Source organism: Hippoglossus hippoglossus, chromosome 21 (assembly GCF_009819705.1).
Source record: "Hippoglossus hippoglossus isolate fHipHip1 chromosome 21, fHipHip1.pri, whole genome shotgun sequence".
NCBI lineage: Eukaryota > Metazoa > Chordata > Actinopteri > Pleuronectiformes > Pleuronectidae > Hippoglossus > Hippoglossus hippoglossus.
The window spans coordinates 3,377,192-3,514,603 of NC_047171.1; the positions used below are offsets into that span (position 1 = coordinate 3,377,192).

The 137,412-nt window shown below is 42.3% G+C and overlaps 14 protein-coding genes and 1 long non-coding RNA gene across 24 annotated transcripts in view; 9 read left to right on the forward strand and 6 right to left on the reverse strand.

Moving 5' to 3' along the window:
* Positions 1–9,368: 9,368 nt before the first annotated feature.
* On the reverse strand, positions 9,369–17,840 carry LOC117755102 (solute carrier family 35 member F5-like). 2 transcript variants are annotated; one of them, XM_034574617.1, is made up of 16 exons: positions 17,647–17,840; positions 17,202–17,280; positions 16,739–16,880; positions 15,673–15,822; positions 15,465–15,527; positions 15,222–15,303; positions 14,776–14,969; positions 14,400–14,481; positions 14,144–14,231; positions 13,846–13,910; positions 13,640–13,744; positions 13,126–13,285; positions 12,896–12,986; positions 12,408–12,562; positions 12,018–12,118; positions 9,369–11,772 (listed from the first exon to the last, which is right to left on the reverse strand). In XM_034574617.1, the coding sequence occupies exons 3-15, from the start codon at positions 16,871–16,873 to the stop codon at positions 12,037–12,039; spliced, it is 1,452 nt and encodes a 483-aa protein (XP_034430508.1). In that variant the 5' UTR covers positions 16,874–16,880; positions 17,202–17,280; positions 17,647–17,840; the 3' UTR covers positions 9,369–11,772; positions 12,018–12,036. The 2 variants fall into 2 exon arrangements, with proteins under 2 accessions (XP_034430508.1, XP_034430509.1); XM_034574618.1 differs by having other exon boundaries at positions 14,776–14,966; positions 17,647–17,838.
* An 825-nt stretch (positions 17,841–18,665) lies between these two features.
* On the forward strand, positions 18,666–29,454 carry sympk (symplekin). Of its 3 annotated transcripts, XM_034573212.1 has the most exons (28): positions 18,666–18,832; positions 19,129–19,275; positions 20,264–20,329; positions 20,602–20,655; positions 20,795–20,868; positions 20,960–21,086; positions 21,235–21,484; positions 21,578–21,748; positions 22,616–22,855; positions 23,043–23,194; positions 23,280–23,430; positions 23,926–24,148; positions 24,534–24,684; positions 24,790–25,025; positions 25,178–25,259; positions 25,342–25,455; positions 25,557–25,704; positions 25,802–25,962; positions 26,280–26,388; positions 26,480–26,580; positions 26,695–26,785; positions 26,878–26,979; positions 27,237–27,424; positions 27,583–27,759; positions 27,852–27,941; positions 28,162–28,314; positions 28,420–28,653; positions 29,166–29,454. In XM_034573212.1, exons 2-28 carry the CDS (start codon positions 19,213–19,215, stop codon positions 29,331–29,333), a joined length of 3,876 nt encoding a protein of 1,291 aa, XP_034429103.1. In that variant the 5' UTR covers positions 18,666–18,832; positions 19,129–19,212; the 3' UTR covers positions 29,334–29,454. The 3 variants fall into 3 exon arrangements, with proteins under 3 accessions (XP_034429103.1, XP_034429104.1, XP_034429105.1); XM_034573213.1 differs by lacking the exons at positions 18,666–18,832; positions 19,129–19,275 and adding an exon at positions 20,066–20,115 and having other exon boundaries at positions 20,233–20,329; positions 28,162–28,284; positions 28,435–28,653; XM_034573214.1 differs by lacking the exons at positions 18,666–18,832; positions 19,129–19,275 and adding an exon at positions 20,066–20,115 and having other exon boundaries at positions 20,233–20,329; positions 28,162–28,284; positions 28,495–28,653.
* On the forward strand, positions 28,415–51,975 carry slc40a1 (solute carrier family 40 member 1). The gene is made up of 9 exons (XM_034573218.1): positions 28,415–28,419; positions 43,934–44,033; positions 44,481–44,548; positions 46,226–46,385; positions 46,747–46,862; positions 49,196–49,322; positions 49,639–49,884; positions 50,403–51,035; positions 51,544–51,975. Exons 2-9 carry the CDS (start codon positions 44,000–44,002, stop codon positions 51,858–51,860), a joined length of 1,701 nt encoding a protein of 566 aa, XP_034429109.1. The 5' UTR covers positions 28,415–28,419; positions 43,934–43,999; the 3' UTR covers positions 51,861–51,975.
* zgc:136439 (uncharacterized protein LOC678627 homolog) lies at positions 29,861–32,721 on the forward strand. The gene is made up of 8 exons (XM_034573219.1): positions 29,861–30,100; positions 30,549–30,638; positions 30,728–30,807; positions 30,923–31,038; positions 31,633–31,730; positions 32,215–32,283; positions 32,363–32,421; positions 32,504–32,721. Exons 1-8 carry the CDS (start codon positions 29,909–29,911, stop codon positions 32,622–32,624), a joined length of 825 nt encoding a protein of 274 aa, XP_034429110.1. The 5' UTR covers positions 29,861–29,908; the 3' UTR covers positions 32,625–32,721.
* asnsd1 (asparagine synthetase domain containing 1) lies at positions 32,605–38,093 on the reverse strand. Its single transcript, XM_034573217.1, has 6 exons — positions 37,855–38,093; positions 36,048–36,101; positions 35,860–35,935; positions 34,271–35,711; positions 33,957–34,138; positions 32,605–32,980 (listed from the first exon to the last, which is right to left on the reverse strand). The coding sequence occupies exons 4-6, from the start codon at positions 35,648–35,650 to the stop codon at positions 32,734–32,736; spliced, it is 1,809 nt and encodes a 602-aa protein (XP_034429108.1). The 5' UTR covers positions 35,651–35,711; positions 35,860–35,935; positions 36,048–36,101; positions 37,855–38,093; the 3' UTR covers positions 32,605–32,733.
* Positions 35,185–38,020, reverse strand: LOC117754416 (ASNSD1 upstream open reading frame protein-like). The gene is made up of 4 exons (XM_034573220.1): positions 37,855–38,020; positions 36,048–36,101; positions 35,860–35,935; positions 35,185–35,711 (listed from the first exon to the last, which is right to left on the reverse strand). The coding sequence occupies exons 1-4, from the start codon at positions 37,927–37,929 to the stop codon at positions 35,671–35,673; spliced, it is 246 nt and encodes an 81-aa protein (XP_034429111.1). The 5' UTR covers positions 37,930–38,020; the 3' UTR covers positions 35,185–35,670.
* A 5,842-nt stretch (positions 51,976–57,817) lies between the features above and the next one.
* wdr75 (WD repeat domain 75) lies at positions 57,818–70,267 on the reverse strand. Its single transcript, XM_034573215.1, has 21 exons — positions 70,147–70,267; positions 69,748–69,877; positions 68,330–68,395; positions 67,973–68,069; positions 67,314–67,438; positions 66,371–66,441; positions 65,977–66,093; positions 65,622–65,710; positions 65,286–65,444; positions 65,103–65,162; positions 64,756–64,871; positions 64,487–64,662; positions 63,744–63,901; positions 62,861–63,041; positions 60,963–61,057; positions 60,747–60,842; positions 60,277–60,446; positions 59,480–59,539; positions 58,892–59,035; positions 58,522–58,613; positions 57,818–58,188 (listed from the first exon to the last, which is right to left on the reverse strand). The coding sequence occupies exons 1-21, from the start codon at positions 70,230–70,232 to the stop codon at positions 57,975–57,977; spliced, it is 2,502 nt and encodes an 833-aa protein (XP_034429106.1). The 5' UTR covers positions 70,233–70,267; the 3' UTR covers positions 57,818–57,974.
* A 1,713-nt stretch (positions 70,268–71,980) lies between these two features.
* Positions 71,981–85,725, forward strand: stat4 (signal transducer and activator of transcription 4). Of its 3 annotated transcripts, none has more exons than XM_034574662.1 (25): positions 71,981–72,066; positions 72,187–72,315; positions 73,056–73,191; positions 77,242–77,340; positions 78,203–78,295; positions 78,378–78,456; positions 78,601–78,686; positions 78,832–78,983; positions 79,662–79,820; positions 80,147–80,239; positions 80,617–80,676; positions 80,795–80,815; positions 81,661–81,754; positions 81,946–81,990; positions 82,147–82,230; positions 82,312–82,410; positions 82,584–82,719; positions 83,098–83,150; positions 83,311–83,405; positions 83,888–84,024; positions 84,198–84,389; positions 84,493–84,538; positions 84,729–84,834; positions 85,123–85,223; positions 85,377–85,725. In XM_034574662.1, exons 2-24 carry the CDS (start codon positions 72,188–72,190, stop codon positions 85,144–85,146), a joined length of 2,217 nt encoding a protein of 738 aa, XP_034430553.1. In that variant the 5' UTR covers positions 71,981–72,066; position 72,187; the 3' UTR covers positions 85,147–85,223; positions 85,377–85,725. The 3 variants fall into 3 exon arrangements, with proteins under 3 accessions (XP_034430553.1, XP_034430555.1, XP_034430554.1); XM_034574664.1 differs by having other exon boundaries at positions 84,729–84,827; positions 85,122–85,223; XM_034574663.1 differs by having other exon boundaries at positions 81,664–81,754.
* A 1,252-nt stretch (positions 85,726–86,977) lies between these two features.
* Positions 86,978–94,736, forward strand: LOC117754943 (signal transducer and activator of transcription 1-alpha/beta-like). Its single transcript, XM_034574306.1, is given in 22 exon segments — positions 86,978–87,097; positions 87,805–87,929; positions 88,457–88,601; positions 88,702–88,797; positions 89,300–89,377; positions 89,476–89,554; positions 89,638–89,726; positions 89,952–90,103; positions 90,276–90,428; positions 90,591–90,683; positions 91,086–91,145; positions 91,239–91,268; positions 91,352–91,442; positions 91,530–91,559; positions 92,030–92,113; positions 92,226–92,327; positions 92,891–92,911; positions 92,914–93,028; positions 93,588–93,625; positions 93,783–93,859; positions 93,996–94,135; positions 94,441–94,736. Coding segments are annotated over 21 exon segments (2,094 nt in total). The 5' UTR covers positions 86,978–87,097.
* Positions 94,737–94,769: 33 nt separating this feature from the next.
* Positions 94,770–95,656, forward strand: LOC117755340. Its single transcript, XR_004612581.1, has 3 exons — positions 94,770–94,831; positions 94,952–95,009; positions 95,207–95,656. It is a non-coding gene; the product is annotated as an uncharacterized LOC117755340 (long non-coding RNA).
* Positions 95,657–95,930: 274 nt separating this feature from the next.
* glsb (glutaminase b) lies at positions 95,931–123,712 on the reverse strand. 3 transcript variants are annotated; one of them, XM_034575038.1, is made up of 18 exons: positions 123,311–123,603; positions 117,998–118,094; positions 117,412–117,533; positions 116,385–116,514; positions 115,692–115,771; positions 115,101–115,264; positions 113,958–114,016; positions 109,869–109,901; positions 109,132–109,190; positions 108,223–108,289; positions 107,674–107,724; positions 107,369–107,545; positions 106,692–106,823; positions 106,054–106,146; positions 99,001–99,062; positions 98,600–98,676; positions 98,205–98,268; positions 95,931–97,638 (listed from the first exon to the last, which is right to left on the reverse strand). In XM_034575038.1, the coding sequence occupies exons 1-18, from the start codon at positions 123,601–123,603 to the stop codon at positions 97,491–97,493; spliced, it is 1,908 nt and encodes a 635-aa protein (XP_034430929.1). In that variant the 3' UTR covers positions 95,931–97,490. The 3 variants fall into 3 exon arrangements, with proteins under 3 accessions (XP_034430929.1, XP_034430931.1, XP_034430930.1); XM_034575039.1 differs by lacking the exons at positions 95,931–97,638; positions 98,205–98,268; positions 98,600–98,676; positions 99,001–99,062 and adding an exon at positions 104,179–105,465 and having other exon boundaries at positions 123,311–123,712; XM_034575040.1 differs by lacking the exons at positions 113,958–114,016; positions 115,101–115,264; positions 115,692–115,771; ... (2 more) ...; positions 117,998–118,094; positions 123,311–123,603 and adding an exon at positions 110,984–111,291 and having other exon boundaries at positions 95,998–97,638.
* A 2,300-nt stretch (positions 123,713–126,012) lies between these two features.
* On the forward strand, positions 126,013–130,625 carry fkbp7 (FKBP prolyl isomerase 7). Its single transcript, XM_034575047.1, has 4 exons — positions 126,013–126,314; positions 126,720–126,871; positions 128,353–128,480; positions 129,799–130,625. Exons 1-4 carry the CDS (start codon positions 126,100–126,102, stop codon positions 129,958–129,960), a joined length of 657 nt encoding a protein of 218 aa, XP_034430938.1. The 5' UTR covers positions 126,013–126,099; the 3' UTR covers positions 129,961–130,625.
* A 621-nt stretch (positions 130,626–131,246) lies between these two features.
* osgepl1 (O-sialoglycoprotein endopeptidase-like 1) lies at positions 131,247–134,383 on the reverse strand. 2 transcript variants are annotated; one of them, XM_034575041.1, is made up of 8 exons: positions 134,300–134,383; positions 134,011–134,226; positions 133,538–133,925; positions 133,246–133,450; positions 132,886–133,034; positions 132,169–132,299; positions 131,994–132,065; positions 131,247–131,902 (listed from the first exon to the last, which is right to left on the reverse strand). In XM_034575041.1, the coding sequence occupies exons 1-8, from the start codon at positions 134,314–134,316 to the stop codon at positions 131,818–131,820; spliced, it is 1,263 nt and encodes a 420-aa protein (XP_034430932.1). In that variant the 5' UTR covers positions 134,317–134,383; the 3' UTR covers positions 131,247–131,817. The 2 variants fall into 2 exon arrangements, with proteins under 2 accessions (XP_034430932.1, XP_034430933.1); XM_034575042.1 differs by having other exon boundaries at positions 134,342–134,360.
* Positions 134,384–134,608: 225 nt separating this feature from the next.
* Positions 134,609–137,412, forward strand: part of adat3 (adenosine deaminase tRNA specific 3) — a 3,877-nt gene continuing 1,073 nt past the window's right edge. Inside the window, exons 1-2 of the mRNA XM_034575043.1 lie at positions 134,609–134,706; positions 137,272–137,412. The exon at positions 137,272–137,412 is cut by the window's right edge and continues 1,073 nt beyond it. Of these exons, the coding sequence (XP_034430934.1) occupies positions 137,287–137,412 (126 nt within the window). The 5' untranslated portion in view covers positions 134,609–134,706; positions 137,272–137,286. The remainder of the gene's footprint in view (positions 134,707–137,271) is intronic.
* alkbh6 (alkB homolog 6) lies at positions 134,618–136,180 on the forward strand. 2 transcript variants are annotated; one of them, XM_034575045.1, is made up of 2 exons: positions 134,618–134,706; positions 135,375–136,180. In XM_034575045.1, the coding sequence occupies exon 2, from the start codon at positions 135,380–135,382 to the stop codon at positions 136,082–136,084; it is 705 nt and encodes a 234-aa protein (XP_034430936.1). In that variant the 5' UTR covers positions 134,618–134,706; positions 135,375–135,379; the 3' UTR covers positions 136,085–136,180. The 2 variants fall into 2 exon arrangements, with proteins under 2 accessions (XP_034430936.1, XP_034430937.1); XM_034575046.1 differs by having other exon boundaries at positions 134,621–134,706; positions 135,378–136,180.

A 137,412-nucleotide genomic window follows, 5' to 3' on the forward strand; every position in this document is an offset into this window, starting at 1 on the left:
TTATTACCAGTATGTTATTGTTAGTATATAATTACCCATTTTCCAGCGAGTAGAGGCAGAGCCAGGTTTGGTCTCACCCAACTTCTATAATCTGTCTCTTCTATGTTTACTTAATATTTGCTATATTTCCAGTCTAACGTTTTATTTCAGCGCAGTAAGTTGACATTTCACGGCCTTTTTTACCCAAAAAAAATGCTGCCTTGAAAAAGAGAGCAATGAAATTGGACCAAATCAAAAGTTGCCAAACCAAAACAGTGAGTTAGAGTAGGCTGAGAAGCTCCGCAGAGCTGAGGGGAGCTGAGGGGTCAGGTGACACCTCTGCCAAGCAGGTCGGGGGTGCAAGCCAGGCAAGAATCCATTATAGTTTAATGTGGATTTGGTTTAGATTTTATAAATTGACATTGCATGGTCAATTTTGGACATTTTAGCCAATATGTCAGAAATGAATGCCTGGATCTTGGAATGAAAACGATTAGACAAGCTTCAGGATTAATGATTGGCCCTGTGGAGGTATGCACTCGCTATGAATATATTTAATGTTATACTCTGTGGTTCAATCCTCGCTCCTCCAGTTCGCTCTGGCACAAGGAGGAAGGTCTGATTTATTTTAAAAAGAAATAAAAAAAACATTCAGTTTTTCTGTTTATATTGCACATTTTTTCAAGCTGGGAAAGTACATTTTTATACCACAGTCATATCGAATACAGCCTAAAGCAGGACAGTACAGAATAAACTGTATTTATTGAGTCTGTTGTTTTAAGTGCACAACGTATCTGTGTGTTTTACAACTGTGTTATAAAATTGTGTTATAAAGTGTCCCTTTAAACGCTCTCCCCGTTTAAAGCAGCACAATCATCAGCACTGTCTTGTTATCCAAGATGTCAGAGATGGGGAGAGGAAGGGAAGAGGAAGCGTCCCATCTCTATCTGTGGAATCCCCTTCCTCTCCGTTCAGCTGTCTCCAAGTTGGCCTGTGTCTCCCCGCCGGGCTCACAAGTGCCAGTGCCCGTTAAGTAGAGGGTATTCAGAGGAAGTCAGCTGTCGGCCGGTGACATTCGCACCCCCGCGCCATGGCTGCGAGCAGACAAAACATCAGGCATCACCGGGGCAAAGGGGCAAGTGGATGAAAGATTGCTATCCTCAGCTGACCCACATGGAGCGGATGCGATGTGGAGGGCTTGAGAATAGCTGATACAGTAAAAATGCAAGTGGTAGTAGATGTTTGAATGGGTCCACTGCGCTGAAACACTTGACTGAAATGTTTGCCTTTAAATTTGCCTGCCAAGCAACATAGTTCATGAAAAAGCAGTAATATTAGAGTATCATGAAAACTATCACCTTCTGCCAAGTGGCACGGCCCTGCAGGGCTGGCAGTGTCGGGTGGTTGGTCTTGAGTTTCAACCTGAAATATAGTCAGACATCAAAGTTGAAAGCAAAACCAGTTTCAACTTTGGTTTCCGTACAAACACATTACACATGCGTAACAAGTGTACATGACGAGCCATGTGATTTTCAGGGGTTTCTTCTGATACGGAGCTAAAACTCTCTCCTGACAGAGATCGTTTTTCATTTTAAAACGGAAACTGAAACTCATTAGTGTGGATGTAGTCTCAGTTAAGTGAGATTTTACACATTACCTTACTTTGTTACTGTGAGCAAAGAAAATCTGTTCCGTCTGAAGATTCTGTAGACAAAGACAAATTCTGTAAAACTGAGAAAACCATTTTTACTAAAGTGAAAGTATTACTGGAGAAAGTGCATCTGTCGGTTTTCATATATTTACTCATGAGGAATAAATTAGTTCCTCGGCAGGTCACCGGTTCTAAGTGATACATGAACCGTATTTCATTGTTTTTACCATAATTTCACCAGCCTGTATATCTTTTTAAATATATTCCGAGTTCAGAGGAAGGAATTGGGAAAATAAAATATCAACACTCGGGTCACAAGACACTTTGTATGACTCAGTTTCCACCAATTTGCATTCATTATACTTTAATGATGTTGGTTTGTCTGTGGCTCTGAATAATTTTCGTGAAACTGTAATAAAACGTAACAACGCTCCATTTACAATGTGAACTGAATGAGTGCACTTGGAGAAGTACTGGAGTGTGTCACTATTTGCTCTTTGACCTTTGGGGGCAGGTCATCATAATAAAGCGATTCACTGGCTGGGGCTGTTGTGCCTCTCTGCACCAGCTTGGCTCAGGTCTTCATCAAAGGCTTCCGGCCTCGAGCTCAGTGTCTACTGAGATCAGAGGGACATGACCCCGTGTCGGAGTCGGGGGTTACCTACTGCACCACCAGAGCTTTGGCTCTCGCCCAAGGGCAGAGCGTGCCCCGCTAAATTCTGGAAGTGCAGGAATTATGATCAAGTCGCACAGAGCCTCGGGGATGTGTGCGATGAAGGCCGGGCATTGTGGCCGTCCTCCGGGGTGTAAGAGTCCAGGGTCAGTCCCTCACCCGACCTCTCCTAGGTTATCCTCTGTTGCCGGCCAAACTGGAGGTTAGATGCTGGGAGAACTTCGTCATGAGTAGGCTGTTGAGGAATGCCATCGTTTGATTGAAGTCGGGGGGATGTTCTGATTAAAGGCTCATGAGTGAGTAAGGGCGAGTGGACGACCTTGTCTCAGCTTTTGGTGAGTAACATTTGGAGCTTCTCTTTTATGCTTTTTAGACTTTTTCTCGTTGTAGCTGGCTCAAAGAATGTGCACCCACTCATCCCCCTCACACGCCTTCCCTTGGAAGTGGACAGTGGCTCGGTACCAGTCATTCTGAGCATCAAAGCATGACTGTGCATTCACTTTGTCTGATGAATACCTTCCCATTGACTGTCTGTCCAAACCAAGTCTTCATCGCAGATAAATTAAGTAGGATGAACAGAAAGTTGTCTAACTACACTTTGCACCATAGACTGTTTATAAAACACGTCTAACACACAAATAGTGACCGTGTATTGTAGAACAGTTTGAGAAGGAATCATTTCGAACTTTACCTCAGGTCAAACAGTCCGTTCCAAACAGTCCGTTCCAAACAGGCCGGTTTAGAACGGGTACTGCACTAGTGTTTAAAAAAAAAATCTTTAATATTCCTGTATGCATTCCTCTAGTTGTGGGAAAAATGTTTTGGGGTAGAGACCACAGGGAGTATGGGCAGTTCCGTTTTTTCGCTAATGTTCCTTCGGGTTTGGCTCCCTCACATTTTTTCTGCAGGCCACATTGACCAGAGCAGCACCTCCTCCCAACACTGGGAAAGCATTTCTGCTCCTTCTGAACACGAACAGGTCGATGGTGGGAGTCTTCCCACCCTAAACCTGAACTCTCGACCTTGTTCAGGGGTTGGGAGACCTGACGTGCAGCTGATGTTGATGGACTTGTATTTTTACATCCTCAACACTAGTAATTATGTAGTGGAGACGTCAACTAGAACTACAATTTGAATAGCTGAGCAACGGCTGAGGGACAGTGGAACGACCGGGCTTCTACATGTGTATTAACCCTTACAACTTTGCAAACTGATGTTTTGGCATGTTTGTTTTGGTTAATCACGCAGGCCTGGAATCAGTTAAAAGGGCTCAGCACAGGGGAGATCGTCATGCCGTCATAAGTCAGTGGAACAAAGAGGACGCTGGAGCATTTTAGAGAAACCATACACACACAATATGAGGCTGTGTATGGGCTCAGTTACCTTTAAGTCCCAGTTACCCAGAGGACTTGAGATTAACATGAGGCCGGACCATCTCGAGTATCATATGTTCACCTCTTCCTTTCTGCAGGGCTGGACACAGGAAGGGGGGGGGGGATCTGAGGCAGCAAGAAAAGAGGCCAGACAAAACACAGATTGTTTCCTCCAATACAATGAATAATGGTCCACTTGCCAAATAAAGCTGCTATTAGCAGACACAGCAGGTCTGTGTGGAATGGTAAACCACTGTGGTGCTCTTCATATGATATATGATCCTGATGATAACTTTTGGGACGTATTTTGAGGAACTACTGCATCCTTCTTTAATTTTCATATGTTTATTGAGAAGAACATACAATTTATAAATAAAAGCGCGACTTGTTGAGTTTAATAGAGATAGTGGGGATATTATAGTAAATCAAAACTATAGGAGTAGTACTGATGATAGTAATAAAACAGCTTTATCTCCTTTCTGTCATTCTTCTTCCTCTATCTTATGTGTAGTTTGTTGTTTTGGCGGCGCTGTGCAAACAAGAGGACGACATTTTAAATGATTAAATGTCCGTTGCCACAAGCACTGAGCCGTATTTACTGTAATCATTTAATTCAGACCACACGAGTAAATAAATCACAATAACTTTGAATATAATGTTGATTTACAATATTACCTGGGCCCCCAACAATCTTGCTGCATGTTAACATCCATTTTATCTGTATTATTTGATGGTCATTTTCATATTTATGGAAGTAAGACACAGTTGTTTCTGTTTCCGTTCATAAATGAAATAAGAATCCAGATCTTTTCCTCCATGGATTTGTTCAAAGTTGCATCTCTTCCGCAGGACGGAGGAAAACGCACTCTGCTTTTAGTGTAACCCGGGTACAGTGTTAAAGTCTGGGCTGATATCTCGGCTTTTAGCACTCTCAAGTGTCAAAACATCCCATTCGAGGTGACAAAGCATTATCACACGTCTGATCGGCTGCTACATGCGGAGGGGGGGGGGGGGGGGCTAAGAGCATCATTTTGACTGACTGCAGGATACTTCTGCTTAACGCTCAGACATCCAAGTTACAGCATCCAGCAGCTATTCTGAGCCAAACATCAAATACAAGATGAGGAAAGCATGTTTATTCATATAAGATTCATCATTATCATCCTGAATCAGACTTTCTTAAAAAAAATGTAATTGAACTCATTGTCTTATTAGAAAATAAGAGAAGGCTTTAAATCTTAGGAGGAGGAGGAACAAGACAGGAACTTGAGGAATATGATTAAGCCATTATTATTATTATTATTATTATTATTATTATTATTATTATTATTAGTAGTAGTAGTAGTAGTAGTAGTAGTAGTAGTAGTATCTATAATAATAATTATAATTATAATAATAACAATATTCTTTGTTATTGATAATATTAGTAGTAGTAGTGGTAATAGCAGTGGTATCATCATCATTATTATTGTTATTATTATTATTATTGTTATTATTATTATTATGAAATGTTTTTCCCAGGAGTTTCAATTGATTATTCCCAGTTCACCAGGTATATGCGCTGACTGATCAAATCAAATTCACTTGTGTTTTACTTTGTTCTTAATCAAAGAGTAAAACAAACCTAATCAGACTAGCAGGTTTTCCTCCGTCAGAACAGGCGTCACCAGGAGATGAAAGTCACGGACTGAGTCTTGATGGAGACGTCATACGATCTGGCAGCAGCAGCACAGGCCCCTGAGTCTGAAAGCTTTTCTCTGTGTTCACTGAAAACCGCTTTGTGCTGAATCAAAAAGCCCTCGCTGGTTTCTCTGCTCTCCTCTGGCTGCGTATCTCTCTGATAGTCGTTCCAGGAGCCGGACCCCGGCCACCGCTGCACTTCCCGACCATAAAAACCCCCGACGCCCCCTCTCTCTCTTCTGTCCATTAGTAATCCGTAGAGGGAGCTTTTGCTGAAAACAAATAACAACAAACAAAAGACCAAAGTGGGGCGAGGAATGTGGAAGGGGGTGCAGAGGGAGAACTTCTGTGTGAAATAATTGCGAGGAACAATTTCAAACAGATGTCTGTTTGGACTTGGCCCTGGGCTCGTGTCCCTGTTTAAATATAGTGATTTGATTGGAAAACAAGCAGAGTGAGATGGGCTGGCGGCCAGCCGCGCCATTCGGGGGCTCCCTAATGACCCCCGAGGGTTGAGGGGTCGCCGGAGTAAAAGCAGATCAGAGAGGATGTGGGGCAAGCGGCCAGGACAGGGCCCATAAATCTAGCCCATTCTCAGAGGAAGCTATCTTTTTTCACTCGGCCATCAGAATTAAAATACAATCACAATCGTCACATTGTGCTCCCACCAGTGAGCAAAGGTTATAATTCAGAGCTTGTAGACAGAGTCGGGAGGTTGGGTTGGGTGGTAGTGGACTTTGGGGAGGAAGGTCAACAAGGTCATGTATTTCAGGCTCAATGAGAACTGCTGCTCCGGGGTTGTGGGAAACTATCCGTACATTAAAATCTTTGATTACTATGAAAACTGTTGACATTGTTCATAAAACCCAAGTGTGATAATACAATCCCTGAATGGCTGCTGTAAAAATTCACAGAAACGAGTCACAAAATAGTTACACCAATCTGTTGAATCCAGTTTATGATCGCTGTAACCATGTGTCATGAATGGGACACATTATTGCGGTGGGAAAAGCATCTGTGGGGGCAAATCTCCGATGGCACCGCTGACCGTAAGTTTGTCTTCCAATTTTCAGCCGGCTCAGCTTTTCACAGATGTGCTCATGTCGGATGGACAGCTGCACTTTATGGCTAAATGGTGCAGGATGATCAGGATCATTTTCATCCCCACTGACCACTGAGGGAACACATGTGCTTCTCACTTCATCAAAAGTAAGAACTTCATCAGGCGGCCAGAGGAAGTGAGAACGATTTTTTTTTTTTTTTTGAAGCCGCAACAAAGGGCTCAGTCAGAGCGGACTGAGCTGAGATCAGTGTCGCACAGCTCTGATACGCAGAAGTAATCACAACACACACACAAATTTGAAACTCCAAACTGTTTTATGATTAATACTTTTAAACTGTGAATCATTACTCACTATGTGACGGCTCATTTAAAAGCTGCCCGACATTTTTGTTGCAAACAAACCCTGAAATATTTCTCTGAATACTTTTCCGCTAAAGAGCGAAAACTGCGAACCACAGCACGTGTTAATGATAAAGAAGGAACATGTCATTCTTTGTTTAGTATTGAAGGGAACACGTCTTCTCCTGAATCTACACCTACGTTTGCTCCACAGAGCCCCTTTCACTACAATGTGCCGTAGAAAGGACACACTTACCACCAGAATGACCCTTTGACCCCTAAAAGACGACCTGCTGAAGATCGCTTACAGCCATATGCTGCAGTGCCACATATACTTCGGGCTCACGTGACAAGGCAGAAAGACAGAAACACTGCAAATAACAAACAAAATCCTTGTTTTTACTAGATGTCTTCACAGAATTGTCACTGGGACACTGTCTGTCTCCTGAGCCTGAGAACCTGAGCGGCAACATGGTGTACACATTAGTTACTGATCAGTTGAATAACAGTTGCTACAGCCTGCTCGAACAGGAGGTTGTGTGTGCAGGTCTCCGAAGAGTAGAAACAGTGAAGAGTAGAAACAGTGAAGAGTAGAAACAGAAGAAGGTGGGAAGCATCGTCCTGTCGACCATTCAGGCCTCAGACGACACCACGAGTCCGACTCATCGTCCTCCATCCTCTTCTTACAACCGTCTGACTTCTGCTGTTATGCACCTTGAAATAAGGATCGAATTTATTAGCAGGATTTTTACATTTCAGCCTTGTAGGTCGGTGTCTCCATATATATTTGGTTACCGGGAGATCTAATGCACATTTATTTAAATATGTCAAACTCGTTTAAAAAGTTAAATTTGAATGATCAGTGAAGAATCCAGGTTCGCATTAACATAATTGTTCTGAAATATAAACAACTGTTATCACTTCATTGGCCTCAGACCACAACACAAAACTACAGTGTATTCGCTAGGTTGTGGGCAAACCACATGTGTGTTTAACAACTGATCTCAGGTCTTATTATCTCTGAGCGTGCGGCGCCCTCTTCTGTGTGATTCAGGACACAACGAGGAATTGCATTTATTGCAAATAAGTGTATATTTCTTTTATGTTTATCTTTATGGTCATTTCATAATAACATTATTGAATATATATTGAAAATGAAGCTGTTTAAGGCAGTGGATTTTGGATACTGATACGTGTTGGAAGCAGGGGACCTCGAGGTAGCAGATAGACTGAAGTACCAGCTTGTATACATGGTGCAGTACATTTGAAATAAATGCTTATAAAGAAATGTTACAGTACATCTTTATTAGAAATTAAAACACCCTGTTTATTGTGAAATACAAAAGATGTCAAAGGATAAAAGCTATGGATCTAGTATTTAGAACAGATATCTTCATGAATAAACACAAACATTTCAATATTTACTATGTACAAATACAAGAGAGCTTTTCTTTTGCAAGTAAAGCAAAACAGTTCAAAGGCTTTTTAAAGCAAATAAATTGTATCAATAAAAGATACTACTGTTCACCGCTTAGTACAAAAGTAAGTGTATTCAAATATTTATGATGCAAGTTATTTAATTTCCTGGAGGAGTGTATATTAATATCACACATTTCATCAGGTGATGTTTCTGACTTTTATTTGTTTTTGGACTTTGGCCTTCTTGTTTTTCCTGTGTTTGGTTTTTGGATTTGTTTCTCAGTTATTTGCAGTAGCTCCTGTTCTATTTGTTCTTACCTGTGTTTCTTGTTTCAGAGCACTTGGCTTCCTGTTGTGCCGACGGCCAAGTTGTGACACCGCAGCATTCGGCCTCTGTCTTTCTTCCATGTAACGTACTTTATGAGTAAATGTTTCACAGTGAGTTTTTTCCACACACAGCATTTTGTCATATTTGCTTTCATTCCCCAATCATCATCAGAACTGAAGCTGAGTCTGAGCATTTGAATGTTTACCTCAACTTCACCTCAACCCACCGCGATGCCGAATTTAAAGCTATTAATTCTGCTCCAAATACCAGAACCTCCTCAGATAGTTTTGTATTTAAAATCTGGAATGTTGACATATATTACGATTTGGCGCCATACAAATACAATTTAATTGAATTAAAAGACAATTCCTGATTTTCCAGTGTAGGGGTCTTGGGCCCCATCTGTGTGAGAGTGGGTTGTCCACTAACCCGAGGGTCGGTGGTTCGATAGTCTCCCCCGTTCTGCCTGCCGAAGTGTCCTTGGGCAAGATACTGAACCCCAAACTGTCCCTTGTTGATGACGGTAAAGAGACAACCGCAAATACTGTCCATGCAAATAATGCTGTTGTTCTCTGACAAACCTTTACATGAACAATGTCTTCTGCAGATATACTTCATTTGAAGCAGTGATTCAGAGCAACTCATTTTAATAGTGCAGTGTACGTACAAAAACACAGGATTATAGGATTATTCAAGAGTGTATGCTGATGAAAAGGAAGTTGCTATCACAGCCCTTTCTCTGGGCCGTCTTTTGGTCGTCCTCGCTAGTGACACAGAAAATGTTCAGAAAACAAAGAACCTGAGTAAAAAAAACAAATCACATGCAGGACTTCACAAGCACAACTGTTGAAAGATGAAAAAATAGTTTTCTGTAGAATTTTATGCAAACAACATGAGAAATAGTGGATTAACATTTACATTTCACCTTGTGCTGTGATATATACATCTGTGATCACATGACAGACACTGAGGCTGGTTAAAGAAATGCTTTTTTTCGTCACATTAAACTCTCAAACAGTAAATAAATCATTTTCTGTCCCAACTGATGTGACCTAATCTAAACTACAAGAGAATTTGACTGTGAGGCAAACCCTTCCTCCTGCAGGTATCATTTAGAAAAATACATCGAATATGAACTGAGACGTAATCTCAGAGGATAAATCTGTAGTGTTCACAAACATCCACACTCTGCCCATGATTCACTGTGGACAGACACCCATTTGAAGAGGAAAAGCTCTCGTCCAAGCACGAACCATTATTGCAGCGAGACGTTTTGTAGCTTATAGTTTTGACGGCCTGTTGTTCAACACAAAGTTCATTGTCTCTGTCACAGTTTGTCTCCACGCTCCAGCACTGTCAGGGGAACAAAGACAAAACAAGAACATCGCTCGTCTGTAGCGTTCGACACCTAAAGATGACGTAAAAGATTGATTTCTAAAATGTTCAAGTAATGAAATGTTTGATTAAACGTTGAACTGTCATTGTAATGATGCTTATTTGGTGCTGGCCCCTTCAGAATTTGTCTGACCAGAAGAGGCCTGGATCCAACTGAGCCGCGGTTTGGTTTCGTTTGCAGAGTGAAATCAACCGTTTGTAGTTTGACTGCAAGACGTCGAGACGGCACTAAACTAAAGAAGAAGAAAATAATGCAGAAGCCTTAATGGTCTCTCTCCAGAAATGGACTTGCCCAACATGACTGCAGCTGCAGGGTTCCTTCCTTTAATTTTGATTTGAACATTTCATTACTTTTTACCCACTTGCATTCATTTTCACTGATTCATATTTTATTGCTTATTGCCGTTAACCCTCTGCAAGAATTAAAAAAAAAGCTTATTATTAGTAGTAACATTGTACGTATTGGTCTAGACTCTTAAATTAACATTTCCTTCATTAAAAAGTAAATTTGGACTTTAAATAATTTGCGGGTAAAACAACAGTTACATTTTTTGAGGTGAGCTGTCGTTAACTAAAGTGATTCTATTGGTTTTCTTGTAAAGAGGTAAAGAGTTCCTTTAAACTGGCAACGGAGAAGATAATTAGCAGCTCAAAGAATCTCCTTTGATTCTGTCTAATTATTCCCCCTCCAGTGAAAATCAAGTTTTTAAACATGTTAACATCTCCCCCTTGTGCCTTTTATAAGAAATACTTCAAGAGAAATAAGTAGTCAGTGCCATGGCTGATTATTTCTGAATATTTAGGTATTAAAATCCTGTTTCAGTCCCGGTTAGACACGGTAACAAGCATCGGACTAACTCAGTCAACAGAGAACAACACAGGCTGGTGACAGACTGACAAAAATATGTATTTTTGAAAGCAAGATGTAGAAAAATGTTGAATCCTATCAGGACAATATTGGTGTCGCCTGAAGGTCTGAACTTGGAAAATACCTTCCAGCAGAGGCCACGCTGAACAATCCTGTAACTGCCTAAAAGCCTCTGAGGCCGAGTAACAAGAACTCAAACTGCATTTCTAATTTTAACTGATCGTTGGCCATGAAAAGAAAGTGGTCACATGTGCTAAGATATCATATGAAGTGCATCACGTGGCTGATTAGAAAAGCTTGAAGACACGATTAGCCCATTGAAATCAGTCAAACTGCACAAACTCCTGCACATCCAGGTGCTGAATCTAGAGAGTGTGGCGCAGCACAGTGCACACTTCAAGGAGGCGCTTCACTAATATGCTGCCTTGGTGCGTCTCACACCATCAGGAAAGGCTGGGTTTGCTCTGTGACTGTGCAAAGGGCCAGACTGTGAAATGCATTACATCTGCATGAACTTCCAAACAAGCAGCAAGTATCAAAAAAGGGACTAATATACAAAGTCCAGTACAAAGAGGCTACATCGTCCTTAAAATAGTGATGGGAGCTCTATTCCAAGGTTTTCAAACACACACGCACGCACACAAACAAACACACACGCACACACACACACTACTGCTCCACTTCTGTTAGTGTTAAGATCAAGTTCAACATTTACCATTTCATTTGGTCACATGACACTACAGTAATCACTGATCATGTCCAGCACCTTGAGTACCATAGAGTTTCTTTTCACAGAGAAAACATTAAAAAGGAGAAATCAGAAGTTCAGTCCGTGACGGCTGATATGTGAACGTAAAAAAAAAAAAAAAAAAGGAGATTGGAGAATTGGTTGGGCCGTCTCTCAACACTGTAGAAAATAAATAGTTTCAATAGGAGGCACTGGGGTAGTTCAATGTCTCTGAAAGCTTCCAGATTGTCAACTCAGCGAGATCCACCATCGCCACCTAGTGGAACAAAGAAAACAATTTACTAGTAGTGCATCAGCATTGAAACCTTCATGTTTTGTAAACAATATAATCTATAAAAAATATGAATATGAGACAAGAGATCAGAGTTTTAACCTTTTAGACCTGCCCATGTTTCAATTAAGCAAATTGTGTGTGTGTGTGATGCTGCTTTTTCGCCCAGAGATATTTGTTTTCTTTCACACATACACTAACATGCAGGTATGGGATGAGTGATGATTTACTTTGTGTCTGACGGTTGGATCACGAACAGAGACTTCCTTCGTGGGGTGAGACAGTGTGTAGAGGGATAAGGCTTTCACACAGCTCGCTGTCTTCTGGCAGTCTGTGGGTGGACAGAACAGTCCGTCAATCGTCACCACAGTCGTCATTACTACTTTCTTCCCTCACCAAAGTGGGACAAGCATTCAAAGAAGAACAGTCAGTCAAGCATGTACACCTGATGACAGACGAAGACACATTCAGGCTGCATTTTAATACCAGGTGCGAACAGGGCCTTGGTTTATTCACACGTACGAAATTCTAAATCTCTAAAGAAGGACATCAAAATACACTGTAGTCCACAGTGGATTTTGTCACATGACTTCCCAGTGGAGAACCAGGGTGTTAAATACCTCTGGATGCGATGTTTCCTGCAAATGAAGGCGTATACTCTCCGGAGCCCCACCAGCACGGGGTCCCAGTTGTTGTAGTGGCATAAGACCGTGGCAATGATGAAGGAGAGGAAGACGGGGACCGCGCCCGCGAAAAACAGCCAAGAAAAACGTACCTGTTCACACACACACACACACAGACCAAAGTCACTAGTTACAACTATTATCATTCCAGCAAAGTCATTTGATTTGTAACTTGATAAACAAATACTTGAACAATTTAGTTAAATTGCAAATAAGATCTATCTAATTTATTTACATTCAAACAAACTATTAGCCGAGGCTGTTGGGTCTTGGCTGACGTATGAACTTTACTGAGTTCCATTCAAGCTTTCATCTGCTTTGCCTAACTTCAAATTGAAGTTTTGCAGATGCTGAACAAACATGATCTTAACCCTTATTTCAAACTCTGGCCCAGAGTGTGTGATACCTGTCGAAGGGAAACTTACCTTCTGCATACAGATGTCTGCCATGATAGAGAGCGGGATGGTGAGGCTCAATGATAGAGTTCCTATGAGAGAGGATGTGAGGAAACAGCCCCTGTAAACAGAAAGCAACATCAAATCAATTCACTTTAATTCATTAGCGTAGCATCTATATGGAAACTCAATTAACAGCATAAAAAACGTTTTATATAAAATAGGAATTGTAATGATCTGGTGCCAGAAGTGTGACTCACCAGAGCCAGAGAAACTCGGAGAGAACGGTGCCGATGAGGCCATTGATGAGGATGTAAGTCCACACCAGCTGGCTGGGGAGCTCGAAGGCCTCGAAGCCCGTGTAGTGAAGCACGAGGAAGCCCGGCCACAGCAGCAGCAGGTTGAACAGACCCACGAACCCTGAGAGACACACACAGGGGTCCAACACGGCTCTTAAGACAACATCTGTTGGCTGTAGTCGCTACAAGTGCACGGATTCAAGATGGTGACAAGGAACTACATGTTTCTGCTAACTGAGAGTTTCAACACATTGCAGAGATTGATAAGAATTATCTTAGAAGCTATAGAAAAAGAAAATCTTACCACAATCTGTTGAACACACACATTTTTCTTTACAGCTTTGAAATGGACTATGGACATTCTAGCACACATCTGGGACAACCTGAAGATACAATGCCTCTGGGCACAGCTGCCTCTGTGGCAAATGAAAGTCTGACCTGGTCCTTAAACAAGATATAAAGAGTATCTTCTTACCAAAGAACATGGGAATGTCCAGCTTGTCCTCCCGATCCACTCGTCTCTTGATCATGACAATGTAGACAGCGTAAAGTATCGCCCCGGCCAGCGACCACAAGGAACCTTCATAGAAATGTGCATTTGGAAAGAGTCAAACTGTAAGAATTTACACAATAGTGATGTTATGTGTGTGAGTGACAGATACTTGCTGTCACCATGGTTACCTGTGACACCTTTCTCATCAGGGCTGTCCATGCTGGAGAAACTCACCAGCGTCACACCTCCCATGCTGAATAAGAGAGATACTGTTTGAACTGACAGGTAAACAAAGCTATAGCAATAGCTATAACAAATAGATATAACAGTTTATTGTTGGATTTATTCTTTTCATGGGATTTGTGAAAATGATGATAAAAGATCCCCAGACATATTGAAAACTACTGTTCAACAAAGTGAGCATTGAGAAGCAGCATGAAACAGTACATCCCAGCCCTTCTATCAAAACGCTCACTCAGCACTTACCTCAGAGCCACAGCGAGCAGCTTGGACAAGGTGAAACGGTCGCTGCTGTTGCTGGGAAATATGGCTGCCAAGATCAGCGTGAACAGGCCTGAAGAGAGAAACATGTGTCAGAGCACAATGGAATCTGACACAGACCAGTCACAGCAGTGGATTTACTCTTCCTTGGGTTTAATAGACAACTCATCCAAGACTAATTTTCCCCATTTTCCTTTTGTCAACTGTACAATTTACTGGGTATCATGAAATTCGTAGTCACCTGAGGTGGATGACAAAATGTTGACAACTGCAACCTGCATGTCGGACAGGGCTTCCTGGTAGGACAGGTTAGCGAGGAACCACTGGAAGACAAAAAGAGGAGTGAACAAAACGACAAACACTAAACAAAAACTTGTGAGGTTCAATTAGCAAACAAGTACACACAAAATACATTTCTGCCACCTGGTTTGCAAATAACAAAAAGAATGCTGAGTTATTAATTACGATTTATAATAAGTGAAGACAGCGCATAAAAAAGGAGACAGGTGAAGTGGTTCTAAAAATAATAATTATTATTTTCAAGGGACCCAGGGACTTGAAAATATCATAAAGAATAGTTAAATTAAAGGTCAATATTCCAGCTGGAGTCCACTCACCACAAAGCAGAAGAAGAAGCTGATTTTGGCCACGTCAGTGATGGTGAGCTTGCCCACCGTGTGCAGCATGGCTTCATGGTCCTTGGCAGCAGGGTAGGACATGCGGGACAGCTTGGCCTCCAGAGCTTGAGTCGAGGGCAGCTGACGCACCTCCATGATGTTACTAAAACGCACCCGCTGCTTTTTGGTAGCTGCTGGGAGGCGGAAATGGAGAGAGTAGTGAATTAATGGAAACCCAACCACAGGAAATGTAAAAATGACATTTTGAGGCTCCATTTGTATTTGTAGCAAGACTATTATTTTATTGAATTTCAAAAACGGTTTCTCATGTTGAATACTGCACTGGTTTCACAGTGATGATCAATCAGATATCAGACAAAGCTCCTTATGAGATCCGAGTTAATTCAGAGAGTTGATACAAGACAATAAGAAAACTGTGTACTCACAAGTTTGAAAATCCCCAGTCAAATAATTTGATTGTTCAGCAGGTACATCCTGGAACTTCACAGGCACATACAGTGGTTCACTCTGCACACGAGTGGAAGAGAAGGGGAGATATTAGTTTTGTTTATGAGTAATGGATACTTCTGTGAGCTTGATTTGGCTCCCTCGCCTGCCAACAGAACAGGAAATGGTAAATTTCAGGAAACAGGTAGAATTATCACATACTCTGAAATTAAACTACATACCAAACGGTTGTTCACAGTAGTGTCAGTGGTGCACGGTGCGAAGTAGGCCTCCGCATCAGCAAACTGCACAAAGATGTGATTGAAACAGTCAACAGGCTAAAACCAATAATCCTGATTCAGAATTTCTGATGAATAAATGCTTGCAAAGAAAAAAAACATTTGAGCAGTCTGCCCCCCCATGTGGTGAGAGTGTGGCTTGACGTCTTACAAATGCAGAGTGGCGGCGTTTCAGAGAGCCAGTGCACTGCTGCCTCCAGGGCCGCCACAGCAGGAAACCCAGCAGGTACAGCACGAACATGGAGGTCTTGGTGAACGTGCTGAAGAAGGGTTTGTTGTACTCCTGTCGTTTGAAAATGTACTGCGGAAACAATCATGAGGAAACTGTTAGAATAACCACTGGTCAGCTGATAAACTTCTGCTGGAGAGTTTACACGTATATTTTCATAGGTCTGTGCTCTCATTAGCGTGAGAATGAAGTTGTTTTAACTCCACTGAACATCGTCCAATCGTCCCCAAATTGCTAACTCTTCATCAGAGCCCCGACCTGAATAGATCTATTAGTCTGTATTTAGTGATAGCGCCACCTAATGGCAACAGGAAGTAAGCCTAGTTTTACAACTTTAATTGGACAGTTATGCATGAGTAGTGGGCGTGGTCTGTCACTGCGTGACAAACACAGGAAGTGAAGCGTTTATCCTTCCCGCGGTGCAGAAAACGCACGCAACATGGAGCCGTTTCGCCCGGTGCCTGTAATAATGATATTTACTTATCTTTATGCAACACTCCACAACATATAAAAAGGACACGTTGCTCTTTTTAGTCCAGTAAACTTATATGGCGGCTGTAGTCATTATTCTTTCTTTGTCTAGTAATTTCTTATTTTTCTGCAAGACGTAATTTTGGCTGTGAGAGGCTGAAGTCTTTGCAGGCTCCAGAAATGAGCCAGCATCCAGTTAAGATGTTTAAGTTTGAAATGCAAAATATGGATTTTGAGTTATAAACGTTCCTATTTAATGGAGCTGCAGTGTTTACAGTAAGTATTAAGTAATTCAATACTTTATCAAGCTCTTGTTAGGACAACTAAGATATGTCATGCTGTGGGGCAAAGACAAAACACAAACAATAGGGTTAGGTTCACACCATTGTCTGTCGATCCCAGAGCATCTCCCGGGTACATCAACACGCCCTCTCTCATTTCACTCCTATTGTATCATCTCATACTGAAACCCAGGTGTGGAAAAATGACAAAATGACAAATGTGACAAAGTCCTTACTGAGGTCAGCTCAGAGGAGGCTACCCAGATGACGTCCACCAGTAGGAGTATCACCACCCCCAGGGCCATCCGCCTGCGCTGGGCTGCAGAGCTACCCTGAGAGCTCATCCGGTTCATGATGAACACCCATTCCATCGGGACACTGATAACAGAGGCATGAATGAACACAAATACGCTTTAGGTACCGAAACTCAGACACTAGCTCACAGCTGATCTACCGCTGAACAGACGAGGACAACAACATTACAGTTAGTAAGATCTGTGTGTCTCATCCTCGGACATCATGCAGATATTAGAGCCTGTTGGAAATAGCATGGGATCGTGTAGGAGTCTTACAGCGAACCAATCACTGAGTTAATCATAGGAGACAATAAAAGCAGAACATCATTACCCGGGGCTTTTCAATTACATCTCTGTACACATCTCGTTTCCAAGCTAAAAAGGTGCAAATCTGAAAAGTCACCTGTGGTGTTTCTGGATGACAGCTCGGAGTCCCTGTGCACAGCCAACACCGAGCAGGGGAGTCCACAGCAAACAGGGGCCTGCCACAGGGGGGACAGGAGACACTGGGGTATTTGCATAGTCAACAGCTGGGAACCAGAGCAGCAGTGGACTGCGTTAGCTCCCAGCTGGGTTTTTTCCAACCATGTGTAAATGAGCTGCTTCCTCAGTCCCTGGAATCACATGTTCTCCAGCTCGGCTTTTAGACGCAGATTACAAACTGTGACACACACAGTTCACCACACACTTGAACCGCAGTGTGGTTGCCAGCAGCTGCTTCCAGCTCCACCATGTCTGCAGTTAAGCTAGCAGCTAGCATCGCTGTGCTATACGCTCAGCTTGTTTACCAACATCCCGAGAGCTAAGCGCTAACAAGCTGCTTCCAATCGATATGTATCTATATTCACCTGCACGTGGGAGGGAGTCATTGAGCTCGCACCATTGGTCCCTCGTCTCTGCGAACACGGAGCGATTAGAGACTCGAATCGATCCGTTGTTCCGATCGAGTTATTGACAGCCCGACGGTTGTAAACATTAGCATACCCTTCCCTCTTCACTATCAGGTGACATCACTTAGGCGGCGCACAGACTTCTGGGATATGGAGTCTCGAGGTAGCGAATGCTTTTAAACCCTGAGTTTGGGTTGTTTACGTCAATTTAAACAGCACAACTGATCAAGTTTTTTTAATAAGTTATATACTTGTACTTGTCAGAACTGAGGTTTATATGTACATTATACCCAGTTTGTGTAGTTATATTAAGTTACAACCAAACATGTTTGTCCTGATGAAAAAGGCTTTTATATATCGTCACCCTCTTAAACTAATGGCCATTTTTTCAGGTTTTTCAGAAAACACAAAACAATTAACCAAATATTGAATATATGATATTTATTAATAATTCCACTCAAAAAGGTTATGAAAATAGATGACTATTGACATACTAATAACGATGTCTGTCAATTATGTAACATAAGAGGAATAAATGAATTTTTGAACATGCCTTTGTGACATAAACAATTTTAAACCTTCAACTCTGTCAACAATAAAGCATATAAAGCACACACACACACACAGAAAAAGAAAAAAAGATTTACCAATTTAAAAATACTACACTGATACTAATATCAATATAATAAATGATAAAAATGATCATGTTAGTGACCTCACTCGGATTTGAAGGGATCAACCTTCTGGGACCTTGTGAGTCAGAGTTGATCCTTGTTTTACTGATGCTAGAATAAAACCAAAATATTGTGTCTTAACTCCACATAAAGCAATACAATAATTGAACACGTGTATTGTTTTTATTATGTTCTGTATTATCTGTTTTAATCAAAGTATGAGAAGAGGAAACATCTTCTCGCAGGTGCTCGCAGTCTCCAGCAGGGGGCGGCTGCCTCTGGCGCTATGCGCTCAGTTCACAAAAGAAGAAGAGGAAGGAGAAGAAGAAGAAGTAGCACCGCTGCTTCAATGAAAAATGGCAGCTTCTGTTTAGCGGTTTAATACCGTGAAAGTTTCTGTATCGATACGTCGGTGACACCAGCCACAGTTACTTGTTGTTACTCTGACGAAGTAACGAGCCCGAGTATCTGTGAGTAGCCGCAACGCATCTGTCCGTACAACAGCTCGCAGGGGTTAGCATTGCGGTTAGCACGGGGCTACTTCGCTAGCTAGTTAGCGGAGTGTTTTGTGTTTGTGATACTTCGCGTTGGAAGTTTGGTCATTAACGACTTTACTGGTGTGTAGTGATGGAACTAATATGGTCTAATACTAAGACCAGTAACGGGTCGCACACGGGGACGTACACTGACGCACTCTGACCTGCAGCGGGACACATCCTGGCGGGTTGTTGTGTCATTAACAGGATCCACATCTCCACCTCCACAGAGATCCCGTTGTCCCACCTCCTCGTTGAGGAGCATGTTGTCCACACAGCAGTGAGAGAAGAAGAAGAAGAAGCGGAGCAGCAGCATGGACCTGTCTCCAGAGGAGGGAGAAACCTCCCACATGATCGACATGACCACGAGTGAGAAGGTAACTGTTTACATCCTAATGCTGCGCAGACCCGGGACCTGCAGCACGAGGCAGGTGTAGAACACACAGGATACGTTTCTGGGATCTGAACCTATAAACCTGCTCTAAGCTTGATATCAGTTCGCTCTGGGTTCTTCATGTGATGTGAGAGAAACAAGAGAACCCCCCAAAGTGACATGCAACAAAATGAAATGTAAATATCATGATCAGATACGTTGAATAGAAAAGAATCACAGCCCAATTATGAACTTTGAGTTTATGGAAGATGAAGTAATGTCTGATCAAGAGAAATGTAGATCAGTGTGTGAAGGTAGATGTTTGTTCAAATACCTACACACTGTTAATTTTTGTCCGTGTTCATAAATTAACAAAAACGTTTCGGTCAGACTGAGCTCATCACACATTACTTACTTCTCTTCTCTCAGCTTTGACATCACCATAACTTTTTTAGCTGTGTCATATGTTGAACATAGTTTGTTCATCATCAGACTTAAACCTATACCTAAATACCTATAATACTTATGAATGCCTTAATAAAAATCCTCTGCTTTCTTACAGATTATTCATAGCCTTATACTGTAAAGATTGAAAATTATTCGCCAGTTTATTTCTAATTCAGTAATCAACATCACATTCTTCTCATAACATAATAAAAAAACTATTCATGGTTCTGAATATGTTGCATTTAGTTAACGACTCCACTTTTGTCCCATGAACACATGTATAAGAAAACCCAGGGTTAACTGAGACAGTTGAAAACCAACTTCATAGTCCAGGTTGTCATTGTGGCCAATGAAGCTAAATAATGAAGAGATATCCTGGATATGTGGAACTTGCTTGGTAGCACAACCCTAGAACATTTAGAATAAAACAAGTCAGCTGTTATATTAACAAATGAGGAAAAATATAATCACTATAATTTGGGTCCGATGACACCTGGCCTTTCTTTTCATGTAGTAACAGTGAAGGTTTTCTCTCGTCCTCTCAGGTGGTGGATCTCCTGAACCAGGCGGCTCTGATTCCCACAGATGAGAAGCTTGCTGTGCTCAAACAGGTTTGTAGTCTTATTCCTTCAAGTTATAATAATGACCTCAAAGCTTAATGTGGCATCAGTGTGAAATACATGCATTTCCCCAAAATATAGACAAAATGTTTTCCAAACATTACTTTAGTTATGTACAGTTTCATGTATTGATGTATGGATCCTTCCTGGGTGTGTCCCTGCTCTATGCCCCAGTCTGTGTGTTGGGTTGTGATTCATGTATTTACAACCATATGAAGGCAATTGGGGGCAAACTAAATCAGTGAATTTATTTAAAATTTCAGGTCCAGGAGCTTATCATCAACAAGGACCCGTCTCTTCTCGACAATTTCTTGGATGTAAGTAAAACTTTGTGCAGCTTTCTTACCTAATTGTAGTTTATTTGACATGTAATTTATACAGGTAATGAATAAGCCAAATTAAATATAAAATGTTCTGTACAGTTGACATATACAAACTGTTCTTTTCATCCTGTAGGAGATGATTGCGTTTCAGACTGACAAGTCTATTGAGGTTAAAAAGTTTGTCATTGGCTTCATAGAGGAAGCTTGGTGAGTTACTTGACAAGTTTGAAATTTCATGTTCATCATAGAAAAAAGGTCCCAACTTTTTTAATCCTTTACTGTTTTATGTGTTTCGCAGTAAACGGGACAATGAGCTTCTCCTCCGACTGATTGCCAACCTGAACATGTTGCTGAAGGATGAAAGTGTGAATGTGGTGAAAAAAGCCATCCTCACTCTCACCCAGCTGTACAAAGTTACTCTGCAGGTTAATACAGTTTTCCATGAAATGCTCAAACTTACACATTATGGACCAAAAGAAGAAATACAGTACATGTGATGCAGTCAGTCACACAAATCAGTTTGTGTAACCACTACCGGTTGTCTTTTCAAACCTCTATTCTCTTTTGTGACAGTGGCTGTTGCGCGCCAAAGGAGCATCAGATATGCAGGAGGCATGCTGGGATATGGTCACACAGATGAAAGGGGATGTTCTGGCCCACCTGGATTCTGAAAATGACGGCGTGCGCACTCATGCCATCAAGTTCACAGAGGCACTAATTATCAGTCTGTCAGCACGGACATCAGACTCTGACATCCCCAAAAGACAGGAGGGGGACATCAGCCTGGATAAAGTTCCTAAAGATCACTCGTACATTCGATACGGTACAGATCTTAGAATCCTAGCACAGGGGAAAATGTATTTATATATTTTTCAGTTCAGTCCATCAAAATCTTGTCGTTCTCAATTTTCAACAGATGTCTTGTGTGAGGAGGGAAAGTCTGCGCTGGAGAAGCTGCTGAAGTTCATGGTCCACCCGGCCATTTCCAGCATCAACCTCACTACAGCACTGGGCTCACTGGCCTCTATTGCCCGTCAGAGGCCAATGTTCATGTCAGAGGTGGTGCAGGCATACGAGACACTGCATGGTGAGTCCTTTTGAGCCAGTGTTGTGTACACACACAATCACAAAACACCATTTAACCCTTTGAACTACGCAATAGAAATGATCAGCCAGTGACTACATTGGTAGTTTTTGTTTACTGTGACATCATTTCTTGGAGAATCTTTAAATTCTTTATATCGGTAAAATTGGTAGAACCTAAGATGAAAGTTAAAGTGAGTCAATAAATGATAAAAGTGCAGAATTGTGTTATAGCTTTAAAAAGAAATACATCAAATTTAGCTAAATAAAGGTAAAGCAACCAGAGAGTCCATTTTATTTATTGTGTTGGTTGTGTTTGGTTATTTTATTACGGTTAGGGTTATTATGTTTAGGACATTTTAATATTTCAAATTCTCATTCAAATGTCTGACTTAATATTCCTTAGAATTAAGTCCATTGCTCTTTGAAAGAGGGAACTTGCCTGATTATGCTATAATACCATTATACCAGTGGTTTAAAGTAGTTTCATAATGATGACAATAATATAATTTATCGCAATAATTTCTGGGACAAAATATTGTCCAACAGAATTTGTTAAAAGTTAGTCTGGAGCCCTGCAAACAACAATCTCTCACAGGCAGTTAAGGTTAAATCCCCTGGCGACACCAATTGTGAACGTACAATGTGTTAAGGCAGAAAGCGGAAGCCTTAGCTTTCCTGTACAAAAACAACGATTGTTCTAGCTAGTGTAGTGGTTAATGTAAATCAATTTAAACTGGATCAGGCAAACAATGTTACTTTCAGATGGAAAATGTTGATTGTTTGTGCTCAATGCATAATTTCACTCTATATAATGTGATATATTAAATACCTATTTTTCATTTCTTTCTGTATACTTGAACCTTTTTAGCAAACCTGCCGCCCACTCTGGCCAAGTCTCAGGTGAGCAGCGTGAGGAAAAACCTGAAGCTGCACCTAGTGGCCGTCCTCAAGCATCCCTGCAGCCTGGAGTACCAGGGTCAGATCAGCACTCTGCTGCTGGACCTGGGAATGCCCCAGAATGAAATAACCCGCTCCACACCTGTAGTGCGCGAGCAGCGCAAAAGACCGCGCCATGAACAATACACAGAGGGAAAAAAGGTTAAGATGGGTGAGTGGTGATCACAGTCACATTCAGTGTGATTGTAGTGATTCAATTCTAACTGTAGAAAGTAGAAGGAATAGAAATTATAAAAAAAAACATTTTCTACCATCGTATACATTCTGCCATTTACTACTTTACAGTTTAATCTATTTGCAGTATCATTATTTCTGATGATTGTTCCTCTTGAGTTTAGAACCGACCATGATGGAAGACGATGAGGACAAAGAGGAGCCGGCTCCTCTCACCGCCCCTAAACCAGCTGCTGTTCCAGTCGTACAGTCGGCCATTGACCTCACAGCTGAGTTTCTGCACCCACTGCTCAACCCACAGAATGTTGCCAACCTGGTGAGCAGCGGCCAACTTTCTTTGTTTGTTTCTCATTTAAATTAGATTGTGTGACAGCTCAGCTTATATCTCTGTGTTGTTTTAGGTGCTCCTCAGCATGGTGTATCTGCCTGATGTCATGCCAGCATCCTTCCAGGCCACATACACGCCTGTGGAGTCAGCAGGCACCGATGCACAGATTAAACATCTGGCCAGGCTGATGGCCACACAGATGACTTCAGCCGGGATTGGTCCAGGTTAGTCACAAGGACACTGTCATCAGAGGGCGTAGCATTTAGTGGTTTGGATAAGGATTTTTTATTATTTATTTATACAAAGAAACCTACACTATATATACAAAAATATGCAAATAATAAAAATAGATAAATGGAAAAAACAATGGGGGGACATGTTTTGTTTTGTTCTTTGACAGAAATATGTTATAATTTCTGTTAAAGGATCAAGCTAGATGATAACCAACAATTGTGTTAATCTTTTTTGATTTCTCCACAAATGACAATTTTCTATTAATTTACTGCATTTATGTCAATATGAATGTGGTTTTTAATATAAATTTGCTGGGACTAAAAATATGTTTTTGTATTTTATAATTTTGTAATAATTTATGGTTTCACGACAATATAACTGTTAAAAAAGTATCTGTCACAACAATTTCATCCAAATGTCATCAGATATGTATTGTTTTAAATTTGATAATAGAATCTCCCACACACATTTACTGTATATCTTAGGACTTGAAAAGTGCAAAGCCAGAGAGGAAGATGCCTGCAAAGTGGAAGATAATGACGAAGACTCTGCATCTAAAGACCTGCTCATCAAACGCAAAGTTGCGATGAAGGGCCAAGCGATCTCCGTGGTGGGAGGTTACACAGAAAACGCTTCAACCGCTGAGGCTCCCAGTCCCGCCACAGTCAAGAGGCTTCCTGAGCCCATCGTGCCCACTGCCCAAACCAAGTGAGTTCTGGCACAAACACTGAAAGCTGCCCCTTTTGTATAGGTCACACTTACTATCCTATATAGCTGCTATCAGACCAGCACTGCTGCGTTCTTCATATCAGAAAGTCCAGACCTCCAGACCCAATCGTCTTAGTTACACGCAGCATCTATTGCACTTCTGAGCGTCCTGGAGAGGATCCCTTACACGTGGCTCTCTGAGGTTTCTGCCTTTTCTTTCCCCTGTTAATTGTTTTTTTTTGGTAGTTTTTTTCCACTTACACTTGTTGAGGGTTAAGGACGGGGGATGTCTCACAGGAAAGCCCTATGAGACAAATTGTGAATATGGCCTATACAATTTGATTGATTTCATTTCTGAGCAGCTTATGCTTTTGTTCTTTTCTAGAATGACAGGGGCAACTGGGAGGAAAAAAGTGTTTCGGTTGTCAGATGTCGTCCAGCCGTTATCAGACCCGCAGATTGAGACGTTGACCTCCAAAGCAATCAAACGCATCCTGCATTCAGAGAAGGCTATTGCTCAAAGTGGCATGTCCCATGTAAGTACTCTGCCTGTACACGATTTATAATGAACCTCTTTAGGCCTTTTGCTCTCAAAACGAGTGCCCGTTTCACAAGGTGATCATATTGAATGTTTGTGGCAGGTCCGAGTGAAGCTCCTCGCCAGGCTTGTGACGCAATTTGAAGGGACGATGAAAGAAGATGTGCTGGCGTTTATTCTAGAGGACATCAGGACCAGGAGTGACCTGGCATTTTCTCTCCTGTACCAAGAGTACAACACTTACCTCAGCCAGCTGCCCTCTGGGCAGTTGGAAAGTTATGATCACTGTCTCTACACGCTGCTCTCCGGCCTGCAGGAGAAACCAGAGCAGAGAGACGGGTGAGGGAACATTCGTCATGTCTCTAACTCTTATTTAAACAAAATAATAGACATGGTTTAGTGGACGGATCTTCTGTGTTGACTGATAATGGTGAAACATTGTTTATTTTCTGACACCAGCACAAACTGAGTCACATTTGTTTTCACATTAGACTCTTCACCAAACTGGTTCTGGAGGCTCCCATTATAACAGAATCTGCTTTGGAAGTAATAAGACGGTACTGCGAGGACGAGGTAAAAGGCAGGACGAAGACATTTTGTGTAGTGTTAAGTCCCAACATGTCCACCTAACTCTTTGTTGTAACCTTTGTTTCAGTCTCGGGTGTATTTGGGCATGACGACTCTGAAGGAGCTCATCATCAAACGGCCCTCAAGGCAGTTTCAGTATCTGCATGTTCTTCTTGATCTCAGCTCACACGAAAAAGAGAAGGTGATGATATTTCTTGTCTGTATTTTGTTGAAGTGCAGCTCACACCTTTGTACATTCCTGAAAAGTTTCTGTAATTTTCAGTGACTGTGTTGTGTTTTCAGGTGCGGACCACCGCCCTGGCTTTTCTGAAGCGTATGTATGAGAAAGACCAGCTCAGAGACTACATAGAAAAGTTTGCCCTGAACTACCTGCAGCTTCTTGTCCATCCCAACCCTCCATCTCTTCTCTTTGGGGCTGACAAAGACACAGGTGGGATAAATATGGATCTTTTCAATATAGGGCTGTACCTGACGAATACGATTTATCTTTTTTACTGTAACCTCACATTTTCGTGTGTTTGAGACAGAGGTGGCGTCTCCCTGGACTGAAGAGACCGTGAGACAGTGTCTGTTCCTCTACCTGTCTCTGCTTCCTCTAAACCACCGGCTGGTCCATGAGCTCGCGTCTGTCTACACTGAGGCCATCGCTGACATCAAGCGTAGTGTGCTCCGAGCAATAGAGCAGCCGGTGAGTCACCTCTCACTCTGGTTCCATCTTTTGGAGGATGCTCCTTCTTTTTGTTCGTTGGTTGATAGTCTTGTATGAGACTGTCAAGTCAGTTTATTAGTATTTGTGAGCACGAGTGAGCCTCTCTATACAACTAAATGAAGATTAAATGTATGTATGTTTTATGTATGTAGAAATGTATGTTTTAGTTATTTAAAATCCATTTTTGCACGTGTTTTTAACTTGCCCAAAGGAAGAAATTCAATTAATAAATGCATCTCTTGAGCTGTGTTCATTTTGAATCGTAATAACCATGTTTGTTCGCACCATGTTTGTAGATCCGTGGAATGGGAATGAACTCGCCAGAGCTGCTGCTTCTGGTTGAAAACTGTCCTAAAGGAGCAGAGACTCTAGTCACGCGCTGCCTGCACATTTTGACCGATAAAGGTAAAAAGCAATAATTAGTTTAACACCCAGTCCACAATAGATGAGGTCAAATGAGCGGCGTTGATGTGAATCCTTTATTTCCTGTATTCAGTGCCTCCGTCTCCTGAGCTGGTGGAGAGAGTTCGAGATCTTTACCACAAACGTGTGCCTGATGTTCGTTTCCTTATTCCGGTCATAAATGGCCTAGAAAAGGTAAAGTTCTGACACAAATGTTTATCACACTTCATCTCAGCTGTCATACTAGTATTTGAAAATCCCAATGCATCCTCACCTGGATTTTAATTTGTTTGTTTCTTCCTCCTAAAGAATGAAGTCATCCAGGCTCTCCCCAAGCTCATCAAACTCAACCCCATTGTAGTGAAGGAGGTGTTCAACCGTCTGTTGGGAACTCAGCACAGTAAGAGTCATGTTTGTCAGGTTACCTTCCTTCCTGACTGTTTTGTTTTTTTACACATACACATACAATAACTGTTTTGTGTTGTCTTTCAGGCGAAGGGAGTTCGTCTGTGTCCCCTCTCACCCCAGGAGACCTGCTCATTGCCTTACACAACATAGACTCCACCAAATGTGATATGAAGTCTATCATAAAAGGTTTGTGGTCAGGGATTAAGCCTTCCAGCCAAAACATTATTTAATATGTATAACTAGGATATGTATAACTAGGATGGCACTCAGTAGAGCACATTCCTCTCCCCGTGAAATCTGTGAAAATGATAAAAAAAATTCCTCGAAATGTTAAAGAAAGTGGGGGGGGAATATCCTGGATATGCCCCCTGATCTAGATCTGCACCAATTTACCAATCAGTCCGTTGGCAATACCCATTATGCTGTTTGTGTCTTTACTGCAGCTACCAACCTCTGCTTCGGGGAAAAGAATGTCTACACGTCGGAGGTTTTGGCCGTGGTGATGCAGCAGCTGATGGAGCACAGCCCCCTCCCCATGCTGCTCATGCGCACCGTCATCCAGTCTCTCACCATGTATCCCAGACTGGGCGGCTTTGTCATGAACATCCTGTCCCGCCTCATTGTGAAGCAGGTCAGCATCAAACTCCAGCCAATTATTTCTGCAGTCGTGATGTTCAATGTTCATAGCTGTGTCAAAACCCAATATTGGACTGGAGAAAGTTCACAGATCAATATCAATCACCGTTATCATGTTTGCTGTGTGACACTGGTTGTTACGCTCCGTTGTAGGTGTGGAAGTATCCTAAGGTGTGGGAAGGATTTGTGAAATGCTGCCAAAGGACCAAACCTCAGTCGTACAGCGTGCTCCTGCAGCTGCCGCCCGCCCAACTGACGAGTGTGTTTGAACGCTGCCCAGAGATGAGAGATCCTCTTCTACAGCACGTCCTCTCCTTCACCCCTCATCAGGTACCGAGTTAAATCAACCGCATTCCCAGTCCACAGTTCTATTTCTCTTGGGCTTTACTTAGTTACTAACTGCCTCTTTTTCTCTATAACAGCAAGCTCACATACCCACCTCCATCATGACGATCCTGGAAGCAAATAAAAAGTCACCACTGAAACCAGTAGAGCCAGTTGTGGAGAAGGAGGTAATGGATAGAGATGCTACTCTCACTTTTCTGTGCCATAAAAGTGTTATGTCCTTGAGTGACATAGGTATAGATATTCTTCAAGAGCCTGTGTAATTGTGTGAATTCCTTTTTCTCTTAACTAGCGGCTCATATAGTGTAAATTATGAGGGTCCACAAAAATGAGGCGTCCCTCCGTTTATTTACTTATCATTGGGTCCCTCTCTGCTTCATCATACAGATCGAAACACTCACTGCTCCAGCTGCCACAGTTTCAGAAATGGTTCCCACTGCAACACTGAAAGAACCAGAGATGGAAGTCCAGCACGAGCCAGTTCAACAAGAATCGTTCCAGCACGAGCCGGTAAAGCACGAGCTGTTCCAGCACGAGCCAGTTCAGCGCGAGCCGGTTCAACACAAACTGTTCGAGCACGAGCAGGTCCAGCATGAACTGTTCGAGCACGAGCCGGTCCAACACGAACTGTTCGAGCACAAGCAGGTCCAGCATGAACTGTTCGAGCACGAGCCGGTCCAACACGAACTGTTCGAGCACGAGCCGGTTCAGCGCGAGCAGGTCCAGCACGAACTGTTCCAGCCTGAGATGATCCAGCACGAGCCGGTCCAGCACGAGCCAGCCCAGCACGAGCCAGCCATCATGCAGGATGAAGAACCAATGGAGCAAGAAGAGTTTGAACCTGTGATACAAGAGGAAAGTTTTGACAATGTCTCCCAGGTAAATTGAATTAAATGAGGTTGCATTACATCACATGAAATTGACCAATTACGTGTATGTGTTGTATATGGTGTTAAAAGTCCATGGTAGCAATGGCAATGAAACCTCTTAAAAACATGAGGTTGCTTGTGCCAACATATCTTTTGGAGTAGAATGGACCAACAGATCCAATTGTCCACTGGCCACAAAGATCTATGTATGAAAATGAGTTAAGAAATATAAAAGTGTATATAAAAGTTGAAAGGTTTAGTTTGTCTCCATTAGCTACAACTTTGCAGAAGTTATTCTTCCTGGGGTTCACGAAAGCTTTACATTTGACAATACTTTATTCCAATTTGCATCAAAATACTAGAAATTAACAGGACAACACTATAACACACACATGCTTACAACTTTGTACTTCTATCTTATCATTGGCATAATCCATTGCTTGGCCACGCTAAACGTTCGGTGCTCAAAATGTTCCTCACGAAGGTGTCTAACCCTAACCCCCCTTCTTTGCTTCTCTTCAGGTGGAATTGTCGAGAGACAGTGATACACCATCACCTCACTCCGAGGCAGCTGACGAGCCATCGGAGGTTTCTGAACCTGAACCTTCAGATTTCCAGGAGCGAGAGAGAGATGTTGAAGCAGAAGCCACCGGCTCGGAGGCTGACAGCGGCAGCGAGGACATGGAATGACAAATACACTCAAAATAAGAGTCTGGCCTCAACAGTTAATTTTTTTTTACGATTTCTTGTCAAGAGATTTGTTTTTGTATTTGTAGAAATTAGTTTTGAGGAAATAAATACAGTATAATAACGTTTTGTGTATGGATTTCTGTAGGTCTTCAATTGTTGTGATAAATCAACAAAACACTGGTTTTCTGTCTCTGTCCATTATTTCCCCCCAATACTGCCCAGTGGTATAATAATAATTAAGATCGTGCTTAACAGTGTTAGTGTGCAATCAGCATAACTCTCTAAAGAAACGTTTTGAAAACCAATTATTTAATAGTTATAGCTTTGGCCATTTATTCTACAAAATTAGGGGAATATATGGGACTTTTAATTTGTAGATACAAACCGGAAGCGACGGAGCTAGTCTCAAGCCATAATCTCGCGAGACCACATCAGCTCAGTGGTCACAGGGCTGGTGATCTCGCGAGAAGAGTCCGTACCTGGGTCGCTCCGGTGTTGTTTTCTAACTTTTAAAAAACTAGTTCCGCCCGAGCAGCTGCGGACAACATCCGCTTCCCCCCCGGGCCACAGGTGCGATGAAGGCCGTCATTCTCGCGGCCGGTTACGGGACCAGGCTCCAGAGGGACGTGTCGGCGGACCGCAGCGGGAGGTTCGATCACCTGGTCGGCAGTGCGAAGCCGCTGCTGCCGGTGGGCCGCTGCGCACTGATCTCCCACTGGGTTCGAGCGCTGACCGCGTCCGGTGCTGTGGACTCTGTGTATGTTGTGGTGAGTCACTGGTTCAAAGGTCAGGTACTGGACTCGAGTACTTCTGTAGTACTACTTGAATACTTCATCTGTGCTACTTACTACTAAACTGTATTATACTATATTCCACTATTTATTACTGCCTTGCAATGTACTCATTCATGATGTATATTGCATTTAATAGTAAGTTTGTAGTAGCTTTGTTTATGATTAAAAAACTAACTTCCCAACAGTATTTAGCAGTTGAAATGATCTCCATGATATTAGTCCCCATCAGTATATTATTGTATCAGTAATATACATGAAGTGACCAGCTGCATTCAATAAGTTGTACTTTATAATATCCTCAGTAAATGTTGCACACTTGATTCAAACAGCTGATACAGATATTGTTTTATATGGAGGAGCTCGTCCTCAGATCCACGTGTGTCCTCTGTGAATGACCTGTTTCCTCTGCTCTCCTCTCCAGACCAACGCTCTGTACCGAGCTGCGTTCGAAGAGTGGGCCGCACATTTCACTAATGTCCAGATCCTCAGCGATCAGACGAGAAGCAATGATGTAAATAATCACTGCCATCTCTAGTTTTGGGGTCATATTTTATAAATACACGTTCTCTGTAAACCTCTTAAATATTGTCCTTCCAACAGGAGCGCCTTGGTGCTGTGGCCTGTCTGCAGCTTGCAGTAAAGCACTTCAAGATAGAAGACCATGTTATAGCTATTGGAGGGTATGTCTTTAAACCTGCAGTATCAACATCACCATTCAGAGACATAGACTCGTATTGATATGAAGTCACGTCCCGTTCCTGACTGATGCAGCTCTCTCTCTCCAACCCTGAACAGTGATACACTTTTTAAAGAAGATTTCAGCCTCAGTCAAGTCAAAGAGAAGTTTTCTGACTTCCAGGCAAAGTGTGATGACAGCTGTCTGGTGCTGTCGTACCAGTGCAGAGATGAAGGTGAGTGTTGCAGCATTTACAAAGTGATGCTAAGCAGCAGTGGTGGAGGAAGTACTCAAACATTTTACTGAAGTAAAGGTACAAATAGATATGGTATAAAGTAATAATACCACATTAACTTTTCTAATTGAGTAAAAGTTTGTATTTGTCCTTAAAGAATTAAAAGTAAAAGCTGAGTCTTGGTGGTTGTCTCCCTCAAATCCACATTCGGGAACATGGTCTGTTACTTTCCTGCTCGGATTGGATCAGTGGTTCAATTCCCCTCTTATTATTGATAATTAAATATAAAAAATTGTGTTAACATGAAACAAAGTGCAATGTAAAAATGTTGTGGAGTAGAAACGAGTACATCTGGTGGAGTAAATGTGAAAAGTCCCTGAAACAAAATCTACTGAGGTGCAGATGCATGAAAAATGAACCTAAGTATAGAAAGTGAATGTACTTAGTTACATCCCACCACTGCTGCTCAGGTGCTTTCAGAACCAGAGACTATTTAGACTATGACAGGACGAACCACTGTGCACGTCGGTGAGAAGGGTCAATCTTGGCTTTGCCTCGTGCTCACAGTTGATTCTTTATTCTGTTTCTGTACAGAAACCCATAAATACGGGATTCTGGAAGTGGACAGTGAACTTTGTGTCCTCCGCATGAAGGAGAAGCCTCTTCCTTCTGAGACCAAGTCCAGGAGAGCAGTAAGTTCACCATAAACACCAACCACAGCCTACTAGTGGTGGATATTAGCAATGACCCTATGTCCCTACAGTGAAGTTAGATAGTATCACGACACTAATACAACTTGTTGTGTTGGCTGAAACGATAAAACACAGCACTCATATTTAATATCCTGTAGAAAAGTATCTGCAGTCACTGAGTCGCTTTCCTAATGATTCTCAGTCAGGTCTGATATTTTTATGTCTCGTTTCACGGATCATTTCGTTGATTTAATTTTCAGGAACATTCTCCTTTCTAGATAAAAACTGTTTGGTTGTCTTGACTGTTTAGGATTATTGTCCAGCTACATTAGCCTGAAACTATTTGCTATAATCACAGTCATAAATATTTGGTAAGTTAGGGTTACTGGTATTTTATGTACCAACCAACTTGAACAAAGCCTGTGTTTATTTTTGATATTTTAATAACAGGCAGCTAATACACTTTTATTTGAATGTGTTTCAGTGTCCTTGTTTCTATGTGTTCTCAAAGAAAAGTCTCCCTCTGTTGGATACATTCCTTGAGGAGAAGGAGGTAAATTTAATAATTTTAATTCCTTCATATGACATGAGAGGGAAAAGTGTAAATTGTATTTTTTGTTATATTCTCATAGGAAGCTCCTATTGAAGAGAAAGATGCCCCAGGAAACTTTGTGTCTTGGCTCATTCCGAGGTAATTTCTGCTGGAGTTGAAGAATGAGGGATCTCCTCAAACACTTTAAAACATTTCTCAATATATGTTTTCTTTCTTTCAGGAAACCAGTATATGTTCATCAGATTTCTGGGCGTTTTGATGTTGGAAACTTGCCGTCCTACATCGAATGTGACCTTTACTTCAAAGAAAATCTTCAGGATGCAAAGTCTTACATGGTGTAAAAACCATCACGTTTATTATTCCCTGCTGGTGAAATTATGGTCAAGAATCTAACAGGAAAACAAGAACTGTGAATTTAATTAAAATCATTCCTCACAACCCGTGATTTCTCTAACCAGTGAGGAGTCTGCTGCACTTGTCAGAGGCCTTTTCACGACTGTTCTCCATCTTTGCGATGCGGGAGCCGAATTGCATGGCTCTTTTCGGCAGGACTGCCGACTGACGGAGGCCGAGCTGTCTCGCCGTCAGTCTCAAGAGGAGTTTCTCCCCGACACCTCGAGGAAGTGACAGATCTGCCTTCTCCCACACAGGCAGAGAATTCAGGTGGCTCACCACGTCCTCGTCCAAGAACGGAAATCTGCAGATACAAGAGGGATGAATGAGCGTGAATGGAATTTCATCTGTGGTGCTTATAGCACCTGTTTTTTGATAAAAGAATTTGACATATATGCAATGTTGCCGTTTCTTCAGATAATCCCCACAACACTCAGTTAGTATAGAGACCATTTCTTTGGATAAATACATAGTTCCAGTTGAAAATGTCAGCGTGTTGCTGTTCACAGGCATTTTCAGATGTGGCTGGTGGGGGGGAGACTGTGGCAGGAACTACATAAATTCAAACCTTGTACTATTAAGAAGTAATAAATATGAGAGAGAGAGAAATGTCACTCAGTAACTGCTCTTGTGTTTCAGTCTAAACATTGAAACTTGGTAACATGTTCTGTGTCCATTGTTAAGTTTCAATATGTATGAAAACGTCTCTCTCATGCTTCTCTATCTGTGAGCGTTGCCCTGCTTCTTCTGCTTTCTGACCGACAGTAACGGGTCTTTCTTCACTGCAGATTTTGACAGGAAAAGCACAATTTGATCCAGAGCCCTTGCAATGGCCTGGCTTCCAGGAAACCTGAAATGGAACAGAGCCACTTATGTTTGGTTCCTGCTGCCAAGGTTCCTGCTGCCAAAAAAGGACATGGACGTACTGGAGACAAAATGTTATTTCCTAGTCTAAAGAAACTCATAAGAACCCAGTAAACAAGTACATACTTGGGTACGCACTGACAAACAAGTTGTTGAACCACTCTGAGCTGTTATCAGCCAAAGTGTCAGTTTGAGTAGTTCTCTCCCTGACTTTGGATTCTACATCCACTTATAATTTGCCAAATCAAGCAATTTATACTGTAAAAGTTTTCTGTTTTTTAGGCCTATTGGTATTTATAATGATGGAACGACTGTAGTAGCGCTATAGAGCAACTGTTTCACAGACAAAATAAGCAAGTTCAAGATTTCAGTTCTGGTACCTTGAAATTTGCATTTGAAACCAGTTCCACACATACCTCGCCTCCTTCCCATGGTCCCCTATAACTCTGTCATCTCTGCCCAAATTCCTGGAGGGGATCCTGCCCAGCTCCATGGCTAACTCCTGGATCAGTCCCTCATGTCCAGATGTCTTAAAGCGGACTCTGTGTCTGGAGTAACCGGCCAACTGCTCATCTGCTCCGATTCCTGTCAAAATGACCTGCAACACACAAGCGGGTCAATGAGAATTGTGAAATATCTATTCATTACCATTTTGGTTTAATTACTGTAAATATGAATTTGTGATTTAGAATTTCCACATCAATTGAATCCCCTTAACTTAGTACCTCACCTTAGCTGATGAGGAGAAAGGTCTCTGGTCTTTGTCCTCCGTGATGAACCCTGTCCCTCTTGCTGCAAACCACACAGCACATCCAATGCTGTCATCAAGGACCGTATCCAGCGGATGCACCAAGTGGCCGATGCGTTCCTGGCGCATTTTCTGCAGCTCCTCCTGCGTAATATTGATTTCAACAAAATTCCATCTTCTCTCAGGATTCAGGTCTTGTAATTCCTTGAGACCTGCTTTCCCAGTGATTCTGTCTGGAACGTCAAAGGGGCTGAATGTTCGGGAACCAGCTCCGTCAGTCTTATTGTCGTTTGGCTTATTTTTGTGCTTCTTGACATTCTTTGCCGAGTCCTTCTGCTTCTTTGGCTCCTGTAGTTTGAATGCTACATTGAGAAGATCTATTGGCTGATGGGCAGGTATGTGACGGTCGGCCAATACAGCCAGAATCATTGAATCGATACCTCCAGAGAAAAGTAGAGCGATGCTGGCCTGGTCACTATTAGGTGCCTCGTCCTCAATCGGCAGACTCTGGACACGTCGCCTCAACGCCTCACTCAGAACATCAATAAGACGACTCACCTCATAATTTCCCTCTTTGCTTGCAAGCAGCTGCTGCAGATCTTTGACAGATGAATCTGAGTTTGACTGAGCATCTGTCTCATTTAATGACTTTGGGATGGACATATTTAGAGGGCACACAGGTGAGGTGAGCACCAGTCCTGATTGGTTCATCACAGCAGTGCAGCCACTGGGAACAGACTCCAGTATAGTGTCACTGCAAGAGGTAGCCCAAGGATAAACCTCAAACGTCACAGTGCCGGCCTCTGTAGCTGCCTTCAGGTCAATCCTGTAAACACCAACTGCTGGGACCTCTTGCCAAGAAACCTGATCCAGCCCAGGATCGTGAGCCGCCACAGATGTCAGGGTCAGAACCCCTGCATCAAATCTCCACAGCAAACTCCGCCTGCCAAAGAAGTCTCTGCCAAACCACAGGTAGTCTCCAGCCTTTTGGTAGTAAACAAACCCCCATGGTCCCCTCACACTGGACAGGACTGACAGGATCTCTGAGGGGCTGCTGCAGGGCAACAGTGACTGAGACACAACAACAGTGTCATTCTCCGATGGCTTCACTGGCAGGCCACCAAAAATCTCCCCATTCCACACCAGCACATTTCCAATGTTGTCTTGCAGTGGCTGAGGGGTGAGGACACCTCTCATGTGAAGGACGTGGGCAGAGAATAAACACTGGTAACAAGGATCCCTGCCTGTAACTGTGAGGTCCTGGCTCCAGTCGGGCCCTCTTCTCTTCAAATGTTCATAAACTGTTTTGTCCCACTCAAAGTGAGCAGGTGACAGACTCAGCAGACAAAAGATGCCACACATGGTTGAGATGACGATCAGTCTCACATGTCCTGCAGCTCCTTTTTCATATTATCCAGTTCCTCTGGGGACAGAAATAAAAGAGTCGTACTTCACTATCACCTTATAAGGCAAGATGATCAACAACCATCGGCTTAAATTGTTAATGAATTAGACCAATCAGCTTATCAATTGAAATTATGTGAATTCACTCCAGTTTACACTGAACTTACTTTTGCATGAACCCAGTGTCTGACCTCTGTCTGCCAAGAAGAAAATGTTACTGTTCCTCTGTTGGATGTAAACGTTCTGAAAAACAATTCAAGGATTCAAAAGCTTTGTTGTCATACGCATAAAGAAGTTATCAATGCAATTACTTTCTCAATTCCCATTCATACGTAACACACTTGAACACACTCACCCTGTTCTTCTTCAGGTTGGAGAGCTCGTCCACCACAACCTTCTGCTCCTTGATCTGGAATTTAATGACAACACATATTTCACTAAGCTGATGAAATGAAACCTGTTCCGGCCAGGAAAGCTTGATAACAGACTCAGACATGTTTGTGTCTCATACGTTAGCCACTAGCTACATGTTTGTGTCTCCTACATTAGCCACTAGCTACATGTTTGTGTCTCCTACATTAGCCACTAGCTACATGTTTGTGTCTCCTACATTAGCCACTAGCTACATGTTTGTGTCTCACAGGTTAACCACTAGCTACATGTTTGTGTCTCACACATTAGCCACTAGCTACATGTTTGTGTCTCATATGTTAGCCACTAGCTACATGTTTGTGTCTCATACATTAGCCACTAGCTACATGTTTGTGTCTCACACGTTAGCCCCTAGCTACATGTTTGTGTCTCATACGTTAGCCACTAGCTACATGTTTGTGTCTCATACGTTAGCCACTAGCTACATGTTTGTGTCTCACACGTTAGCCCCTAGCTACATGTTTGTGTCTCACACGTTAGCCACTAGCTACATGTTTGTGTCTCACACGTTAGCCACTAGCTACATGTTTGTGTCTCACACGTTAGCCACTAGCTACATGTTTGTGTCTCACACGTTAGCCCCTAGCTACATGTTTGTGTCTCACACGTTAGCCACTAGCTACATGTTTGTGTCTCACACGTTAGCCACTAGCTACATGTTTGTGTCTCACACGTTAGCCACTAGCTACATGTTTGTGTCTCACACGTTAGCCCCTAGCTACATGTTTTTGTCTCACACATTAGCCACTAGCTACATTTTTGTGTCTCATACGTTAGCCACTAGCTACATGTTTGTGTCTCCTACATTAGCCACTAGCTACATGTTTGTGTCTCCTACGTTAGCCACTAGCTACATGTTTGTGTCTCACACGTTAGCCACTAGCTACATGTTTGTGTCTCACACGTTAGCCACTAGCTACATGTTTGTGTCTCACACGTTAGCCACTAGCTACATGTTTGTGTCTCACACGTTAGCCACTAGCTACATGTTTGTGTCTCCTACGTTAGCCACTAGCTACATGTTTGTGTCTCACACGTTAGCCACTAGCTACATGTTTGTGTCTCACACGTTAGCCACTAGCTACATGTTTGTGTCCCACACGTTAGCCACTAGCTACATGTTTGTGTCTCACACGTTAGCCACTAGCTACATGTTTGTGTCTCACACATTAGCCACTAGCTACATGTTTGTGTCTCACACGTTAGCCACTAGCTACATGTTTGTGTCTCATACGTTAGCCACTAGCTACATGTTTGTCTCACACGTTAGCCACTAGCTACATGTTTGTGTCTCATACGTTAGCCCCTAGCTACATGTTTGTGTCTCATACATTAGCCACTAGCTACATGTTTGTGTCTCCTACATTAGCCACTAGCTACATGTTTGTGTCTCACACGTTAGCCACTAGCTACATGTTTGTGTCTCATACTTTAGCCACTAGCTACATGTTTGTGTCTCCTACATTAGCCACTAGCTACATGTTTGTGTCTCCTACATTAGCCACTAGCTACATGTTTGTGTCTCACACGTTAGCCACTAGCTACATGTTTGTGTCTCACACGTTAGCCACTAGCTACATGTTTGTGTCTCATAAGTTAGCCACTAGCTACATGTTTGTGTCTCATAAGTTAGCCACTAGCTACATGTTTGTGTCTCACACGTTAGCCACTAGCTACATGTTTGTGTCTCATACATTAGCCCCTAGCTACATGTTCTTTGCTAACAGTACCTTCTTGTTTAGTTCCTCCTTGAGTGCAGACTGCCATTCAAAGCTGTCCTCGTTGTCTCGGCCTTTAGAGGACATCGTGTGGAAGTGTTTAGTTGGATCAGTGGAATTGAAGCTAGTTATCTTCAGAGGAAACCACGCGCATCTTCTTCTTCTTCTTCTTCTTCTTCTTGTTGTTAATGGCGGGTGGCAACTAACGTTAAAGGCGCATTACCGCCACCTACTATGCTGGAGTGTGGGTCAGAGTGTTTGGTTTGCGGAAATACATAAAACAAAAAAACAAAGAGGAAAAAAACAAAACAACAACAAATAAATCTCTATTTCAGACTATTCCCACTGAAGATACACTTTTTAAAACACATTTCCACAATGAACAAAAAATTGAGCCTTGAGTTTTCAGGTCTTTGTATTTTGCTTTAAATTCGTGTTTGTTCTGTATGTTTCAATGTGTAGATGTTGATTTTGCGAAGTGTAATTTAGGCATTTTATTACCTTATATAGCAAAGCTATTATAACTACTATAATCATTCAGTCTTCCTTTACTACCTTTCTGAAACCTCAGATAGTGATTCATCTTGTAGGCATGTGAGAGAGCATTGATGCTTCCTACATATCAAACAAAACAAACTCAGACCATTCAGTGATGAAGAAAGAACCTGTTCTTATTGTGTACTGAGAATGACTAATCTTCTTGGTGGGACCCAGTGATGATAGAGCCTCAGCTTTTCTTACTTGAATATATAAGATTATTGTATCGCAGATCTGTTGACAGAGAGGATTACTGGTACACATAGAGGCAGCCACACCACAGAGCTTGAAGTATAATAGAAACACGTCAGTATTATAGTGTATGGAAGGTAGCAAATAACAAGTCTAGATCACTGCAAGTCACGTCAGCATCATCATTATTTTTGGTTTGAGTGGAGTCTGTCTCAAGGTCAATTTATCCCAACACGCCAGGGACCGATGGCATCAAAACATAAAACATTTAGATCTAAAACATTCAAATTCTTTGAGGCTTCTCAAACACATGTCAGACAGAGCTTTGGTAAGGTACACTTTACATCATAGACGATATGAAACATATAAATGAAGTATTAAGTCACAGTTTCCCTGACAATGGGTAAATAGACAATGAATAAAAGAAACAGAATCATTATATTTGAAATACACACAGGAATGCTTTCCCAGATTTCTCTGGTTGTGAGGCCGGGTGCACCATGGACGGGTGATTATCACAGAGCTAAGACACAAACACACTCAGACTCATCTCCACACACAAGCACCTGTATGGAAACACACACTGTCATAGTGTGGACAACAACAGCACAAACCACTGAGTGACCATGCTTCCATTTGTCCAGAAAATAAAGGTTGAACAAAGTCACATGAGTTTAGTCCCTGTGTTGTTGTTTCCACTTTGAAGAATTGGAAAATTGACTCAGATGATGATATGACAAGGAAAAAAATCACACAGGGGAACAAATGTGGAAAGAGTTCTTGCTCACACTTTATTGTTTTGTCTCTTTTCTCTGTTATAGGTCATACACAGATGATGAACAAAACCACATGCTGCTACTTCTGTGAGCACACCGCCGAGCTTTGAGCTATATGCTAATATACTGTAAGCATGCTAACAGGCAATGCATTAAATTGTAAAGGTAACTTTACCATCTAATCATATTTCATCCTATAATAATACATCATTACTTATTTTACCATTATAGTCTGTATTAATAATCTGAGTATCTTTTAACCAAAATTATCAAATTAATATTAGGAGGTGCAATATTTGCCTCAGGATTAAAGTGTAATCATATAAGTAAAGTATAATCTGTATCAAATATAAAGTAGCAAGAAATGAAGTAGAATTTGCCCCAAAGAGAACAGTACTTAAGTAAATGGGCACATAGTTACTTTCCACCACTTATACAAAGTACTGGACAAATGGTTGACCCGACGATGAAGCTATAAAGAAAGGTCAGAGGATCACCAACATCACGAGGCAATCCATCCATTTCTGCTCAAACCACAAAAGTTGACCTCATGGTGGCGCTAGAGGAAAAAATTAGGGGGTCATCGTCCAATAGTTGTTTGGGATTTTTCAGTCCTTGCCAAAGAATCCAAACCTCCAGTGGTTGGTCAAGCCCCCTGGGAACCTGCAGTGCAACACGCAAACACACCTGCTCCCAGTAATGCTGTAATGTATTGATCTGAAACAGCTGTCAGGTGTTTACCGTTTCATTCCCTGGAAGCATGGGCGGTCATTTTGGGAACGGTGGCCAGGTCACAGCCAGACAGTGTGACCTTTGATGTTTGTCGTTCTTTGGTGGACAGAGAGGAGCTTGTCAGGCGCACATCAAAGTCTTAGGTCCCAGGCAGCGGTAGAAATCCACAGACACAATTTGACCACAGTGCCATGTTCCAAAAATGGCTAACGGTAATAATTATAATCATTGTGTTTGGTGTTCTTTGGTCGCTCAGCTGGTTGGTAATCTTTCTCTGTCCAGTACCATGAGATTTTGGGAGACCTCACTCATTCAAGCCTGGTTTCATTGAATTACACGAGCCATTTGGGAATTGTTCTTTAACAACTTTTAGCCCATGTGTAACTCGGTTTAAGAACTCAGGACAAATAAAAAGCAGAAGCCCAGTGGGAAAAATAGATGAATAATCAGACCCAGCCTCATGCACACTGCTCTCCAGGTGACATTTCACATCCTGCCTCCACCTCGATCCCTTCTTCCACCGCGGCTTGCGAGTGTCACACAACCTAAGTGTGCAGGAGGCGTGTCATTCTCATATTTTTGTCCTGGAGGTACAAATTTAGCCCACGTAAACACAGCTTGTTGTTGCTGCAGAGGCGGGTTGGAGAGAGAATCCCTCAGACATATCTGCAGCTCATATGGCCGCAGAATGACACAGCAGCCGTCTGACCGCTGATGACAGGCGCTGCACCTGAGCCTACCTGACACACTGGCCCTTTAATAGTGTGGCCAGTAATCTGTTTGCACCAGCTCTATGTTTGCCGACTTCCAAACTGCTGGGAGCTCTCTGTGATCCTTGAATAGATCACAAAGGGGTTAGAAGTGCCTATTGTCATCACCCAGCTCAAAATATGTGCTTATGTTTCTTGTTGGGGTCAGTGTTGCTCCCTGAAGCCAAGAGATGACACAGAAAAGATCTTGTTGATCTGGGACGAGAAGAAACCAGTGCTTTGTACAGTTTCTCCAAAACATTGACATTTGTGAAAAATAATAACAACAATAACACATTTCATTATTAGTAGATAAGCACAGTAACATCCATGCAAAATATAGTCAAGATAGATAATGAGTGGGGAGTTGGTTGGCTGAGAAAGGATGGATTATTTTAAGGCTAAATACGGGAGGGGATTCCGGGATGTTAATCCCCCCCCCCCCCCTCCCCCGTGCCCACAATTTCTCCTGCTCTCTGTGCATTATGCACGTGTGAGTAGTTTGTGGTACTTTTCTTAACCTGAAATAATAAAGGCCTTTGAGTTAAAAGAGCATCTGTTGTGGTTTTAGGAAGGTTTGTTCCCTGGACTATTTCTGGCCAGATGCAGTAACTCCTCTGATTGACAACCTCATGGTGATGACATGTTTTAAAACCATAGCCAATCCATTTTTTTGTATGTATTAAAGAAACAATAAATAATGTGTTAATTTGGATGGTGCATATTTAGTTAATTGTATACTGTTTCCTTGTACCTTTATCTTTAATGTAAATAATAACTTTTTATTCATCTATAACTGATGATCCTATTAGAGTACCCTGAAGGTGTTGAATCCCACAATTTAGAATATACTATCTTCTAGTAGTACGTTCTAATAACACATCCCGCCCTTAAATTATATTTATGAAAGGAAGAGGAGAAAGAAGAGGAAACTCAGTAGAACATATAGCTCGGCCAAGGCCAGACACCAAATTTCACACATTCATAAATATCAGTCCCCTACATATGCCAGATCCATGAATTATTTCCTGAGAAATCCATCCTTGATCCCACCTAATCCAGACCTGCACCAAAAATTGAATTGGTTCTTTCCTGACACATATAAAGTCCTTCCACCAAGTTTCATGATAATTTGTCAGGTTTTTTTTTGTGTAATCTTGCTTACAAACAAGTCAACCAACCAATAGACAGGGGTGAAAACGTAACCTCCTCGGTGGAGGTAATTACACCGATAGCTGATCGGTGAATTTGTAGAATTTACTGGGAATTCTATTGTAAGTTGAGCTAATATCTTATTGTATGTTATAACAGGGCCGTATATACAGGTGGGAGTTTATTGGAGGGACATGACTGCAGCGAAAATCAGAAATAATGAAGAGGCTCTTCAGCCCTCATCAATCTTTGAGCAACCAGGAGGGTCATCCAAGAGCAAAGGAACAAGATGTCACAAACTACTCTACTGCATATTTTGGCAGTATTCATTACACCATCAGTCCAATGAAAGTCCAGAAACACACATCATGATGTTTTAGTGTTGGCACAAGGCAGCGAGGGTCCCACTCAGCTGATAAGAGCCTTTTACAGGCCACTGTACACTGTTGAGTTGAGAGAAACATATTGTATATGTGCTCACTTAGCCTGTGTTTATTACTTTTTATGGACGCGGGCCAAGGAGCTCTCATCAATGCAACCTGTAATTATGGCTGTGATTCTGTTGTGTTGACCTGGGTGGACAAATGCAAGTCATCCAAATGTATGATTTCAACACCGTTTTTTCTCTGATTGCAACAGGCTGCTTGATAAACAGGTTCAAGGCAACAGTTGTAGGTTCTGCTGCCAAAATGTTCAACATGTTTAATAGTGTTTAATTTGTCATCACGCGCAGAGGCAAGTGCAGTTAATCTTTAACCTTCGCAGCCTCTTTTCTCTCTTCACCTCGTAAGACACGAGCCAGAACAGACACGTATACAACGTATAAGGTATAAACAGTTAGATCCACCTCTTCTGCAATATGGAAAAATGCTATTTACTCATCAGTTCATCAATAAAATGTTCAAATGATACGATAAATAACACTATGAGACTCTCTGGGACCAGTTTCTTTGTTTATCTTCTCACACCAGCACTTCAGATAAAGTACGATTTTGAATGCAGGACCTGCACTTGAGTGTTTGTAGATTGTGAAAGTGTCAATATTGTGTTGCTGCGTTCGACTTTGTACTATGTAATTAGCTGCCTTTGGTGTTATTTGTCCTCTTTGTGAAAGCACATTGTAAGGACTGTTATTAAATGTGCTAAATAATATAAGGTATTATTAAAAGATATAATTAATAGCAACAATAATAATTACACTTATTGATATTATTATTAAGGTGATATTATTATTATTATTATTATTATTGTTGTTGTTGTTGTTGTTATTATCTTATAGTAATAAAGATGTGATGTGAAGAAAACACTGAACAAACACACAAACAGCCTCCAGGCTTTGATCAGCATTTATTTCGTTTGCTTTGATCTGCATTTATTTCGTTTGCTTTGATCTGCATTTATTTCGTTTGCTGTCACGAAAAAAATTGTGTTATCTTTGTGGAACACGTCTTTGTCCAGGGTTTCTCCTCTCGTGGGGGCAACTCGTCACCTCTGCCTTCAAACACAGGAAGGAGCCACGTGCGGGCAAACAAGTGCACGAGCACAATTCAAACGGCAGCTCGGTGGGAAAAGTGTTGATGAAAATTGTAAACAGTGACACGTTTTGTGGTGCGTGGATCATAGACCGTGTGTGTGTGTGTGCGTGTGTGTGTGCGCGTGGGTTCTCTTGTCTCTTTCCTGAAAGGCTCTCGACAATCCCGCTTGGTCACGTGACAGCGGGTGCGTGTATATTCGAGGCTGGCCGTGCACACAGCGGACACAGAGCAGAGAGCCGCGCCGCGTCGTGCAGACACACACACGCAACCCTCCCGCCGCAGCCCGGACACGCACACTTTAATTTTCTTTCCGACTTCAGCTACAGTGTTAGCTAAGTTTGGAGAGGAGGATCCCGCAGCCCGCGTCCTGTCCTCGGCTTGTTGTGGTGGTTTCGCTCCGGTGCTCGACTCGAAGCAGGAGCAGCAGCAGCGGCAGCTTGTGCAACGCGGAGCGGGTTGTGTCTGTCACCTGGACGCGCTCACCATGGAGAACCCCGGAGCCAGGACGACATGTTGCGGTGGGTTCTTCTTCTTCTTCTTCTTCCCCTCTTCTTCTTCACTCGTGTTGTGACGCTGTGTGTGATGGACACGGAGCCCGTGAACGGGGATCGGGCTCTGCGGACTCTGCGGGCTCTGCGGGCTCGGTGGGCGGTCCGCTGTCACCCTCTGTGAACGCGGGTAAAGCGGGTTCGTTCTTCTTCTCATGTGTACGATGGTACATGTGATGACCCACTAACTGACCCACTAACATCATGTCAACACCGCTGTGGCTCCACAGCGGTGTTGACATGATGCTCACAGACCTTCAGTCTGTGAGCTGTAGTCTCTCTCTCTCCCTCTCTCTCTCTCTGTGTGAACGCGAGTAAACAACCCCCCCCCCCCCTCTCTCCCCCAGATGTGGACCACCAGCTGTTGCTCAGTGAATTTTTGTTGTTCTGACGGTCAAACATTTTTTCTTTCCACAGGATCTATGCGAGATTTCTTCACTTCCGCCAAATTCCTCATTTACATGGGCCACGCGCTGTCAACATGGGTGAGTGAGACACTGGAGCTGCCACAGGTCACCTGAGACACACAGGACACACATCTCCATCATACGTGTGTGTGTCTGTGTGTCTGTGTGTGTGTATTTACACTGTCATGACAGGTCATCAAGGGTTGTTCTAAAAGGGGCCACAATTTACATGGGGGGGGGGGGGGGGGGGGGCAATGCCTGATTCCGTAAGGTGCACAATGAAGGCACCCCTTGTTTAGTCTTTGATTAAAAGCCACACATCACTAGATTTATTTTGAAAATCCGTCCTTGTTCGAGCACATTGTTTTGCTCAAAAATGCTCAGAAGATAACAAATGATCATATTTCTTGTTAGTGCAACTGATCAGCTGAGGACAGTGTCTCTGCTGGCAGGCTACAGCAGTGGCACTATTAGCTTATACAGCACCCTGGGTGACCTAAATCCCCCCCCCCCCCCCTACACACACACACACACATGCACAGACACGACACCCTCATTATCTAGTGTTCGGGAAGTAATAAATAAATAAATTACTATCTAAATGCGTGAATCAGTTCCATAACACACGTCAAGTAACTAATTCACAACAAAGGTACGGACACATTGTATTGTGGATTTTCACATTTTCCCTATTTGCAACAACTAAAAGAAAAGTCATGAAGTCAGAACATTCAAAAAAATGCTGGTGCACACACACACACACACACACAAACACACACTTGCACATGGACCAACAATGTGTGGTATGTGCAGAATAGGCAAAGCAACAATGTTAAGCAGTGTTAACAGAAACATGAGAACGTGAGGGAGTAGGAAGGGGACGTTTTATAAAGGACAGTGTGTGTGGACAGGTTGGGGGGGGGTTATCGTGGGGAAGGAAAGAGGACAATCTCTCCGAACTCGTACTCTCACACTGGTCATGTGATGCTGATAAAACGGATCAGGCCTCAGTGCAAAGCTTCGCTGATAATGATTTGACTCTGTGTCACAGGCAACATCACAACTGTTAGAACAATGAAACTTAATTCAATTATACCCAGTGTTACGTGAAAGCTGAATATTGTCAAGTAGGCATACTGTGAATACTTTATTTTTGAATGTCTTATTATTATATTGACAACATGTTGTACTATTTCATTTGGAGGTTATTTACTATTGAATATGGAAGTTTATATATAAGTGTTTTTCTGCACGCTTTGTCAAGTGACACTATCCATGCTTCTGATAGAGCTATTTAAATTTAGTTTGTTTTATTTTTATGTTTCTGACCACAGCCCCATATCACAGTAGGGTTAAAAATGTTCTAATTTCAGTTTAGAAAATTTAAAAGCTTCTTGCAAATGCAGCAGTTGTTTCTAAGTTCTGAAATTGTTGAATTTAACTTAGAATTAAAGTAAACGTTTTACCTTAACAGCTGTTATAAATAACCTAACTGGCTTTATCGTCTATATATGATTTGTTTTCCATTAACCAAACTAAACTAACTAATGTGTCATTGTTATGTGTTACATAACAATGACACATTAGTCATTACAGTTCAAAATGATGTTTTCCCTTCGTAGCTCACCACAATACTGGTGTTTACAAATAACTCTCCAGATGAAGTGAAGATGGTGATATCTTTTCAGGTCTTTCAAGCAGGGAGGGGTTCTCATTTTCTTCTGCACAATAAATAATCCAAATTTCATTTCCCAGGGGGACCGAATGTGGAACTTTGCCGTGGCCGTGTTCCTGGTTGAACTCTATGGGAACAGCCTGCTGCTCACGGCCGTGTACGGGCTGGTGGTGGCGGGCTCCGTGTTGCTGCTGGGAGCCATCATTGGAGACTGGGTCGACAGAAACCCCAGACTCAAAGGTAAGGCAGAAACAAATCCAAGCCAAGTCTGAAGCCTGTCTTTTTAATAGATTGTAATAACCTGACTTTTTTCGTGAAATAAGTGAGAAAAACTTTGTGGATGTTTTTATAGCTTTGCACACTGTTTGCACATGAGCAGTTTCCCTCCCTCTCGTTCACAGATAGATGCACCTCTTGTGCAATGTGCATCCAGAGGAATTAGGCAAAAACACTATTAGATTAGTTTCAGGGGGTGGGGTGGGGGGGCTGGGGAATGTATCCAACTTTCTTGTGGAAGCGCTAATGAACTAGTTTCCTAGACAGAAATCCGTTGTCCCTGATCACATCTCTGTCCCTAATGCTCATCGCGGTGTCTCCACAGTGGCCCAGACCTCGCTGCTTGTCCAGAACAGTTGCGTCATCTTGTGTGGGATCCTCCTGATGGTTGTTTTCCAGTTCAAAGAACAGCTCGTGGATCTCTACAGCGGATGGATTCTGGTGAGAACCCCCCCCCACCCCCCCAACCAAACCCCTACCCCCACACCACCCGCTACACACTTTGCTCTTTCAACGTGAGCTTATGGGGGATTTTCACTGAAAGCATTTTTACCCCTTTCTCCTCAAGTACAACACTCTGACCCCTGAATCTTGCTTTTACTGATATGTGCCCCCCCCACGTCAATATGATTTATGTCCACGTGAACGACTTTTACAGAAGAATCAGCGTAATTGCTTCTTTGAAAACCTTTGACTTGCTCATCTGTTCCTCCAACGTATAGTGAAACAGTACTTTTGTTGTTAATTCGTTTTTAGGAAGAAAATATCTAATAATATAACTTGTTTTCTTATTTCATTATACTCAGCATTGTTATCTTGTCATTGCAATTATCACCTGCTTTTTAGGTCAGTAGATAAATCAGGGTTATTGTTTGGAAAGTCATGGTTAGTGTTCAAATTCAAAACCTATAAATGAGTGCTACTAGGGGCACGGCCACATAGTTATTAGGAGATACTCATTTATTTCTTTGTAAAAACAGGAATTGGTTAATTAAAAAGCCTGTCACAACAAATACTGAATGGTTTAGAAGGACCATCAACACATGTGGGAGGACTTCCAGTCTCTCCCCTGTAAAATGACACAAACCTGGTGAATGTCAACATGAGCTTAAAGATCATTTACATAATAAACAACAGATGATAGTTGATACATAAATAGAAGGGTCTATAAATTAAGGAAATATAGAATAAGTGCTAATTAAATTAAATGATATGCTATGCTATAACTACATAAATAGCTTTTTAGTGTCATTCCAAACAAATATTAAAATGTAATAAGTGCTTCAGTGTTAGTCTCCAGGACATGACTGTTTGTCTATGTAATGACTTAAAACAGCTGTTGTGTAGTTGAGATGGAAAGGATGGCCGAGTTTGAAGATAGGTGGGGTCCGACCCATGAGTACTAATATAATACTGAGTGCTCATGTAGTAATGTAGTAATGAGTGCTGAGTACTTATGTCATAATGTCAACGTGTTTATGGGCGTCGTGGATGCTGTGTTTCCATAGTAAGGCGATCCCTCGCTGATTAGTGAGCTTGGAATATTAGTTCAGCAGTTACAAAACAAAGCTCACTGTGGCGCAATCCCAGTTTCTTAACTCAAAGATGTGGAACACGTTCTGCAGCTCCCTGAGCCTGAGGGGCTGAGTTCCAGAGTGGGATGGTGGCCGTCCGTCATGGGGGGGCGAAGACGTTGGTGTGTTGGGTTGAAACCGAGGCCTCTCTGTTGAGGGGAAAGTGTCCAATGATGCGCTCTGAATTTGTGGGACACCTTTGGGTTTCCAAAGAAAGGTGTGAGGGTTCACAGTTTGGGAGAGTTGAGAGTGTTGCTGTGTGTGTGTGTGTGTGTGTATGTGTGCGTGCATGTGTGTGTGTGTGTGTGTGGTTGGTGAAACAGGAGATCGAGTGTCTCGTTGAAGACTGAGTAGTCAGCAGGTTCTTCAGGCGGAGAGCGAGAGAGAGAGAGAGAGAGAGAGAGAGAGGAATGTGGCCTGGCCTGCTGTAGAATGTTTTATGTTCTGTCCAGCTGCATTACAGTGAACTTACAGCTCAACAAACAACGTCCGTGGCCAGTGTGTTTAACAAATAGGCGTTTTCTAGACAAAATAATCTCCTTTAATCTAATATTTCTATCTTCTACTTCATAATTGTGGCTGCAGCTGAGGTCTCATGCTGAGTGTTATGTAGCCGTCACACTGTTTGTCTGTAAGCAGCAACATTCACAGAATGTTATAGATTCGTTCCACAGGAAACTATTGATTTTTAACTTAAAAACCAAGTCTCACTTCACAATTGTTTTGTGCATTTTAACGGAGTCAAAGCATTATTAGAATAGCAAGAATGAAAAGTGGATGAAAATTAACGTCACTTTTTGTCTGAATTTATTGTAATTTCTGCCAGAATACCCTGTGATGAGGGATTAGCTGGTTAGTATTTGGGGCAGCGGGACAGTGTGTGTACTGTGTGTGTGTGTGTGTGTGTGTGTGTGTGTGTGTGTGTGTGTGTGTGTGTGTGTGTGTGTGTGTGTGTGTGTGTGTGTGTGTGTGTGTGTGTGTGTGTGTGTGTGTGTGTGTGTGTGTGTGTGTGTGTGTGTTAAAGAAACCACGTGTCACCCAGTGCAACGATGGAGCCTTAGGGCACAGAGGAATAACACACACAGTGCTTGTTATGAGGATCGATATATTTTAGTTTTTCAGGGTTTACAACTTTAAGAGCTATGATCTTTAATGACCTAATATTGATGTTGAACTTTGTCTTTGGTTTTTGTTTTTTAGACGATTTGCTACATTCTGGTCATCACCATTGCCAACATCGCCAACCTGGCCAGCACAGCGACCTCCATCACCATCCAGAGGGACTGGGTTGTGGTGGTGGCAGGTCCGGACAGCAGCAATTTGGCAGGTCAGTGTTTCTTACTTGCTGCATTGATTGGTGGCCGCACGTGACCTGTTATCAGATATATCCTCAGTGGGGCAGACTTTGAATCCTCGATGCTGACTCACTCTCGTTTTTCACCTTTTATGTCCCTGCTGTTTCCCCTGATTGTTGCAAGCTATTTGAAAGATTTTCTATAAAAGATATGTTGGAAAACATTCGCAAACAAATATGAACTTGGTGACCTTTACCACTGTCACATATAAATGTGTAAAACCTGCCCAAATAACGAGCACTCTAATGGTAATAATTAATAATGAGCTACATTCCTTGTATCAAACAGACATGAATGCCACAGTGCGGATTATTGACCAGTTGACCAACATCCTGGCTCCCATGTTGGTGGGCCAGATCATGTCCTTTGGCTCCCATTTCATTGGCTGTGGCTTCATCTCCGGCTGGAACCTGTGCTCCATGTGTTTGGAGTATGCTCTGCTGTGGAAGGTCTACCAGAAGACACCGGCGCTGGCCGTGAAAGCTGGACAGAAAGAGCAGCAGCAGGAGCTTAAACAGCTCAGTCCCCAGAAAGGTAGCTGCAGGAACCTTGTTTTAATGTTTACCTACTGATTCTACATGTCTGTCTGTCTGTCTGTCTGTCTGTCTGTCTGTCTGTCTGTCTGTCTGTCTGTCTGTCTGTCTCTCTCTCTGTCTGTCTGTCTGTCTGTGTATCTGTCTGTCTGTCTCTCTGTCTGTCTCTCTTTCTCTCTCTCTCTGTCTGTCTGTCTGTCTGTCTGTCTGTCTGTCTGTCTGTCTCTCTCTCTCTCTGTCTGTCTGTCTGTCTGTCTGTGTCTCTGTCTATCTCTCTCTCTCTCTCTCTCTCTCTCTCTCTGTCTGTCTGTCTGTCTGTCTGTCTGTCTGTCTGTCTCTCTCTCTCTCTCTGTCTGTCTCTCTTTCTCTCTCTCTCTCTCTCTCTCTCTCTCTCTCTCTCTCTCTCTCTCTCTCTCTCTCTGCAGAGTTTGCTGCGATTTAGACAGACAGATTCATTATTAATAAAAAATGGAATAAGCTGAATAACTGCATCTCTCCCTTTCCGCTACCCTGTTGCAGAATTAGAGAACGGCCAGAGTCCAGAGGAATCTTTTCAGCCGCTGATGAATGAAGCCTCAGTGGTGACCAAGCCTGACTCTCCCAAGGAGCGCGGCTGCTGCTACCAAGTGTCCGAGCCCCTGCGCACCTTGAAGTTCGGCTGGGTGGCCTACTACAACCAGGACATCTTTTTCGCCGGCATGTCCCTGTCTTTCCTTTACATGACGGTGCTGGGGTTCGACTGCATCACCACGGGCTACGCCTATATGCAGGGCCTCAACGGCTCGGTGCTCAGCCTGCTGATGGGGGCTTCGGCTGTGTTCGGTATCTGCGGCACTGTCGCCTTCACTTGGGTTCGCAAAAAATGTGGCTTGATCCGCACGGGCTTCATCTCGGGCATGGCCCAGCTGTTCTGCCTCATGATGTGCGTCGCCTCCGTGTTCACTCCGGGGAGCCCCTTCGACCTCAGTGTCTCACCCTTCGAGGACATTTACACCCACTTGGTTGGAGAGAAGACCCTGCCCAATAGTGACCTCAGCAGCGTCCACATGGTCGTGAATACCACTACTGCTGCACCGACTGAAGAGTTACCACCTCTGCAGTCCTACATATCTGTCAGTCTGCTGTTTGCTGGCGTCATTGCTGCTAGAATTGGTGAGTATAGTAGTTCCCCTTGATCTTTTCTAGCCCCGTGTTAGCAGTGATTATCCGGATAAGTTGTAATTTATTGGATTATGGAGAGATGTACCATTACTTTACAGGAGATCCAAAGTGCAAACCATGATAGATTGCCTCTGAAGTAAATGGTGCAAAGTCGACGTTGAGGTTTGATTTTTGTATCGGAAAGAACATTTGCATAGGTCGACAGTAGTGTGTCCATGCTTTCTTGGAATGTTCACTTCCTTCCATAAGATTATAAAAGGCCAATTTACGACTTCCTAAAGGTGACTCAAGCAAGAACTCGCAGGTCCACAGGTTGAAAGTTTTCACAAGTCACTGTAATTTCATAATGGATCTCAGTATCTGTCAGAGCAATATCTGCAACCTTTGATGCCAATTATATGTCCTGATAATTGCTGCTACAGCTACTGTTGAGCTCTAAGTCATTTTAATGTGGTTGTAAAAATGCCATTAGGACTGACTGTTGATCTCTCTGCTGCAGGCCTGTGGTCGTTTGACCTGACAGTGACTCAGCTCATCCAGGAGAATGTAATCGAGTCGGAGCGAGGTGTGATCAACGGCGTCCAAAACTCCATGAATTACCTCTTAGACCTGCTGCACTTCATCATGGTGATTCTGGCTCCGAACCAAGAGGCCTTCGGCCTGCTGGTCCTCATCTCAGTCTCTTTTGTGGCCATGGGTCACGCTATGTACTTTAGGTTTGCCTTCAAGAGCCTGGGTACCCGCCTCTTCTTCTGCTTCTCGCCGGAGCAGAAAGTGGAGACCGTGGACAGCCCCTCACTTCCTACCACCGTCTAACCCCATTAAAGAGACTCTGTCCTTGGGACATAGTTCTCAAGCCTTTTCCCAGCCCTGCATCTTATTTATCGAACTAACAGCGTAGCTTGTAGCTGGCGGAATGCTAATGCTAACATAAACCAGAAAACATGCAATAAACCTTCCCTTGTTATGCATAGCCATTAATAAAGCATTAATCATTAGCTGGAGGACGTGAGTAGAGCTTACAGTCGTAGAAAAGTAATCCATAGTAAGAATCTTACGTAAGGCAGGGTTTCTCTAACTCCTTCAGTCTGAGAATCAGAGGAGAGCCTCTCCTCCATCCGTCCATGCTCACACGAGGATCCATCACGTCAAGGCTCGTGACCCCATTTTTTTGGTCTTTTAAAGAAACCAGAAGAAACATTCTCCTCCCAACTGCCTGGATCGAGGATCACTGTTTCCGGTTGTAAATGGTGCTTCAGCTAACAAAAGGGCAAAACCAGGGAGAGACGCTGCAGGGAGGCAGGCACTGAGGCTTGAATGAAGGTGACGGCGGGGGTGTAGGTCTGAGGTCCTACACCGGGCGCATCCTTTGTTTTAAACACTTGCCTTCCAGTGACGTCATTGGTGCTGTAGCTACATCTGCTAGCTGTTCTCTGGTCGCCTTCTCGTGTCAGCTTACATATACACATGTATGAAGAGCGGGTCATGGGCGTCTTTTTATTTGACCAAACGCAAAACTGGGCTCCAGTCTCTTTAATGCATGGTTATAAGGGTTATGCAACGAACTGTATTTATTCAGGAAAGGCAGACGGTGTTTTTTTTATATAGGAATTGTATCAACAGTATTGTGCCATAAGAGACAAATGATAAATCCTATGCACCCTTGTCAATAGTCATCTCACTTACCAAAGTCAAGTCCACGCGTGGCATAAAAGGAAGTGAGGGAAACCAGTTATCTGTCTGAAGCATTCCAAATATATCAGGTGACAGTAGTGTAGCTTCACTAATGCTTCCAATAACCCAAGAACATCTGAATATTTTTAACCCACTCTTAAGATTGTACTTAACATGTTTGTTTTTTTCCTCTACTTTACATGAATAGATTCATGTTGTCACCTTTTGATTTTTGTGTTTTATGAATTCTCTGTGGTGATTTTCTTTTTTTTTAATCATGATTGTTGTTACACAGGCACTTTACGTGATTGACATCTGTCATTACACCCAATGCGTGATCAGGTATTTGATCAATGTTTTTGCACAAGGCTGAGAACCTGACGACCCCCCCCACCCCCCGCACATATATCATATTTCAATCGCTTATAGCCGCCCCCTCTCAGTTTGTTCAGGTGCTGGTGGTTCTAAAATATTAAACTCAGCACCACAAAGTTCATGAGGAAAAGCTGGACCAGCTCCTGTGGAAAAGTCTGAATACACTTCCTCTAAAAGTCAGAGCACAGCCAGGGTTTTCACTCTCATTGCTCCGAGCTTCAGCAGCGAAGGAGACGTTCTGACCAAAGTCAAAGTTCTGTCTTCCGTGGACTTCTTTGGCTTTGCAGCACCAGTGTAGAACATTTACTCAGTAGAACCTCAAGAAATTGCTTGTTTGCATGCTACTTCTCCTGTGAAGTGATTTAACTAAACAAACGTTGTCTTGTCTCCAAAGCAGTTTCAAATCACAGACACTGGGAAAAGTAGCTTCTCTTTAATCTATGTATGTATCACTTCCTCTCCGCCTTCAGTAATTTCTGACGCCTTACGATAAGATAGCATTGACCGCTGTTAAAACGCACACATGTGATACATCAAGGATTAGCAGCCGCACCACACCCAGGTAAAAAAAGAGTAGCCAATTTCTGGGAAATGGCGGGGGTTAAATATTTGGGTTGGACACGGAGGTTGTGGCAACAGGTGTCGGAAAACAGAAGGTTTCTTTCTAGCTGCTTATTCTCATGAAACCTGGTCAAAGAAAGTGGTGCTGAGTCAGGTGAGCCGCGAGCCGAGGACCCACCGGCAACACAGCTTCATTTCCATGTCCCACCCAGGTTTAGTGTAACCTCAAACTCAGGCTGGGCATCAGAGCGACGGCAGAACGGTCAGTCTACTGATTCAGGAATATAACACATGGCCATACATTTTAATGTAAATAAATGTCAGTAAGTTTAAACTTGCATAAGTATACAATTGTAAAATGTAAAAAAAAAAACAACTTTGTGTATACTGTGTTGTGCTGTTTGTCTGAAAACTTGTTTTTTTTACATGTTTTATATACCTAGTGTTAACATTGTATGTTAAATTGAGGTTTCTTAAAATTTTTGGAAATTTATGTACAAAGCAACTACTGCATATCATCTGTCACACACACACACACCCACATACACACGTACACACACACACACACACACACCAGTGTTATTGTTCAATAGGCAGAAACATTCAATCATAAATGGAATCAAATTGATTTGTACATAATAGTTGCACTCCACTCGATATGAGGGCGTTGGCACTGTTTGTATTGCATGAAGTCTTTTGAATAAAGAAAGTCTTTACAATCACCTGTCTGTAGAGCCGTGTGTGTGTGTGTGTGTGTGTGTGTGTGTGTGTGTGTGTGTGTGTGTGTGTGTGTGTGTGTGTGTGTGTGTGTGTGTGTGTGTGTGTGTGTGTGTGTGTGTGTGTGTGTGTGAGAACTGGATTATGGTCCCTGGGTTTCTCGCCCTCAGTTTTGGGCTTGGCTGCTGATGTGAGTCCACATACCACAGACGAGTCAGCTGCTGATTTCCTCCACGTTCTCCCGGGCAGCCGGTGTTAAGGTGACTGGCTGTGAGCTGAGCTGGATGATCTGGACTTGCGTGCCTGCTTTAAACACAAAGAGTGACCTGGTTTTTGTGCAACACAATCGACAGAGGTGCTTGGCCTCGCTGCATTTTCAGTTATTTTAGCATTTTGTATCATTTTATTCAGTTTTATTCCATATTTTACGTCATGATGGTCATATCAGGAGCTTGCACCATATTTAGAGGTTTGCATAACGCACGGTACCGATCCACTTCTCATCGGTGAAGCAGCTCATAAATACAATAGAACCTTTTTGAATCTGTAAGCATTTATAGAAACATATCACATGTATAACCTCTTTCTTCAATTATAGTCAAAAGGGATTATTCTATTTTGATCATTAGATATAAAAAAAAATGTAAAAAGCCCATAGCCCATTTCAACAAGGCAATTTAAAGTTCTTAAAAATATTAAAGGCATCAAAATGTAAAAGCAACATAACACAATACAGATTGTCTTATATTAGTGGGGTTACTAAGATACACAAATGGATTGTGCACGTTAGATTTTTTAATTTTATGACTGTAGAAAGGTGCAAATGTTTCAGCATAAGAAGCTGTGAATCCGCTTGCGCTTCCATAAAACATTCATTCTTAGAACTGAGCACTCGAGAGGGACAAGGACACTGACAGTCGTGAAGGTCCAATGTCTACACACTACAGTGAACTGAGACCGAAGAGAAGTGCTTACAGTGGAGATATCTCTTCCTCGTTATGTGCAGATGAATTAGTGAGCACTTTAAAAAAAAAAGGGAATCTTCACGTTCCGTCAGCATCTTCTGCTGAGGCCCCCGTGTTCACGTGCTTGTGGAAGCCAAAGTTTGCCGGATCCCAGGGATCAGCCCTTCACTGTAAATTCAAAGGTGAGATTAGAGGATTGACGAGAGCGGCTGATAGGGACAGTTGGGTGTGAGAGGCTTAAATATTGCTCCATTTCAGTTAGTCATTTAAGGCATAGATATAGGCTACAGCTCAACAGTTGTATTACTGACACCTGGGTCCGTCTGGATCTCTTTCTTTAAAGGAACATTTTGACATTTTGGGGAGACATGCAGATTTATGTGACTGTTCTTTGGCTTAGTGCCTTCACTTCGTCCAGGAACTCACTAAACTGACGAAGAAATGATCCCTCCATGACACCACAACTACTAGTAATAATTTTAGAGTTGATTGTCAATGCTACCCTTTATTTAACTGGCTTTAATGATGTGCTTGTTGCTCCTGGTTAAGGGTTGCGTGCCTTCCCCAACATTAGAAATGTGATGTGTTCCATGGATAAACCAGATTCCAACGACAAGGCTTTCTTCTATTCATACTGGATCTGCTTTACAGGCGCAGCTCATATCAAGTCAATAAAAGTGACAGATAAAGCGTTTGGGATTCGATAAGGATACATAGGGTGACCCAGTTCACTCGATATCAAACAAGATTCAGAAAAAGACTCCAGCAATCTTTCCTTTGTGGTGGGAAACCGGAGCAGCTGATTGAGAAAGGAACTGAAAACTGCTGAGATCCACTTGTATAACACCACACGACCTTCTCCTTCTGACGCAGCTTTGTCAGGACTTCACGATTTGTTACTGTCTCCAGTTTACAACCCCCGATAACATTAACATTCCACTTCAAGGTCCCCTGGTGACATAAGGACAATTAACTGTTCATGTTTCATGTGACAGTAACCAATAACTGGATTATCCAACGGACAGGCACAATGTGAGGTACTGGGCGGGGGGGGGGGGGGGGGGGCCCTCGTTACTCCTGAAAGCAACTAACTGGCTATAGATGTGTGTCACAGTTCATGAGCTTACACAACATGTGGAGCCCTCTGCAGTTTACATTACATCACACAGCACCGACCATGGAGAAGGCAAAGTGTGGACTCTGAGAGGAACGAGTCAAACATCATTACAGAACGGGATACACCCCCTTTTTATTAAATCTCAAAGCATAGAAAAATGTGTCATTCTACACAGATGTGCATTCATACAGTGTCTATGTACAGTTGTCACCATGGTTTAAATCATTGATTCACGGAGGGTTTAATTAAGATCTTTACTGTTTCAGAATTCCTTTTCTCCCACATATCAGACAGTTCTAGGTCATGGAAGTCAGATGTTGATTGTGTGTGTGTGTGTAATCAAAGGTATAGCAGTTGATTTAAGGTCAAATAAAACATGAACATGAACCAAGAAAGAACCCATAACATTTTGGCAGTGATCCAGACAAAAGGTGCAGATCCGGGAAGTATTTTTATCACTTTCTTCATCGTTACATCGATTTCTTTGGGAATAATTCATGGACGTGGATGAAAGAAGAGAATTTAAAAGGTCTGTTGGGCCTTAGTGGAGGTGTGTGCTCCACTGAGTGTCATTCTAGGATAACATGTCAATAATTATATCACAAGGACCAGAGATTCTCAATCAGGGAGGGGTTCTTCAAGGTGATTCTTCACTTTACTGTAACAATAAATAATAACTTCCCAACTGCGCCTTAGTTTCCCTCCAAACGGACTCACCTGTAACAGCCTGTTGAGCACCTGAGGATGCATGTTGTGTTATGGAGAAGTAATGGAGAGGTAAAATGAAAAGCTGAAAGTAATCTATTAAACATCCAACTTCTGAAACTCTAAATCAGAAGCATGAATTCAAAGGACCCAACCTACTGAATAAAAGGAAACAGAGATTGAAGCCCAAAAGATTTTCAATCAAATCTGTGACGTCTTTACTGAAATACAAGTCAGCAGAAGAATAAAAGAAACCTTTACAAGACACTGACTTCTGGGAGTTCTCTCATGAAAATGACTATGGGCTGTAATTCTATATTTTAAAAACATGATGGGGATTATTGATCCTCGTATTAAACGGATGTTACAATGCGAGTCGTGAACAAGAACCGTCTGGTAGAGGATTGTGGGGACGAGGTTCTGTTTCACAAATATGATCTGTGAGACTGTTTTGCCCCTAAACTGTAGATACATTGATAGTATGATAACTTTAGCGTTTGTTAGGACTGGTGGAATATGTCAGATGAAGAGACTGAGACTAAAACTGGGGAAATTGCAGGAAAACATGTTGCCGTCTGCAAGAGAAGGTTTTTTTATTTTTTTATTTTATTGTTGAAATGTATAAAAATTATCCAAAGGGTCAAATAATTGCTCAAATATTTCTGCTTTGTACTTTCTAGACCTTTTTCTTTCAAAAGGAAATTCAGTCTTATTTATTGAAGAAAAACATGAACATAACATGGAAAACAATCTGCGTATGTGGTGAAAACTTTGTACAGACACTGCACGTGTGTGACTTTCTGTTTTTGTCCACGTTCACGTGTCCAGAATGTTTGACATCCATCCTTGATCAAGCTTCTTCACGCGTCTCAGTTCCCTAATCTGGGCTTTTGTCAGAGGACGGGCTGCAGCCTGAGCGTTCTGCCCGTCCGCTGACACCGCCTCAGGTCTCGAGGAGCCAGATTCCATTTCCTCATCGGAGTTCTCTTTATCGCTCTCCATTTCCTCTTCTACATGTTTGTCCTCCTCCCTGCAGCCCAGGAACACAAAGGAAAAAAATTAAGTTTGCATGACATTAGCATTTTTTCAGAGATCAACATTTCCCATTTTTCACTGGGGCCAGGATCTGAATATGCCGAGTCACGAGAAGCCTGAGTTCCAGAAGTGCTTTGTCACGTCAGACAACATCATCAGACCGACAGTGTTTAAGTAAGTCGGGCAAATATAGATTAACATTCAACAACACATTTTTTAATTAGAACTAGAGCCAGACTGATAGGGATTTTTGGGGGTCGATACAGATATCAATATTAAAAGAGTAAAAAAAAATCCTGTATACTGATTTCTGAGACAGAAAACTGACCTGGAGTCTGTGACGGAGATGAGCAGAGACTGTACAAACATGGAGCAGAGGAAAGAGGTGGAGGGCAGGACGTGGGCTGGGGTCTGCAGAAGCTGTTGGAAAGACACGGTTTAACCAACTGAATAAATCAGGAAAAAAAAAAGATCTGAAAATCCTAAAATATACAATTTGAAGATACACAAACAGAAACTTCTCACTCACTCACACTCGAACCAACGCACTGTATACTGAAAGTGAATATGTGGGGGGTCTAAGGACAGAGGGTGTTGTGTGCTGCACAAACTTAGAAGCCCCAGGAGGCAAGTGTGTGGTATTGGACTATATAAATAAAACTGTCTTGGCTTAATTCATACAGGACTGAATTACTGACCTCCTTGATAGCAACAGAGCCCTGTGGCAGAGGGGTTCTCTCTGCAGACAGGACGCTCAGTGGGTCTTGATTCTCCTGCTGCTGCCGGTGTTTCCCCAGCAACAGGCAGAATGGTGTCATGGCGATACTGTCATCGATCACCAGCTAGAAGTGGGGGGGGAGGGAGGAACACAGGCAGAGTCGGGGAAAGCAGGAAACGTTAATAACAATGAAAACAGGTCGGCAGTTTTAAGAGGTGAAAAACCGACGGGGATCCACAGACAGCTTGTTGACTGAGTGGCTTTAGTAAACTCTCACTTGTAACTTTAGCGCAACACAATGAGCTGGATGTTCCACCACGATTTCCTCTGTATTCATTTCAGAAGAAAACACATGTTGCAACAACTGAATACAGGCAAGAGTCCAGCTCGATATATTCAACATGTTCCACTTGGGTGTGAGCACGAGGAACTATCAGAGATCCACTCCGGTTCAGGCAGAGTTCAGAAAACTGCTGCAAACATCCTCAAAGTGACATGAGACCATGAGTTTTTAAGAGGCCGGCCTGAAACTGATGCCGAGCGGTGATTGGTCCACATGTGACTGTACCTGTTTGCTGGAAGCCATCAGTTTGTCCTCCTCGGCTTTGGTGCTGAACGTCATGAGGTCCTGCGAGAAAAGAGCCAAAGAAGTCAACTGCATGGAAACAATAGGATTCAGGGGAGCTTCATTTTTACTCAACATCACACGCATCTAGAATTTCATCGCCAGGACATTCAGACTGGTCCTGGGAGCAGACAGGTAACAGATTTGAGATTTGTTTTGACCTAAATCACCCACTTCCTGCTCGCAATACATTTTGTTCCCGCCTTTCTTTTTATGAGGTTTTAGGGCCGGAGATGAGTTCACTTGGAGACGAAAACATAACCGATATCTTATCACCCTATAGATTATGATGTAGGCCTCCCTCGGACAATAAATTATAAATATGCCACCAGAGTAAAACCTGTAAGTGGAGCGCCCACTTTGGATCAGTCACTGCAAGATAAGATCTAAACAACCGAGTGGAGCTATAATACAATTTATTATCAGGCTGACACCATTGGAATGAAACTGAAAACCAAAACACATCAGTGCTGGATCTCACTAACGCTCTTGTAGCTGCTGCAACCAGGTTCTAAAATACAGTCAAAGCTTCTCCGAGGAGCGGAGGCTGTTGTAGCAGCAGATTAACACCCTTGGGAATCACATGTTGTATGTTCACATGTCCACGTAACTTTATCCATGTAGTGAACAACAGAACAAACAACCTCCTACAAGTGTAACCCGTGTTAAACCTTCTCTTTTGTGCTCTAGTTTGAACAGAAGTCTTCCCTCGCGGGTGTTTTTGTGGCCGTTGTGTTTACCATGTACGGAGTGAGGAAGTACAGCTGAGAGAGGTTGAGCCACTGGCTGCTCTCCTCACAGCTCTCCAGCATCTCCTCCCTTGGAGCGAAGACAGCCCGAGTCACCTTCCCTGAACACACGGCCTTCTGGGAAAACAATGGCCGGGGCTCATTGGGCTTAAAGACAAACACTGAAACAGAGAAGGGGAAACAAAACGCTGTGAATCAAATCAATGAATGAGTCAAATTAGTGATTCTTACCAAGACCAACCGGGTTATGTTCTTAGATTCACCCCCCTCATCATAACAACCCTAAATATGTTGCAAGGATTTAGTGACATCTAACTTTTAGGGGGTGTAGATTGCATCGTACTAGGACAATGCTACTTGCTTATCAGGTCTGATTTGTGCTACAGGATCATGTGATTTTCTGTGTGGTTTGAGATGCGAGTTCAGAAAACATAGATTTGAGAGGCAAATTTGAAGCTTACAGTCAGTGGATCCAGCCTGGTAGCAGAAGGCGGCTATATTCTCAGAGAGAGGGTCCGCCAGAAGAAAGCTGGTGTCCATGGAGGTGCTCCACTCCACTGTCAGAGAGGAAAGGAGCAAAACAGAGGGAGAGAATGAGTTTTAAATCTAGTTGCGTGGACGGACAAATCAAATCATCTTAATGAATGTATTCATGACATGTACACAGGTGGCCTCACAGGAGCAGGTGAGCAGGTTCCAGCAGCAGAGCAGGCTGTTCGCAGTGGCTCCCAGCAGATACTTGGAACAGCTTAGTCGCCCAAAACAAAGGTGCCTGAAGGAGAAACAAAGTCTTAAGTTCCCCTGTGACTGAGAAGAATCCCAAGTACATCCCCCTACCACCCAGCTCCACACATATTTCACAGGATTAGCGTTTGAAGAGTTTTTCCGCTTTGAGGGCTTCAAATGGGAACATGTAAGCAGGGTCTGAACACCCACCATGAATCAATGACAGATGAATCAATGACGGCCGGCTTTTCAGCCTTCACATTCCTGCCCTCGACATATTATTTCATGCAAGCATGTGACATTCCCATGAAAAAAGATGCATTAATGACTCCTTGTCAGGTCAATCCTATGTGTTTTACCAGCCTTCGGACACTGAGCCATGGAACTGATTCCAGAAGTTACGAGTAAAGAGGAGTAGGCGAGGTTGGAAGTGAAACAGTTGACCCAGCTCTACACATCCAGAGGTGGAAGTTATGCAAGGGGCACTTGGCAGCTGTCACAACAGCTGACTATTAGCATTTTTCCCCCCAAACATTCAACTCACAAATTCACTTTCAGTAACTAAATTAAACTGTCTACAGTGGGTTTTGGATCCCTTTTAGAAAAATATGCAAAAAAGATGAGCCAGCATTTGAAGCCTATTTTAGAGAAGAAGAAACTAGCAACAGTAGTTTTGTGTCCTTGATGACCTGGGAGGCCCCTCTCCGGCAGGAGGGGCAACCGCCAACATTTTTGAGAGTCAAGCAACGCAGCAAAACTTGCATTCCGTCCTGCGTTACGCTGGCCGACAAGCAGCACCTCTTCTGCTCAGGCGGGTCCCGTCTCCCGTGAAAAACAACCCTCTGGAACTCTGCCAGTGTGTTGAAAAGGTCATTCAACTGCTCGAAGATGTCCACCGACGAGGAGGTTCAGAAGCAAACAGCCACATTCTGAAACAGCTACTGTGCGACGCTTTACCGTCTTTTATTTCAGATTCATCTTAAATATAATGTGCTAGACTCTCTCCTGCCCTTTTCTTGTCAGCCACAATGTGCACTAGGTGACATCGTTATTTGAATTAACCCAGAAAATAGTCCCTAATAAATGGTTTATTTTCTTATGTTTGAGAAAGATTTGGTGGAAACTACAGAGTCCTGCAGGGAGTTTTTTATATATTTAGGAAAAGTCCTTTACACAAATTAGGAACACCTTTCTAACGCTGGGCAGGATTTCTTCTGCTCACCACACCACAGCTACTGTTACTGTTTAGTCTGGTGATTCTGTGATGTTTCCGTCCACAGAACTGCTGCTCACTGGTTTTTTTGTTTCTCTAGAAACTGTTGTAGTGTGAAAATTTCAGGAGATCAGCTTTTTCAGAAATACTCAAACCAGCACTTAGACTACACTCAATAGAATCGTTCCTCTGTCTCTGCTACCTGTGATAGGTGCCAGTCCAGTGACGGTACCCTGGCACATCTTTCTGTGGTTTCCATTTGTACAGCAACATTCACAGTTCATGCCCGATGGTTCCTCTGTGATTTTAGGCTGCTCCAATGCAATCGGCCTCTTCCGTCAGCTTTACAGCGAGACCTCGTGTTCGCTATGATCACAGCTTAAAAGGGTGATTCTAAAAGAATGGAAATCTGTTTCTCCTCTGTACTTTAAGAAATGGTGTAATGACATGGTTTCATGTAAAGTCAAATGTTGTAATAAAAGCCCATCTAGCCCGTACTGCTGTACAGGAAGACCACAATATACAGATACATTATATAGAATCTTATATGATGAAATTAGTACTACAAGTATTGACGTTCGACACCCAACCCTACTGAGTGTGTTTGTGTATTAGTGTGCATGTGTGTGCTCTGACCTAATAGCACCTGGCGGCTGGGACAGAGTGGTCAGGAGCTCCCAGGACGACGGGCTCCACACAGTCACCACCTCCTGAAAGCTGACAGCCAACAGAGAGCCATCGGCTGAGAAGCAGCAGGACTCGGGCACCAGCCCGTGATAGGCGCCGACAAAGTCACACGACCAGGAAGAACCTTCATCTGTGAGCAGACAGTGTTAGATTAGTGACAAATAAAGGCTGATCTGGTAAAGGATTAAATTGACTTGGTGTGTTGAGAAAACAAAAGGGGGGAGCCTGGCACCAACAAAGTGACTTGATTCTTACAGATGCCTTCAAGACAAAACATTTAGCTAAATCATGGTTCTTCAGAACACTTTGGATAAAAGAATCCACTGCATGGCGTGATTGGAAGGGGGGTGCACACTAAAAATCTGAAGAATCAGAGCCAACAACAGAGAAACTCCTATGGGGTTGTTATGGGAAGATATTCTAATATAAATCACACTTTCAAGAGGTAATTTGGTTTGTTTGGCCTCATATTTTAATGTGATTTCAAGCTATATACAGTATACAGCTGCCTGACAGGGCTTTCTCCCAGTTTGTATATTGACAGACCAAGGAAATTATGATACGCAGAATGGGAGACTGGGATTGAACCGCCATACTTCTGGTTAGTGGACGACCCATTCTACCGCCCAATACACAAGATATGGCTTGTATTTTTTTTCATTTTTAAAAATTGTACATGCTTTTGCTATTATGATACTGGAAAAGAGCGTGGACTTTAAAAGAGCACAGTGCTTGTAGATCAGCAAGTTAAAAGAGGGGGAGTGGATATTACCACACTTGTAACAGTTCAGTGAAACTTCTGGTAGAATAGACTTTCAGGAACAGTACTGACCCTGTGTGTGGGCTGGTGCAGCAAGTTGCCAGGCTTTGAAGTGTCCGTCCTTGCTGGTGGAAACCAGCATGGTGGTCTGGCTGCCGGCGGCATGGCAAAAGCACATGGCTGTAATCCGCGCCTCGTGGGGAGCCGAGATGGTCGTGTTCAGCACAAAACTGCAAGAGATTCGGTAAGCATCTTTCAGGGGGGTGGTTTGGGATCAAGAGAAAAAAAGTATAGGACAAAGGCCTCCGCTATTATTACTAATAATTATTATTATCACTAAGATAATTACAGCATTGCGGTTGTATTCCTCTGACAACCAGTGCAGTTTCTGTGTACATATTTCGACATACTTTTCCCCCAGATCCTTTTAAAGGTCACGGTGACCTTTGACAACTGAAACATAAATCACTTTATCTTTGAGTCCAAGTGACAAGCAGTCACTCAAGCTTGAAAGTCTTGAAAGATCACATTCAAGAGGCCAAAAACATGTTTTTGAAGCCACGGGAATTGTGCAAGAAGTAATGGGCTATTATGTCACATTCACAGTAACATGAGGTCACAGTGACCTCGACCTTTGACCTCCAGGCACCAAAATCTGATAAGTTCATCTTTGCATCCAAGTGAATGTTTGTGCCAAATGTGAAATAATTCCCTCAAGGTGTTTCGGAGATATAGCATTCACAAGGCAAAAAACGTGTTTTGTGAATTTAGTCCATATTACTGATACAGAAATATCAAATTGACCTCAGACGTACCTCTGTGTTTGTTCATCAAATGCCCACAGCTTCAGATTAAGCTCCAGCTCGGCTGCCTTCTGTTGTCTTTCTTCCACCGTTGCAAGCCAGTCTCCAGACGCGGTGAAGGCCGCCTTGACCACCTCAAACTGCTGCAGGCCCTCCTCGTGAATGTATTCCTGCTGCACAATGTCCAGCTGCACAAAACACACAAGATGTGAATCAAAGTGCTGCTGTGTGTGTGTGTGTGTCATCCTTTACTCAAAGGGCTTACACAGCCGAGTGCTTACATTGTACAGCAGTTTGTCTCTTTGGAGGGAGTAAAACTGGAGGTGGCCTGGCTTGCCGTTCAAAACCATGGCTTTGCTGTGTGGGTCCACCATCAAGTCTGTCCTCACCCCATCTCCTGCACCAGAACAGAAAACAGTCAGTTACTTCCTTCCTTCCTTCCTTCCATCTTAAATAGCAGCTAACAACTTTTTTTTCTTTGTCTCTTTTTGCTTCATCAAGTCAAGGAACAAAAGTTTGGGGGGTTTGAACATTGTTGGAAACATTTAGGAGAATCTAAGTACACAAGTCACTGTATAATTAGAGGTATGTGGTATGTGTTTATGTACGAGCCCAAACCTGTACTCACCTTTGACCAGGCCTTGAATGACAGCTGATACTTTAACACAGCTCTGGATGATGGTGATCTCTGGAATGACAAAGAGACAGAAGTCAGCTTTCCATTAAGATTCCACAAGACATTCCTCTCATTTCTATTTGCACTGTTACCACAGCTACTGATTATGGGTTAACGCAGGTGAAAGCTCCTTACTGTTGTCACTGTGTGAGGTACAGAACAGTGCTCCATCAGGTGAGACGACAATGTGTGTGATGGCAGCACCGAGGCGGGGCAGGAAGTCCTTCTCGTTCTCTTGGTTGTATCGCCATTGGACAAGCACCGATTCCACACCTCCACTCAGCAGGTTGGTACCTGGTCAAAGAAATCAGACAAACAAACTTACAGGAAAAACAGCGACCTCATTTTGTTACTTTTACAACTAAATCCGAAGCAGGTAAATATTCAGCAGATTGGATTTTACTTTATTGCATCATAGATTAGGAAAGAGATTGACCGAATGGCAAAGCAACGAATGACGTGTGTGTTTACCTTCTGGAGTGAAGCGCAGTGAGCCGACGGCACCGTGGTGCCAGTGCATAGTGGAATATGTGTACTCCTTCTTTTGGTTGAAGTTTCTCCTGAAAGGGTAAACGCACAGTGAAGTTTCACCTTCCTCAGATAAACTACCCTCATCCATACTGTCTACACATACTGCCTCATCCAAAGTACTACAATGTTGCCTTAAACGTTTAAAAGTGGAATTCACTGCAATTAATATGAAACTAAATATCAGCAAAATTCTCAAAACAAAAAAGGGGCAGCAGCTGATTGGTCTAAACAATGGTTCAGAGTTGTCAACACACTGGGTGTGAGTGTATATGCTTCAAGTTGTCACTCCACTCACCACAAGCGGATCTTTCCATCCTCATGCCCGGTGGCGATGCAGTCGTCTTTTGGGTGACACGTGACGCATGTGAATGTGTTCTTTCCTCCCTTCTTGTTGTCTTCTCTGAGGAAAAACCTAGTAACAAACACGTGGACGGTGTTAACAAACATCCTCATGACCTTGTGGGAACACGGGTTTGTACATCTTGGGTTTTATGATGACATTTGCCACAACAAGACAACTTCACTTTTTGTCTCCAGACTCTTTTAGAGTCTAATGAACAAGAAATGCGACTAAAAAATTATTTTTATTCATTCATAATCAAAATCTGTAAATTATCTGTTTTACTTGAACACTTGAAAAAGAATGTGTGGTGATCATCATTAAGGGATTTTCTGATTCTCTGGCTTACCTGTATGATTTCTGCTTCTTGAAGAAGAAGACCTCCAGCTGCTGACCTTTAGCTGAAGCAATATATTCCCCCTGTGAGAACAATAACATTTGCTTACTACCACAAAACAAGCTGGGTTGGGATTTAAGAAGGTTAACACAGAATCTGCCTTGGAATCTTGTTGAATAACTGTGTCAACTTGAAGTGCGGTCTGTCCTATTTTGTCCTACATTATTTGACATGCAATGTTTTTATTTTTGGATGGAAAAAAGACCCAAAATTCATTTTATAATTATAAAAATATGTCACCCATCTGGTATTATTGAGGTTTTTGTGGACAGTCTGAATTAAAGCTATAGATATCTCTCATGGCAAGAAATGCATTGTCTTAAAGGTTCAGTGTGTAGAATTTAGTGACATCTAGTGGTGAAGTGGCATGTTGCAGTTGGATACCCCTCAACCCCCCCTTCCAAACATGAACGTGAACCTGTGGCAGCTTCAGTTGTCAGAAAAACTTTTTAAAAGGTTTAGTTTGTCCAGTTTGGGCCACTGTAAAAAAAACCTGGCGGCCTCTGTAGAAGGGACCTGCTCCTGATGTAAATATAAAGGGCTCATTCTGGATTAAAGAAAACAATTTGCACAATTTAGATGAAACACACGAGTGAAAACATCACTAGGATTATTTTATATTCAATTTCTGCACATAGATCCCTTTCACCTGAATATAACACACTGAACCTTTAAGGACTATTTTAATTTGGCAAAGCAGAGGAAAGGTTACTCAGCAAGCCTTAAATCCAAAGTCCTGCTGATATGTCAGAAAACCAACAGTGTGTGTGTGTGTGTGTGTGTGTGTGTGTGTGTGTGTGTGTGTGTGTGTGTGTGTGTGTGTGTGGGGGGGGGTCAGCCTTGTGAATGTAACAGTTCACGTGGTATGTTGGTGTCAGCAGTGGTGTGTGCGTACCCCTCGACCGAAGGCAATGGCTGCGGGCTTCGAGCTGACGTCTGGAAGCACAGCGGAAAACTCTCGGGCCTCCACCAACTGTTCTCCGCTCTGCGGCAGTTGAACCGCAACCAGCTGGAACAACTCTGTGCAAAAAAGACATGCATACACACACACAGTCAAAAATCTGCCTACTACACACTCTTACCCAGTGACCTCCTACCCAGTTTCTACTTTGCACATGCTAAAGCCCCCGTGAGAGAGAATGTTTCTAGAGACTCCTGCAGGTATAAAAAGGAATATGTAGTAGACAGCAGAACCCCCCCCCCACCCGATCTGACCTGAAGACACTAGAGTCATGGTCCCAGTTTTCACCAGGACAGTCAAATTTTTTTTACAAACAAAACCTTTTAGCCATCCAATGATAAAACCAACAAAACCACTGTCTTTCATTTGAACAATAGGTTGTTGTAAATGTTAGCGTGAAGCTTTCTGAATACAGCCTGTCTTGTTCTGCAGTTCTGTACCATTACAGCATTATCAATTATAGACACTTAAGGTTTTGGGTCCAACAATAAAATTATCCACTCACATTTTCTAAAATCAAAGCCCAGACAGTGTCTAATAGATGCTGAGACAGTTGAGGCAACAAACTCAAGAAATCATCCCATTCAACGTACCAGATCCTTGGTCACTTTTGGAGGTAACAATAAAGATGACTCCTTCATGGTTTGCAGATGTATAGATGGAGTAAATTGGGTATCCGATGACATAAGTCTGGAAGAGATAACACAGCTGTCAACGTGGTGTTCAGACATCAGAGAAAATGCATCTGGCCACGAGTCCTTCACTGCTGTGTGGCTGCATGTAAAGATGGCCTCAGTGTTGGGAAGGGCTCTCAAAACAAAATAAATAAAGGATATACCGTGATTCAGATTAAATCGAAGACAAAGTGGACCGGGTGTGCATGTGGCGGCTGGAATCGGATGAGCCACAGTGAATAAAACAGGCGAGAGAAGATAATACAAGAGCTGTACCTTAATAAGGATTCCATCTGTGAAGTCCCAGAGTCTGACAGTGCCATCTGTTGAGCAGGAGTAGACCTGCAACAAGACAAGAACGCATCAGCACAGGAGAAGAAAGGGAATAAGTGGATGTTGGCGTATCACAGGCAAGTTCAGTTTCATATTCATAGAGTAGAATGTCAGGAAGTACACTGCAACATCATTTTAAAATGTTGTGCAAGGTTTTTTAAAAATTAAATATTAGACTAAAGCTATCATATACCCCAAACCCCAGCATTGCTTTCAGAAATAGCTCATAGTAAGATCTGCCCTAGCCATGAATCCAACAAAACCTATAGTACATGAGTGCCTGAGTGCTTTTCATATGATGGAGTATTGGGGCCACTTTGAGGAAGACATTTCAAGAATAATGTTGTAAGAAATAACAACAAATAAAGTCGCAATTTCCTCAAAGTCTGTGTGGGTCCTTCTTGTGTAGAAACTGTTTCTGCACCATCTCTTCAAAGTCCTGATACTTATGATAATTTTGTGCTAATGATCCAAAAGATTAAAAGTTTTTAATTATTTGTGAAACCTATACTAAAGTATAATTGAACAAGATGCTCCATAGTCCTCATTTAAATGCAGGCTACAGACTGATTCTCTGATATCCTCTTATAAAATGACACAGCCTCAAATTACGACTTTATCCTTATAATATTATGACCTTTTTCTAATAATATTCTGCTGCTATTCTGTGTTATATATCTGTGCATTAAATATCTTTTAGTTTTGGGCTAAGGCTCAGACAAAGCAAACCTTTATCTTTAGTCCCCTTAATCTATCGGGAAATCAGGGCATTAAAAGAACGTAGTTTATTTGTAAACCAGTTCTCTAGAGAGAAGAAAGATAAAAGTGTAATGAAAGATAAGAATAAAGAGGCCACAGTCAAATTTGAACAAGATCCGGTCTGTTTTTATGTTGTGTTCTTTAAAAAAAGGTTCAGTGTGTAAGATTCAGGTAAAAAGGATCTATTGGCAGAAATTGAATATAAAATAATCCCAGTGATGTTTCCACTAGTGTGTTTCATCTAAATTGTGGTTCTCTTTGCCCTAGAATGGGATTCTTTATATTTAAATACTTTATATTTACATCTGAAGCGGGTCCTCTCTACGGAGGCCGCCATGTTTTTTACAGTAGCCCAAACTGGACAAACTAAACCTTTTGAGTGTTTACATGACAACTGAAGCTACCACAGGTTCTCTGTCATGTTTGGAAGGGGAGGGTGAGGTGTATTCAGCTGCAACATGCGACTCCACCACTAGATGTCACTGACGTCTACACACTGAACCTTTAAGATAAGAGTCTCCACGGTCGAGCAGCTCTCAGGACAGGTCCGAAGTTAGTCTGCTCCTCTGTGTGATGGAGCCGTTGTGTTAGGATGAGTGTACCTGCAGGTGGTTGGAGGGCTTGAGCCGGACCCCGGTCACCAGGCCGGTGTGTCCCCGCAGGTCGTGGACACACTCCTCGGTGGCGGTGCTGAACACCTTCACGCACTCTCCCGAGGCGCACAGGAGGAAGCTGCGGCGACGTCAACACACAGTTTACACGAGGAACTTTCACTTTATCAACTCGATCGTCATCTTCAGCTACAATGTGATTAACCGCGGCGCCGCAAAGGAGACACGAGCTGGGGGACAGTTTGTGTAAACAGCAGCGGAAACAGGAGCAGCTCGTGTGGCTAATGCTAACAGCTAGCACCGGCTTTTTAACGTAGACAACTGGCAAAGCCGCGAGAATGTCTCTCACCTGATACAACATGTTATGGGATGGAAAACACACACACTAACCTGGAGTCGTTACTGATGACAGGCTCCCTGAAGTTTATTTTACTGCCTCCTCGGTGAACCACGCGGACGTCCCCGTGTTCAACCATGTTTTCACCCGAGTCAACTTTCACCTGTGACCTCTGACCCCCCGCCTCGTTGTGTTTATGCGCCGCTCAGGGAGCCAGTGTTACTGACGCGTTACTGCCACCTGCTGGACCGGAGTGTAGTGGGCCGGCGTTAGGGTGATAGACGAGCGGATGCAACAGTTTCAATAAAGACATGTATTTGTTCTTAGGCACGTGCACAATAAGCAAGTTCTCACATGGAGATGGTCAGATGTTCTGGCTTAATATTTAAACATATAATACAACATATAATATTTCACAAAAATGTACCTGTCACTGTATGACTTTGTATTTGGACAAAACTTTGTATTTAAACACAAACAAGACCATTTGTGTTCAGGTTAATCTGCTGAATTTCAACTAGATAAACAACCTTTATTTTTTATAAATATTACATTAATTGCCCGGATGTCACCAGGTGGGCTCTGTGTTGTTCCTGTAAATAAGGGTATAAGTACTTTGATAGAGGTAAGACGTCCACAGACGTTCTCCATAAAAGCTTCCACTCAACCAAATCATATCCCAGGTTTGTGTTGCCATTCCTGTCAAACTCTAACTCTAACACTCAGAAGATTTCAGTCATTATTTATGTTTTAATCTCAAGCATTATCATCCAGGCAGTGGAATTACACTCCGGCAGTTCATGCAGTGCCTCTGCCACCCTGCAGATGGCAGCATACACTGTGAAATGTGTTAAGGTGCTAAATCCCAACACACATACTGTACTTTGCAGTGAAAGAATCAGTTGATTCAGAACCTCTGTTTTTCATCAAGTCACTTTTATAGTTATGGATCGGTCAGTGAACTGTCACAATTCTGAAATCAACATCATTTAGTCATATCTCTTTAACCCTAACCCTTTAAACACATATTGAAGACACCAATTATGAGAAAACATCTTTATTTTATATCTTTGGTAAACACAAGGCACTTCCACAGACATTTATGTCGCCTTTTCAAGTGTGTATCAGTTCCTGTCGACCTGTGGAGGTCCTGCAGGATAAGTTAGGTGAACCTGTTTTGCAGTGGATCAGAGCAGCTTTTGTATAACTTGAAACCCTTATTCATTTGAGGTGCATTAGTTTAAATCATTATTTAAATCATTAAAATAAAGTCACACATAAGGTAAATTTGTTTGAACAATCTTTTCTTGTTATACACACATGCCTAACTGATGGATGAGACCCACACCTGTAACTGTCTAAAAGTACCATATCAAAAACCAAATAGTTTGTTCATCTGGTAAATATTACATTGTTTAACATTATTATAATTTTTACTTGGCCAATTTTTATAATCCAAATTGGCCTGTGTCTGAATGTCCAGCTAATGGTGTATGACTTCTGGCTGCAGGTCCCTGAGCAGGAAGGGTCAACTCTGCTGTTTAATAATAAACATTTATAGTTCAGACACACTTTGTCCCTTAAACCGTGTTAATGTTCACATTGCACATTTTTAATCTGTTTTTTTTAAACATATAGATTTCATATGGGATTTTATTTCCCAACTAAAACAGGGACAAATTAAGTCAGATACCACATAGTCATTAAATATCATTATCACCTCCCCATATTGTATCATTCAATCAATCATTAGAACATCGTGTTGAGACGTGCTTTAAGGGTGTGTGTGTGTGTGTGTGTGTGTGTGTGTGTGTGTGTGCGCTCGTGTGTGCGTGACGAACATGCCTACCTCAGAGTCCAGCCCCTGTATGTAAATGAGGTATTTTCCTGACATATTTAAAAACGAAAGTCAGAGTGAGAAACAAGAGCACATGGTGACTGAGTGACAGGAGGACTGCGCACTAACGTCTCAGGTAACAACTGCCGCTGACATGGCGCTGACATGAGTGTTGTTGAATATGAATGAATGAATATGTCTCCTGATAGAAGATAGAATAGATAATAGAGGACTGTGTGTGTGTGTGTGTGTGCAGCATGAGCCAGTGGAAGCAGATCCAGCAGCTGGAGATCAGACTCCTCGAACATGTGGATTATCTGTATGATGATAACTTCCCCATGGACATCCGACAGGGTCTGGCCAGCTGGATCGAGTCCCAGGACTGGTGAGTCCTACTCTCTCTCTCTCTCTCTCTCTCTCTCTCTCTCTCAAGCACTTACCAAACTAAGAACCAACAACTTTGTGCATTTACTCAGTAAGAGAAGGAAACAACATCTGTTAGAACAGTTGAAGAACGAAAGAACAAAGGATTCCATTCACTGTGTTTTTTATTGCGCAGCTTTAATTTAACGCTGCTCGATATTTGAGGTCACATAATGGTGTGAAACCTGAAAGGGGTTAATGACAGAGACAAGCGTCTGTCGGCTCTTTGGCTTCACAGCCCACAACTGGTCTGTCATCGCTGTAGTTTCCTGCAGACGTCGAGTGTCACCGCCAGTGACATTCTGTACCTGTTGTACTTTCCCTGTTGACAGCAGACAGACACCAGTGACTCACTGGTGATCACAGTGGAGCGTTTAGCAGCTGAGTTTAAATCAGGAGACTGAATAATGGACTGACAGAAACAAAAGTCCAAATGAATCTTACTGTCTGTCAACACCTGGGACAACTTCACAAGCGTATCACACATTGAGCACGTTTTGATTTTCCCTTTCACATCCTTTTGGTTTGTTTCCTAAAAACACCAGAGAACAAAATGGAGTGTTGAGTTTACTATTCTCTGTATATAACCATATTTTTTAAACCTGCCCAATGGCTGCTCAACGCTTCACGCCCTTCACTTCAAGCTTTCGTTAGATGTCTTCTTCCATCGTCTCCTAAACATCGACCGCTGTGTGTTCTCAGGGACACGGCGGCTAACGATGAGTCCATGGCGGCGGCGCAGTTCACCAACCTGCTGTCCCAGATGGAGAGGGTGCGTTCACAGGAGCAGAACTTCCTGCAGAGGCACAACATGAAGATCATACAACAGCAGCTGCAGGTGGGTCACCCTTCGTTTCCCACTTCTTCTCTCAGATCCATCCTGAGCAAAGTTGTTAAAGGTCCAGTGTGTAAGAGTCAGGTGAAACGATCTATTGGCAGAAATTTAATATAAAATAATCTTGTGTGTTTCATCTAAATTGTATGAATTGTTGTTTTCTTTACCCCAGAATGGATCCTTTATATTTAAATACTTTATATATAAATACTTTATATTTACATCAGGAGCGGGTCCTCTCTACGGAGGCAGCCATGTTTTTTACAGTAGCCCAAACTGGACAAACTAAACCTTTTGAGTTTTTAAGACAACTGAAGCTACCACAGGTTCTCTCTCATGTTTGGAAGGGGGGGGGGGGGTGTTCACCTGCAACATGACACTTCACCACTAGATGTCACTAAATTCTACACACTGATCCTTTAAAGTTGCATTACTACAAAAATACTTAAATTCTGCCGTTGCAAGTTGCACAACAGAACAATTAGTTTGACTCTATGAATTTTACCACACTTTGTATTTGACTCAATTGTCCCACTGGTGCAGAACAGATTCTCCCGCATCGAAAAACGTGAAGAAAGTATGATTGCTCATTTTGTTATTCGACTTTCCAACACAGTACTTTCTAAATGACAAATAACTTCCACTCAGTGTGCTCTGTATGGACAGCATGTCTAGACAGAAAGCTAGGAAAAAGATATGATATGAATATGAGCTCAGTGGATTATTTTACTATTCTAACTTGTATAAGTGCAAAGCAAAGAAAAATAACCTCTAATTTATGAGACTTTGGTTTGGACATTGTTAATGTGTGGGAATAGAACTTTGAAGTTTAATTTAAACCCCCTCTATTATACGTCACAGATCGACTGGTGAGATTGGGGTTTGAAAGTATGGATTTCTTGGGGGTCGCAAAGCAGAATGCAAGCACAAAGAAATGTTTCCTGTTCTGTCTTCATCGGGGATGAAAAAGTGGACCAGAAACTACTCTGGAGTCAGTCAATTTAAACTCCCTCTAACAAGGAGAAGTGCTTTGGTGAACTGTTGTGTGTTTGCACTGGAGGTGACAGGGAAGTAAAAATGTGTCGGCTGTGTTTTCAGTTTGAGCGTGTTACTGCTTTTTATTATTTCTGTGTTACCAGAGAGCGGCAGCGAGAGTTTTTACCGTCCAGTGGCTCAAATGTAAAAAAGAAGTGGGTAGAGGCCAACTGCATATTACCTTTTTACAACAGTAAAGAAAGTCTATTCTTTAAAAGAATTATACATTTATTACGTAAAAATACAAATTGCTGTGCAGCTCACGAGCAGAAACTCTTGGATAAATAACAGGATTGGTCTTTTTTCCTGTGTGCTGCCCTCAGTTTTTAAATTGTTCAGTGCAGTTGAGCATTTGAAGGCATTGGCTACACAACAGACCACAATACTGTGGGTTGGCTAAAGTCTCTCTTTGTCTCTTTGTCTCTTGATCTCGTTTTCTCATGGTGATAGAAGCTCATGAGAGCCGGGTCCTGGAGCAGGATGTTTAGTTGAAGTGAGAGCGCTTTGAAAACCATCAGCACGCATTTGATTCTGGAAAAGACATGAACCTTTACCGAACAAACCTGTACCACAGTTTCCTGTGTGTGTGTGCGCGCCAAAGTTAACACTTCTCAGAGGAAGTAGTTACTCTCGTGTGGTCGTGAAGGGTGTGTGTGTGTGTGTGTGTGTGTGTGTGTGTGTGTGTGTGTGTGTGTGTGTGTGTGTGTGTGTGTGTGTGTGTGTGTGTGTGTGTGTGTGTTGTTATCATTGTTATTGTTCTGATGTGTGAAGTTTGCGTCATCAGCTTGTTCAACCCAAGAGACATTTGAATCATCCAGATTCAGGCAGGGTCATTCTACAGGGAACAAACATCTGTTGCTCTTATTTGTGTTTGACCGTCTCTGATCCACATCAGAAGAATGTGAGAACATTGAAAGTGATCTCCTGGATGCGTATTGCATTAACACCACTGTGGTAGGAGCACCGAAGATATCCCCAGAAAATGTGTTATGCCGATTGGGTAAATCAACGGATGAAAAGAAACACTTGAGCAGTGTCCGTTCTAAACCTGCCTGTTCTCTTGTCCTGTGTTAAAGCTCCGGAGCTACTTCACAATTATTCCTCGTCTTTAGTGAGTCCTCCTAAGAACGGTTCCACAAGTTCTCCAGGTTCCCAACTTTTCAAGATAAAAGTTCTGCAATTCAGCAGGATAGAAAGCATTACAGCAACAAAATGAACATCGTGCCTCTGCATTGAAGAACAAAAGAGGAAGTGATTCTATGGATGTTGTTGTCATGGTGGAGATCAGCAGCCGTGACTCCTGTGAATGTGCTGAAATACAACAGACAAATTAACCCCCCCCCCCCCCCTCCCATTAACAATAGACACTCCAAGCAAGAAGCTGATTAAACGACTGGTTCTCCAGGTTTGTGTCCCACAGACACACACGTTAGTGGAATTACTGGGTAGATTAGTAGCTACGAGGGAAACTTGAACAATCATTTGTTATTTTGTCTCATCGCCCAGATTATTCAGTTAGAGTCATTTCTCAGTCGTTTGACCTTCACTGATCCTCATCAGATCTTCATCAGAAAAATCAAACTTCCGCATATTGTCACTTACTTTCACACGGATGTGTGCAACACCCCTGTTGCAAGAGCACCAACGATATTCCTAGAATACATTTAGCTGAGTAAGCAGGTCAAAGTGTGATGAGTAGCCTTAGAGACATTAAACTAATCTGTAACCCTAAATGGTTTGGTTGTTACTGTGATGAAAGTGAGCGTGTAGGTGTGTTGATGCTTCCTCAGTCGTCATTCTGCAGGTGCTGGTAATGATGCGCGACGACTTAGTCAAAGCTGGAGTCGAGAATGAAAAGAAAAATTCCATCTCCCCACAGCAGAATCTCACGCACACCAATAGAATCGTGTGATTAGAAGACGCTACGGAGTTTGACTGTGTTCACACGGTCACAGGACGGACTAGACTGTGAACTATTGTACAATGTTTTCTGTGGCATCACCTTGATGGCAACATAGTTTTTAATGTATTTGTTTGTTTGATCGGGACAGAGCACATGAATGAAGATATGCTAAATTACTGCCGTCGTCCCTAAGCAGGTAGAAAAAACAAATATCAGGATCCAGATACGCAAATGGAAAAAAAGGACAAATCACTGAAGCCCAAGTACAAGTGCTCACAGTCCTGGTTTGCCACGAGCCATTGTTTGAGATGAGGAGGCCACTCCCTGATCGGAAGCGGAAGGGCCTTTCCAACTTTCACTTCGCTTTTTAAATGCGGTTGATTACATCGCGGGAAAAAGTGAAATCCAGTGTGTTTTGGAGTTTGACCCAAACCAGTGAAGACTAAAGGTATCTCCGGCCTTGTGTGTCTCGTGTGGTGCATACATACATGTCAGGCTGATAACGATGGAGAAGAGTGTGATGCTGATTCACACCCTTGAAATGTTGAAATGGAAAAACAGTGGTTATGCTCCAAGTATCTGTTCACACCTTTGATTACATATCCCTGATGTTCACTCACGTCCCTGAAGTGTTATCCTTCCATCTGCTGCTCGTCCAGTTCAACCTCATTCCTTCGGTGATTCGGCACATGAAAGTACTTCCAGTAAAAAGGCTCACTGGGAGGACTTGTGAAAACTCTTCCCTCCTCTGCAGGGGCTTGGTTTTCGATCACTTCTAAAAAAGGTCGGCAGTTCGATCCCTGTCTCCGCGATTTTTTTGCTTTTTTTTACCGAACCCCAGATTGCCCCTGAGAGCTGTGCACTGTATGTGTGTGAATGGGTGAATGGCAAAACTGTATTGTGCTTTGAGTGGTCATCAAGACTAGAAAAGCACTATGTTGAAACAGACCATTTACCACAAGCACAACACCCAAACATTAATGAGAAAACATGTCCTTATATAACTGTGTAACTTCCTTGTTTCTTTCTTTATCATCTCTTTGTAACCATGGTGGTTTTGTAACTTGAATTCTGTGTGTGGGTGTGTGTGTGGGTGTGTGTGTGTGTCTCCACAGATTAAATACACAACCAACCCCACTGTCATGGCCAGAGTTATCTCCACCTGCCTCAGGGAGGAGCGTCGTATCCTCTCCAGCGCTTGCACGCAGGAACAGGTTTGTCACAGCGTCTCCCTCAGGGGGAAAGTCCCTGCTGCTGGTAAATCAGTCCTGCTACCAGGAAGACACATGTGCTAAATACTTTACAACCCCCACATTCCCATACACCTCAATTAATTCCCAAGAAACTGTAGGGAGTGGAAAATTACTTACGGTAATTAAAGGGCTGCACGCACAACAGAATACAGTTGAAGTAAATGATGACCTCTTCTTCAAACAGGAAATATGAAACATGCCTCCATACGTCTCCTGGGGTGTCATCCAAACCTCGACATTCAAATTCGACTCAAGGTCAATTACCTTATTTATGTTTTTAGCCTTAATGTCGTCTGTGATCCACACACGAACGCGGCTTCAGAGAAGAATATCAGAGGACATTTAGGCTAAAAACGTGGTATAAATGACGCCATTACGTTGGAAGATGTGGTCAACAGTTACTTCAACTGTACTGGAAGTGTTGTGTTGACTCAAACACTCCATCGGCTTAGGGGTGAGTAGATAGTGAGTGAATTAAAATTTTTGGGTGAACTATCCCTTTAACATTACAGTGTTTGCATTTATCTAGCAGCTTCACTGAACCACTACATGGCTGCAGACTCTCTCAGGAACGTAGGAATTTAATTTTGACCTCATGAAAACGTACTGACAGTGTAGAGTTTGTGTATTATTTTGAAATCAAATCAATTATTTTTTTATTTTATGTTTACAACAACTGGAGTTGGCTAAAGTTTTGTACTATTCTTTATCCAAGCATTACACAATGAAGCTTGGACGACTGATGTTGATCTGGTGTTTGACCTATTTGTTTAAAAAAAAACCATTATTTCTAAATTAATACCAAATATAAATTGCTGAACAGGGTCCACTGGAGAAATCCTTACAGAATTCCGTGGCCTTTGAGAGACAGACGAACCTGGATAACAGAGTCGGGATCATCAGGGGCAGCGTGCAGGTGCCTGAGACACAACAAAACCCTGAACAAAGATATTATATTTTGTTCTAAACCTTGAAATAAAAAAACTGTCTTTGTCTAGATGATGGACCAGGCTGTGAAATACATAGAGGACGTACAGGACGACTTCGATTTCCGTTACAAGACTCTACAGTCTCGGGGTGAGGCCTCTTTGAAGAAACCGTGAAAAGAAGCTGGATGCTAAATTTAAAACTGTGTGATCTCTTACTTGGGTGAACAAAAACAACTGCACAGTGTCAATGTGCTCTTAACGCTATATTTGTGGTTTTGTGTTTGTGTGTCAGAATTGTCAGATAGAAACTCTGACGCGATGAAACAGGAAGTAACGAGACTGCAGGAAATGCTTAACAGGCTCGACTTTAAAAGGAAGGTACGCATTTGTATTATCCTGCAAAGGTCTGGTCTGTGAGGGCCAGGACTCACAAAATGCCTCCAAACATAAAAGTACAAATACAGACGCACGACATGATGTGATTTACTCTCCACAAACCATCTTCACCCCCCCCCCCTGTTAGGAGATCCTGTCTAAGATGGATATTGTGGTCAAGGAGATTGATGATCTGATGACCTCTCAGCTCAACCCGGAGCTGCAGGACTGGAAGCGCAGGCAGCAGGTCGCCGCCATCGGGGGTCCCCTGCTCACCAGCCTGGACCAGCTGCAGAGTTGGTAATGAGCGTCCCTGAATGTACTGGAGTCCCAACTTTCATCTGCATTTCTTTTACTGTGTGTCAAACTTGTATCTGTACGAGCATGTACAGAATATGTGGATATACATTGTGTATTGTCTTCCAATCAAACCAAATACAATTAATTGAACCACTGAGGGGTGAACATGAAGAACTTGCTGGACACGTGTATTAGTTATTGACCGTGCACTGTATAACTCAGTATCACCCATTTATTCATGTTTACGGTCTGTTCACATCGACCTCAGCACAGGAAGATCAGAGTCCATATTCCAAATTCATCACAGCCAAGTTTCTGTTCGGCCAATTCAGTGTTAACACCGTGAAACTCTCACATGCTGTCACTCAAATAACTGCTGCTCGTCACCTGGAGCTCAACGGTGGATTTCCTCTGCTCATACTCCACCCAGTGTTCAAAGTACAATACTGCATCTGGTCGCCCGTGCACTGCAAAACAGAATAAAACAAACAACCACAGCCGGTGTGACAGAGACGATTTTACGGTTTAAAAACTGGGTCGAACTCTGCTCTGATTTGTGTTTCCTCCTTTCTTTTTCCAGTGTGACTTCTCACGCACAAAGTCCAACGTGATGTCCTGTATGAGGGTTTGTAATCATGAACTCGCTCTCTCTCGTCCTCTCACCCGTCCCCTTCTCAGGTTGTCTCTGACGGCCCAGAGTCTCTTCCATGTCAAGCGTCAGCTGGACAAACTGGGGGAGCTGGTCGTGAAGGTCACGTACGAGAGTGACCCGATCCCGCTGCAGAAACCTCAGCTGGAGGAGCGAGTTAAATACCTCATCTATCACATCATCAAGAGGTACTGGGGAACACCGCGCAGCACGAGCAATGAAACACAACCTCAGTATGAACTGGGAATAACTCTCTCTGACCGGGAGTGTGTCGGTTTCACAACTTCATATCTGTGCAGCCCTGTGTTCTGGCACTTTGTACACAAAGGGCTGAGAACACCAACATGTAGTATAAAGGACACGACCTCCTCCTTCACCCGCAGCAGTGGCAGCTGCAGCACATAGAAAGATGACAAACACAAGCCACCTGTGGTCTAAACACCCTCTCACAGCCATGAGTGACACGGACATGATGACACATGATGTCAAATGAGGTGCGTTTGTTTGTTCTCAGCTCCTTTGTGGTGGAGAAGCAGCCGTGCATGCCCACACATCCACAGAAACCCCTCATCATCAAGACGGGAGTGCAGTTCACCACCAAAGTCAGGTACGATCATGTGTTGTTGTATTGTTCCTGTTCATAACTCAATGCGTATTAACTCCACTGAGGAGGTTGTGTTTCAGATGTTTGAGAAGATTATGCAACAACAACTGATCACCACCAAACTGTGTGGAAGGAAGTCATCACACTGGTGTAGATCTGTATCAGGGGGATGATCCAGGATTATTTATTTATTTTTTCCCACATTTTCTGAAGACTGATTTCTTTAAATATGTATTTTGGTGTAAACTACTGAGGGCCATTCTAGGTCAAATCATATTTTGATGTTTTATCTGATTATTTGTTATTACTTGGTGACAGATGTGTTGTATTGTTGATTGGGAACTCAATGAAACATTTATTGTCTTCCTGATTTCTCTCAGACTCCTGGTTAAACTCCCAGAAGTGGATTATCAGCTGAAAGTGAAAACCACATTTGACAAGTAAGATTTGTGACAACATGAAAGTTTCAACATACATAAGTGTATATAACCTGGAGTGATTATCTGTATTTATCTATAATCTTTTTAATTGTGTGTTTTTGTACGTTTCCGTCTCCAGGGACCTCCCCCCCGGCAGAGTGTGAGTACACACAACCTCAAAACGTTTAATTTTAGCACGGAAAGAAGAAGTGAAACATAAAGATTTCAGCTTTTAAAGAACAGTGGCAAACCCTGTACTACACACGTGCAGTCAGTTGTGAGTCTGTTCTGAAGAAAGAACCACACACAGCAGGGGAGGGGGAAAGCTGCCACTTTTGTGGAGGAGGAAATGTTTGGTTAAGTGGTCGACTGTGAGGTTGATGTAGGTCGAAGGGGTTTCGCAGTTTCTCAAGAAACAACTCAGACGAGCATGGGTTCCTTCTCAAGAATTTCTCTTTTATTCTTGTAATATTTTGACATTTTTCTCATTAAATCACAACTTAATTCTCATTCATTTTGTCATTATTCTACAAAACCCACACGTTTTTTTCTTAACAGACTTCACCCTGTTTAAGTCCCGTAGATCTCATCGATTTTACAGTAATCTGATGTTGTCACATTCCTGATTTTAGCAGCTCCACTTCAATTGAGTTATATTTTTATTGATATGTTTAATGCCAAATCACAAGACATCATCATAAGACACTTTACACTCTACGGTTGAGTAGAGACGTGACAATATTGTTGAGAAAAACCCACAATGAGGAATCACTTTGTGACAATGAAAAAAGAGTTTCAACAGATAGAAACCTCCAATAGAACCACACTCAGTGTGTGTGTGTGTGTGTGTGTGTGTGTGTGTGTGTGTGTGTGTGTGTGTGTGTGTGTGTGTGTGTGTGTGTGTGTGTGTGTGCGTGCGTGTGTGTGTGTCTTCAATAAATCAGTACAACCTGCTGCACTTGTGTTAAATCTGGGCTTTTGTGCTTTACCCTCTTTACTTCTCAGAAGTCGGCAGTTTTTCATCCTGACCAACAACACTAAAGTTATGGATATTGAGGACTACTCCAATGGCTGCCTCTCTGTGGACTTCAGACACCTGGTAAGACAATTCACTGTTTGATTGTCTTCATGCGTTTGTGTTATTAATTACACCTGGGAAGAGCAATTACATTTTCTCAATAGCTATTATACAGTATCAGTGCAATCAATACATCACATACACTTGGAATAAATACTTAGTCAATGATTCGTTGTATTGAAGCCACTTGACATTGAGTTTGTATCTTTCAGCAGTTAAAAGAGAAGAAATATATCAATGGCACAAAGGGGAGTGAGGTAAGAAATGCAGTGTTCTATAAACTATAAACAGTGTCAATCACAAACTGCTGAGTGCCTTTACCTTTATTGTCTGATCCATCATTTTTAAGTAGTTGCACCAGCGAGCTCCATCATCTGCATGTTCCTAATGCCGTGTCGCTGGGTGTTTTCCAGGGTCTGCTCTCGGTGACAGAGGAACTTCACTCTCTCAGCTTCGAGGCGTGCTTCACAGTGCAGGGCCTCACCATCGACCTGGAGGTCAGTGTCCATTTTTTAATTCGGCGCTTGCATGTTGTGGCAGCAACTTGCTTATTGTGTTTGTGAACTCAACTGTTTCAGACGTGCTCCCTGCCGCTGGTGGTCATTTCCAATGTGAGCCAGCTGCCCGGAGGCTGGGCCTCTGTCATGTGGTACAACCTGCTGACGCACGAGCCGAGGGTGAGCCGACACATTCTGTACATCTAGATAAAGCTAAATGAAAACAACAGCTTGTGGCGTTGATTCAACTTTATGGTTTTGTTGGCGAACGTTTGTGGTACAGTTGAATTTTGTTGCGTTGTACCTCGAGATGTAAACCTTCCTCCTCCCCTCTCCTTTCTATCCATTCACAGAACTTGGCGTTCTTTGGAAACCCACCTCGGGCCGGCTGGAGCCAGCTCTCTGAGGTCCTGAGCTGGCAGTTCTCCACCTTTGCCGGTCGCGGCCTCAACAAGGAGCAGCTCACCATGCTTGGAGAAAAGCTTATCGGTATGTTCACCCTTGAGCTTGAGTTGATTTTGAAAAATAACAGAAAAGGGAGTTCAGCAGGGTTTTCTGTGGGTACCTCGGCTTCCCAGCTCTCCCCCTCTACCCTCAAAGGGAAAGCGATATAGATAACGGACGGATGAGTGGATGAAAAAGGGAGGAAAAACATGTGTGAGGCATGAAGTCGCTCACGTTATAACATGAGCAGGACGTTGAAGGGGCGTTTGAAGGGCTAGATGGCCAATACCCCTACATCACATAGAGAAATGGGACAACACTGCCCCTTAGTGGTAGGGCTTAGGGGTGAATTGGGAAAGGGCCTTTTTGTGTTGTGTACCTTGATAAAGTCACGTAGTGTTACTAACGTTGTCTTCTATGTAGGTCAGCACGTCTCCTGCAATGACTATCACGTGTCGTGGTCAAAGTTCTCTAAGGTAACTATTGAATTACACAACCCCATGTGGTCTCAAATCAAACATGGTTGTGCCATCTAGTGGTTAAATGGAAAATATATACAATATGTCTATAATGTGATGTTTTAAATGGCAAACGAGTGCTTCTCGTCTCTCTCTCCATGTGTCGCGCGTCTTCAAGGAGAATATTCCAGGAAAGCCCTTCGGTTTCTGGATGTGGTTGGACTCCATCCTCGAGCTCATCAAGAAACACTTGCTGCCAGTTTGGAATGAGAAGTGAGCCGCTGACGATGTCTCAGTCCATCTTAACTACATTTTTCTCATAGGATGTTAGAAAACGTAGCATAATGGGCCAGTGTGTCATATTGAGACATTTGTAGACACTAAGCATCTTAAGGAATTGGCTCGTATCTTTCTCAGTCTGCAGATTCTCCACATGGGGGAGCTGTTCAGTCATATTGTGTCTAAACTGTTTCAGCAGCATGTCAGACCTGCAGAAGTAAACGTGTCCATTCATGCTTCCGAAAGGCAAAGATCCTCAGAAACAACTGTGCTCCAGTTCAAAAAGTGTTGAAATTGCAGCAACTATTACTTGTATTGACTTGTATTTTTCTGATAAATGCTTTATTTGATTTGATAGACACCTCTAGATGTCACTAAATTCTACAAACTGAACCTTGTCAGCTTGTCAGTAGAATGCTAAAATGCGATCCCAGGAAAAACGTACACTTCAAAGAGACCTTTTTATTTATTTTCAGCTACATCATGGGTTTCGTGAGTAAAGAGACGGAGCGATCTCTGCTGAAGGACAGAGACAGAGGCACCTTCCTCTTACGCTTCAGTGAGAGCCACCTCGGAGGAATAACCTTTACCTGGGTGGAGCACAGTGACAATGGTGAGGTCTCTTACAAATCTACCATGAAGCACAAAAGTATATTAAAACTCTGTCTTTTAGGCAGTTGAATAATCCCCACAAATGTGAATCCTAAGCAAACACAGATAAGTAAGAAGTATTGATTATTCTCTCCAATGCTGAACCTGGCTAATGATGATAAGTTCTCGCAATAGGAGAAGTGAAGTTCAACTCTGTGGAGCCATACACCAAGAACCGGCTCAGTGCTCTCCCGTTTGCCGACATCATACGAGACTACAAAGTGATCTCAGAAGGGGTCGTCCCAGAGAACCCACTGAAGTTCCTCTACCCCGACATCCCCAAGGACGAGGCCTTCGGTCGGCTGTACAACAGTCAGCCCTGCAAAGGCAAGAGAGCAAACACACGCCCATGTCTTCCTCAAGAGTTCATGTTCTTCACAGCAGGAATCTTTATTGGCTAACGTTTCTCATGTCATTGTTCAATTTCCAGTCCATCCATACATATCATCTACCCTGATCCCCATCTCTGAATTACGGTGAGTTTATTATTACCTCACATACCCACGTTGTGCTGACTGATATTTATACGGTTGACTTTTTTTTAATAGTAGTTTCACTGACATTGTGCTGACAGGGCAACCCACAGCATATTGATTTCAACCATGTATGAGTTTCTCCTGATGGGAGTCAGGCCCCTCACCTGTATGATTCATATTTTTATTCCAGCTCTCATACAAGCACCACGTCCCCTTCTTGCCAGTCTCCTGAGCCCCCGATGACTCCGGGCGAGTTCAATATGCTCAACGATCATCTGTGCTTCGACATAAACACGGTATGTTTGCATCACTTTGTATATATTCTCTTTCTTTATGCCTCTGTGCTGATGACAGCCAGTGGCCAGAGGCATTATGTTTTCATCCGAATGCCTTGAGGGAAGTTCTTCAAACTTGGTAAAAACATTCACTTGGAGTCAAGGATTAACTAATTTGATTTTGGTAGCTGAAGGTCAAAGGTCACGTTGAGCAAATACTGGAATGTTTCAATAAAACCGAGCTGCATATAATGTGTCTCTCCTTTTCGTTATGTGGACTAATCCTCATCTTCTCCTTTTGCTTTGCAGATGAGTTCCCCATACTCCGAGTGAAGCCACGTTCAGATATCAACAAGGTTTTCCCACTAACCTGAAACCAGTCTCCCATCAACGTCGTGATGATCATGAAACAGTTTTTTTGTGGTGAAATTGAATTCATTACTTGAGCCTGTTGTGTATTTGTTTGTGTTTTTGGTTGTTTTTTTCATTCATAATCGCTCTTGATAGAACTTTTGATGTCACTGTGTTTTAACTGTAGATCCGAGACAACCTAGATTTCAATGAATAATGTTTTAACTATTGATTAGTTCTATAAGGCTGTCGTTGTATATATGACGATTCAAAATTGTTCATTTTGACTGCAATGTTTATATTAGCTTGCTTTTTTTTATTTCTGTATTACTTAGTTGTAATTGGTGCAGTGGAAACTGTGTGGTAGTTACACAATGTTTTGATTTGACCTGTGTTGCAAACACATTCATTTACTCATCTGTTCATGCATTCATTCATGGTTACTTCACCTGCCACCGATCAACCATGAGGAGGACACGTCAAGACATAACTTTCCAATATAAGTCTGTTGAGCTTTTACTTTGAAAGCAGCCAGAATAAAAAATGCCTATGACTCACTTCCTCTTGATGCTCTTGCTCCCTCTGTTTTTCTGTCAAGAATCACGTGATTCCTAGAGAGTGAGGATGTATGACTCAATCCAAACAATGAGGTCAAACAAGCTTCCTTGTACGATCCAGTTCCTCAGTTAGATTATAGTCTTACTCTGATTTAGTGCTAAAAAGTTTAAATAACAGATTACAAATGCACTTATTTGTTACAAACATATTTTGATGTGATTTTTTGGGGTGTTGTGTTGCACAAAACACTTTGAAACCTTTGAAACATGACAACATGATCCATGGTACATGACCCTCGCTCACAGACACAGAGATGGTAGTAGTCTGAAATCCATCTTTTGAAAGATAGTGGGCATGTGAGGGGGGGCAAATCTGTCATTGAGAAAATTCCACCCAGCTTTCATGAGGTCAAGTGTAAATTAGAATACACCCAAAACATTTTTGAACGCAAAAGAAAAACAGGAAGATTGTGCATCTTTGAAGATTTTGGACACAAGGGCATAATATTCATTTATATATTTGATAGGTACAACGAATAGTTGAATATTATGGTCATCTTGTTGTTGGTGTGGCTTCCAAATCCAAACATATACCTGACGAGTGCTTCAATTAATTTTCTACTTCAGTTACAAAATACACTAGACACAATAATCGATGGGCAGGAATATAAGCACGGTCAAAGACTTCAATAATCTCACAATCACAGGCAGCGTATGATGACATTTAACCAATCAAAAACCAGGACTAATGGCAGTCATTGTATGTCCTAGTTAAGCGTTAAAGGTTCAGTGTGTAGAGTTTGGTGACATCTAGTGGTGAAGTGTCATGTTGCAGCTGAACACCCCTCACCTCACCCTCCCTGTGGTGGCTTCAGTCGTCATAAAAACTCAAAAGGTTTAGTTTGTTCAGTTTGGACGACTGTAAAAAACATGGCAGCCTCTGAAAAGGGACCAACTACCGATGTAAATATAAAGTATTTAAATATAAAGGGTCCATTCTAGGAAACAATAATTAGTACATTTTAGATAATTACACACTAGTGAAAACACTAGGATTATTATATATTCAATTCCTGCCAGTATATCCCTTTCACCTAAATCTTACACACTGGCCCTTTAAAACTACTGATCCTTGTTTTTGTTGTGTGTGTCACTTTATGTTGTGAATTGCTCAGAGGCCGGAAGTGAACAGTGTGTGAGCAGCAGTGAACTTGACAGTCTGCAGCACTGTTTCTCGGGAATCACGTGGTGTGTGGGTGTGGGCACAGTATAAGTACAGTTCAGGAAGAAACACACAGACACACACTGAACACCACACAGCGAGATGATCCACCTCTGATTGTTATCCACGGATCATCTACAGGGACAAGCACAAGGTAACGTGTTTAAATGTCTGTGTGGAAGGGAAGGCTCTGCTTTGTTATGGAAGTACGGTGTGTGTGTGTGTGTGTGTGTGTGTGTGTGTGTGTGTGTGTGTGTGTGTGTGTGTGTGTGTGTGTGGTGTTCATGCACCAACTTCAAACATTAGAAATACACAGGGACAAGAAGAAATGAATGGTGGTGTGTTACTGGTTGTTACGACCTCTAATAGTTCTTCTGAGGGGAGATTAAGGGAAACTGTGAGTCTCCATTTTTTGGCAGCACGTGTAAAAGTAGACGCAGCCTGAAATCACACACATTTTAAAAGTTCATCATAGTTTTGCTGCATCTATGTGTGTATTTATATTTACATCAGGAGCAGGTCCTCTCTACCGAGGCTGCCATGTTTCCTGTAGTAGCCCAGACTGGACAAACTGAACCTTACGAGTTTTTATGAAAACTGAAGGTTACCACAGGTTCTCTGTCTTGTTTGGAAGAGGAGGATGAGGTGAGGTGTGTTCAGCTGCACCATGACACATCACGTCTAGATTCAATTCTACAAATTGAACCTTTAAAAGGAACTAAGTATAAATATTTTCCCAAACTCGAATGCAATAATCTTCAATTAAGCAGTTTTCAGGTTTTCCCTATGACAGTTTGCAAAACGAGTGTAAAAGTGATGTGATTGTGCTGCAAGGTCACTGTTTGTGTTGGGAACTTCCAGATGGCCCAGTGGCAGCAGCTGCTCAAGCTGAACTTACTCCAGGGCGGCTTGGCTCAACTGTACGAGAGGAAATTCCCCCGACACATTCGCCACTCCCTCTGCTTCTGCATAGAGAGCCAGGACTGGTGAGACCGACACAGTGACACTCACAGAGTGGCAGATTGTACCGATGCCCAGATGATGCATTTTCATACAAACACTGAAACACAGCATGATTTTCAGAATAAAAGCAACACCTCCCCTCGACCGTATTGCACATTTCTAATGAAAACACAGACACTCAATTAACTGGACCTGCCCCAGAATGATATGGTTTATCTTTTGCACAAGATATTAATTGATAGTATAATTCTTTACATCTTTGTGGACAATGTACACACATCAAAGTATATACAGTATTGAATTATTGCTATACAACAATAACATTGACAAATAAATAGATAAGGAAAAAGGCAAAAAAATGCAATAAAAGATAATTAATGTTACAAATTCACTTGGGTGAAGGCGGAGCTCCCCCTCCTGTTTGAACTTGATGTACTTGGCTTATTGGACGACTCCCCTCACTTTAGTTTTATCAGTATCTTCTCATTCAGCACCTGCAGAAAGACACAACCCTTCATCTAAAGTGGATCTTTCTGTTGCTTTGCTTCAGGGATTCAGCAGCTGTGGATAAAAACAAAGCAGGCGCGTGTTTCCGTGCACTCCTGCAGTATTTGGAACAGCAGTGGAACCGCTTTGCTCAGGAGAGCAACATTTTGCATGGCCCTGATTTTCCAGGGATGAAGGACTACTTGCTGGTAGGAGAGACGTCCTGTATCACTGCTACATTTAGGATGATTTATGATATTGAGAGGATTGACACAACTTTTTCTTTTGGGTTTGTTCATTATGATTCAGGCACACTTTCGAGATGAGCCACGGAACCTGGCCATAATCCTCTCTGAATGTCTACGAGAGGAAAAGAAAATCCTGGCTTCCGCTTCTCCAGAACAGGTATAACTAGAATGGCTCTCGGTGCAGAGCAAACCTCCACCAGGGCCCGACAGTCTGATCTATCAATCCCTTAAATATGCCTGATTGTTTTTAAATCAAGATCCGCAAGTTATTCCCTTGGAGAATGGTGAAAATGTTGAAAACCACAACATCTCACAATGTTTAAGAAATGCTAAAAAAAAAAAATTCCAGCGCCAAAATGTAACGTGTTCTTCCCCTGACACGCACCACATCCTTCCATCGAGTTTCATGCCAATACATTGTGTTGTTTTTGTGTAATCTTGCTTATAACAAATAAATAAACCAACAAACTACATAAGGTCCTTGGTGGAGGTGATGAATAATAACTTCTATTCACGTCTGATCAAGTGCTGTGAAGATGAATCGGATATCCCTGTTACACAGATGCACTTCTGTCTGTGAGCCTTTTGTTTGTCAGAATCACAGCTGAACCCCACAAATGGCAAAAGAGAGAGAAACATCTTTTTGTCGTTTTTCTCAGGGTTGTGAAAGTGCAGCTGTGGAACACAAGCTGACAGAGTTGGACAACGGAGTGAATGAGCTGAAACAGCAGACTTTGGTGAACTCCCTCTTTCTGTTCTGTGATGTCTCAGTTGTTTAGAGTTCATCCTGGAGAATCTTAATTTATTGTCTCTACATTTGTGAACTTTAACGCAGGAGCTAAAGAAGGAGATAAAGTCACTGGAGGACATGTATGAAAACTACGACTACTTAGAGAAAACCTGGCAAAGCAAAGGTACGGCAGTGGACGTGAGGAAACGGCGGATTGTTTTTAGGATTGAGTTCATGCTTCATGTTTATCTCGTTTGTCTTCATCAGAGGAACAGTGTGTGGGGTTGGCCCAGTCCCACGCTGCTGGGAGAGGGGAGTGTCTGAACCAGGCCAATTTTATCCTACAAAAAGAACAGGTACTGTAGATGCAGCTTTGAGTTGTTGTCATTGACGCGGCACACGTGTATATGAATGAAGGATTTATTCTCTTGTTATTACAGCACAAACAAATTACTTGTCAAACATGTATGAAAACCCCCCAAATGATCACTGTAAGCACTATACTATATCCACGGTTTCCACTGGAAAACACGTTTATATAAAATACAGAACAATACCCAATGTTTCCTGTTTCTTTGCAGACGGTGCTTCTGGAAATAGTGAACGTTTTAAAACGGGCAGAGCAGACGGTGGCAGCTCTCACTGAAGTCGAGCTGCCTGAGTGGAAGCGCCGACAGCAGATGTCCTGCATCGGAAGTCCGGTCGACACCAGTCTGGACCACCTCCAGAAGTGGTGAGGCCCCCCCCCCCCCAGCAGTGCTCCGACCTTTTCACATTTGATATTTCACATTGACTCGGATACTTTGTGTGTAGCATCTTTCTGTTCCGACCATAACACTTCATTGTTGATGACAGACATGTGTGTGTGTGTGTGTGTGTGTGTGTGTGTGTGTGTGTGTGTGCAGGTTCACCACTGTGGCAGAGGTGCTGCTACAGGTTCGCCAGCAGCTGCAGAAACTACAAGACCACAACAAGAAGTACAACGGCACTGATGCCTCCAGCCTCCTGGGAGCACACGAGGAGCTCACACTGTCCTTGCTCACGTTGCTTCTTGCAAAGTGAGACACGGCATCAGGACTCGTCTATATTATAAACACACACACACACACACACACACACACACACACACACACACACACACACACACACACACACACACACACACACACACACACACTTTAAACATTGTTGACATGTGCCGTTGTGGTCCTGTGTTATAGCGCTCTAGTGGTGGAGAAACAACCTGTCATGACGAGTACACCACAACGACCTCTGATAGTGAAGACTGGAGTACGGTTCTCAGCGACAGTTCGGTGAGGACACACCTGCATATGTTTTATATTTGAATTAAATATTCTCCACTGTGGAGTGATTTCACATCTAGTTCATAGGAAATTGGATTTGGTTTTTTTAAGCTTTATCGTAACGTTGATTTCTAAATTAACCGTAAAAAAAATGTCAAGATGAAGTTTTTATCTCTTTTCAGAATCAAAAAGTCATCGTCTGTGAGCTTTAAATGTTATTGTAATAGATGTGTGCTTTTGTCGTTACTTTTGGTCTTTGCAGCTGAATGTACACACTTGTTACACATCACTTCTGTGTGGAATCAATATCATGACTCTGAAGTGGTATATTCAGTATTATTTGGGGGTTACTGAGGGGGAGATCACTCATTGAGAGAATAATTGTGATTTAAGAACTGATTTTCTTCTCAGGTTCTTGGCAAACCTCCCTGAATTCAAGGGCCTGCTCAAAGTCAAAGCTGTGTTTGACAAGTAAGTCAAAGATCCAGTTTAAACTTGAGCTTGTTGTATTGAATTTTCCTTTTGAATGACACTGTTTCTTCGTTTCTCTCGTAAAAAATCAAGGGATGTTGAAGAAATCTTGACCATCAATCGGTAGGTAAAAGCTACCGTAAACGCTGATCACTCATAAATACTCTCATTCCTGGAACACTGATTCATTCCCATATGTTTTGTAGACTCCGTCAGTTTCGTTTCCTCAGAGACGTCACTAAGGTTTTGGATGTGGACGAACCTGGTGGAGACTTGGTGGCAGAATTTGCTCACATGGTATGAAATATTACACTTTGTATTTATGAACAATACACGTATGATTATTGTACATTAAATAATGTTGTTTTTTTCCTACATTTTCAGTCACTCAAGGAAAGCAGAGTAAAACGTGAGGTAAGAGGAGACATTCATATTCATAACTTAAATAAAAATCACTTTCTTATATTTCAACATAAAGTACAAAGTGCCTGACATGAAGAAAACAAACGAGCTTTCACCGTGTCACCTTATTTAAACACTTAGTTTTAATGTTGCCCTCCAGGTTTGAACTATCAACATGTGAGTGGTACTGAAGTACTATTGAAATAAATCCGTGCCTTACAAATGGTCAAGTAAATTTTCCTCCAAATTTTGAAACAACCTTGAAATATTCTCATTTAAATAAGGTGATACGGGGAATGCTCCCTCTTCTTCATCTCAGGTGTTTCTTTGTGTGTTGAATGCGAAACAGACGTGAACTGTGCTGCATCATTTTGTTATGTAGTATCGGACTTTGTTCTTACTAAGCTTCTTTGCTTACAAATACTTATAGTGCCAGATTCTTTTACCCTCCTTTAACAATGTGCTGTTCTTCCTTTTATCAGAGTCGAGTGATAGTGACGGAGGAACTCCACATCGTTAAGTTCGTGACAGAGTTTCAGTTCGCTGGACTCGGGTGTAACATCGAGGTGAGTGGACATGAACTTTAAATAAACAGCAGTTTCCTTTTCCACTTCGGTGAAGCACTGGAAAACGGTGCTCAGGCAGTAAATTGAATGTTCTCCTCTCGTGTGGACCCAGGCCAGCTCGCTGCCGGTGGTTGTCGTCTCCAGCAGTAATCAGATGCCGGCTGCCTGGGCCTCGATCATGTGGTGCAATGTGTTGTCCAGCAGCGAACCGAGGGTAACGCCATTACACCTCAACACAGCAAAGAAACAATATCAGGACGTGTAGCTGCAGCTAAAAAGGTTCAGTGTGTAGAATTCAGTGACATCTAGTGGTGAAGTGCTGAACACCCCTCGCCTCCCCCTCCCCTTCCAAAAGAGAAGCTGTGGCAGCCTCCTGTTGTCTTAAAAACTCAAAAGAAGTTTAGTTTGTCCAGTTTGGGCTACTGTAAAAAACATGGCAGCCTCCGTAGAGAGGACCCGATACAAATATAAAGTATTAAATATGAAGGAATCATTCTGGGGTGAAGAAAACAACCATTTGTACGATTTAGATGAAACACAATAGTATTATTTTATATAAAATTTCTGCCAATAGATCCCTTTCACTTAAATCTTACACACTGGACCTTTTAAGACACATCCATATTGCACCCAACACTCATACTTGCTCATTATAACGTTTGTTTGCTTGTGCACTTAATTGTTTAGTGTTGTCCTTCATTCCTTGAATCCTATTTGCAAAAAAGTGACAAATCCTCGCCACAAAAACTGTGTCAAATCTCTCATTTTGTTCTTCAGAACCTGTTGTTGTTCCTGGAGCCCCCCCCCCCCTCGCCTGGCAGCAGCTGTCCCAGGTTCTGAGCTGGCAGTTCTTGTCCGTTGGCCAACGAGGACTCGATGAAAACCAGCTCTCTATGCTCCGGGACAGAATTGTGGGTGAGTTTCTGGCTGCCCCCTGAACCAAGCCACTGTCCTGTGGGATCCTGCAAACAGGAGCTCAGCCTCTGTTCATCTGAATCGACTTTTAGAGCAAATTTAAATAGCAATATACTAGTAGCTATTGGAGACGTGCACGGCTTTCAGACATGCTCTTCTGGAAATATTCCTCAAATTTACCAGAGGAACTGGAAAAAAAGCAAATGTCCGAGTAAGACACATTCCAGAATTTTTTGGGGATTTGGACATTTGGAAAGAGACAGACTGCTGGTCCTCCTATTTGGTGTCTTTATGCTAAGCTAAGCTAACCAGGTTTACATGAGCAGGATCCTCTCATCTAACTCCCAGCATGAAGTGGGAGTTTTCCAAAATCTCAAGCTATTCCTTTAAAACACCATCACTGTCATCGAAGCCAGCGTCTCCAGGCACGCAGTCATTACTCTGTCAGTGGATAATCCCAATAAAACCAGTCTGTGATTATTTAATTTACTGTACATGGTTCTTGTGCTCATTCCCTGTAAAGATACGTCCTTATTAACGTAACCGAGTTTCTCCTCAGATGCTCCTGAAGGTCTCGTTCATTGGGACCGATTCAAGGTGAGAGTTAAACAAGATCCTCCCCATATTGTTGATTAGTCAATTAGTACCGTGTGTGTGTGTGTGTGTGTGTGTGTGTGTGTGTGTGTGTGTGTGTGTGTGTGTGTGTGTGTGAATATGCTCTTTACATGTTGCCTTTTACTTTCCTGCGTGTCAGAATGAAAGTACCTGGACTTGGATCGATGGAATCCTGGATTTGATCAAGAGACACTTGGTGGATCTTTGGCGTGACGGGTAACACACATCTTAAAGCATGTTTGTAAAGTGTCATTGTGTATAATCACATCATCCTCAGATAATAACCACGTGGACAAGGAGATTTTGGTTCAGGTCACTTTGCTTCTCAGTTGACAAACCGTGTGGGTTTCAGGCACATCATGGGGTTCGTGAGCAGGAAGAGAACAAATGTGCTGCTGCGGGCAAAACCGACCGGGACCTTTCTGCTCCGCTTCAGCGAGAGCAACAAGGAAGGAGCCGTCACGTTCAGCTGGGTGGACCACGCCAAAGGTGGTGGGTTTCACATCAGCCCACACATCTGATTTCTGAGCTGCACGACTCGTTTTTAAATCCTTTTAAATTTCTGTCGTTTATTCTCACTGTAACTGTGTAAAATGGCAAAACACAGTGAGAGTTAAACCAGGACATGGAAACTTGATGCACCATATGCTTGAGTAGACACAGAGAATAGAACCAGAGCTGCTGCTGCTCTACTAACGCGATGCTCACACACAAACGTCTGAGTACATAAAAAAACAATACACAATGTAAAACTGATTGTTCTCTCTGCTCCTCTCGTCTGTTTGCTTCCTCACTAGAGCCCCAACTGCATGCGGTGGATCCCTACACCAAGGATGATCTGTCCAAAATGTCCATGCCAGACTCGATTTGCCGCTACAGTGTGAAAGAGGAGGGGAACCCGACCAGGAATCCGCTGCTCTATCTTTACCCAGACATCCACCGAGACGCTGCCTTTGGACTCAGCGGTATCGTCTCTTACTCGAATCTCACCCTTACAATCCGAACACGTTATTCCCCAAGTGTCTTATTCAATGACAAATGGATTTTGAACGTCAACGTTGTAAAGCCAGTGGAAGCAAACGATCGTTGTTGAACGTGATCTAATTCCTAATCGTCTATCTTTGCAGGGACCAACTTTTCTGCACAAACAAACGGATATATTGGGAGGACACTCGTCCCCACCTCAGTGTAAGTTCAGAATTAAACCGAACACACACACGAGTTAATGTTTTTCGCATCACAGTTATTTGTCCACTCTGTTTTGTTTCCTGCTGTACAGTACAAATGCAATGTGTTTTTCACCTGCAGCTTTCCTACACCACCTTCATCTCCGCAGCTGCAGATGGAAGTCGACCCAGAATCCAGTGTGAGTTTTACTGCGCCAATTTGGTCTCATTCACGCCAAAATACAATTGGACAGGCAGGGCACAGAGGGGTAATAATGAGAGAGATGGGTATCTCCCCATTTCAGTCATCACAGATTTTTTCAAATAGGAAATTGGTCAGATTTTCTTTTTTCAGACTTTGACTCTGCAATTAATGTAAATATTGTTTTTCCTGTAGGCAGAGGAACCTTGGCGGGCTCAGGAACTCTTTCATCATCAACTAGATGTACCTGGATCTCCTGTCTGGTCTCCTCCAGCTGCTCCGTCGACTGAGGTCAACTTCTATGATCCTTGTCTCAACATCTGAAAAGGGGCTGGCGTCCAGAGGCAAAACGTTATTGTTGCTACACAATGATTTTACTCATCAATTTCAAGGAGTGGAGCTATAAATATAGATTTGATTCTACTCGTACAATGACCAAAGTGTGAAGTACGAGCATTTTACTGTATATGTACATACAAACGTAAATGATGACTCAATTATCTGGGCGGCTTAAAGATCTTGGTAAATGGTAAATGTATATAATACCCAATGATAAGATGCTGGCTAATGTATTTTATTATGTTGAATATTTGCACAAACTTTGTGCCTCAGGTTTCTGAAGCTGTTGAGCAAATGATGATGGTGATGATAAATGATGGTGATGACAAATGATGGTGATGACAAATGATGATGATAAATGATGATGCTGTACTACTAACGTTTATTACTTTTGTTTGTTAAAATAAATATTTGATTGCACCCCATTCTCAACAGAAGTATTTCTCTTCAGCACTGAACCAATAGTTACAATTTTATTTATTGGACAGAAACATTCAGCGGTCTTGTGTCTCATGTGCTTGTTTAAAAAAAAAAAATTATCAACCTGATTTCCATGCTAGAAAAAGACTCGGCGATTATATAGAGGGGAAACATTTATTTAAAAAGGTCTGCATATCATTTTCCATCTACTGAAATCAGTATTCAGGGGTTAACCTGTTGATTGTAATCAGTTGTATAACTGACACACACACACACACACACACACCATGAATCATAGTGAGCTGCAGCTTCCTGTTAAAATGAAACCCTGTTTTTAATCTAGACACATTAACAGCTGATCTAATAAATAGGATTGACCTGACCCCTGACATCAACATCAATTCAAATACACAACAGAATTATGAGTGAGAGTCTAGAAGTCGTCTTTCTGAACTAAACCCGTGTGAATGTATGTTAAGAATACAGGCTACTATTTTCTCAGTCATAAGACATTTTTATTGTTTCAATTTTAGTGACGCTAGCTGCACGGCTCTATGGCAACATAGGTCAGTCCTTAAACATCTACAGCTACTAAAAGGATTGCATGGTCCCCAGAGGATGAATCAGACTCGCTAATGTGGACATTTCTGGAAAAAAACACGATATATAATCAGCCTGGCTCTAAAAGTCAGTCAAGGAAAGCCCAGTAAGACGCATGTCCAGGGTCTGTGTGTGCTGTCAGAAAGGAAAGTAGGAATTATTTGACTATTGACAACTGGTGGCGTCTCTGTTCTGTCACATGACACCGACGTCCAACAGACATTTGAATCGGGAGCGAGGGGTTAATCAGTTTACTTCACTTTGATCCATCGTAATCGTGACATCATACAATTAGCTCAATACTTAAAAAAATACTATTGGTTTCATTTTAATTGTAATATTTTTTAATTTAACCATGTGTTCGATTGTGCTTATGTATGCAATTTGTCACTTACACACACATCTGAACATATACACATAATATGTAGAAAAAATAGAGAAACCACTGTGCCTTTATCTCAAGTGCAACAAATAACACTCTTACATCTAAATTGAATTTTACACAAAGTTTTTTTTGTGAAATAAATACACACTGCTCCTATTGCTAGTGTGTCCTACATTCAGAATATAATCTTTGTGACTTCAAATCAGAAGTGTAGCTTCGTAAAAGCTGCTGCTGTCCTCGCAGCCGTCAGGAGAACAACATGTACAAGGAGATCAAACGGGAACATAACTGCAGCAGTAGTATGATGCCTGGTACTTTTTTACATCTTTACACAAACAGAGACACGTCATACAATCTAGAGCATAACTTCCAAACACCTCACTGGCTCACAAAACTATATATTACCATTATATAACCAGTATAAACAGAGCTTTACTGTAACTAAACTAACAAATGTGTTTTACAGTGTGACAGATTACGTGAGCATTATGCCGTAAACACTGATATTTAGATATTGTATTATTGGTCTCAAGTGTATTGATCAGACGCTCACTCACACAAACAACACACGTCACATTATGACAGAGGTCCCGGAAAGCAAAGCACAACAGGCGAGACACGGCAACAAGTCACCTCACATTTGCAAATGTCTGAGCGCTGGTGAACGAAGTTACTCCAGAAGAGCACGGAGGAGAACTGTGAAAGCCTGGCGTGTTGCAGAAGTGTGCGGCCGACCTACAGCAAACTGTCCAGGCTCTTCTCCACGCTCGCCTTCTCATCGGCCCCAGCGGGGGGGCAGTATCTGTCGTAGTTGTCCTTCAGGATGGTCACGACGTCATGGTGGCCGAAGTGCACGGCCTCGTCCATTGGTGTGTTGCCCCATCTGTGCAAAGAAAACCGGGGTTATGCATTTAAACGAGAAGTATTTGAAGTGATTTATAGCTGGATTGTATTTAACACTATTAGTTATATACAAATAGACACAAGACAAACAGTATGTGGAAGAAGACTTTGTAGTTTTCTTTCCCTGGCCCGGGAATCACACCGGTCTTTAGTTTTTAATTTCTTTGTACTTTTTGCCAAAGATCAAAATATGAACGAGTGACCTTTCTACTGGTTTACCCCTGAACACACTGGTTATGATACTAATGGATGGAAATAGTTTAAAAGCTCTAAAGCTGCTCCACTGCAAACTGTTCATTACCAGACATGATCATCAGTTTCCTCCCTGCTGGAGCTTTAAGATGATATATTACATAGATTATATGTCTCAGTTCAAAGTGTCGATTTTCACAGTAAAACAGAAAGAACAAACCCACGTGTCCTCGTGGAACTAACACAAAGAAATGAACCTGAAAGTATTTGCAATGGAGCGAAAGACAAACGATGGATGAGATGAAGATTATATTTCAAACAGGAGCAAAGAGAGGAGAGCGAGTCCAGACTCACCGGTCAATGGGAACTGGGTTCACTTTACAAGCCTCCAGCAGGAAGCGGACCACCTCTGTGTGCCCTGGATGTGGAGCGCACATGGGAAACATATCATTCTGTTAATATGTCAGTGTGATATTATGATGGTCCACACCTTTGTCTGAGTACATTTGTTTCTGTCTGGACCGTAAATTTGATTAGTTTCCCCTGGATGAGGTCATTTCTATAGTTCTGTGTGAAGATATCTGAAAAACTCGTTACAATATGATGTCACTTATTATATGGCATCCAACGGTGGGAAATAATTTTCTGATCAATACAAGCTTTAAATAGCTTCTCTATTATTTATCATATTCTATTCTATTATTATTATTTATTATTTTAAAAAAGTTTATCAGTGGAGACCACGTTACCTTCAGCTGATGCCACATGGAGGGCCGTCCTCGAGTCGTAGTCCCTCTGCTCCATGTCCATAGCTGACAGTGCAAACCTACACACACACACACACACGCACACACACACACACACACACACACACACACACACACAGACACACACAAATACCATGCACTGAATTAACATTCCAACAACCAATTTTAATAACATCCTACACAAAAACACACCTGATTCATTAACAAATACCACAGATTCAGGTTGGGTGATCTGGAGCCACACTGCAGATTTTTCATTCTACCTTCACATAACTTGTTTAGCAGGCTCCTCTTTCTACCACCTGAAGTCTATAACCCCCCCGAATCATCTCTGGCCAACGTAAACAAGTCAGTGAGCAGTGGTGAGTGTGTGAGCTGTTCACCTCCTCAGGGCAGACACGTCTCCAGTGTAGGCAGCGAACAGCAGGTTGATCACAGACTTGACCTGTGGACAGAGATGGAGACAGAGGCACAACATTTGAAGAAGGAGCGGACTCACACCACTAATGTCATTTTGTCATCCTCATCTCAGGGAGATTTCTTCTCATATGTTAATAATCCTAGATTTGAGATATATGTAACTTTGTGTGAGATCATTGACTCACACAGTGTTACATGATAATCAAATGAACTGCGCCTGTATGAAGAAGACAGGTCCCCGCTTCAGGTGGAACTTACCATCAAAAAGGAATCAATCAAAAAGAGTTTGTGAAGCGTAACAAGGTCGGACGTTGGACACGCACTTCTGGGTGAAAGTAGTTTGATTTGGTTTTCAGGGAGTTGGATTAGGATCCATGACACTCAGGGATGGAAACTGTTGGATACAACGACCTATAAGCTGCACGTGAAAGAATCTCGTAAGATAAAGCACAGGCGACCTCAGAAGGACCACCGAGTATTTGACACACTGGTTTAGAGGTTAAATTGGTGTATTCCTGCATAATGTGGCACCAAAGTTATCATCAGCGTTGTCAATTAATCTACAGATAAATTATGATTAACTAGTTATTGATCTGTTGATTGATTAGTCTATAAAATACCAGAACATGGTCACATATGTCACACACGTTCCATTTGCTGTCATGGAGGTGGATTGTTGGAACGTTGATCCAAAACAAAATGACTTAATGATTAATCCCTGATCTTCTATTGCTGAACATTCCCCGACTGGAGGATGTGAGCAATGAACAAGAGAAAAAGCCCAAAACAATAAATACATAAAAATGTCTCTTTGTTTTTTTAGTAGTGTCACTGGACTAAAGCTGGCAAGAAATATATATATTTATTATTTCAGCCTGTGTGGTGAATGCAACATTTGAAATATGAAAAAATCCCCAGTTGCAACTGGAGCGCAGGAAGAAAAGTAAAGACCTTAGTGTTTACGAGGGAAATAAGACGAACGCCTTCTAAATGCTGTAAAAGCTTAAAGAGCAACATGTCTCCCTCTGAAAGTCTGGTCTCTGCTGACCTCTACTGGTGAAACTTCTCAAAGAAATGACAGCAACAGGAAGGACCCAAGAATAAAACTACCACAGAGCATCACTTCACCTTCATCTGCCTCTAAAACAAGAGCTGGGGCTGAAATACAACTCAACACAACACACAAACTTCTATTTGTTTAGATGAGCTTCCAGAGCCAGTCTGTCTGTCAACACTAGAGACTGGTGTGGCGAGTTTAAACTCCTGGACTGCACAGACGGTCCCACGGTGTTTAAACCATCCTCATCTCTTCACCTAGCAGCTGTCTTTACGAACCAGGCTCAGTGACATGTAGGGGATCCTCCCACCGTTTGTGAACACTGTTCAGGGGAATCGGTGTATGTGAGTTTATATGACAACTAGGAGTAACTTAAAAATATGTTATTCTGAATATAAAACATTAAAGAAGTGTGTGACATGAATGTGTCCCTAGCGCATGAGTAAAATATTCCTGCACATCTTTGAGACGCAGGTCGTAAAAACACCTGAGACGTGTTTCGAACTGTGAACACGCTGCACAACTGGAAAGGTGTGTCGCCGACGGCAGTGGATGATCGTGTGGTACAACGTGAGGAACATCGGAAAAACAAAAACCTGAGCGATTGTTAACGAACCTTACAAAGTCATATTAAATGGCAGTATAGAGTTAAAGTATTTGCTGCTTAGCCCACTGTACAACAGAGAACCATTTTTAAAATATGATTTTTGCATCGGATTCAACATAAGTGAATTATAAAGTGAGTTCCAAAGTATTTAATGTTCCACAGAGAGTATGTATACGAGTGTTTAAAGTATAATTATAATGTGGAACTTCTGTATTGACAGCTGCTACTAACCAAGAGAGGGAGGACATCAAATGAGACCCTAAACACGGAAGAGGTGGTTGTGGTTCAAGAACAGTTGTGGGCACAGAGCAGGAGATGTTAGATACCACTGCTTTATTGGACTTTATACAAAAGGACACCAAGGCAACACATCACCGGCTTGTCTGCCCGTCCGTCACAACCAGAAAGAAATGTGAAGAATTAGCTCAGAGAAAGTGACGGAAGACGAGTTCTTATGTTTACGACGTCTTACGCTCCGGGCAGACAGGACAGTTCATGGGTTGATGAAGACTTTACTCAAGGAATTACAAGGATGTGGACACAAAAGAAATCAACACATAGAGAAGTTTGACAATCAGCAGTCATGAGCTTGGAACTGTAATGTTTCATCTACTGTAGGTATGGGAACGGCTTCGTATTGAACTCTGAATGGTTCCAATGTTACACATCTGTTAAATCTGTATTTTCTTAATCTCAACAATGGCAAAGTAATCTGGTTTAAAACCTATCTCATATTTGACCGTGACATTAGAGAACCTTACAATTCCAAGGTCACCATATTGCAATGGTAGTGTTTTTAAATGTAAATTCAAATGTCAAATCAAATTTATGTCCATGACACAAATCAACAAAGATAAAAGACAGAAATCAAAGCAATTTAAAACGGATTACATGGGATCAAAAAGACATTTAGCAAAAATCATAAAAATAAAAAAAAATAAGCATGCAAGAGAAAGAATGAGAAAAAAAACAAAAAAAAACAGGGAATATTACAAACATGAACTGAGCCGTGGAAATATGATGATTTCAATGGAAAATACTCAGACCAGCATTTAAAAGCCCGTCTGTGATGGGTTTGATTGCAGAGTAATAATCACATTTACAGGAGCAAATCCAGTGTGACTGATTTCAGACTTCAAGTAATACAGTTCATTGGCCCTTTTTTTTTTAACCAAGTAACAGCAGTTGGTCAGTTTGAGAGTGTGAGAGTGGAACAGATCAGATAAGCCACTCCTGCAAGAAGGTCAAGTCAGTCACATGTCAGCACCGGCCTGGTCCAGGTCGCGGAGACACGCGAGCAGTGTTCTGTGGTTCTGTGCCGGTGAGAGGAAACACCTTGTAGCAGCAAACAAACGACCACGTGCACACTGGTGCAAAAAATGAGAAGCTGCTTCCCTTCACTCACGTTTCTGACTGACTGACCCGAAAACCACAGGTCAGGAAACAAAAACACTAAAATCACATCTGAGGTTAAAACTGAGCTGACGCCACAAACAGTTGTTTCTGTCAGGAAAATAACTACATAGCTTTATTGTCATGGGGAAAATACACAAAGATTACACCTGGAATCCACTCGTCGTCCTGTTTTTGAGCACATTCACATCATTAGAGTATATTTGTACATTAAAAGTTGTAATCCTTAAGATGTTAGCGACAACAGTCTGCGCTCCACTCCTCACTTTCACAGCCCTGTTTTATTATCCCCAATTTTGGTAAAGACACAACCCAGTTTCCTATTCTTCTCAATAAGAGCATAATGTGGGTGTGTACGTGTGCAACGGATACATGTACCTGTTCCTGTCTTGTAAATTTCAAGTCGCACCCATGATTGGCACTCTAAACAAAGACAGGAATATGTGGCACTACCTGATATTGCACCGCCTCCCTGCAGAGTGTTCACCACAGACCGGGGGGGGGGGGCAACCGTCTGGCTAAAAAAAACTCAGCCCTCTCACAAAGTAAGTGGACAACACTGATGTGAAACACACACTCTAAATAACACATTCTCAACCCAAATGTCACAACATACACACACACACTCCTGACGGCTTTTTATAACCATGTGCTGCTGCCACATGATATGTCTGCTGACCCTGTGGGGGGGGGGGGGGTCACACCCCATACATATGACATATAACTTATTAAGGTAGTAGATTTGTTTTCCGTACATGGAGGCCTCCCTCCATGTAACGATGTCTCTTATCATCCAGCTGTATTTTGTAAAAGCAGAATAAAAACCTGGCTATCACGGTGCACAGCCAAGGAAGCAGCATTCTAACTACAGCAGGATAAAAGCCACCGTCAGAAATGTTGTCAAATAAATAGTTTCCAATATGACACAAATCTTAAGGATTATAACTTTAACAAATAAGGCCACTGTCCGACTTATACTAATTTCAGTGTTTTCATGAGTCCACTGCAAACCTCAACACAAACAACAAGATCCAACACGTGTCCAACAGACTCAACATATCGCGCACTGCAGAAAACACTGTAGGTGGAGGACAGAGGCTCCTGAATACCTACACACAATAACAGAAGTCCATTACCTTAAATAATATAACAATAAAAAGACTTCTACAACATGACGACACGAATAAAAGTAACCTGGGGCAGTACAGGCTCCAGCAGCTTAGAGCTCAAGTCAGCCCCAATGACAAACACCACACACACACACACACACACACACACACACACACACACACACACACACACACACACACACCGACTGTACAGTTTCAACAAGGTCTGAAGAACAAGTAGATAAAAACTGCCCCCCCCAGAACAGTCTCACCATAGAGGGACATCTAAGGCATCTGCTGACATGACATTCATGTGCAAGTGTTTCTACTTCCTGGAGGGGACGATATAAATTAGGAACGTCTGAAGTGTACATTCACCAAACATTCTGGTCTGCTGTTGACCATCATCACTCGGACCTGAAGCACACATTCATTTGCCTCTATGCACATTTAGAAGACATACATATGTTTTATTTAAGTCTAATTTAAAAATCATGATTTAAAAAAAAAAAAGGACCTGAAAAGCTATTTTCTCATTCAGCTGTTTAGACACTTGGGGGGGAGGCAAGGAACACCCTTTGGTCGACGTATCAATCATGGCTTGTGGTTTTGTTTTCCAAACTAAGGCATCCTGATTAAACACGAGCATATTTTGCAAGTGCAAACATTCGGTGCTGGTTTTGGAATGCGGCCTAGATAAACACCGCCGTCACCTGCACACGGCGGCTGCTACGGCTGTGACGGGAGGTTGAACCAACACCTCGAGTGTCACAGTGTCAAAAATCACAGCTCCACTCAGTTCATGTAATTCTGAGTGTTTTCACAAACCATATTCAGAAATGGCAGCCACACATACAAACACATTGGAGAGATGCTCAGCTGCTGCAGGCGGTCCAGAGAGAATCAGGACAATCAAGTCCAGCAAGTCTCCACAAAGAGCTCTCCGCAGCTTTTGGGTTGAGCAAACCTGTTTTTGCTTGTGTATTGTACCAACACCCAAGATAAATAAACAACCTGAAGCCAGACTCAACAAGAACAACATGACACACAACATGCACGTCCTGTAGCAACTTTTGGGTCGACCAATCCCATTAGATAAAAAAAAAAACGTAAATCAATACCTATTGGCTGTAAATAAAAGTGGGAGTGTCCCGTGAAAAATCTGCAACAACCAATTAAAAGAGCAGCCTCAGGTCCCGTGGCTGCCAAAACCTTCAGGACCCACATTCTCTTCCCATTGGCCGGCGCCCCCCCCGCACCAGGAAGTATATGTATTTTCACAAATTCAATTTGTGTGATTCTGTGAACAAATCTTTCTTATGAACTGATTCCAATGATTCAGTTCACCGAGAACAAGTGACACCACTAACTTAATCCCTTCAGATTTCAAAGCTGATTTTTTTTTTTAATTTAAAATGTGAAACTTAGCTGAGGCACTCACGCCCATACGTTCACAGCTAACTGATATATTAACAGGATTCTCCTCTGACCTATAGCGTTCCATTAGTAGTCCAACAAACATTTAAACATTTTGATCATCACCTACAGTACATCGCAATCTGTACAAGTGCTTATCACTAGATTGTTAGGCCTGAGTGTGAGCTACAGTAAGCAGTCATTTAAAGAAAGTAGTCTGAATGCATGTATGAATATTATGAGTCTACACATTCAAACAGTCATATCAACCCTTAACCTATATTTTAAATAGATGTCAGATAAAAAGCAGGAATAAAAAGGGGGGTGAGTTGAAACACAAGCACAACCTGCAGGATGTACATCAGCTCCTACGCACTAAGGCAACGAGCAGGTGGAGGCTACGAGTTCGTGTGGAATTCAGAATAAACAAACAGTGACTCATCCCATCCCCCCCCCCCCCCCCCCCCCCCCCCCCATCATAAACACAAACAAAAGAAACTTCCCCGTCCGTCCACACAGTAACTCCTTCACAAGCAATAAATAATCCTCTACAATTTAAGTTATTTATAAATATTAAAAGGGCCATGAAAGATGGTGATGTTGCTGCGAGAGAGGTGGGGAGAGAGGTGGGGCGAGGTGGGGGTGGGCGGGACAAGTGGGTCTCCTCTTTGCTTTTGAGTCACTCGCTGACAGTGTCCATTCTATAGACTACAGTGGTGGAGCTGTCCTGGTGCGACTCAGTGGGAGACACCTTTTTCCAAAGAGGGGCTTTCAGAGCGAGCTCTTGTTGAAGGCTCTCGTAATCCAGGGGTCCGAAGATGTGCTGCTGTTTCAATCGACACGAATAACAAATTAGTCTCACTCTTCCGGTGTGTGTGTGGTATTTATGTGGTTTGCATATTTTGAAAGACCCGAGCGAAAAAAAAACAACTGTTTTCATCTGCATGGGTCTCTGTCAAACTCAGCTGATGCACCAACGTGAGAGGTCGAAAATCACATTAATTGTTTTATAACAATTTGATTTTAAAGTTTGCTTCTTATGCCAGCTGCTTAGTGTACAGTACAGTGTCCCTCAACTTTAAAAAAGGACCCGACAAGAAGGCAATGTTCATTATGAGTTTGTCTAAAAACACACCTGCCTGGGGACGTCCACAAGAATTTTAAAAAAAAGAGGCCGCAAAGACAGAGAATGAGGACAGAAGGTTACGGGTGTTGTCCTGTTTTGCTTTTCGTCTGAAGCTATGTGTTTTTCCCTATGTATAGTATTGAGTTAAATATATGCAAGTGTTCAGTCACAGCTACGCATCAGTGGTAAGCTCAGCACCCCCCACATTCTTGGAGAAGGTATATCGCACTGATCTTTCTGGTGGGAGAAATAGGAGCTGTTTCCCCCCCCCTTGTTGTGCGTCCTTACCTGCAGGTCCCCTCCTTCTCTGCGAGGGTCGTGCTTCTTGGCACAGTGTCTCAGGTTGTCGTAGTTGTGGAAGTTGAAAAGCTCCACAAGGTCCTGGAATGGAAACAATCACAGATGCATCAGAAAGATAAATGCAGAAATTTACTTTACACTATTTAGAGTTGACCGTTTTTTTCTGATGATTCAAAGTTGAAAAACCAATGTATTTACATCAGTAAAAGCCTATCACATAAAATAGATCTATATTTTGAAAGGAAACCTCTCATTGGACCTTTAAGTTTTGTAAATCAAGACGTAACAGAAAGATTCTGGGTCTTGTTAAACACTGACGTGTGTATTTGAGAGACTGTGTCATTTGAAATGCAAAACAACTTGTTTCTAATATGGTAGTATATTAAGGTATGGTAAGATATATACAAAGCGTATTACATTACACACACACACAAATACAAGTCTGTACATCTTGATGAAAAGCTGCAAGATGGATACCAACAAAACAATTTAAGCTCCAATAAAACACTCTACTATGCTACTGGAATTATATTTTAGCTGTGGTGTATGATGAATGAATAAATAATATATTTGGCCCATGTATTCTTCAAGTACACGCTGTGATCTGATGTCTTTACAGTGCATACCGTGCAGAACTGTATTCCTCTGACTGAGTTGCCCAGCTTGTCTAGTGGAGGCGACCAGCACATAATGCCCATGACGTTGGGCACGACCAGCAGGATCCCCCCTGATACTCCAGACTTGGCAGGCAGACCGACCTGCAGCAGGGAAAACGGATGTGTTACATAACAGGAGAGCAGGTGTGTGTATCTGCAGGATCAGCAAGACAACAATATGGTGCTGATGAAACCCCCCCCCCCCCCCCCCCGTATGTGTGCTGTGTTTTAGACCTACACCATGATCGGTTCATCTAAATGTGCTGCAGATCCTGTCTCTGATGTTATTGGTTGTCAAGGTTAATTCATTACTTCACTATATGATAATATCAATAAATATCTCAGTATAATTTCCATCAATTTATCAAACTTCCATTATACATCTATATAATGCTTATGCATTGTGCAAGTTCAGTGAGGACGTATATAACACGTAAATGGTTTTAATGATCTGCCTAAGTTTGTAAAATTAAGTGTTTGTCATTCTCTTCTCATGAAGAAGAGTGACAGACAGACAGACAGACAGACAGACAGACAGACAGACAGACAGACAGACAGACAGACAGACAGACAGACAGACAGACAGACAGACACAGAACTCGATCAGCTCTTGTTTGCCGTCTTGTGCAATTGTGTCTTCTACTCACATGGAATGCAAACTGCCCAGAGAAGTCGTACATGCCGCAGGAGTGCATCAGACTCAGGGTGTTCCTCACTGCCTCGGGGCTCAGGACACGCTCTCCTGTGATTGGGCAGATGCCACCGTTAGCCAGGGTGGCTGCCATGACGCTGGCGCTCTCACAGGTCACCTCAATGGAACACAGCTGGGGGTTCACACAAAAGGACAATGCACATCAGTACAACCCGTTTGATGGTGGAGGTATATATATATAAACAGAATATTCTGCCATGAAAAGTGATTCTATGAAAGTAGTACTAGTGATCCACTCACTTGGAAGTACAGGTCCAGTACAGTGGTCATGTCAACCCCCTCGGGGAAACACTGCAGAGGAAACACAACAGTTACAAACACAAAGATGAACTACAACTAGAAACAAACACATTTTTGTTAAGGAACATCTGGTTTGTGAAAGAAATCGAATAAAAAGGCCTGTTATACGTTTTTTTTAGAGTCAAACTTGTTCCACAGACGGTAAATGTGAAGTAAATGAAGAATATGAGTTGAAGAAACATTAAATGGCTTCAATTTCTACACCATTCGATACCTATGATCCGGCAGTAATGACTTGAAAACCTTGTTTGAAAACCAGAGATGCAGGAATTCAATCTGCAGTCATCAGTGTAAGATTAGAGCAGATCTCGATCCCACATGTGACTCCTCCGCCCTCAAACTAATCTGAAAGTGTCATCTTAACTAATGAACTGCTCTGTATGAGTAATTCCATTAAATGATTTAATAGCAGTTTCATTTTGTTTTGCTCTTCAGCTGTTTGTGGCAGAGAAATACGCAGAGTTATTTATGACTCATCCCGGGTCAAACCTTTTTTTCTTTCAGGTAGTAGCCAATGGCGAAGTTCCTGTCTCCTGACTCACGCTCTGACTGGAATCTGCCACGGAGAGAGAGCAGAGCACACCCATTACATAGAGGAAGCATTAATACTGTCAGGGTGTGTGTGTGTGTGTGTGTGTGTGTGTGTGTGTGTGTGTGTGTGTGTGTGTGTGTGTGTGTGTGTGTGTGTGTGTGTGTGTGTGTGTGTGTGTGTGTGTGTGTGTGTTTGCACTTGTGTGTTGGAATTCCATCACCCCCTGCTCTCATGTGTACAGTACAACAGCTCGTGATATCATGTGATGTAACACGACAGTAACATGAGGCTGGTCTTTTCCCAGGAACATTGATAGAACATGTTGTCATCATAAATCATGCACATGCACGTGACCTTTACAGCAAAGACGTTTAACATCGACCTGCTTTAAGTCGTCTGCAAACAAATGACAACTCCTGCTGTGAGCCTCATTCAACAGTTTTAAGTTTTTAAGAACAGGAATATATATCATGCTTGATCTCTAGCTTCTGCTGGTAGGGTTAGGAGTCAAATACCAGCTGGAGTTCATGTGTGTAAATGTAGAAATGTGTAATCTATAAGTAGACGGTGTAATAGAGGCTTAGGAAATGTCAACAACAATTTAAACTGCTCTCTGTTCCGGGGTCAACACACATTTTCACATTTCACAGTTTGTGCCTACAGCCTGTGCTTGAGTGACAGCTCTATCACTGTCATGTAGCTTTGCTGCATCTGTGATGTGTTTATGCGTCTCTTTTGTTTAGGCTGTATGACAAGGCTGGTGTTCGGGAGCACATTAATGAGATTACAGCACATAAGGTTTTCTGCTCCTCTTTATGTGGTCGGCTGCTGAGTGAGAGAGGGGACATAAAAACTTAGAAACTTACGTGGCATTGCTGAAACCCACATATTCATTTCCTGCCATCTTTTTCAGAAAGTTCATGACCTGGAGAGAAAGAAGTGGGAGAGTTAGGACAAGATGATCAACATGGGTTCATAGTAAGAAGGAAAACTGTTAGTGGACTTGTTAGCGGCCTGTGTGGTGTCAAATTTAAATCTACAATAGCAGTGAACCCATTCCATACAACATACGAATTGTAAACAATATACATGTTTGATTTTCTTTAGAAACGATGACCAAAATATCTACTAGCTGCTTGGCTCACTTGACTAAATTAACGTTTTTATTTTCTTGTGTGAACCGTTTCATACTCATACTTTTTTTTTACCCTTTTGATTGCATCATCCAGGCACTTAATAATTGTCAGAGTGAACGTATTTGGACACTCAAAATAGCCAGTGTGACCTTTGAGATAGACAAATTAGAGCACAGCAAGTGTTACCAATGCTGCTGACAAATAATGTTTATAATGAGTATAATTTGTTTTCCTTTGTGAACAAACTGAAAAACCTGCTGAAACTGAAAAAATGTGTGTTTGATTTAGGACTAGGCCACAGCGAATGAACTTAACGGCAAAAGTTTAGAAAAGAAAACAATAGAGCTTTAGTCAGCACAAGAACATAATGTGTTTACCATGAATATGTATATACATTACTGGTCCCTTTCACAAAGCAAATTACTTCCGACTTCAGCGTCCACACAGGTCTGACTTCGTATACTTACATAGTCAAACTTTTCTGCGTTGCCTTCACTTTGCTGAGGACAGAACAAAAGATTGTGCAGTTAGCTCCTTCCATTCATCTGGAAACGATCCAGAGGACAAGCACAGCATCACAAAGGTAACACTAGAATGAGAACACTACTGCTGACAAATTAAAACTACAGAATTAGAAGATGTGAATAGATTTTATTACGAATAAAATCATGAGCTTAGCCAAGGAATTATACAGGTAAAAAAATATTAATAAGATTGGCTTGCAAATAGGTTATAAGAGGGACATCTTTCGGAGTGAAAGGGGGGGGGTTTAGTAGACATGTCGTGCATTACCAGATTAGCCAGTTAAGGAAAACATGTCTGACCATTACATCTCACTGATTCCAATTATCAGTTTCACGATTGTTTTTCGTATGTAAGAGTGAAAATTCAAATGCACCTATCGAAAAAATAAATATGCAACAGCCTTAAATGTGTGTGTGTGTGTTTACTTATAGTATGACTGTGAATAGATGTTGGTGTTTGCAGGTAAGTTTGTATTATGGGTTACCATAATGCAGGTGTGCGTGTGTGTGTGTGTGTGTGTTTCAGGATATACATCAAACTTTAGGTCAACACGAGTCATCTGTGCAACGAGTCTGTTGGCCAAAACAATGGGGAAGGAGGGAGAAGAGGGAGGAATAGTCTTCCTCTGAAAATATGACTCACAGCTTGTAGCTCAGTGTATATTAAATCAAGTCACAAGCCAGATGATGCTGCATATCCCACAAAGAAAAACACAGCAACAGAAAAAATGGACACGCATGCACATTTTGAGTGCTATAGCATTTGACACTAGTTCAAAAATAATGAACTATTCATGTTGTGGATGGTTTTTTAACTTTACATTAAAAAAAAAGGGCTAATGCTTCATGTGTGACTGACGCACATTTCAAGTTGTACACTTTACTGTGCAGAAGAAAAAAAAAAAACAGGCGACACTGATGGAGGTGTTAAAGAGTCACTAAAATGGGGTTTTCTACAGAGCTGATTGGAGGAGAAAGAGAGAAGGGGTAGGATCAGGGGGATAGGGGGGGGGGGCGGAATGCGAGGAGATAGATATGGAAAAGGAAGAAAAAATTACCAACGTCATTTGACCTGCAGCAGCAGTCATTATTTCCCACAGTTCCTAAGTCTGGAAAATATGCAACAACATACAAAAAACAGCAACAACATGTAGCCTTCAAGCACCATGTAACAACAGTTTGGGGGCAACCATCCCATTCCCACCGAGGTCAACATGGGGCAACCTGACCAATAGCTTCACATTTGTGCTTCAATAAAGAAAAATTATAATAATAATAATAATAATAATAATAACACATTGACACACTATTGACACTGATGAGCGGATGTGGACACAGACACACATCTTAAGATCTGTTCTGGGTGCGATTCATGCTGCTCAAATGTTTACTATATGTGATTAGTAAAAAATTACCTGAACATACACTTCTCCACATGCTGCCACTTGTCTATGTTACAGAAAAACGTGTATAGAATAGGAACTAAGGGTGGAGGACCTAGAAAGTAACATTAATGTTTAGTAGGAAGAGTGTTAAGAATGTTTAGTGACTTTTCTTTGGCCTGAAATATCTTGATTTTCAGCTGCTTAATGCTCGACTGTGTCCTCAGTTAGTCACTAACTCTGTCTTGCTGCTGTTTGGCGCTGTAGCGCATAAAGGTTCTTTGGTGCCGGATAAAAAACGTAGTTGATGAGAATCAAGAGAGCGAAGTACAACAGTAAAGATGGGGGCAGAAAATCCTAAATGTGCTTAAAGCAACACTAAATTGTTATGTAGATCTGAGGGAAGCTGCATTGGTCATATGACACTATGATGCAACCTTTAAAAGTACATCAAAATTAAACTTTGGCTGTAATATATAAAAAAAGGGTATTTTCTTAAAGGAGCCATTTAAGCAGCCAACTTATTAACTCCTCTCTGTGATCACTTTTGTGAAGTTTATCATTAACAAGAATTCACTCTTAATGTCCTTCCTCACTTGTTTGACAACTGGCTGATCAGCTGTGAAACCTGGACGGAGGATTTTGTAATTTCAGATTTACAGAAACAGAAAGTTGAGTCGTTGACAGCAACGGGACTAAAGCAAAACAAAGTAAATCACAGGGAGAAGCAACAGTTGCCTTCTAAACACCTTTAGTTACAGAGCAGATCAAAATGCTGCCAGGACAAACCAGATGTTTGGGTTATACACAGATGTGTGGAGAGTTTTTAATGCTGGTAAGAAACGCTCGGAGTCGAGGCCCAATGTTTCCTCAAGCTGACTTTTTCTCAATTATAGTGCGTATTTATGCTGCAGCACTTACAATACAGAGAGTTATAATTCTCCTTTGTGTCCCAAATATTAAAAGTGGACAACTGTTTGTGTCTGACTGCCTGCGGGGACGAGAGGGACCATTTGACACAGTATCGTCTTCCGGTCAAGTCCCTGAGTGCATTAATACGACCAATATATGTTTAGTGAGACACTACAAGACAAAAGGGCTTCACAAGGTTATTAGTCCTTCAATGGATTATTCATTAATCTCTTGCTCCACCAGAATAGATTCTGCAGCACGACAGAAAGGTAACTTGTAGCAGTTCAGTTAAAAATTAACTTTAGTGGAAGCAACTTCGGAAACAACCGTGTGGTCATCTTTGTTTTAGATGCACAATTACAGAACGATTTTCTCATCTGGCCCCTTGTTGGAATTTAGAGAACAACCTCCACTTACTAATTCAACTGTCTCAAAGAATTTGAATTTCCCTGTCAACAGAAACTACTTGGTCAAGAAAATAGAGCAAACTCAACTCAGGTTAAATAAGCTTGTGTTTGCAAAGTGTTAAATGCATAAAAAGCACCAAACAAAAAGTTTTAAAAAGAAAATGATTTCAGCAACACATGAAAACTGAAAAACACACATGTCCCACATCCTGAGACTTGTATCAGAGCTGATCTGTTTACAATCTAATACGTACAAGGCATTAAAAGTCATGCTTCTACATACTGTTCATACACTGTACATACATGGCAGAGTTTTAACACCATCTACAGTTTAACTACTCTGAACACTTCCTCGCTAAAGATTGCATAGTCTCATGCCAAATGAAAATGAATAATCATACCTCCAAGCTTTGATTATTATTTCTTTTGTCAAACTATTCAGTTCAAAATCCTCCAAAAGGTCACCTCCAGAGGAAAAGCTGGAGTCAAAACCCAGTCCAATGGATTTTACAATTTTGCAGCACTTAACAGAAAATGTGTCAGTAATTTGTTCTTTTATAAAGTAAGAAGACGCTAATTTGAGATAATAAATAAAAAGGTGTGAGGGAACAGAGCTGGCACAGAGTAACGGTGTTTACAGACAGCTCTTGTGCGCGTGTGCATGTGTGCGAGTGCAAATAATTCACTGCTAGCGTTGGTTACGGTGCGTGAGGAGATCGAGAATTACAATTGTGACCTCACTTCTGTCTTCACCCCGAGTTACCGAAAAGAAGTCCAAACTGCTGCTGGTGTGCGTGCACCTGCATTTGACTGGCTCCCTGTGCGGGTTATTTTCAGCAGGGTCAGTGACAATGTGCGTACTTCTCAGGCTTAGTGCCCTTCAGGAAGGATTAGCACAAGTCTTAATCACCACAACAAGACACACACAGGCAGTGGACTCAGGTTGTGACCTGGAAATACTTCAAGCGAAGTCAAGAGTCATAAATATCTGGACACACAAAAAAAAAAAAAAGTCTACAGCCTATTGAAGCTGTGACCACAAAATAACTTTGACGGTATAATTTTGGACAGTGGTTTGGACAGGATGTTAAATCAGAAAAATCCTTTAGTAGGTTTCATTCCATTCAAACAAATGTAGGTTAATTACCTTGATCTGCAAGCCTTATCTACTACCAATATTTACAGTGTGTTAACCTTAATGCTATCTTCACAATAAAACAGCTCATTGATACCCACCATTCCAGGAATTGAAGACACACAAATGACACACACACACACACACTGGAAATTAATAACACACATGAAGGGAAACAGAGTGGTGTTGCTTTTACCTTTATCAGTGACGTACAAACGATAGCTCCAGCATTCACCATGGGGTTGTGAGGCTTATCTGCAAAACAAGAGGTGGAGTTAACACTCTGCACAGGATCAAAGTGTAAACGTTGAGTCGTTTTTATGTCTATACACAGATCAAACAGCAACAATCAAATACACACGTTGACTCGAGATATTACAGATTATATCCTAATAATGCAATTTGTAGCAGTGGTGTTTGCTGTGTGCTGTAAACAGAGCTTTGGCATTTACAGAGGCTCTGTTACAAATCCTGTGGTGTGTTTCAACAAGAGAAGATATTTCTGTTTTTCTAGCTCGACTGGATTCATGTTTATCGGGTTCATTGATCAGCTACCGAGGAGACGAGGTCGTTTATTAACCTGAAAATGTGGACAAAGTGAAATCTTACAATCCAGTTAATCATCGGTCAGTCATTGATGTTATGGGAATTAGCAGCACTGGGCCGACTTAACGACGAGATCCCCCCTCCCTCTCAAGTTCAAGTTCAACTACAACATCTCCTCTGACAAACCTGGAGCAACTTTGACCCCGACGATTGCTTCATGTCATGACAGAATGTCCCATAAATATGTCAATATTACTGCAAGTAATCATACTGCATAATCCATGTGCTGTGCAGCCATGTTCAGGTTAAGCCTACCACATTTATTTTTACATTGCTGATTAAAAAAAATAAAAAAATCCTTTCTACTAATCTGACTCACTCCCCTGGCAGCTCAGTCACAGCTGCTCACAGTTTATCTTTCTCTTCTCTGATGCTAGAGCTAGGCAGTGGATGAGCACTATCTGAATGAAGCTTATAGCTTATAGCAATATCCACATTTTTTAAGATTAAGACTTGAAGTCACTGACTTGTTTACGGAACAGATGCAAACAAATGTGAAGCATTATGGGGATGGTGATATTGTAGGTTGTAAGTAGCAGTTACCAACAATTGTTATTGTGCAAAAATAGGAAACACCAAATTCCTAAACACAGCCCTCTGTTGACCAGGCACCGGACACATTCTGTTGTCAAGGTTCATCAGGTCAACGTTTCGAGGAAAACGGTGTACGAGCTGATAAAGTTTTCAACGGGAAGAAGTAACAATGAAGACAAGGAAAAGTCTGGCGTCTCACCATCATCATCCAGGAAGAGCTTATTGAAGCGCAGGCCACTGGGCTCCTTCCCGATGAAACCGTGCACGTACTCTGTGCCATGGTCGTGGACAGCAACAGCGTATTTCAGAGGCTTGACACAGGACTGCAGACAGAAAGGGAGCTTGGTGTCTCCCACTGTGTGTCTGCAAAAGACAAAAGATAGGTTATCCCCCGCAGCCAAAGCAGCTGCAGCGTCTCTGATGATAAAACAAAACAGTCCGAGTGAGGACGTATCAAGGAGATTGACATGATAAGGCAGAGTGATGGAGGAGTGTTCATGGAAAACAATCAACTACACTGTTTGTTCAGTGCTAATCTTATCTTTATGACTTCCTCTGTAACCCTCACATAACAATTATACAGGCCCATGGAATTTTACAGCTACGCATCAGAGAACAGGCTGATCCAAACACATGTTGACATCACTACACTACATATGAGATAAGTGTCTCCTGGTGTTCTGTCTTTATTAGGAAATACAGGATGGTTGACACACCTGTACAGTGGCTAGAACACTGAATTTAGGGGAATAATAATTTGTTATTAAGTCAGTATTATGTATTGTCTCACCTCTGTCCATCCACTGTGCAAAGAGAGACTGCCCACAGGTCAGGGCTGAATTTGGCAAGCTGTGGAATGTAGTCTGCGACCTGAAAGAGAGGCGAGGTGGTTGAGAGAGCGTCAGCGCAGCACTGGTCTGCCTCACACTGCTGACGTCTGCTGAGACTCGCGTTTCAGAGGAAAGCTAATAACACTGACACAAAACACAATGACAAGACCGACAGAGGTCAACTCTTCATCTGAGGGTTAGAAAGGAAAAAGCCTCCGTTAGATGCTTTGTGTCTTTCACCTCTGCACAGCCGATACAGTTTGCTGACTGGAAGAGTACAATGATTAAGATATTTATATTTTATGATGCATTTTTGTGCGTACCCTCTGTTATAACTAAAGTTGTTAAAAGAAAACAGACAAAAAAAACCACTGCAGTGTGTAAGTGGAGTTGGATTTCCTCTGAACCGTGGTTCTCCTTTCCTAACTCCTTAAGGCTTCTCCTTCCCATCTTTCCTTGACCCTGTGACGTATTCCATGGAGGTCAAGGAACGGTGGTTAGGAAAGGAGATTAATTGGACTTTCAGAACGCAGCCACTGATCTACACCTTTGACACGAGCTGAATGCAGATTGATGGACATGAATGAGCTAAATAATGCTTATGATGCACTGGCAGAGAAAAAAACAAAAGAGTCGCGGATCTAAGGACACACCTGTCCTTCATTGAGGTTTTTGGCAGTCTCATACAGCTCATCAATAAGGGAGGTGAAGGACTGGAAGTCTGGGATGACGAACTTCTTGCGGAAGGCCTGAGTGAGCAGGACAATGTTGCTCTGGACACACCTGATGAACAAACCACAAATAGCATGCAAAAATATTGTGACTGCATGCAGATACAGGAAGAGTTTGTCAACCGAGATTGCAAGCCTGAAGTCTGACAAACTTCTATGAATGTTATTAGGGATGCATAACGAAAGCTGCGTCATCGTAAAATATTCATCATGTGACCACATAGCATAGTATTAGTATTAGTATGTTCAGATTTTAGTTTACTAAAATGTTACGGCCGTAGATGCCTCTTCTCCTGTGTCTCTAAGCCTTTTTTAGCGTTCGCGTGTGGATCACCGGGGACATTTAGGCTTAAAACACTGTGTAAATGACCTCGTTTCGAGTAGAATTTGAATGTCGGGGCTTACGGACTGCAACGCTGTTTAACCCTGAAACTCCAAAAGTGTCTTCTATGTGTGTGGCACCGCTTTTTCACTTTAAAAGTGATTACATATCTGGGGAACACCTGGAGAGGGACACGTGGAAAGCTCTGCTTCGCCTGCTGCTACTGCAGCTCAACCCTGAATTAGCAGAAGCTAGGGGAGCGATGGACGGGGCATATTATTGAAACTTGATTCATAACTAGCCACTAGTGTTTCTGACGTCACCACAAGTAGGTGGCATCTGGTACATCTTCTTTCACATACATCGATATAATTCTTGAAATAGAGGGATCACATTCATCGAGTTTCCTGTACAAATCACACAAAAGATGCTGTTTGATGAATATTTTTTTTGCATTGACGCAACATGCAAATTACATACTTCAGTATGTTTGAATTTTGCACTTTCAAAAATATAGTCATCAAACTTCAAGTTGAAGTGAGCACATGTACTTGGTAAATGTGATAAAATGCCACCATGGTGGGTGCATACGATGGAGTTAAAACTTTGTCACGGGACGAGACTTACTTCTTGAATAGGTGCCTGTCCAGAGTTACGCCATCTGATGTGTTCCTTAGAGTTTCTTTGAGGGTGTCCATACATTCCTTCAGCCGGGGATCTCCAGTGCGAAGCCCTGTCGTCTTAAGTGCCTAAGTTACGCAAATTAAAGTAAGTATATATGTCAGTATAAATAAGCTTATTATGGAAAATGTAGGATCAACTCTGACAAGAAGCTGCACCATTCAAAGGTTTAGCAACGCCCTCCTTAATGACCTTGTGTTAATAAACTTTCGGAACAAATTATCATTTCCATAGAAGAAAGTGTGTTCAGCTGTTGAATGAGTCACATGTATTCTAAAGTTATAAAGCAATTGGACCTTTAAAAAAAAAAAAGTCTAATTACTTTATTGTTTTATGCTTTAATTTTCAGAAACATGAAATCATTTAATTCAGGAACAAGGTGAAATTTTTAGACATTCTAAAACTTTTGCCTGGTTCTGTAACAAATCAAAAACAAAGACACATTCATGCTTGTGCAGTTCAGTGGTATTTGGCCAGAAAGTGTTCATGAATGTACTTAATGAATGAACCACAAAACTGAAGTGAAACTTACTGTGAGAAATTTATGAGCGGGAATCGTCTCTTGACCATCTGCGACTGTGTAGAAGAGCAAATCCTCCAGACTGGGCAGGATGCCTGCATTTCTTTTTCTAGGTTAGAGAAGTGGTAGAGAGACACAGGTGTAAGACAGAGCACCTCCAGCACAGTGACGCAACCTCAGCTAAAAGCACTTTGCTTAAAGTAACTACAGAGCATTCGCAGCCGAGAGTAAACAAAGTAGAGGAGAAGGAAAAAGTAAATTAAAGTAACAGCAGTATTGCAATTTAGCACGAGCTACAATTGAGCCCATTCCCATCTGTCCTGCCAGAGTAAACACGCTTATCTGTAGCTGCTGATAGTCTTATCACGTTAGTGAGGTATTTCAGTGACACATACTGGAAATATGTTATCCAAGTGTAAGCATTAGCCCCAGAGAGGTGTGTGTGTGTGTGTGTACAATGAAGAGGTCAAAGCCTTCATTATGCATGAACAAACTAATTACCTTCCTGTTGACAGGCCTCCCTTATGGGCACTGTTACGTTTCTATAAATCATGGACCAGAAGCTAATCAGGTTAAAAAACATTGGGATTAGTAGAATTAGTAGATCGACACCCTGATCAGAATTAATCAATATTGACTACAGTGAATAAAGATACACTGACTACAGAACACAATAAGTTTAAATGCAGATTTCAACCAACAGCTGTGCTTTTGAGGCGTCCACCTGCCAAATGTCCCAGACATGCAGGCATAGCTACATTAATTCAAAGAGTTGTCCCGGGCTTTGTTCACTGGTTTCACTGCAGTTTTAGCAGAAACTGTTGGGCTCTATTACCACTGCATGATTCACTGAGTGTTGGGAAAGGCCGGTTTAACAGTTTTTGCTCCCACCAAGTTATGGGCCAAAATAAAAGGATAAGAACAGGATGAAGCGTGACACAGATAGCACCAAATAATTTACAAAATCTTTTCATCACAGCCAATAAATACCACAATCAGTAAAGGCAGGTTGGTGCATATTACTGGTGAAGCATTTCTGATATTTTGATAACATACACGCAGTGCCGCCCAACTACGTGTCAACTCAGAGTCTGGAGCCGTGTTAGACTGGGCCTAAATTCCAGGAATTCCCTCGTCTTTCCCCTGCCCAGCCCTCTGCCGCTCTTGGATTAATAAAGCCAACATCACAGCTAGTTCACACACTGGCCATGACACTGCAGCAAGATCGGCAGAACAGAGCACTGTTCAGATTTTGTTTTTCAAATCAGGGTTGGATTGTTTTTACACCCCTGTTGTTTGAAGATCTCATGGACGGAGCAGGCAGCAGATGCTGGAAAGTTGCTTTATGGAAAACGTTGTATTTTCACAAGTAGCCACATGTTGCCCCTGTGGGTATAAGAAAGCCAGGAAAAGGTTTTCCATGCCACCTTCCTGCTTATCAGACCAAAGTCCTTTTCCTTCCATAACTAGCAGTAACCCTGCACATTCACAGTCCCATCCCAACATCCTAGATTGTGCATTACATTAAATAAATAAGAGTGCAACCCATTACAACCATTGAATCAAATTTCCATGTAAAACCAAACTCTAATCTTCCCGCGGCAGACTTGTAATTCTGCACATTGGCCACATTAGACATTTGAAACTCCAGGATTCAGTCGGCACCTCCTTCCCGGCTTCATCACCTCGTCCCTGCATCTCATTGGAACATCTGCTCCCCAGAGTAAACACTCCACATACAACCAAGGTAACAGCAGCTGAACATGAGCAAACAAACCAAGATCCACAAAAAATGCTGTCCGTCAGGCATGAGTAATTCAAAAGGGACAGTTCTTGGCCAAGCATCTGTTACTAAAAGAGCACTTCTATTCAGCAGAGTCAACAGGTACAACAGCTACACTACAGAGTCACAAGGCAACCAGCAAACTGCTGTGAACTGCATCACGGCATATTAACGTGTATGTTGAATACTAGATAGATAATTGTGTGGAGAATTTAGCTAAGACAAAATCATATCTACCTGTGCACCTCGATTAAAGAGGGTTTGCCACAAGGGATTGTAAGTTATTAATGTGTCTGTCTTTAGCAGGAGTGTGTTTGTGTTTTTACTTTCTGCTCTAAAACGTACAAAGGCCAGATGGTAGCACTTTGTGCAGACACTGCAAAACAATGAGGGAAATTAGGAAGTATTTGTTCGTAACACTTGCCATTGTTCTAAAGTAAACAGAGACGGCCAGAGGCTCTACCTCCACTAGTGTTGCGGTGGTGTAATTGCAGCGTGACTCACACACACACCTACGCACAACTATGTATGCTCACAACGCCGTTGGACCTACGGTGTAGCTTCAACGTAGACGCATGAATTGGTCACAAGGCTGTGAATTGGCAAGAACCGCCGATACGGAATGTATCAAAATACACGAGTCACGTGTATTTATGTCATGTACAATATGTCAGGATATACTCCTACACAATACGATATAATACATATTGCTAAATATAGCAACATTCTGCATATGTTTAATGAAAATGTAAAAAAAAAATGTGTTTACTTTAATAATGGTTCACACTTGGAGGTCCTTAGATATCACACAATTTGAATGGTGAGAACATGAACTCAAGGGCTAATAGAACTCGACTGAAATAAGCATATGTGTCATTTTAAATTTGTGCGTCATCCAGCACAGATTTGTCTTTATTAATGTCACATCAGTAACTTTAAACCAGGTTTCATTTCAGTAAAATAACGTGTCTTTCACTTTCTGTTTGCCCCGTGTATCAAAACAGTCATTTGTGTGTTTTTGATATCTGTATTATGCTCACATCCACCCAAAGCTGCAACTGATAACATACATTCGTATCTCAGGCTACATGATATCAAGTGAATTTCCCCGACGTGTCAAGTTCTATTGAATCTAATCTATGGGTGTGAACCAGTACAAAGACTGATTTCAAAAACACTGTTCGTCTTGTGAATAGGAGTAATTCTGAAACCAAAACAGCAAAACAAAAGGTCAACAAACGTAATGGATACCCCAGATGTGCAGACGCAGCATGTTGAGCTCTCATTACTTGGCTAATGTAGCCAAACCCCCAGTTTGAGATAGGGTTGGTACGTTGTTTCTAAAACACTTTGTTATTAAGCTCTTCACTTCCAAGAGCTGTTAATAAATAAAGTGGTCAGAAAAAAAGCCAGTGTCTCTGGCCCTCACAGGACTTTACTAAACATGGAAATTATTTAATTTGCATCAAGTGAAACGATTGGCTTGTGTACCTGCATGGCTGTCGCTAACCAACCCGCCTGTGTGCATCCTACCCGTCCTCTATATCTGTGCACGACCGGACTCTTACCAGGCCACAGAGGTGGAGAGACACACACCACTGAAGCAGAGACGATTGACGAGAAGTTATCGAGCGAGTCACGGAAAAGTCGGCCTTCGTGCGTTTGTTTTGAGAGTGTAGCTTGGACAAGTGTAGCCTGCTGATGCTAACTTTTCCAACTTTTAACACTAAAACACAGGTAAATCATGAAACTAATATTCTAATTTGAGATGGATAATAACCCTGTTATTGCAAAAGTAGAGTCGTTACACCACCACTTGTAAATTATCATCAGTAATCTGAAAGAAACAACATTCTCGTCACATGTATCAAGCTATAATCTGACCCATGGATTATGAAGCATAGGCCTAGTATTGATAACAGAAAGTTTCCAATCCAAGTGTCAGTGTCTGAACATGTCTATTATTGTTCAGGTAGGACAATGTACTTTGTTTATCTCTTCTATTTAACGTACATCAAGCTCGATGTACAGATGTTTATGTTGCACTGATCCATTGGGGTCTCTGACGCATGGGGAGCTGCAGGATCAGACGGACGCAGCATTCCGACTCAAAGCCATCATCTACTGCAAGAATTTGACCTGTTACATGGGGCCTCCACTCACTGGAACTTCTCAATATGTTGTGACAGTTTGGTGGGAGGTTCTTCTTTTCTCTGAATGGCCTCATTCGCCCGAATACTCATGATGCCCTTGACTGTGCTCTAAATCGATAGCTATTCCTGCAAGTACCTGGAACCTGCACAGAACCTGTTCCTTGGAAGTGCGGAAATTTAGCTATTCGGGTATTTGTCTGCAAAATGCTGGGGGTGGGACCTACGACAAAAACAACACGGTATGCCACGTCTCATTGCGTTGTTATTAGAGGCTGGAAAACGTCTGACCCCGAGGGGACCCTGTCGATGTAAATGCTGTATTCCTTACAAAAGGGAGTAAACCCATCCTCCCAGTCCGTATGTCAACATCGTCCATGTCCTTGTGTATCCTCATTTCTAGGTCAGGAACCCGCCCGGTAGTTTCCGCAGCACTGAGATCATGGAAACTCCTTCCAGAAGGAAACGCACAGTGCAGACAGCTAACTGGCAGCAGGGAATACAGCCTGACGTGTAGACTAGCAGATGAGGATCACCTAAATGCTGGTGCTTCTCGGTACATTGCAAATATCAACAAACCGTTTGCATGGAAGAACCACATAAAAAACTACTGTGGATACGTTTGAGTTGAAAGTAACTATTACATTTGCAGTACTCTATTCTGTACTGTCACGTGAACCCAGTGAAACCACACACCCCAGTTCAGAGAGGATATTCAGTCTGGTTACTGTTGGTGGTGGTATGCGGGACACAGAGCAGACAGTCATTACTCCTCCACAGGCAGCCAGCTCTCCTTCACTGGCAGTGGAAGGTCACGGAGGAAACCATTACAAGACAGTTTCTCCATTAATCATCCTTACCACCAGCAACAACGAGAGAAATCCAATATGCTTGTGGAGGTTTGCTTGTGGGATGTTTTAACCTTGCACCTCATCCCTGACCTGCATGTGCCACCTTCTAACTACTGACACCACTGATGTCTACAGGAACACGTTGACAACCTGGAGTCACCCGAGGAGGAACCCCGGTGAACTTTCATCAAGTTGCTGTGAAGAAGGTGAAGGAGTCTCGTGTTTGAAGCTTCACGGAACAAAGCCAGTGAACAAGCTGCTGCTGTTCGGCCATTAGAGTTCGCTCACTGTACTGTACACACACGTGTGTCCGTGAGCACAACGTGTGTGTGTGTGTGTGTCTGTGTTGTTAACGTGCGTGTTGTGTTTGTACACCAGCTATATCCTGCTATAACGTTCATATAACCACGTTACATCCGCTCTCGCCTGTATCACGCACTGTATATAAAAAAAGGGCCCTGTAGTGCGTCATAACTCGTCAAACCCGCACCAGCACGCCATGGCCCCCCCCCCAAGAAGAGAAAGTGCTGGAAAACCTTACTTCTCGGCTTCACCATCTTTCTTCAGCTGCTCGTCCACGTCCACGGCGCCCTCCGTCTTCACGCAGTACGAGCGGCGCTGGGCGGCGCAGGGCGCGGAGCGCAGCGCCGGCCGGTAGGCGGCGGCGCGGAGGACCTTCAGCCGGGAGGACGCAGCCCGGGCATCGGCGGATGCGGCGCCGGAGCAGCAGCGGCGGGTCGCGAGCCAGCTCCTTCCACCGCAGCCGGGCAGGGAACGCTTGAGGGCGGCTTCGGACAACTGCTTCAGCCCTGTGGAGAACCTGAAGTGTAACATCTCAATCCTGTGGAGCGGTGCGGGAGAAAGGTCGTGTTTCCAAAGACCGGGTTCGGCTGGAGAGACGACGGGTGGCTGCGCGGCGATGACTCACACGCGCCGGCGTCTACACATAAATAGACTCGCGCTCACGCCCCCTGCCGCTCTCATTGGCGGAGAGGAGCTGAGGCGGGTCTTTGAAGATGACGTAAGAGCTCTCGTGCGTGTTCCCGTCAATCTGTTCCTTGTGGTTGTGTGCGTGCGTGTGTGTGTGTGTGTGTGTGTGTGTGTGTGTGTGTGTGTGTTGTTTTTTTTGACAGGCTTTATCAGACAGCCTGGATACAATGACACACACTGTATCAGACCAAAGTTTAATGTAAATCAAATTCAAGTTGGAAAACGAGGCTTACTTCCTTTTATATCCTATAACTATCACTACTTATAGATCTGTTCAGGTCAAAAACATTCTGGTTTCTCTTCAGATCATATCAATATTTGCCCTTTTGCAACAATCTAAGAAATCAAAGGAATCTATGACCACTGACACGGTGACATGAAAGAAAACCGACAACAAGGAATTATTTGCTTAATGAATCTTTTGAAGTGTTCTTTCATAAAGCTTGGGTGGAGTTAAATAGTAAGTCACAATTCTTTCAGCTTAACCCTTTTGATACACAACATGGGTCAAAAGTGTTGTTTTTAATTTCTATATCTTTGCACTGAGTGAATTTCATTATTCAGTATTTCAGGTATTCCACAATTAATCCTTATTTGGATTTTTCCCCTTGTTACTCTTTGAATAAAAACATTTTTTATATCACTAGTTACTGTCATTAGTTTTAATCTCCAGGGAGTCAAGAGGACACTCACTGAATTTGAAGTTGATCTGATGAAAGCTCTTGGAGGGTTAGGGATAGTTACAATACTTAACCCTAGTTCAAGTTGGTTTGTTAAAACGTGTAAAACAAAATCCGAAATGGCCGACTTCCTGTTGGTGCCGGAGAATTTTTTTCAGTCCGGTCATGATATGTGTGTGTACCTAATTTCGTGAAGATCGGTTAAACCAGACGGAATTGCTGCGTTTGTAGGGGACGCCCATTTTCGAATTACTCCAGAATACTTGAATTTTCATCAGGCCTGAATTGCCGGCAAAGTTTGGTGAGTTTTTGAGTAGGTTCAAGCCGTCAAAAATAAGATAAATTTTCCTGAATAATCAAACAAAAAGCAAAAGGGCCTTCGCACTGTCGGTGTCATAAACGTATCTGTCATTTAAATATAGTTGTGGATCAGTCACTTAACACCAGGTTTTAATTTCAGTAAGCAGTATTAAAGCTTAAAATACAGTGTCTTTCACTTTCTGTTTTCCATGTGTGTCAAAACAGTCATTTGTGTGTTTCTGATATCTTTATTATACTCACGTCCACCCAAAGCTGCAACTGATAACATACATACGTATCTCAGGCTATAAGGGTGTGAACCAGTGACACAAACGCTGACACTTTCAAAAACACTGTTCATCATGTGAATAGGAATAATTCTGAAACCGAAACAGCAAAACAAAGGTCAACAAACTTAATTGATACCCCAGATATGCAGATGCAGCATGTTGAGTTCTCATTACTTGGCTAACGTAGCAAAACCCCCAGGTCAAGATAGGGTTGGTCCGTTGTTTCTAAAACACTTTTTGTGTTATAATGCTCTTCACGTCCCAAGAGCCGTTAATAAATAAAGTCATAAGAAAAAAATTTGAAGAAAAAGCGAGTGTCTGTGAATGAAAACCCTGTACCAGACGAGTTATTCTCTTATCGCCAGTAATCGTTATATTGACTATGATCATGATAAAGTCGATTATTACTGTTGTGTTGCTGCCACTTCATCAGGCTGTTTGTCTGCCTATCGCTGATACTGATCTAAATAGTTTCATTCTCATGTATTTTGTTGTCACTTGTACATGTGACTTAAAAGTCTGACCTTGACCTTAATTGAAATTTGAAAATAAAAAAACTGGGAAACTGAAAAGAAACTAAATGAAACTTTGCTGTGATGCAGCAGTGTCGACACTTTCAGCTGTTTCTCTCAAACATGTGTATTCCTCTCATTTAATGATGACACTATTACACTATATTACATGTATGATCCACGCCCACCCTTCTTCCATTAAGTCCAAAAAGTTGCTGGAAGTATTATTGTTAGCGGTGCTCTAAGCCCCTCGTGTAGTCTGTCAGGCAGGGTTTAGCCTCATGTCGCTTACCCAACCATGTATTAAATCAATATTATATATTATGCGTTATAACATATAATCACCCCCGAGCCCTTCAACGCGCCTCTCTTGATAAAAACAGGGTTCAGGATCAGGACCCTCCCATCATCTGGGCGGGATGTGTGTGAACCAGGCAGCAGAGGCGCCTGACAGACTAAACTCGGGGGCAGCAGATCTCCTCCTCCTTCCTGCAGCAGCTCTCCACGTCTCCACAGTGGGAGAAGAACGAGAAGTTGCCACGAAAGCACCGCAGCACGATGTGGAGCGTGTTGACCTGCACCCTGTGCCTCCTCGCGTCCTCGCAGCTCGGCCCCTGGTGTGTCCGGGCCTCGGCCGCTGAGCTGGACGCTGAGGTGAAGACCGAGGTCGTGTTCAGGCCGGAGACGTGCACGCAGAGGAGTAAGAGAGGAGACCTGGTCAACGTGCACTACGACGGATTCCTCGAGGAAAATGGGTCCCAGTTCTACTGCAGGTCGGTGGATGGGCCACAGACACAACTTGGCTGCAGCTGATGGGGTTTAACTTTGTTAAACAGTTTGATTTGATTTGAGAGTTTACCTGAAAACAAGTTGACACAGATCCTTGTAATTTGTATTCCCAGTGCCTGGTCTAAATTATCTTTTGTAAAAGCTTTTTTTCTGTGTCACATATATTAAGTTTATTATTATATAGGTGGGTTTGGTGGGGGGGTTGTACTTTTTGTACTTATGGGCCTACTTTAACCCTCCCGAGTATCTATGATCCATGAGTATCCATGATGAGGATCTGTCCATCCCAGCTCAGGTTCATTCACATAAATCCTTGTGATATATAAACTGACTCACTGGTTGGATGTTGTGTCTTTCTTTTTTTTGTTGTTGCATTGTTTCTGTCTCAGTCGATCAGACAAATCTGGCCACCCTCAGTGGTTCGTGTTGGGCATCGGACAAGTCATCAAGGGCCTTGATATCGGGATGATGGATATGTGTCCTGGAGAGAAACGAAAGATAACGGTCCCCCCTGCCCTGGCATTTGGAGAGAAGGGCAAAGGTAAGTAGATGTAGTAATGTCCCCACACTTTGTCTCTTACGCCGTAAAGTGGTTTTAGGTTTTTCATGAACATAGGACAGATTAACCCGACCCATTCAAGCAAGTGCATATATATCAGGTTATGGGGCGGCCATCATTCTCAGCTTGGTTCAATTTAGTGACTTGCACAAAACAGGTTTGATGCCAAATGCCAAAATATCATATCAAGTTACAAAAACACTGGATCCTACATTTCCCACAATGCATCTCGAAGCTATCTTTTCATCTAACACTCCAGGCTTTATTTGAATTAAGTTGAGGAAGCGTCCAAAGCAGCTTTTGAGAGCCAGGCACATGGTTCAAGAGGGTTGTACTTATAGTCTCTAAATTAATCATAGGTGTGTTCTGGGTGTAACATGTAATAAGCCAATCAGAGTGCCATCTCCCAATCCTTTGTAAAACCAGGACACTGAACACTGCACTGAGCTGCGGAGAATGTAATTCTTGACGTTTTTGTGGAAGATATCTTGGCAGTAGATGAGTTTAAATATGCAGCTGATGTTACAGTCCCGGCTTTTACTGTCTGATTTAGCTGCTTATCTTCAATTGATGCAAACACCAGACAGCAGCTGCCACAATTGTAGAAGAATCCATTGTGTGCATGAGGTTTATATACACGCTGTACCTAAAAGGTTTCTAGTACAAATGTTCTGTGTGATGCATCACATGTTTTAAGTATGTTACAACCTCCAGAAGTATAGCTTTTGATGCCTCAGTGAAATGAATGTGTCCATGGCCACTGGGAACATAGAAAACCATCAGAAATGTGCAGCAGTATTATTAAGTTATATGAATCCTACTAATACAGTTTTAAATCCTGTTTATCTGCTAGAAGAGCCACCGTCATGCTGTCCTGTTTGTTTCTTTCAGCACTTTAATTGAAAGAGCATCACACCTCTTGCTCCTCAGCCGTCCCTGGCATGAACTGTAAGCATGCTCTAAGGTTTGAAGGTCTCCGCGTCATTTCTCTCTTGCATGTGTGCTTTCAGAAAACTAACAGCTAACTGTTTTTTATACCTTAACCTGCTATTTCCTACAAACCTGTAGATGTTTGTAGATGCGCTGTGATATGATCTGATTGTGAACGTACCTATCCTGGGACTCTGTGTTTCAAGTTTCTCTTTGTCTGTCAAGGAAATGCTTCTGTTTCCCAAGCACCAGTTTATATACAGTTTCTGGTTCTTGTTACAAAGGTAACGTTTCAAATCACTTACAGAACTTAATGCTTTGTAGAATCTTGCGCTTGAAACCATATGTTTCACAAGTTGATCACAAAGTCTGAAAATAAAAACTGATCTTCCAAAAATGCAGTCAAATGAACTTCACAAGGTAGAGAATGATAAAATATAGGTTTAAGTTGTAAGTCATGATTATAGTTTTATAAGGACATGCAGTCTTTTACAATGTTAACGTTCTGTTTTTAATCCCTCATGCTGAAATAGATCCAGTGCCCCCCAACGCTACAGTGGTCTTTGAGGTGGAGGTCTACTCAGTGTCCAGGGGACCACGTAGTATGGAAGCTTTTGGAGAGATGGACCACGATAGCGACAAAAGTCTCACAAAGGCTGAGGTAACTAAAATTTAGAAAATATGAAAAAAGGGTCTTATTTGGGACAATATTAACGGCCCCAGTAACTGTTGCTCTGTGGTTTGACTGTGTAACATTTAAGTCAAACACAAAAATGAAATAAAATGCCTTAAAGTTAGATGTTGACACTTGTCAGGATGGCCGAGCAGATCAAAACCACTCTAATGGCACTCAAAGCAACATTATGCAACTTTTTCATCATAATATTGTAACTTTTAAAATTATTCACTGACTTGGAGTTGGGAGGATGGTGCTGCCTTCATTCACACTCCTCCCCCTGAAAGTCTGTTCTTGCTCTATGTTACTTTGGTGAGCGGGTACGATCTCCTGTGAGGAGTTCAGTTAGTGGGACGGCACAGCCACTCAGTCTTTTGGACATTTGACCCAGTAGAGAATACCGATTGTGTCAATTCCCATTGCGGACAAAATCCAGATGTTAGTGGGTGTTTGTGGGGGTTTTTGACCAGTGGAACAGAGGTTATAGTGTTCCTTTAAATGGAGAGACCCACATCAGCTGTTTCAGCCTGGTTGACATCTGCTGAGTGAAGATAAAGCCAACTCCCTCCAAGCTTTAGATTCATATCATGCAGACGCCAGAGTTGTATTATTCTTATCTTCCTGAAAAGGAAGTAAATAAGTTGTTTTTTCATTTCTACCTTTATGATGTCAAATGTTCAATTAAATTAGCACAAACCAACAATGATCCTGGAGTTCTGAGGCCTTGGAAAGGAGGTAATAACAAGCTTGAGACAAACATATGTGTTTTCTATCAATGTGTGGATTCATTTTAATTAAGTGCCACAGAAGAAACTGATAACCTATACTACTTTTTTGTATAACTATTTAATAACAGGCTATCCAGATATAAAGGATTAACAAAAACAACCCAAAGTAAACTCACCTACTTTCACCTTACTTTTCCTCATAAAGATTAAAGGCCACACTGGATGTAAACATTATACAAGAAAGTAATTAGGCTATAAATCATTCATTTATTAACCTAATTCAGGTTTTTATTGACCATATGAAGGACAATAATCAGGAGATATTTATGTAATAATAGTTATCAAACAAAAATAATGTTGTTGCCTAAAAGTTCATGGTCATGTTATCTGGATGGTTGATGGCTCAGGTGGTACAGAGGTGAACAACCTGCTATCAACACCACAGTATTATTTCTTACCTCTGTGATATGTAACCAGGAGATCACAACATATTATAGAGGACGAGTGTTGCAAAAGTACGTGTGTCTGTTATTTATTCTGTATTTGTGACTGATAAAGATTTCCTCTATCATCAGGTGAAAGAATATTTGAAACTGTCGTATGAAAAAGGAGGGAAGCCACGCGACGAGGATTTCTATGAGAAGATCATGGCCGACATATTCAAGAAGAGCGACCAGGACAAAGACGGGCTGATCAGTGCCAAGGAGTATAATATCTATAAACATGACGAGCTCTAGTCTCAGAAATAGTTGATCCTGTCATTGCTGTTTATGTAACTTTGGTCAATCAGACATTTAGTTAAACATGAAAAGGTGAAGGACGAATCTTACACTGAAGGTTTCAGGTGTTTTTTTGGTCTACACACCTCACTGGGCCTCGTCCCATCTTCTTCTTAGTGGTTTGAATTCTGCAGAAGTGAATCTCTTTCTCTTCTATAGAAAATTCTGTGGAATCCCCTTTTAACTGTTTTTTAATCTCACAGTTTCATAGTTGATTTTCCCTTTAAAAGCAGACAGGATTCAAAGTATTGACGTCACTCAAAATAACTAAGGACTAATAACTAACATCACTAAATGTCAGTTTTATTCTTCAAGTTATGTCCTTTTTCCTTCAATGTACAGCACAGTGGACAAACCACAACATTGCACAATGCTGTAAATTAATGTTGTAACAACGGAACATGTCATGTGAGAATCTGAGATGATGGTTCATGTCGATACAGGAACCAACAACAGCTCTTCTTCCTGTGGATTTTCTGCCCTCGAACCTGCAGCGCTGCACCAGTATGCCCAGTATAAACAAATGTAAATTAAAGGAAATGTGGCTGAGATTTCAATATAATGGATGATAAAAAGGCACATGGTTAAATGTTGTGGTTTGTATAAATGTGTGGAAAACTACAGTATGTCCCGTGTAATTCAGATTTTCCTCCTTGGTTGAAACCATCCAGAAATGTGCTTTCTGTATTTAACACCAAGCTGACACGAGAGGACAGACCTTGTTAAACAAACGATTGTTGATGTGAAGTGTTTTGATCGTGTTCTGCTCCGGGGTTTGATCCTATGGACCCTGATGAAACCAGGTTTTCTGTTCCTCCTGTTGCTGATCATGTTCACTCTGCATTTTTAAAAAAGCACGTCATCCTTGAGGCTCTGATCTGCGAATCACCATGGCAACAGGTAAATAAAGAGCAAAACTTCCCTTTGAATCCAGTAAAGCGGGAAAGTGAATATTTGGCATTATTGTACATCGATATCTAAAAAAGTGTAGCAGTGAAAGCTGGAGAGTTATTAATTAAGCTATTAATTAATTATGAGGTTTTTAACACAATCACATTTCATTTAATATGTAGAGAAGAAGTTTATAGATCGAGGATTGTTGCCTCATAGTCTGATTAAAAGTCTTGTTCCACTTTGTTTAAGGACCATTTCAGCATGAGCTCATTTTTACTCAAATGCTGTTAAAACACATTCAGACGGTGGAGCCTATATTCAGCTGCAGTACAGTCATGCTGACTCAGAAACTCCACATGATCTACAACATCTGATGACTAGACCATGACCATGAGAAACAATTTTTCATAGATGAGTCCTCATGTGCCTAAAGCTCCAGATTTGTTTTTAAACTTTTCAGTGTAAGACTTTTGTGATTTTACTCTGAGCTGAGGATTAAGCCACAATGTGCAATATCTGAATGTCTCTGTTGTTGCATGACTGACCGATGATAGAAGAGGTAATGTTAATGAGGACAGGGTCTGTGGAAGCTTTTCAAAAAAGACAAAAATGAAATAGATTTTTTATGTTTTAGGAAGAATTCTAAATGGATTTAATATGCGAGGGAGTGGCTCATAGACAGGGAGCCAGTCAGCTCTGCACAGTTGGAGGATGTGTCGTTTAAAACACAATAAATGAAACCACAAAAGATGAACTTTGATGAATTTGATTTTAAGAACTGAGATGTACAACAACACATTTATTAATAAATATCTGCGTGCTGTATACATATACAAAATATACACAGTATATACTTTGAACTGGGGGAAAATCCAGGTGTTACAAACGTATTGTTTGTCCAGGACAAAAACAACAGTGTTGTCAGTTGAGGATCTTGAGTTTGACTGATGGCAACTTGATTCCCGCTGCCTTCACCTCCGCTGACATATCGACACCCAGCGGCGCCCTGGAATCCAACGTTTATGTGAGCCAGTGTCGTTTTAATCAGCAGTGACATGAAAACGGACCAGAACAGTGTTTAATCTTCAGTGACTTACTTAGGCTCGTAGCGGACGTCTACATGTGGAGGCAGTATTCCTTTGCTTTCCCTCAGACGTTCAACACCGTTCCTGGTTTTAAAAAGAAAATACCAATAAAAAAAGAGCCAAACTCCCACGTTCAATCAGATCATAAAGTTAAATCTTCCACTGATGATCCTGACGATACACACACCATGCAATCATCACTCCGTTGTCGGTGCAGAATTTGGCCGGAGGACAGAGCAGGCGCAGTCCTGTCGTCTCAGCGATGATGGTCAAAGCCTTGCGGATATACTGGTTGCTTGCAACTCCTCCAGAAAGCACCTAGAAAGAAAGAGTAACTGCTGAAAGCCTCACACCACAATGGGCTCAATGTTGTCTAAACTTATTCTGTAATGTTCTTACTATCAACAAAACCTCTTGTGTTTATTCCCTCTTAAAAAATGGGTCCTAAATGCAAATTCCTTTTTTATTTTAAAGGCTGAGCACTGATGTTTTAAGTTTTATTCATACAGGGAGAAATAGTACATAGTTGAGAATTATTTTGAACATTTGAGTGACTATTTATAGCCCTTTTGTTGAATACCAGGCTTGTTGACTTGTGACTCTCTCGGAGGTTTCTGTGTTTTGTTCCGTTAAAATATTTTTTGTAGTTTTTCCTCACCTTAGTCAAGGGTTAAGGACAGAGAAGGCAAAGTGTGATTAGTGAATATAGGCTATACAGATGTTGTTTAAGTTAGAAGCAATCTAGAGTAATTATTATTGTCCTTTCCCATCCTTGTGCAAACAGGATGCTCATGTAAAAACAGCGTGATGAGAACTGAAGTAAAATAAAAACCTTAGACTAAAAACAGATTGATCGATTTATCAATTTATTTTCATTAAATACGAAGAGGAATAACACACTCACCAAAGTTGGAGTGCTTGATGGCAGCAGGCAGTTTGCCTTGCAGAACAAGATGGCACGATGTGTTCGCTTTGCGAGATGAGAGGCGACAGTGTGCTGCGTGGCTGCTGCAATGTCATTCACACATGACAGCAGTGACCCCTGCTCTACTCCTACAGGGAAGAAAGAGGAGTTACAAAGGTTTTACTCAGGAACTTGAATTACATGTTTGTATGTTTCTGGTGTGTTAATAAAAAAAAAGCTGATTAAACTCTAACAACTGGAGGTAAACTATTCACAGGTCTTACACTGTGGTAACAAAAGGCATTCGAATGGTTGCTGTTGACTGGTTTCATGAGGTTGGTCAGTCAGTTGTCCTCCTACCTTCCTCTGCCTCTTTTTTTAGTATCGTCATTGTGACTTGATTCCGTAGTCCAGCAAAAGAGAAGCAGCAGTCGTGAGTTTGACCCATGGGCGTTCTGAAACGGAACCTCCTCCTGTCCCCATTCTTTGCCAGAAGCTCGATGGCCTGTCCTCCACTAAGGGTGGAGCACTGTGGGTGTTTGATGAGGGACAAGCGTCTCGCCACCTGTGAATTTACAAAAACAACTGTTTGCATTCGTGATCACAAACTGAGCCCTGTAACAAACGCCTGATGTGAGTTTGACGGCGTTACTTTATCCAGTATATCCCCTGGAGCTTCGTCCAGAGTGTGACCCAGAAGCAGAAAGTCGTCCACCCCTCGGGCCACGGCGAGAAGTGAGTGGCCACCAGAGACGAGCAGCACCAGGAAGGGGAAGGCCACGGGATGAAGCATCCTGACGGTCAGGGCGTGGGCTTCCATGTGGTGGATGGGGATGAACGGTTTGTTGTGTTGCCGCACAAACCTCTGACTGAACTCGAGGCCGATGCCCAGGCTCAGGGCCAGGCCCGGCTTCACCGTGGTGGCCACAGCCGCGAGCTGGCTCGGGTGCACTCCACTTCTCTCCAGAGCCTCCTGGACCACACGCTCTATGTTTTCCCTGTGGAGGTGCTGTGCCACTGTGGGGATGATGCCTCCGGCCCTGCAGCGTTCCAGAGAGAGACAAGCATATCAAAGCAAACCCCTGAATAACATCTGTGTGACGTGAGTCCAGCTGCGACACCCACCTCAGATGCACTTCTTTCTGTGAATGGAGAGACTCTCCCAGGATTTCACCCGTCTCATCCAGCACAGCCGCTCCAGTGTCGTCACAGCTCGTCTCCACGCCCAGCACCAGTCTGGAGGAGAAGGCCCTCCCAGGTGAAGGAGGACCCCCCACTGTGTGTCTGCACTGCAGCAGCCTCTGTGCACCCCTCACTCGAGCAGGGAACATGCTCATGGACCTGGTGTTGAATCAGGAGAATGAGTCAGATCTCTAATCTACACTACGAGGAGCAAACTAAATCTGGAAAATAACAATAATCCAGAAGCATGGCGCAGAGTTTCAGAGCAACAAACCAGAGGGGATGTGAAACACGGTTACTTGTTAGTCCTCTGACGTCCGGCTGCGTCACATGTAAATAATTCCGTGCAGCTGCCAAATCCGTGACCTCAGATTAAGAGCAAACATCTAAACAAGATCACCGATTAAAAAAAGATAAAGCATCATCATAAAATTAAACTGAAAACATGCGCTTTTAAAAAACACATACCTGTAATTTTAAAATCAATTCAGAGAACTACATGGGAACCAACAGGTTTTGGATGCCTTCGTTTAAGGGGACATTTTAGTCCGGTGCACAAGATAAGCATGGCGTCGACAGGATGAATCGGCCTAGAGACTGAACCATATTACTTTCTTCAGTGTTACTCTCATCTCAAAGGTAAAGTAACATTTGTTTTAACTTGATGATCAAACTATATCTGCTTTACGTTTCTGTGTCTGAGACGATACAACGTTGTGTTTCAGGATTTGTGTTGTGAGTGAGTTGTGGGACGAAGTGTTGTCGTTTGAGGGAACCAGACAGTGTTGTATAAAGTCAACACAATAATACAAGATCAGGTTTAATAAATAAAAAACAGCAAAACACTGTGGCATCGCTCCTTTGATTCAAAGTCTTCATCAGGAACCGGGGACATGAAGAATCACCACAAAAACAACATGTTAAACTTTCTCTGTGCAACGTTTCCAAATAAATACACTTTATGAAAGTGCGTCACCTCCACTTGAATATAGTTAATTAATTTCCTCTGTGTCGGTGAACTTGTAATGTGTCACGTGACTGTTTGTGTTGCGTTGTAGGCACAGGGCGGATGTGAAGGCTGTGAGGAAGCTAACAGTTGCTAATGCTATGACCACAATGCACTGCGGCGTCTGATAAGATACAGATTTTAATTATGAAGTCGTTCATTACATATATTGTACATTTTATTTAAATTATTGCCGCAGTTATCAGACGTGGTTGTGGTGCATTTAATTCTCTGTCACCTCCGGCACCGGCTTCCTTCAGTTGGGTTTTAACCAGAATGTTATATGTTGACTTTTCTAAAGGAGACATGGAACACCCAGCTTGTTTTGGGGAGGGGATGAAGCAGTTTGTCGTACTCGATGCTCTGCCCACAGTGCATTACATCCCCGATTTCATATCAGAGGAAGAGGAGGCCTCGCTTCTGCAGCAAGTCTACAAGTCTCCGAAGCCGAAGTGGACTCAGCTGTCAGGCCGCAGGCTGCAGAACTGGGGCGGGTTGCCGCATCCCAAAGGAATGCTGCCGGAGAAGATTCCCGACTGGCTCCAGACGTACTGTGAGAAAATCTCCTCTCTCGGTGCGTTCAGCGGGAAAACGGCCAATCATGTGTTGGTGAATGAGTATAAAGAAGGAGAAGGGATTATGCCTCATGAAGACGGCCCTCTGTACCACCCCACCGTCACCACCATCAGCCTGGGCTCCCACACCCTCCTCGACTTCTACCGGCCCGTCAGCAGCCTGGAGGGCGAGGCGCCGCAGACGGAGGAGAACCGGTACCTGTTCTCCCTGCTGGTGAAGCCGCGCAGCCTCCTGATCCTGCAGGACGACATGTACGAGCGTCTGCTTCACGGCATCCAGGCGTGCGTCCAGGATATGCTGACGGACAAGGTGGTGAACCTGTCGGCGGCCGGTGCCCTGCCAGGGGAGACGCTGACACGAGGCACCAGAGTGTCACTGACTGTGAGACATGTGCCCAAAGTCATAAAGACAAAGCTTCTACTGGGAAGGAAATGATGAAAGACTGTGTGTGGACCTGTGAGGTGGTTATAGTGGAAACATTACATCAATGGACATATAATCCAGGCTGCTCTCTGAGTTATGTCACGCATGTTTATATTTGAGCCCCTCTCGCTTTGTGAAATATCTGTGCCAAATGTTTGGTGTTGTCAGAACTGGTGGCAGGTTTTGTTGATCAATCCGCTCCTTACAATAATACATGTATATAGATATATAATAGATATAATATTATTATACTGGTTGTAATTGGTGTATGTTCTTGGAAAAGAGCTCAACGAGTCTATCTTATATTATGAGCCGATGTTTGCTTTGCACAGATGCTGTGTTTGCAGTGCAGAAAGGACAAAGATATGATTGAGGTCCATTTAGAAACAGTGTCATATGGAGTTTGCCCACCAGATAGCGCTGACAGGTTTATTCTTACACAGTGAAACGTGTCTGGTCAGTACATATCATCATCATCATCATCATCACTGGCTCAGGAGACAGATTTGTCAAGTTTGAGAAAGTAAGAAACACAAGTTGCACTTTGGGAAATGTAGGATCCAGTATTTTTTTAAACTTGACCCATATTAGGGACTAGAAGTCAGGACATCTCCGCCTCTGTTGATCATTCTTTCTTTAAATCTGTCTCATTAGTTTTGTGCTCTCCCCACCAACTCAACTACTATGTGCAGTTAAATCACATTTATCAAGAAATCAATTTTCTTTTCCTAATCTATATTTGCCTTGAACTTTCCATATCAGTTGGGTTTTACTATAAAGATCTGCTTTGTACAGTAAATGTTCGTGTCCCTTTGTGTTTGTTTTATGTTCATGCATCAAATGCAACCCGGCTGTTTCATGTGACACAGAAAAGTCCTGCAGACGACTAGAACATGTATCAGATAGCAGTGGTACATTATGTCACTTATTAAACAGTTTCTTTAAGATCACTTTTATCTTTGAAGTTCCAACTGGTGTTTTTCATGCTTTGAGTGATTTTTGACCACAAAGTCACCAGATCTTTATTAAAAAATAAGAAACCTTCAAAGCCACAGTGCAAAGGTATTGGATTGAAGCAGTTGTATCATATAGTTCTGCCTTGGGCTGGGTGGAACACAACAGAAAGTCTTTGTCATCATGTCCTCGCCCTGCAAACGCACTAACTTTGTTTCACTTTGCTGTGAAATCATATTTCACAGGAGGACGCCAACACAATGGAGCCGCAAGCGAAACGCCGGAGAGAGTCGGCGTGCGACACTGACTCCTGGGTCGCTTACCCCGTACTGTCAGATGAGCAGTCACAAGACGTGGAGTTGATAGAGGCGTTCGCTGCGCCCATT

Bases quoted from the DNA above. Each gene is read 5' to 3' on its own strand.
- LOC117755102 (XM_034574617.1), bottom strand. From the start codon at position 16,873: ATGGAATGGGTGTTCATCATGAACCGGATGAGCTCTCAGGGTAGCTCT. The intron at 14,970-15,221 runs GTGAGTACACAG...TCCGCCTCCCAG, and splicing joins GACTGGGGATTTTCAAACTT to CAGCTACCAAAAAGCAGCGG. The intron at 12,119-12,407 runs GTATTTAACACC...GTCCACCCACAG, and splicing joins AGGAAACATCGCATCCAGAG to ACTGCCAGAAGACAGCGAGC.
- sympk (XM_034573212.1), top strand. From the start codon at position 19,213: ATGGACCTGTCTCCAGAGGAGGGAGAAACCTCCCACATGATCGACATG. The intron at 25,026-25,177 runs GTGAGGGAACAT...TTTTCACATTAG, and splicing joins AAACCAGAGCAGAGAGACGG to ACTCTTCACCAAACTGGTTC. The intron at 25,963-26,279 runs GTGAGTCACCTC...CCATGTTTGTAG, and splicing joins TCCGAGCAATAGAGCAGCCG to ATCCGTGGAATGGGAATGAA.
- zgc:136439 (XM_034573219.1), top strand. From the start codon at position 29,909: ATGAAGGCCGTCATTCTCGCGGCCGGTTACGGGACCAGGCTCCAGAGG. The intron at 30,101-30,548 runs GTGAGTCACTGG...TCTCCTCTCCAG, and splicing joins TGGACTCTGTGTATGTTGTG to ACCAACGCTCTGTACCGAGC. The intron at 32,422-32,503 runs GTAATTTCTGCT...TCTTTCTTTCAG, and splicing joins GTGTCTTGGCTCATTCCGAG to GAAACCAGTATATGTTCATC.
- asnsd1 (XM_034573217.1), bottom strand. From the start codon at position 35,650: ATGTGTGGCATCTTTTGTCTGCTGAGTCTGTCACCTGCTCACTTTGAG. The intron at 34,139-34,270 runs GTGAGGTACTAA...TGTGTGTTGCAG, and splicing joins CTTTCTCCTCATCAGCTAAG to GTCATTTTGACAGGAATCGG. The intron at 32,981-33,956 runs GTATGTGTGGAA...TTGTATCTGCAG, and splicing joins GACCATGGGAAGGAGGCGAG to ATTTCCGTTCTTGGACGAGG.
- LOC117754416 (XM_034573220.1), bottom strand. From the start codon at position 37,929: ATGTCCTCTAAAGGCCGAGACAACGAGGACAGCTTTGAATGGCAGTCT. The intron at 35,936-36,047 runs GTGAGTGTGTTC...ATTGTTTTTCAG, and splicing joins CCAACCTGAAGAAGAACAGG to AACGTTTACATCCAACAGAG. The intron at 35,712-35,859 runs GTAAGTTCAGTG...TTCTGTCCCCAG, and splicing joins GACACTGGGTTCATGCAAAA to AGGAACTGGATAATATGAAA.
- slc40a1 (XM_034573218.1), top strand. From the start codon at position 44,000: ATGGAGAACCCCGGAGCCAGGACGACATGTTGCG. The intron at 44,549-46,225 runs GTGAGTGAGACA...TTCATTTCCCAG, and splicing joins GCCACGCGCTGTCAACATGG to GGGGACCGAATGTGGAACTT. The intron at 51,036-51,543 runs GTGAGTATAGTA...TCTCTGCTGCAG, and splicing joins CGTCATTGCTGCTAGAATTG to GCCTGTGGTCGTTTGACCTG.
- wdr75 (XM_034573215.1), bottom strand. From the start codon at position 70,232: ATGGTTGAACACGGGGACGTCCGCGTGGTTCACCGAGGAGGCAGTAAA. The intron at 66,094-66,370 runs GTAAGCCAGAGA...GTTTGTTACTAG, and splicing joins AAGAAGCAGAAATCATACAG to GTTTTTCCTCAGAGAAGACA. The intron at 58,614-58,891 runs GTCAGTAATTCA...TCTTTCCAACAG, and splicing joins GCTCTGTTGCTATCAAGGAG to CTTCTGCAGACCCCAGCCCA.
- stat4 (XM_034574662.1), top strand. From the start codon at position 72,188: ATGAGCCAGTGGAAGCAGATCCAGCAGCTGGAGATCAGACTCCTCGAA. The intron at 82,231-82,311 runs GTCAGTGTCCAT...CAACTGTTTCAG, and splicing joins GCCTCACCATCGACCTGGAG to ACGTGCTCCCTGCCGCTGGT. The intron at 84,539-84,728 runs GTGAGTTTATTA...TTTTTATTCCAG, and splicing joins ATCCCCATCTCTGAATTACG to CTCTCATACAAGCACCACGT.
- glsb (XM_034575038.1), bottom strand. From the start codon at position 123,603: ATGTTACACTTCAGGTTCTCCACAGGGCTGAAGCAGTTGTCCGAAGCC. The intron at 117,534-117,997 runs GTAAGTTTCACT...TGCGTAACTTAG, and splicing joins CCGCTCATAAATTTCTCACA to GCACTTAAGACGACAGGGCT. The intron at 114,017-115,100 runs GTGAGACGCCAG...CTTGTTTTGCAG, and splicing joins GCTCTTCCTGGATGATGATG to ATAAGCCTCACAACCCCATG.
- fkbp7 (XM_034575047.1), top strand. From the start codon at position 126,100: ATGTGGAGCGTGTTGACCTGCACCCTGTGCCTCCTCGCGTCCTCGCAG. The intron at 126,315-126,719 runs GTCGGTGGATGG...TTTCTGTCTCAG, and splicing joins GGGTCCCAGTTCTACTGCAG to TCGATCAGACAAATCTGGCC. The intron at 128,481-129,798 runs GTAACTAAAATT...CTCTATCATCAG, and splicing joins AAAGTCTCACAAAGGCTGAG to GTGAAAGAATATTTGAAACT.
- osgepl1 (XM_034575041.1), bottom strand. The intron at 133,451-133,537 runs GTAACGCCGTCA...GTAAATTCACAG, and splicing joins CAGGGGATATACTGGATAAA to GTGGCGAGACGCTTGTCCCT. The intron at 132,066-132,168 runs GTGTGTGTATCG...TTTTAAAACCAG, and splicing joins AACGGAGTGATGATTGCATG to GAACGGTGTTGAACGTCTGA.
- alkbh6 (XM_034575045.1), top strand. From the start codon at position 135,380: ATGGAACACCCAGCTTGTTTTGGGGAGGGGATGAAGCAGTTTGTCGTA.